At 55.4% G+C, this 138742-nt stretch overlaps 4 protein-coding genes across 7 annotated transcripts; 3 read left to right on the top strand and 1 right to left on the bottom strand.

The window, feature by feature from the left end:
- Nucleotides 1–7784: 7784 nt before the first annotated feature.
- Nucleotides 7785–26921, top strand: MIER2 (MIER family member 2). 2 transcript variants are annotated; one of them, XM_029052069.2, is made up of 10 exons: nt 7785–7927; nt 14784–14911; nt 17073–17196; nt 19521–19609; nt 20023–20092; nt 21892–22043; nt 22285–22366; nt 22489–22583; nt 24159–24283; nt 25876–26921. In XM_029052069.2, exons 2-10 carry the CDS (start codon nt 14792–14794, stop codon nt 25922–25924), a joined length of 906 nt encoding a protein of 301 aa, XP_028907902.1. In that variant the 5' UTR covers nt 7785–7927; nt 14784–14791; the 3' UTR covers nt 25925–26921. The 2 variants fall into 2 exon arrangements, with proteins under 2 accessions (XP_028907902.1, XP_028907903.1); XM_029052070.2 differs by lacking the exon at nt 7785–7927 and adding an exon at nt 7947–8119.
- Nucleotides 26922–54500: 27579 nt separating this feature from the next.
- Nucleotides 54501–61086, top strand: PLPP2 (phospholipid phosphatase 2). Of its 2 annotated transcripts, none has more exons than XM_029052003.1 (6): nt 54501–54690; nt 58081–58232; nt 58741–59018; nt 59537–59594; nt 59874–60050; nt 60197–61086. In XM_029052003.1, the coding sequence occupies exons 1-6, from the start codon at nt 54639–54641 to the stop codon at nt 60332–60334; spliced, it is 855 nt and encodes a 284-aa protein (XP_028907836.1). In that variant the 5' UTR covers nt 54501–54638; the 3' UTR covers nt 60335–61086. The 2 variants fall into 2 exon arrangements, with proteins under 2 accessions (XP_028907836.1, XP_028907837.1); XM_029052004.2 differs by lacking the exon at nt 54501–54690 and adding an exon at nt 55510–55619.
- A 10956-nt stretch (nt 61087–72042) lies between these two features.
- LOC103167177 (transducin-like enhancer protein 1) lies at nt 72043–89621 on the top strand. The gene is given in 22 exon segments (XM_039910329.1): nt 72043–72207; nt 72920–73058; nt 73759–73800; nt 73802–73914; nt 74429–74492; nt 74774–74818; nt 80450–80512; nt 80711–80785; nt 81561–81756; nt 82060–82091; nt 82393–82497; nt 82862–82906; nt 83219–83383; nt 83531–83663; nt 83753–83922; nt 84014–84090; nt 84778–85027; nt 85298–85545; nt 87468–87615; nt 87725–87875; nt 88360–88436; nt 89145–89621. Coding segments are annotated over 21 exon segments (2331 nt in total). The 5' UTR covers nt 72043–72207; nt 72920–73034; the 3' UTR covers nt 89253–89621.
- A 2482-nt stretch (nt 89622–92103) lies between these two features.
- Nucleotides 92104–116015, bottom strand: TLE2 (TLE family member 2, transcriptional corepressor). 2 transcript variants are annotated; one of them, XM_029051736.1, is made up of 20 exons: nt 115670–115693; nt 115422–115519; nt 114416–114479; nt 113255–113299; nt 109880–109942; nt 109432–109506; nt 108344–108539; nt 106978–106994; nt 103569–103673; nt 103242–103286; nt 102319–102459; nt 101284–101419; nt 97940–98100; nt 95406–95482; nt 94726–94975; nt 94222–94469; nt 93916–94063; nt 93653–93803; nt 93091–93167; nt 92104–92638 (listed from the first exon to the last, which is right to left on the bottom strand). In XM_029051736.1, the coding sequence occupies exons 1-20, from the start codon at nt 115691–115693 to the stop codon at nt 92531–92533; spliced, it is 2229 nt and encodes a 742-aa protein (XP_028907569.1). In that variant the 3' UTR covers nt 92104–92530. The 2 variants fall into 2 exon arrangements, with proteins under 2 accessions (XP_028907569.1, XP_028907570.1); XM_029051737.2 differs by having other exon boundaries at nt 92531–92638; nt 108344–108536; nt 115670–116015.
- Nucleotides 116016–138742: the final 22727 nt, after the last annotated feature.

Raw genomic sequence — 138742 nt, 5'->3', positions numbered from 1 at the left:
TTGAAGTTGGACACTCGATCAATACTTCTACTACAACAATCAATCAATCGTATTTACTGAGCACTTACCATGCCCAGAGGACTGTACTAAGTGCCTGGGAGAGCACAATATAGTAAAGTTGGTAGGCCCATTTCCTGCCCACAGAGAGCTTACAGTTTAGAGAGGGAGAGAGACATGAATATAAATAAATCAATTATGGATACGGGGATAAGTTCTGTGGGGCCGAGTCGGGCCAGGGGGGAATAAATGGAGCAAATCCAAGTGTAAGGGCAATGCAGAAGGGAGTGGGAGAAGAGAAGATGAGGGCTTAGTCAGGGAAGGCCACTTAGAGGAGATGTGCCTCCAATAAGTCTTTGAAGGTGAGGAGAGTAATTGCCTGTCAGATATGAAGAGGGAGGGCGTTCCAGGCCAGAGGCAGGACGTGGACGAGAGGTCAGTAGCGAGATAGATGAGGTTGAGGTACAGTGAGTACGTTGGCATTAAAGGAGCAAAGTGTGCAGGCTGGGTTGGAATAGAAGAGCAGCAAGGTGAGGTAGGAGGGGGCGAGGTGATTTAGTGCTTTAAAGCTGACGGTAAGAAATTTCTGTTTGATTCAGAGGTGGATGGACAACCACTGGAGGTCCTTGAGGAGCTGGGAAACATGGACTGAAAATTTTTGTAGAAAAAATGATCTGAGCAGCAGAGTGAAGTATGGACTGGAGTGGGAAGAGACAGTAGCCAGGGAGGTCAGCAAGGAGGCTGATAGAGTAATCAAGGAAGGATAGGATAAGCGACTGGAATACCGTGCTGGCAGTTTGGATGGAGAGGAAAGAGCACTTTTTAGCGATGTTGTGAAAGTGAAACCGACAGGATTTAGTGATCGATTGAGTATGTGGATTGAATGAGAGATGAGTCAAGGATAAAACAAGGTTACGGGCTTGCAAGACAGGAAGGATGGTGGTGCTGTTTACAGTAAAGGGAAAGTCAGGGGGAGAACAGGGTTTGGGCGAGAAGATAAGGAGTTCTGTTTTGGACATGTTAAGTTTGAGCTTTCAGCGGGACATCCAAGTAGAGATATCCTGAAGGCAGGAGGAATGTGAGACTGCAGAGAAGGAGAGAGATCAGGACTGGAGAGGTAGATTTGGAAATCATCCGCATAGAGGCAGTAGGTGTAGCCATGGGAGCGAATGAGTTCACCGAGGGAGTGAGGGTAGATGAAGAATAGAAGGGGACCCAGAACTTAACCTTGAGGGACTCCCACAGTTAGGGGGTGAGAGCAGAGGAGAAGCCTGTGAAGGAAACTGAGAACGAGCGGCCTGAGAGATAGGAGGAGAACCAGGAGAGGATAGTGTCAGTGAAGCCCAAGTTGGATAATGTTTCCAAGGAGAGGGGGGTGGTCAACAGTGTCAAAGGCAGCTGAGCGGTCGAGGAGGATCAGAAGATGGAGTAGAGGTGGTTGGATTTGGCAAAAAGGAGATCATTGGTGATCTTTGAGAGGGTGGTTTCTGTGGAGTGAAGGGAATGGAAGCCAGATTGGAGGGGGTCAAGGAAAGAATTGGAGGAGAGGAAGAGGAGGCAGCGGATGTAGACAGCTCGCTTAAAAAGTTTGGAAGGGAATGGTAGGATGGAGATGGGGCGACAACTAAGATGATAATTATTACTATTATCACTACTATGTGAAAATCAATAAGTGGTATTAATTGAGCACGTACTTTGTTCACAGCACTGTACTAAGTGCTTGGGGGAGTACAGTACAACAGAGTTAGCAGACACATTCCCTTCCCATAGGGGGTTTTCAGTCTAGAGGGGGAGACAGACATGAATATAACTATATATGTGACAAGTACTCAAAAGACTGATTCTACAGGGTCGCTGACCTTTAATAAAGACTTCCAACATTCTACCACTTGGGACCAGAAGCACTTCCACCTAACATGTCTCATAACAGTTAATCGTTCCGAGGTGCAGATCCTTAGCTCTCTGGACTTGAAAACAAGTAGAGTGTTCTAAACTCTTCTAGCCTAATCTGTCTCTAGTTGCACGTAGTAATTCATTCAGAAAGGAACATTATTTCTGTGAACACCGTCTCAATTTCAGAAGACTCATTTTAATGATTTTAAAAATTTGATTCCTTAGTCCCTGGTATTATTCCCACTTTTCTCCTCTTAGCCCTGGGGACCAAGGCAAAGATGAGATGCCTGCAAGTCTTTCCTCTAATTTATTTGACAAATAAAAATACAGTCGTCCTTCAGGGTTGAAGAGGACACCACACTGGCATGAATGTGCATTCAGATTACACCACCCCTAACAGGACTTGATTCTATTTATTGCTATTGTTCTTGTCTGTCCATCTCCCCCGATTAGACTGTAAGCCCGTCAAAGGGCAGGGACTGTCTCTATCTGTTACCGATTTGAACATTCCAAGTGCTTAGTACAGTGCTCTGCACATAGTAAACGCTCAATAAATACTATTGAATGAATGAATGAATGAATGACTTTTTCATACCCTGACCAGTTCCCTCTGCCGTGGTCCCAGTAATAATAATCACTGTGGTGGTTGCTAAGCCCTTACTATGTGTCAGGCTCTGTCTTAAGTGCTGGGATAAAAAGATAATCGGGTTGGACACAGTCCCTGTTCCTCATGGGGTTCAGTCTTCATCCCCATTTCACAGATGAGGTAACTGAGAAGTGAAGTAACCTGCCCAAGGTCACATAACAGACACGTGGCAGATCCGGGATTAGAACCCGGGGCCTCTGACTCCCCGGCCCGGGTTCTTCCCCCTGGGATAAGCTGCTTCTCGAGGTCCGATCTCCGAGGTCCTGTAACGGTGCGGGATCCCAGGCACCGAGACGGTGGTGATCAGCTCTCAGCTGCCATGGGGCGGTCATCTGGTACAAATGAAGACCCAAAGTATGCCCTCGGCAATGTTTAATGCAGGGCTGAGCACCGGAGCCTGCTTCAGAGGTGGCTGGAGGGTGAGGTACAGAAACCAACCTCAAAGCGTGCTCCATGGAGACTAATAATCGGGAACTTGATGGCCCGGGGACGGGTCCTCTTGACGTCAACGTTGCTGTCTGTGGGGGACAGACACGGTGCTGCTGCGAAGGAGAAATGCGCTGGGCTAAAAGAGGCTTTAAGCATGAAACAACTGGCACTAACATCCCCATTCCCGGTTGTGGATAGTAGTGTGCCTCACCCCGTGGCCTATTAATGGGCCCAGGAAGTGCTTAGTGCAGTGCTCTGCACACACAGTAAGTGCTCAATAAATAATTATAAGAATAATAATAACATGACAGGACTGAGACTTGCCCATCATTTTCAACTGGAGATCCCATCATCCCCTACCCTGGGTGACCTCTCCCTGCCATTCCTTTATCTACAGGTCAGGCTTACGCTACATCATTCTCAATAGTAGTTAGTGTGGGATTTGTTGAGCCCCTACTGTGTGCAGAGCACTGTTCTAGGGGAACTTGGGAGAGTATTAAGCACTTATTACAGTGCTAAGCACTTAGTAGAGTGCTCTGCATATAGTAAGGCTCAATAGATACCATCGATGATTATAATAGAGGAAAAAGACATGGTCCCCTGCCTTCAAGGAGCTTACTTAAGCAACACACCCAACCCCTCCTTCCTTCCAATCTTCCTTCACCCTATTACCCTATGTTTTCTAAGGAAGCCATGTGATCTAGTGGATAGAGGGCAGGGCTCGGTGTCAGAAGGATCTGGGTTCTAATCCCAACTCTACCACTTTTTTGCTGTGTGATCTTGGGCAAATCACTTAACTTCTCTGTGCCACAGTTACCTCATCTGTAAAATGGAGATCAAGATTGTGAGCTCCATGTGGGAAAGAGACTGTGTCCAACCCGATTTGCTTGCATCTATCCCATTGCTTACGACAGTGACCGGAACATAGTAAGCACTTAACAAATACCATTATTATTATTATTATTATTATTATTATTATGCTACATTTCTCGCCTTTCCAGTGTGGCCTAGTGGAATGTGCACAGGACTGGGATTCAGGAGACCTGGGTTCTAATCCCGATCTGCCACTCGCCTGCTGCGTGACCTTGGGCAAGTGATTTCACCTCTCTGGGCCTCGGTTTCCTCATCTGTAAAATGTGGATTCAATAATAAATGAATAATAATGATAAATAAATATGGCACTCGTTAAGTGCTTACTATGTGCCAAGCCCTGATCTAAGCGCTGGGGTAGATACAAGTTAGCCAGGTTGGACACAGTCCCTGTCCCACGTTGGGTTCACACTCTTAATCCCCATTTTTTACAGATGAGGTAACTGAGATCCAGAAAAGTTAAGTGACTTGCCCAAGGTCACAGAGCAGACAAGTGGTGGACTCAGAATTAGAACCCAGGACCTTCTGACTCCCAGGCCTGTGCTCTAGCCACTTTGCCATGCTTCTTCTTAATACCTCAGGACCTCTCCTCTCTCCCCCTTAGACTGTGGGACAGGGTCTGTGCTGGATCTGATTGTATTGCATCTCTAAGTGCTTAACAGATATCACTATTATTACTATTTCAGGCTTCTCCCAACTCCAATGTTTCCTCTCTCTTTTTCCTTTGGTCTCATTACTAGGGTGACCGGAAGCTTCCCTAGAGAGGGCAACTGGTTCAGAGTCCTTCCTGGGCTCAAGAAAATCTGTAAGTCCCTAGATCCCCGGGTTCTGTTTGCATAAAGCCAACGCCTATTTTAGCATTTATGTATACACCAATTTATTCTACTTTTTCTTCATGGTTCCATACTTTTGCTATTACCAGTTGTAATAATAATAATAATGATAATAATTGTGGTGTTTGTTAAGCCCTTGCCATGTACTCTACTAAGTGCTGGGGTAGGTACAAAAAGATTTTTTTTAATGCTACTTGTTAGGTTCCTTCATTCATTCAGTCATATTTATTGAGTGCTTATTGTGTGCAGAGGACTGTACAAAGCACTTGGGAAAGTACAGTACAGCAAGGTGCTTACTATGTGCCAGGCCCCCTCTCAGGGTCGCACCTGGATAGCTTCCAGTACTCTACCATTCTCGACTACAGAAGGGAGAGTCAAGCAGAGGCCTATCCATTCCATTCCTAGCTTGGGTAGTGACTAGTGAGTGGAAGGCAATCTGCTACGAGTCAAAACTCACCTGTGCCAGGCAACGGCGGCACGGGGGAGAGTCGAGGGCGGAGACTCAAGCTTACTACATGGAAGGAGGCACTGGTAAACCACTTACCGAGAAAAGTCTACGGATCCACTACCAGAACGATTGCAGATGGAGGTGGGGCATTCTGGGAGAAATGTGTCCATGGCGCCGCTATGGGTCGAAGACAACTTGACGGCATAAGGCAATGTGCCAATGTACCAAGCGTTGGGGTAGATACAAGATAATCAGGTTGGACACAGTCCCTGTCTACATGGGGCTCACCGTTTAAATCGGAAGGAGGAGGATTTAATCCCCAATTTATAGATGAGGGAACTGAGGCCCAGAGAAGTGAAATGGTTTGGTCAAGGCCACAAAGCAGGCAAGTGAGGGAGTTGGGATTAGAACGCGGGCCCTCCGATTCCCAGGCCCATGCTCTTTTCACTAGGCCATGCTGCGTCTCCTCATCGGTCTAAGTAAAGTGTAGGTAGGATCTTCCTCTTGCGCCTAGTGTACGTCTGTCTCCACTCAACTGTAAGCTCCTCACAGATAGGGACTTTAAAAAAAAAAATTGTACCCTACCTACCATGTGCTTAGAACAGTGTTCTGCACACATTGAGCTCTCAGTAAATACGAATGAAATGGTCTAGCCACCCATTTCAGGTGAAAGTTTACAGTATTGAACTGGAAATGGCAGGAAGGGGATGAGAGATGAGTGCTGGGTTAAACTTTTAGGCGAGCGAGTGGACGGTTTGCAAAGTGGATGGAGTTAAGCAACACCCTCAGGATGCTGAGTTTTATCCACCTTAGTCCCTGACTCGCTCGGTCCATGCCCTGAAATTTGAGGGATAAAAAGGGTGGACTCCCCCGGACCTCCCAGTCCTGACTCCATCGCTGCCCCATAGAGGCTTCCTGGTCCTGAGTCAATGAATCCATCAGTGGTATTGCTCACTGCGTGCATAGCACTGTACAAAGCGCTCGGGAGACTCCAGTACAACGAAGTCGGTAGATGCGATCCCTGCCCATGAGGAGCTTCCAGTTTCCAGGGGGAGGCAGACATTAAAATAGATTAGGGATAGGAGAATAGTTGTTGTGGGACCAGGGTGAGTATCAAAGTGTTTAAGGGGAACATGGCCAAGTTCATAGTCCACGGTGTTTGTTTGTTTATTTATTTAATATTTGTTAAGCACTTAATATGTGCCAGGCACTGTACTAAGCGCTGGGGTGGCTGTAATCTAATCGGGTTGGTCGCAGTCCATGTCCTGCATGGGCCTCACAGTCTTAATCGTGGCTCAGTGGCAAGAGCCCGGGCTGGGGAGTCAGAGGTCGTGGGTTCTAATCCCGACTCCGCCGCTTGTCAGCCGTGTGACTTTGGGCAAGTCACTTCACTTCTCCGTGCCTCAGTTCCCTCATCTGTAAAAGGGGGATTGAAAGTGCGAGCCCCACGTGGGACAACCTCATCACCTCGTATCCCCCCAGCGCTTAGAACAGTGCTTTGCACATAGTAAGCGCTTAACAAATACCATCATCATCATCAATCCCCATTCCACGGATGAGGTAACGGAGGCCCAGAGAAGCGAAGCGCCTCATCCAAGGTCACGCAGCCGAAGGGCGGCGGAGCCGGAATCACAACCCGGGTTCTTCGGGTTCCCGGGCCTGTGCTCTGTCCAGCAGACGATGCAACTTCCCTCTCTATTTACCGCAGAATTTATGACGGGCTGTTCGCAGAGTGCTGTCCTCTGAGCTTTCATGGGAGAGTCCTTCATTCACTCAATAGTATTTATTGAGCGCTGACTACGTGCAGAGCACTGTACTACGCGCTTGGACTATACAACTGGGCAACAGATGGAGACCATCCCTGCCCAATGACGGGCTCACAGTCTAATCGGGGGAGACGGACGGACAAAGGGAAGACAACATAATGGAATCGAGGGGATGTAAAACTATGGGTGGCTTCACGAATCCGCGTGTCATCCTTGCGAGTCCCACAGAATGGAACCGGTGGGCACGACCCCTGCCCTCGAGGGGCTCGGCGTCCAGCGGGGTGGCCGGTCACCCAAGTCACTCGCCGGGCGCGGGAAGAAGTAATGCGGAGGGGCCAAGGGGCCTCACCCCAAAATCCTTTGCGGGCCCCCCCGCCATCTTCTCCATCACCTTCCCCCCTAGGTCACCTGAGACCTCTGCCTCCCCGTCGGGCTCTCCCCGGTCCCGCTCCCGGCCCCCGGTGGAGGAGGCGGCAGCCAATGGACAGACGACTCCTCATCCGGGGCTCCCGGAGAGGCCGCCGCCGCCGCCGCCCCCCGCTCACACACGGCCATGGCGGAGGTGAGTGAGCGGGGGAGACGGCCCCCCCCCCCCGCCCTCCACGACGTCCCTCCCTTTCGGGGAGCCCCTCGGCGTGAGGCGCCGGCCGCTGCGAGGTCCCGAAGGAGGGAAGGGACGAGTCGGGGTGAAGAGGGCACAGGTGGCGCCCCCCGGGACCGGCGGGACGGGGTGGAGGGATCGTGAGGCGGCGGCTTCCCGCCGGCCCCATTCGGAGCTCCCCGATGGAGGAGGGCGGCCGCGCGAGGGAGCGGCGGGGTTGGGGTGCGCATGTGCGAGGGAACGCGGAGTCGGAGTTGGGGCTGGGCAAAGGGGTGGGGGAGGCGGAGGGCGGCGCGCGGCGCGCGGGACGGCTCGCGCATCCCGAACGTTCGCACGCCCCGTGGAGACGGCTGCGCGCGGAGGGCGGTCGGAAGGCAGAAGGCGCGTAGAGAAAGGGTTTCGGACCGCGCGGGCCGCGATCGTTGCACCCGACGACCCGAAACGGTGGGGCGCCTGGTTTCTTTTGCCCCCTCCCCCCTCACAACTCCCCTCACACGCACCCCGTCCGGGGCCGTGCCTGCCTTCCTCCCGGCCCTACGGCGGTAGCGAACTCTCCAGAGCCGGCTACGCGCCGCGGCCGTACTCGGGCCAGAAAATAGTCGGGGATCGGACTTCTCCCCCGCACCGCCAGGGCTGGTAAACTCATCTCCCCCGGCGGGTGGGGTTTGAGGCCGGGGGCGGCAGGGCTCGGGGTGGGAGAGCGAGGCGGCCGGCGCCGCTTCTCGCCTTCCTCCCCGCGGGGCGCGCTCCGGACTCCCTCGGGATGCCGACTCTCTCGGGATCCCGACCCCCTCCGGATCCCGACTCTAACGGCATCGCCCTAGTGGGCGCGCGGCGAAAGCAGGCGGGTAGCCAGGGGCCGTTGGAACTCGGGACCCACTCAACTCTCTTCCTGCCCCCTTCCCTCTTCCCTGCCGTCTCCCGACCTCTCTCTTCCCCCCCCCCCCTCCCCCCCGGGGCCTTTGGACGAGGAAGAGGACGTTGCGGGAGTGGGTGGCCCGGGGCACAATTTGTCCCTCGGGGATCACCGACTTGTCCAAACCGGTTGTGAGGGAGGTCAACATTGCCTCAGAAACAATGAGTTCCCAGCGCCCCCGCTTCCCTGGCCGATTGCCCTCAAGGCCCCTCAACTGGCCGGGGAAGTTTAGATCTTGGTGACATCTGAGTCCGCTAGGAGAAAACGAGAATGTCGCGACCCTTTAGCGACGTGGCTTTAAGCGTTGATCCTGTGCTCTTGGGTGGCCTTGTTCAACCAGCATGGCTGGGGGAAGTTCTGTGGACAGAAAGAAGTGGGGGCCGGGTGAAGCCTCCCCAAAGGTGTACTTCACTCTGTAGCTCCTGGGTTTAGTAAGCCCCGGGCCTACATCCCATCGTTCAAGAGTACCTGGCCGCAGGCTTCGGCTACCTCACCTGCCTGGGAGGGAGAATACCTCCCCCATCGCCCAACAGGGTGGAGGTGGACACCCTGTCTAGACTTGGGGTGCCCACTTTCTGCTCTCCAGCCAACCTGCCGGCTGTAAAAATCCTGCCCTAGAAAAGAGAGCCCAGCAGGCTGTCGCGTCCAGCTCGAAGGTCCCTGAGATTGGGTAGTGGCAAACTGGACCTCGAGTCTGGGGGAAGAAATGGGCAGCTGCCAGCCAATGGCCATGTCGCTCGGTCGAACAATCCCCGAAAACCCCAGGGGAGATGAACTCCCCGGAGGCCTTCCGGGAAGGCAGCAGGGGGACGCCACCCAGCTGGCCTCCAATACTTTGAGGTGGCTCTTGGGGTAGACCCATTCAAGAGTGTCTGTTGTGTGCCCACTTTGGGCAGAGCACTGTACCTTCCTTCAAGGAGCTTACAAGCGTGGCTCAGTGGAAAGAGCATGGGCTTTGGGGTCAGGGGTCATGAGTTCGAATCCCAGCTCTGCCACTTGTCAGCTGGGTGACTGTGGGCAAGTCACTTAACCTCTCTGTGCCTCAGTTCCCTCATCTGTAAAATGGGGATGAAGACTGTGAGCCCCACGTGGGACAACCTGATTCCCCTATGTCTACCCCAGCGCTTAGAACAGTGCCCGGCACATAGTAAGCGCTTAACAAATGCCAACATTATTATTATTACAATCTAATGAGGGCGATAGTCACCAAATAGTGGAAGGAAGAATAGAATGGAAAGATGAATTGATAAATGAGAAGCTGTGTGCCCTCCTGGATAGTTCGCGGGCCTGGGAGTCAGAAGGACCGGGGTTCTAAACCCAGGTCTGCCGCTTGTCTGCTCTGTGACCTTCGGTAAGTCACTTCACTTACTTCTCCGTGCCTCAGTTACCTCATCCGTAAACTGAGAATTAAGACTGTGAGCCTCATGTGGGAAGTAGATTGTGTCCAACCTGATTAGTTTGTATCTACCCCAGCGCTTAGTAGGAGAAGCAGCGTGGCTCAGTGGAAAGAGCATGGGCTTTGGAGTCAGAGGTCATGAGTTCGAATCCCAGCTCTGCCACTTGTCAGCTGGGTGACTGTGGGCAAGTCACTTAACTTCTCTGGGCCTCAGTTACCTCATCTGTAAAATGGGGATTAAGATTGTGAGCCCCATGTGGGACAACCTGATTCCCCCGTGTCTCCCCCAGCGCTTAGAACAGTGCTCTGCACGTAGTAAGCGCTTAACAAATACCAACATTATTATTATTACAGTGCCTGGCACAGAGTAAGCACTTAACAAATACCACAAAAAAATAGGGGAACAAATAAGTGCTTAGATTGTACAGAATGGAAATTGATACATAGAAAAGTGCTTCTGCTGTCTTGGGGGTTTCTGAGTGCTGAGGTGGTGGTGGAGGAAGAGGAGGAGGAAATGAAGCAGGGAAAGACTCCTGGAGGAGGTGGGATTTCCGAAGAGCTTTGAAGGTAAGGAGAACGGTAGCCTGGTGGATGTGCATGGGGGAAGGCCTTGGGTAATGGGTCAGAGGCTCTGCCAACTGAGGTCTGTCATTACACTTGCCGCCCGGATATGTTGGTTAGGATAGAAGCAGCGTCGCGGAGTGGATAACGCATGGGCCTGGAAGTTAGAAGGCCGTGGGTTCTAATCCTAGCTCCGCCACTTCTCTGCTGTGTGACCTTGGGCAAGTCACTTGACTTCTCTGTACCTCAGTTCTTGCATCTGTAAAATGGGGATTGAGACCCTGAGCCCCATGTGGGACGGGGACGGTATCCAACACTATTTGCTTATATCTGCCCCAGTGCTTAGAACAGTGCCTGGCACATAGTAGGCACTTAACAAATACCACAATTATTATTATTATTATTATTGTTATAGCGCTGCTGCCAGCATGGCAGCTAGTTTACGCTTCAGATTACCCTGCCTCGACACCCCCGTGATCCTCCACCTTATCAAGCTGTTCCACAGCAGCACAACCCCCTTCCCCAGAGACCGGTGGTGCCTCCTGACACACCAGGCCCTACTGGGAAACCACAGCTCTCTTCCAATTGACTTGGATCCTCCCTTTGAGGGCATTTAGAGTCGTCTACACTCGCTGCCTTGAATTCCTCGATTCCAGCTCTCTCCTGGACCCCCACCAATCTGGCTTCCATCTTCTCCACTCCACCGAAACCGCCCTCTCAAACGTCTTGATGTCATCCATGACCTCCTTCTTGCCAAATCCAATGGCTCCTACTCTATCCTAATCCTCCTCGACCTCTCAGCTGCCCTTGACACTGTAGACCATCCCCTTTTCCTCCACACTTTATCTCACCTTGGCTTCACGGACTCCATCCTCTCCTGGTTCTCCTCTCGTCTCTCTGGCCGTTCATTCTCGGTCTCCTTCCCGGGCTCCTCTTCCCCCTCCCATCCTCTAACTGTAGGGGTTCCTCAAGGGTCAGTTTCAGTTCTCGACCCACTTCTGTTCTCCATCTATACTCACTCCCTTGGTGAACTCATTCGCTCCCACGGCTTCAACTGTCATCTCTACGCAGATGACCCCCAAATCTACATCTCTTCCCCTGTTCTCTCCCCCTCCCTCCAGGCTCATATCTCCTCCTGCCTCCAGGATGCCTCCACCTGGATGTCTGCCCGCCACCTAAAACTCAACATGTCCAAGACTGAGATCCTTATCTTCCCTCCCAAACCCTGTCCTCTCCCTGACTTCCTTGTCACTGTGGACGGCACGACCATCCTTCCCGTCTCACGGGCCCACAACCTTGGTGTCGTCCTTGACTCAACTCATTCACCCCACACATCCAATCCATCATCAACACCTGCCGGTCTCACCTGCGCAATATCGCCAAGATCCGCCCTTTCTTCTCCATCCAAAGGGCTATCGTGCGGATAGAAACTCTCATAATATCCCGACTGGATTATTGTGTCAGCCTCCTCTCTGATCTCCCTTCCTCCTCTCTCTCCCCACTCCAGTCTATTCTTCATTCCGCTGCCCGGATCATCGTCCTTCAGAAACACTCTGGGCATGTCACTCCCCTCCTCAAAAACCTCCAGTGGTTGCCAGTCAACCTTTGCACGAAACAAAGACTCCTCACCGTTGGCTTCGAAGCTCTCCATCACCTTGCCCCCTCCTACTTCACTTCCCTTCTCTCTTTCTACTGCCCACCCTGTACACTCCACTCCTCTGCCGCTCACCTCCTCACGGTCCCCAGTTCGCGCCTGTCCCGCTGTCAACTCATAGCCCACGTCCTACCGCTGTCCTGGAATGCCCTCCCTCCTCACATCTGCCAAACCAACTCTCTTCCCCTCTTCAAAGCCCTAATGAGAGCTCACCTCCTCCAGGAGTCCTTCCCAGTCTGTGCCCCCCTTTCCCTCTGCTTCTCCTTCCCTCCACTCCTCCCCACCCTCTGCTCTTCCCCCTTCCCCTCCCCTCAGCACTGTGCTCATTTGTATACATTATTTATTACCCTATTTATTTTGTTAATGAGGTGTATATCTCCTTGATTCTATTTATCTTGATGATGATGTTTGGTTTTGTTCTGTTTTGCTTTGCTGTCTGTCTCCCCCGATTAGGCTGTGAGCCCATTATTGGGCAGGGATTGTCTCTATCTGTTGCCGAATCGTACATTCCAAGCGCTTAGTACAGTGCTCTGCACATAGTAAGCGCTCAATAAATACTACTGAATGAATTTAGAGTGGTATTTGTTAAGTGCTGACTGTGTGCCAGGCAGTATACTAAGCACTGGAGTGGATACAAGCAAATCGGGTTGGACACAGTCTTAATCCCCATTTTACAGATGAGGTAACTGAGGCACAGCGAAGTTAAGAGACTTGCCCAGAGTCTCACAGCAGACAGGTGGCAGAGCCGAGCTCTAAATTGTCAGTAGAGTACACCCAGTTGGGTGGGCTGTATTTCCAGGGAGAAGGGGTTTGTGGCTCTCTTGCCTCTCCAAGGCCCACGGCAGGGAGTGATGACCAGAGTTCTCCCTGGGCCGGGCTGGGCCTCCCCTCCTTCCTCCCTCAGACCCTTCCCCCTGACATCTGAGGCTCTGTGCCTCAAGTAGGCTGGGGCGCCGCAGTGCCCTGGGCTCTGGTTGGGGCAGTTGCCGGGCCCCAGGCCTCCAGTCTGGGCAGACGTGGCTTTGGTACACAAGATCTGAGATTCTTTTCTCCGGCACCATTTCCCACCACACAGGTACAACTCAGTCCCTCTGCTACTGAGAAGGCATCTCCTCCCTAAGGACGTCCCGGCTAGCTCTGAAATCAGCCTCTAGAGGATACTGATTTGCAGCGAGTTACAAAACCTGTTTCCTGCAGGGCTCCCTTCAGCCTGACGGCGTGAATCTCCTCCCCCTTAACTCACTCCTCACAGACCCCAGCCCCTAGCCCAGGCCAGGAGGCTGTTGGCTGGGCCCCAGCCGTCCTTCCTCGGCCGAGCTCAAGCCCTGGTTTATCTGGCTCTGCCTCGGAAAGAATGGGAATATGAGCCACAGAAGACGGAGCCGGCTCGGGGACCGTCAGGAATCCTTATAAAGGGCCTGGCCGAGATCCGGAGCCAGAGATGTCGGGGCTCCTATCGAGTGGCTCTCGGTGATGCTTACCCTTGGCTGTTTCGTGTCCCCCGTCCCAATCTAGCCTATTGAGCAAATCAGTCATTTATAAGTGGTTATCGAGCGCTTTCTGGGTGTACAGCCCTGTGTTACGAGCTTGGTAGAGTCCAATGCAGTAGAGTCGGTAGACACTAATCCTTGCTCACCCTAGTGGGTCGACTATGATCTTGGTTCACACCACCCGCCCCCTGCCCCACCAGGAGCCAGCAGCCAACAGGTCACCATGGCTGTTGGGTCCATCAGCTGGGTCCCATGCAGAGGTTTTGTATTGGGTAGGGAGATGAGCTCCAAGGGTCATCTTTGTTGGTCCAGAGCGCCACTCTATGGGGGGAGGGATCCCTTACTACCCTGTCTGGTTTTTCTGGGTGCTCTCCTCCCCCGGGATCACCCCTGCCTCAAACCAGGCCCCGGACTGGGGGAGGACAGGGTGGAAAGCAACATCCGGCAGGTCCAGTGTCTGATCGGGGTCTGTTTCCTCCCGTAGGCCTCGGTGGGGAGGCAGAGCCTGTGGTGGTGCCATACGTGGCCCCAGCCTGTGCTCTGGGCAGCCCAGCCTGCGGACTGCAGCAGATACTCGCACTCTCTGCATGCTCTGTCAGGGCTTCCCCTCCTCTTTCCAGCCTATCCCCTCCCCAGAGAGCCGGGCACCTCACCCCCCTGCCAAACAAGGCCCAGAAGGCCTTTTCCCTCTGCCCCTAGCCTCTGAGGTTGCTTCTGCGTCTCGCACTGGGGGCAAGGGGAGCTACGCGTTTGAAGTCAGGCCTGCCCAAGCCAAATCATCTTTCAGATCTCTGCCAAGGTCAGTGTTTCAGTTCCTTGGTCATGGACAGGGCCAGCCTCAGGCCTGCTGAGACAGAGCCGGAGTAAATGAGGAGAGCCCGCACACGGGTCCTCTCCGGGACCAGCCCTACTCCCAGAGCATTTGGCTTCTGGTCATCGTCTTCAAACCCCATTCCACGTCCTCAAGGATTAGTGCTCTCAATCCCTGGGAGACACTAGGCTGTGTCCCCTCGCAATGACAGGTAGGGAGGGTGAGGATGATAATAAGCCCTCAATGAATACCATTGATTGATTGATTGAGCCCCCCCCCGCCCCCACTGGGTGCCATGTGCAGCCCTAAGCGCTTGGGAGAGCACCACAGAAACCCGAGACGTGTTCCCTGCCCACGGGGCGCTTACTCCGTAATGTGGGAGACAGACCTAAAAGTGTTTACAGTTGAATGGTAGACTGTCCAGCTGGTTCTGCTTCTGTATGTTGCTATGGTTTGGTTTCTCTTGCTGCAGTTGCTTCCATGGGCTCTGCTGAGAGCTTCAACCTGGCCAAGAACCTGTCCTGGAACTATGGGATTCCAGAGGAGCAGAAGAAAGTGGCGGATGATTCCCTCAGCCGAGAACAGTCATTGCAGGAGCTGGTAAAGAGCTCGAGCCTTCCTGAAGTAGCCACCAGGACCCATCCGAGGGCCCTCTGGATTGGGTTGGGAAAGGGTGGGGCGGGGATGACCCGGGGGTTCCCACAGTCACTCCGGGACTGGGAATGAGGTCAGAAGGTTCCTCTCTCTCAGAGAGACCCAGCATGTCCAAAAACCTTTTCCCCCCTCGGTGGCTGCAGAGATCCCGAGTAGGGCCATTCCTGGGTCAGACCCAGCGTTTTGACTCCATAGCATTGGGATGCTTGGAGGAACCGTGGGCTGGTTGCCATCCTGAACATCCACCCTTGGGGTTCGGGGGTGGACCATCCCACGCTTCTGACTTTCCCTCTGATAACCACTGTGGCCTAGGGGAAAGAACAAGGGTCTGGGAGCCAGGGGCCTGGGTTCTAATGCCAGCCCAGCCACTGGCCTCTGGGCAAATCACATTACTTCTCTGGTCCTCAGTTTTCCTCAAGTGCAAAAAGGGGATTAAATCCCTGTTCAGCCTTCCCCTTAGGCTCTGAATCCCACGTGGGACTGGAACTCCGTCCGACCTGATTTTCTGGTATCTTCCCCAGTGCTTAGGACTATCAGCCCATAGTAAGCACTTAAATGCTATTATTGTTGGTTTATTATTATCCCAGCATGGCCTGTTAATCCATGAGTTTATCCAGACCCTTCCTGACCCTGTTGATATTTTTGCACCGCATAATACCCTGTGAGAATGGACCCCATTCGCTCCGTGAGTAAGGGGCTCCATTTTTGCCAGCATTGGGCAGGGGTAGAGGGTAAGGATCGGGAGAGCCCAGAGCCTCCGTTGGAAGAGCTTTGGCGGTAGGATCTCGTGCCTATCCTGAAGCCACTCGATGCCGTCAGAGAGGAAGGTCCCTGATCGGCCGGCCTGTCCGTAGCCAGCACTGTGCTGTTTGTTGTAGGGAGAAGCTAGAACAACAAAATCCAGTCCCTTTCCCCAAGGAACTGACAGTCTAACGGGGGAGATGGGACAGCACAGATCCATCCCACCTACCTAGAAGTAGGGATAGAACACAAGAAGCTCAGAGGACCAATAATTCCTCCACCCAAATTTGCACCCAAATAGAAGTGATAGTCTGCCTACAGAGAGCAGATACTAGAGAGCAAAAGCTAAACTGTACATCCTCTGGGGTTGGGAGTAATTGGCAGGAGCCCTGTGGCTCCAAGTCCCTCACTGTGGGGCAGGGTAGGACCCAGAAAGCTCTGACCCCTGTAGTGTAGATCCTAATAATAATGATAATTATGGTATGTGCAAGCACTGTTCTAAGCACCAGGGTAGGTGCAAGGTAATCGGGTTGGACACAGTCCCTGTCCCACATGGGGCTCACGGTCTTGAGCTGTGAGCCCCATTTTACGGATGAGGGAACTGAGGCCCAGAGACGTGAAGTGAAGGGACTTGCCCAATGTCACAGAGCAGAGATGTGGCAGAGCCGGGATTAGAACTCACATCCTCTGACTCCCAGGCCCGGGTTCTTACCACTAGCTCCTGTTGTCAGAACAGCAGAGGGTTTGGTTCAGCTGTACCGCAGGGGTCTTGGGCCAGCACCAATGAAGCCCCAGGATGAGGTCTTGGTTCTGGATTCAGCCCGGAGACCCGTTGGGCCCCAGAGCCCCAGGTTTCCCCCTGAATGCAGGGGTGGCTAATCTCTGGCAGCCGGTCCCATCCTGACTGTGCTGTGTCCTCCTCCTCCCAATTCCCTGTCCTACCCTCCCTGCCCTGGCTTAGAACAATGACATGCAGCTGTGAGAGCTGCTGGCTTTCTATGGCTGTGAGCACTCCGATCCTATTTCAGAACCGGACAGCAAGAGCAATGACATCATCTCCAGCCTCCCAGACTTGACTCTGGATAAGGTGGGGGCGGGTTAGGAGGGGGCCCGAAAGATGCGGCTGGGGGGAGACTGAGCGGCACCCCACTCTCCCCACTACTCACCCGGGGCTGGCAGGCTGTGGTCCGTTTCCCTGCCAGGGCCCTGCAGGGAGCTGAGAGAGTGGCCCACTGGGGAGGACCAAGGTCAGAAAGTCCCTGGAACTCTGCAAAAGACCAAAGGAAGGGTCTGCTGTACTCCAAGCCTGACGTTTAAAGCGAAAATCTGTTTTTCGTTTGTTTGTTTTTTACTCTCTTGTTAAAAGGAACAAATAGTCAAGGATTTGCTTTCAGGAGAAGAGGAGGTGAAGGCACAATCGTCCATCAATGACCCGATCCCATCTGTGACCCTCCATGATGCGCTGGACCTTGTCTGCGGCCCAACCGGCTGTAGGTGTCCCAGGCCACTCTCCCCAGGCAGGGCTTTCTGGGGCGGCACCAGGGTGCCACTTTTCCAGCCCTTCTCCCGACCAGGCCGTGTGACTCTGCTCCTCAACGAGGAGTCTGGCCACTATACCCTCTGCCCGGAGGAGCCAGTCCAAGGCGGGCATCCTTTGTAAGCAGTCTTGACCTGACAGCACTCGTTGATCAGTCAATCAGTCGATTCAGTTGTGTGTATTGAGTACCTACTGTGTGCAGTGCACCATCCTAAGCACTTGGGAGAGTACAATACAATATAGAGTTGGTAGGCACTATCCCTCTTTTCAAAGAACCTACCGTCTAGCGAGAAAATGGACTCTAAAGTAAGTTAGAGACAGAGAGAAGCAACAGAGCTTAAAGATCTGGACATAAGGGCTCCCAGAGGGCGTGGAGGGACGGGAGAGTACCCAAGTGTTCAGACGGTATACAAGTGCTGAAGTGGCAGTAGGGAGTGATTTGGTGGAGAGCCAGGAGGTGGTGAGAGATTGGTCAGGTAAGGCCTCCTGGAGGAGATGTGGTTTCAAGAAGGGCTTTGAAGATGGGGAGAATGGCGGTGTGCCGGACATTAAAGGGGAGTGAGTTCCAGGCAAGAGGGAGGGGGTGAGCAAGGAGTCGGCAGTGAGAGAAACAGAAGCGAGGCACAGCGAGTAGGTTGGCTCGAGAGGAGCAGAGCGAGTAAGCAGGTTTGTAGTGGGAGAGGAGCGAGGATACAAAATAGAGCGCTGGTTGCCTTGAAGCCCAGAGTGGTCAGGAGTTTCTACTTGATATGAAGAGGAGTGGACAACAAGTGGAGATTTTTGAAGATTGGGGAGACGTGTACAGAAAGACATTTGAGAAGAATGAACCTCCAGACAGGAGTGAACTATGGACTGGAAAAGGGAGAGACTGAAAAGTCCGGGAGGCAGATGATGCAGCAGTTGAGACTACGTTAATGTCTGTCTCCCCCTCTACTGTAAGCTCCCTGTGAGCAGGGATTGTGTTTGCAAACTCTGTTTTATTGTACTCTCCCAAGTGCTAAGAACACTTTAAGCGCTCAATAAATACTGTTGATTGATTGAGGTGGGATATGACAGCATGGTGACAGTTTGGATGGAGAGGAAGGGGCAGATAGATTCTGGAGATGTTGTGGAGGGAGAACCGACAGGATATGTTGCTTGACTGACGATAGGGGTTTGAAAGAGATGAATCAAGGACAAAGCCAAGGTAATGGGCTTGAGAGAAGGGGAGGATGGTGGACCTTTCAACACTGCTGAGAAAGTTAGGTGGAGGAGAGGATTTGGGAGGGAAGATGAGGAGCTCAGTTTTGAACCAGTTGAGCTTGAGGTGCCGGTGGTGGGACTTCCAGGTAGAGAGGCCCCAGAGGCAGGAGGTAATGCAAGATTGCAGAGAAGGAGGGGGGTCGGGGCTGGAATTGAAGGTTTGGAAGCTGGACCCAGCACTAAGCCTTGAGCGTTAGTGGTAGTAATAGTATTTATTAAGAACTTAATGTGTGCAGAACAGTGTACTGAGTTCTGGGAGAGAGTACTCAGGTGGGAATCAGACACTGTCCTCGTCTCTCGGGGGGCTCATAATCTTAAGAGTTTGAGTGGGAAGAATGGATTGGAGACAGACTCCTCAGGAGCGATGAAACATTAAAGTACAAGACAAAAGAGGCTCCAAGTCGTGGTGGCGATGGAGGGGACCGAGAGCATGGGAGAAGCTTTTATCCCGGACCAGGCGCACATGGAGCATGGCGGGAGCAGGGACCCTCGGTGGCAGGAGGGACGGCGGAGGTTGCTGTGGTACTTGGCAGCGATGAAATTAGAGGGGGAGACAGTGGAAAAGCTGGTGAAAATGACTGAAAAGGAGCAGCCAGAGGTAGGAGAAGAACCAGAAAAGGATACTGTCAGTGAAGCCAAGGCTAGATGGCGTTTCCAGGAACGGGGTGGTCCACAGGGTTGAAGGCAGCTGAAAGGTTGAGGAGGTTTAGGACTTGAGTTGAAGCCATCAGATTTGGCGAGGGGAGGTTCTTGGTGACCTGGTAGGAAGCAGTTTCAGTGGAGTGGAAGGGGCAGAAGCCGGTTGGTAAGAGAAAGTTGAAGGAGAGGAAGTGGAGGCAGTGGGAGTATACAACCCAGTGGAGGAATTTGGACTGGAGTGGAAGGCAGGGGATGAGGCAATTGCTGGATGGCGCGGTGTGGTCGAGAGAGGATTTTTTAGGATGGGGCTCTGCGGGTGTGTCATCCTCTGGTCCTGATCAGGGTGTGTCGGCCCCCAAACGAAGGCATAGTTGCGCTATTCTCCTCTCCCAAAAGCCAACTTCCCTGCTGATGAAGACAAAAAGCCTTGCTCTAACTCCTTTGACTGGGAAGAGGACTTGCTTCCCTCCAGTGAGAGTAAGAAGGTAAGTAGTGTTGTTCCTCAGGGGTCTTTGCTGGGGGTGGGGAGCAGGAGTAGGCACGAGGTTCCCCCCACATAAGAACTAGAGCCTGGGGCAGGTCCCCGGCCAGTCCAGCCCTTGGCCACGGTCCCCCTGCCCCCTTCCTCCCCTGGAGTCGCACTTTGAGGCTCAAAGTCTTTGGCCCGAGCCCAACCACGGGCACTGGGGTGACTATGGCGTGTGCCCAGATTCTTGCCAGTGGGGGGCCGGGACCCAGGCTGCCCCTGTTTGGGGCTGTTGTCTGAGCCAGTCCCGGGGCCCGGAGCTGTTTTGGGTGACTAGTAGTGGGATCTGAGCAAGCCCAGGGCCCGCAGCAACAGTTACCGAAGCAATTGCCTTGTCCTAACCGTCTCCTCCCCGGGTGTGGCGACTTTCAGGAGATCATGATTGGACTTCAGTACCAGGCTGTTGTGCCCCCGCTCCTCCCCAACAAGCAGAGCAGTAAAGGTGAGGGGGTAAGGGGGTGGGGTAGCCAGGTCTTAGTAAGGTCCTTTCCTCATTTTCCTCTTCCCAGGTGACAGGCTTCCAAGAGGCCCTGGGCTCTGAAGATTTTGCTTGGCTTCTGGATTGTCTGGTGGGGCCTAGTGGACCTAGCAAAAAGAGCCCAGGGCTGGGAGGCAGGAGACATGGGTTCTCATCTTAGCTTTCACACTTGTTTGCCGGGTCACCTTGGCCAAGTTCATTCATTCAACTGTATTTATTGAGCACTTACTATGTGCAGAGCACTGTACTAAGTGCTTGGAATGTGCAATTTGGCAACAGATAGAGATAATCCCTGCCCAACAACGGGCTCACAGTCTAAAAGGGGGAGACAGCAAAACAAAACAAGTAGTCGCATCAAAACCATCAAAATAGATAAATAGAATCATAGATATATACACATCATTAATAAATTAATAAATAATATATACAAGTGGGGAGGGGAAGGGGGTAGAGCAGAGGGAGGGAGTAGGAGAAATGGGGAGGGAAGGAGGAGCAGAGGGAAAGGGAGGGCTCAGTCTGGGAAAGCCTCCTGGAGGAGGTGAGCTCTCAGAGGAGCTTTGAAGAGGGGAAGAGAGTTTGGCGGGTGTGAGGAGGGAGGGCATTCCAGTTCAGCGGCAGGACGTGGGCCAGAGTCGGCGGGACAGGCAAGAACGAGGCACCGTGAGGAGGTTAGCGGCAGAGGAGCAGAGTGTACGAGGTAGGCCGTAGAAGGAGAGAAGGGAGGTGAGGTAGGAGGGGGCCAGGTGATGGTAGAGCTTTGAAGCCAAGAGTGAGGAGTTTTTGCTGCATGAGAAGGTTGATAGGCAACCACTGGAAGTTTTTGAGGAGGGGAGTGACATGCCCAGAGTGTTTCTGTAGAAAGATAGTGAAGTATAGACTGAAGCGGGGAGAGACAGGAGGATGGGAGATCAGAGAGGAGGCTACTGCAATAATCCAGTCAGGATATTATGGGAGATTGTACCAGCAAGGTAGCAGTTTGGATGGAGAGGAAAGGGCAGATCTTGGCGACGTTGTGAAGGTGAGACTGGTAGATTTTGGTGACAGATTGGATATGTGGGGTGAATGAGAAAGCAGAGTCAAGGATGACACTAAGGTTGCGGGCCTGTGAGACGGGAAGGATGGTAGTGCCGTCCACAGTGATGGGAAAGACAGGGACAGGACAGGGTTTGGGAGGGAAGATAAAGAGCTCAGACAAATCCCTTTACTTCCCTGGACCTCAGTTTCCTCATCTATAAAATGGAGATTCAGTACCTTTTCTCCCTTCTCCTTAGGCTGTGAGTCCCTTGTGGGACGGGGATTGTGTCCAATCTGATGATTTGATATCACCTCCAGTGCTTAGCACAATGCTTGGCAAGCACATAACAAATATCACAGTTATTGTGAGGAGGAGTAGAAATAGGAGCAACAGCGTTTTTTGAGCCCCGATTTGATGCAGTGCACCAAGGGTCAGACAGGGAGCTCCTTTTGGGACACAGACTGTCCAACTTGATTATCTGGTATCTACCCCAGCGCTTAGCGCAGTGCTTGGTGCAAAGTAGGCACCTAAGAAATATCACAATTATTATTTATTAGGTACTTGGGAAGGACAGAATAGCAAAGTGATACATTCCCTCAAGGAACCTACACTGTGATAGGGGAGACACATAGAAAGATGTTTACAGCTAGAGAGGTCAAAAGCAATCATTGAGTGCACATATGGGCCTGCATACTGAGGAGGCTGTAAATCATTTCGATGTGGCACTGTCTCCCCATCCTCCCCACAGCCTGTGTGAACAAGGACCAGCTGCTTTGGGACCCCAGTGCCCTTCCAGAGTGCGAGGTGGAAGAGTTCCTGTACCAGGCAGAGAAGCAGAGGTGGGAGAAGATGGGCGACTTGGGCCTGCCCGTTGGGGCGGTAGTGAAGGACAACGAACAGGTGAGGCTGATGGATCCCCATTCCCCACCCCGGATGGCCCGGGAGGTCAGGTGAGGTCACCAAGGACCGGCCCCACCTCTAGGCCTGGTGGGGATGGGGAGAGAACTGCTATGGTGCTGTGGCCCCCACCAGGCCTAGCAGCCCAAGGGCCCCCCTTCCTGCCCCCCTCGCCCTTCCCCCTACACCTGTTGACTCTTGCTGGTCCCCAAGGCCCAAGCGGCAGGTGGTTTGCTTTCCCCAGGCCCTGTACGAGCTAGTCAAGTGCAACTTCAACATGGAAGAAGCTCTCCGACGCTTGCAGTTCAACACGAAGGTCATCCAAGGTGAGAGAGCCTTGGTTTTAGCTTCCTGGGCTGGGTGACCCTCTTGCCACCAGCTACATGGTCTCACTCACACACTCTCTCTCTCCCCCCCATCCCCCGTCCCCTCCCCCATCCTGGAGTAGATCAGCTGTGCACCTGGAGCGAGGAGGAATGCCAGAATTTTGAGCACGGTTTCAGGGTCTACGGGAAAAACTTCTATCTCATCCACGCGAACAAGGTAACGAAGGAGTCGATGTGAATGGGCGTGGTGGTCAGGAGGGGGAAGAGAAACAGTCAGGAGAGGGAAGAGAAACACAGGAGGGTCCCTTCCTGAGAGATGTTTAATGAATGCTCTAAGTGGCATTAACTTGGAGTCTAGCTGGTCGGAGAGAAGGGTTGGGAGGATGTAGGGGAGCCAGGTAGTTGGGAAAGGAGAACCTGCAGCCATTTTTGAGGCAAGAAGTGGAGAGCATTCTCTCCACGAGGGCTTCCTGGGAGTGGGGTAGGAGACTAGTCCCCGAATGATCCCCATGCTTTCAGAAAGACACATGGACATGAGACTGGGGGTAGTGGCAGTAAAAGGAGTGCAGGGATTTGGAAGATGCTAGGCAGCGACCCTCAAACCCTACCTAACCCGAAGAGGAAGGAACTGGAAGAGTTTAGGCCCCAGCAGAAGCTAACAGGGGTCTCGGCCCTCCTAAGGTGAATCCGGGGACTCTTTCTGCTGAGATTTAGGACTGAGAACCCCCAGAGTTGACACAGGGCCAGCCGGAAAGGAACCCGATGGAAACCGGGACTGGCAGGGAAGTGGGACAGGTGCTGGACTTTGGGAAGGACTTAATCAGTGGCTCGGGTTACAGAGGGAGCTGTGGATCAGCCTTTGGGGAAGCTGGAAAGAGGTAAGCAGGCCTCCAGCACCCCCCACCCGGTTCCTGGAAGCTTTTCTCCCCTCCCTTCTCTCGTCCCTTCCCACCAGCCAAGGAAGGCGAGCCATGCTTTTTAGTACTAACAGTTGGTGGAAACAGAGGACAAGTAACCAGAGAGTTGGTGGCAGAAATGGGATTGTAACTGGTTGGGGAGCACTGCCCCCTCTTTCTGGTTGGTAACTTGGAGCAGCCTTTATCCCAGGTATCCCAGCTGTCCCAGTGGTCTTTCAGAGCCTGAAAGATTGCTGGGAGGAATAGCAGGTTCTCACTGTCCCCCAGGAGGCACTGGAAACCGAGCCCTTGGGTGATTTGAAAATCTCTAATAATCTGAGTCTCATGTTCCAGTGCCACTCTGCCTCTGCCGGGATCTCCAGTGACTCTAGGGTTGCTCTGACCTGTCCCACCTCCCCAGTTGACTTCTACCACCCCCAGCCCACACGCGCCACCCCCACTCACCCCCAATGGTTCTTCCTCATCCATTCCCCTGCATGTGTGGACGGCCAAGTCTCTTCCCAGTCGTATCGCATTCGATATCTGGTGGCCTGGGCTGGGGGTGTGCGCCGACCGGTGGCACTGGAGTCTGGAGGCTGGTGGGTTTGATCAGTGACCCCTCTGGGTTTAGATGATCAGGGACCAGCCTAGGGCCGCCACAATCCTGGTGAAGTGGGCCGGGGAGGTTCTGAGAGGCTCCAAGAGGCTGAGAGATCTGCTCCAGGTCCCACAGAGACCCAGGGACCTCTTGGTTCCCTGGGCAGTGTCCTTTCCAGCACCGTCTCGACCTCTGTGGACATCAGGCAGAAGAGCGGGAGCGGTTGCGGGGAGCCCAAGGGGCCGAGGGCTGCCCTCGGCAGGGTCCACATCTTTCCCCTTCGCCTTGCTCTCCCCAGGTGCGCACACGATCCGTGGGTGAGTGCGTGAAGTACTACTATGAGTGGAAGAAGTCAGAGCGCTATGAGCTCTTCACCCAGCAGACCCGTTACGGGAGGAAGAAGTACATCCAGTCTGGAGCCATGTGCGTGGGTCACATCTCCCCCAGTTCCGTTCGCGAGGTCACATGTGCATCCTGCCCTCTGCCCCCTGGGGCATCGCCTTGCCCCTTGAGGCGGGAGGTGCTGGCATTTAGTCCCTTGCTCCCACCCAGCTCTCATGGTGCCCTCTGTGCCCCTGCAGGGATTGTGCGGGCGATGATCTGGAGGGCGGTGAGGTGGAGGGCTCTGGCTGCAGGTGGAGCACTCCACCCATCCCCACCACCCCCAATTTGTACATCAGCCAAGACCCCCTGGCCCTGGGGAGTTCATTCATTCAGTAGTATTTATTGAGCGCTTACTATATGCAGAGCATTGGACTAAGCACTTGGAATATACAGTTTGGCAACAGATAGAGACAGTCCCTGCTCAATGACGGGCTTACAGTCTAATTGGGGGAGACAGACGGACAAAAACAAGACAACATAATCACGATAAGGAGAATCAAGGAGATGTACACCTCATTAACAAAATAAATAGGGTAATAAAAATATATACAAATGAACACAGTGCTGAGGGGAAGGGAGAGGGGGCTTAGCTGAGGGAAGGTGAAGGGGGAGGGAGCAGAAGGGAAAGGGGAAGCTCAGTCTGGGAAGGCCTCTTGGAGGAGGTGAGCTCTCAGTAGGGCTTTGAAGTGGGGAAGAGAGTTAGTTTGGCGGAGGTGAGGAGGGAGGGCATTCCAAGACAGCAGTAGGACGTGGGCCAGAGGTCGATGGATAGGCGTGAACAGGGCATAGTGAGGAGGTGAGCGGGAGCGGAACGTGCAGGGTGGGCAGTAGAGAGAAGGGAGGTGCGGTAGGAGGGGGCAAGGTGATGGAGAGCCTTGAAGCCCAGAGTGAGTAGTTTTTGTTTCTTGAGGAGGTCGATGGGCAACGACTGGAGGTTTTTAAGGAGGGGAGTGACATGCCAAGAGCGTTTCTGCAGGAATATGACCCGGGCAGCGGAATGAAGAATAGACTGGAGTGGGGAGAGACAGGAGGAAAGGAGGTCAGAGAGAAGGCTGACACAATAATCCAGCCAGGATACTGTGAGAGCCTGTACCAGTACGATAGCCATTTGGATGGAGAGGAAAGGGCGGATCTTGGCGATATTGTAAAGGTGAGACCGGCAGGCTTTGGTGACGGATTGGATGTGTGGGGTGAATGAGAGAGCGGAGTCAAGGATGACACCAAGATTGCAGGCTTGAGAGACGGGAAGGATGGTCGTACCGTCCACAGTGACAGGGAAGTCAGGAAGAGAACAGGGTTTGGGAGGGAAGATAGGGAGCTCAGGTAACCACCGTTGCTGCCGCCACCACCCTGGTTCCTCAGGCCTTCCCCCACTCCAACAAATGCCGGGCTGTCGGGAGCCCCGAGGAACGAGTCTCCTCCCCTTCATTCGAAGGGCTACCATCTGAGTGCCTGTCCTCCTTGCCCGCTGACCTGTCGGAGCCCGAAACAGCCTCTGTCTTCTACCCTCTGTTGTCTTCACCTGCATGGGGCTTTGAGGGTGGCCTTTTTGAGCGGCGGGGTGGGTGGCAGCAGCGAGGCGGCGTGCCGACCTCCGCCTCTCCCTGAACCGAGTCTCTCTGATTCCACAGATCCCCTCAGCCTGGATTACCTGAGCGTCCAAGTGGGCCAGAGCTCTAAATTCAGCGACACGCCTTCCGAGACGGGGAGTGCTGAGGACTCAGCACGCCCGACGCAACCCAGCTCCTCTCCAACCCTGATGGACCAGCTTGCAGCCAACCTCGGCGAGCACTTGGCCGGGGACTTTGCCCCCCCCGGGGGCTCTGCCCAGAGAACGGCCCCTGGTTTCCGGCCACGTGAGCTCGGACATCACCTCGGACAGAGGTGCCGAGGGGACTGTGACCTTGTCCATCTGAGATTTTGGCTGTATTAGCATTGGGGATGTAAATAGTTTCCTGGCCAGTGGTCAGGCTCCACTCTGAGCCCCTGTCACAGTGAGCGTCTCCTGAGTGTCCATCCTTCTGTCCTCATCCCACTGTGGCCCGGGCTCCTCTCCCGGATTTTGGAAGATAGTCTTGTGGCTCCTCAGCTCAGCAGGAGGGGAGGGGCAGCATATTTGGTGGGGGTGTGGAGGCCAGGGAATCATTTGGTTGGAAATCAACGTAATCTCTTTCTCCCTCTCTCTCCCCCCCCCTTCCCTCTTCCTCTCTCTCTTTCTCTGTCTCCCTCTCTCTTCCTCCCCCTCCCCCAACAACTTTAATGTGATGATCTGTTGATTTGTAAATCTGGGGGCAGACCAAACCTGTCACTGGCGATTTACTGTAGCCGTGTCAGACCTGCCATCATGCCCAGCCCCCAGCTTATTTACAGGGACCACCAAACCCTTTGCCATTGCTCCGACCTCTCTCCCCTCCCCATTCTCCTGAAGCACTGGCCTCAGGCTCTAAGAGAAGGAGGAAACACCAAGCTGGGATTTGCCAGGAAACCAGACCCATGCTTCCCACAGAGATGCCCAGCCCAGGCTGGGGGCAGGAAGTCCTCAGCACCCAGTGGACAGGAGAAGATGGAGTCAGAGTAGGGATTGAGCAGTCCCTAACCCAGGGACAGCTCCTGCTTTCTCATCCTTTTTCACCCTTTATCCCCCGAGACTAACAGGACCGGCTTGGGGGGGTGGTGGTTGGTTGGGGTTGGGCAGGACCAAACTCAGTGCCTCAGCCTGTCCCTTCCTCCTCCTCCCCTCCCGCTCCTCAGCCATTCCCTTCTAGCAAGGGCAAGCAGCACTTTACACTGTCCTCTGACCCACACAGTGGGCCCAGCCAGTGCCCAGCTACTGTCTTCCCACTCTGGGCCTCAGCCCAGGGCCCAACCCCCTCCCCTGATTGCAAAAAAAAAAAAACCCATATGGCTGGGTCCAAGCAGGGGAATTGGTTGACCAAAGGGTGAGGGGCAACAACTCCACCTCTCACAGCATTGAGGTGGAGAGCTCCAGGGGGGATTGGCTTCCCCCACCACCAACCATGTCTCGGCTGGACCCCCCAGCCCCTGACTCTCCACAGGAAAGTGGCCACCAGTTTAGAAAGGTAGGCTGGAGACTGGGAGTTAGGGGAGGACTGTCCCCTTCTCATCCGTAGCAGGGGCCAAACAGCATTACAGCTGCCACCTCTTTTGAACTCTGCTTTTCCTTTTTGTTGGAACTCCTCAGCAATGTGATTTGGGTTTCTTTCTTAGGGTTATTTATAGTCTTGTTTACAGATGGGAGAGGGGTGCTGAGGGGGCATGCAGGAAAGGGGGGGGGGGGGCGGGCCCACCTCTATCCCCTCCCCCAGGGCAACCGCACTGTGAAGTGAGAGGCCTGCCCTAAGTCCCCCTCACTATTATTTATTAATTAAAGTTAATTTGAAACAAGATGGGCATCCTGTTGTGGATATGGTGGAGTGTTCACGTGGAGAACCGGCCGTCAGCTCCGCTCCCACGTCCAACCGGGGGCTGCCTGGCTTCCCTCTTTTAGGTCAACTGGGGGAGGCCCCGGAGCTTCTGGGGTGAAGAGCAAACTTCCTTTGGGGGCTACAGAGTGGTGGCTTGTCAGATATGAGGGGGGACAGGCCAGAGGGCCGACATTTGTGAAGAATTGGCAGTGAGATAGACAAGATCGAGATACAGTGAGTAGGTTGGCATTAGGAGCAAAGGGAGAAGGCTTAGTTGTGGAAGGAAATCAATGAGGTAAGATAGGAGGGGGCAAGGTGATTGAGTGTTTTTAAAACAAATGGTAAGGAGAGCCTGTTTGATGTAGAGGTGGGCCACTGGAGGATATTGAGTAGGGAAATATGGGCTGAATGGTTTTGTAGAAAAATTATCCGGGAAGCAGAGTGAAGCATGGACTGGAGAAGGAAAATGGATGCAGTAGTCACAAGCAGAATTAACGTGGTAGCAAATTGGCTGGAGAGGAAAGGGGGGATTTTTAGCAAGTTTGTGAAGGTAGAACCAACAGGATTCGATGACATTGAATATGGGGGTTGAATGAAGGGTGAATTGAAGTTAATGCTAAGGTTACAGGCTTGTGAGACAGGGAGTATGGCGGTGCTGTCTACAGTGGTAGGAAAGTCGGAGAGCACAGGGTTTGGGTGGGACTGTGAGGAGTTCTGTTTTAGATGTCATGTTTAAGGTGTCAGTGGGACATCCACGAGGAGATGTCCTGAAGGCAGGAAGAAATAGAACATTGCAGAGAAAGAGAAAGATCGGGGCTGGAGATGTAGATTTGGGAATCTTCCTGATTTCCTGGTGTGAGCAATTGAATTGTGGGCTAAGAGCTGAAAGAGGCCGAGGACTCTCCAGCTCTGGAAATCTTAAGAAAAAAGAGCAGATGGTGGCCCTTCCAGAAGTGTGTATGGAGGCAGGGGTGTGGGTCAGTGGACAACCTCTTGGGAGGCCTCCCTGCTCCAGCCTGGAAACCTCTGCGGCTTACTGGGCTGCGTTTGGAAAAGCTAGGCTTCTTCAGTCTCCTCCTCCTGCTTGTTATTGGCCAGAGCTCTTCTCCTCTCTCCAGAGCCACTCCCCACCAGTCTAGGAAGCAAGAAGCCCCCCCTCAGCACCCCCAAGTTGGAGCACAGCTGCAGGGAGAGAACGGGGAGATCTGAATTCAGGTAGGACCGAGCTGATTTTCAGCTGGCCCCTGGACTTGGAAGGATGGGGTGTAGACCGTGGGACCCAGAAGCCCCCCAGGAATGCTACTGATTGAAGTTGGGAGAGGGGCTGGGGGAAAAGTGAAGCGAGGCAGAAGGGTTGGGAGTAGGGGAGGGCAAATGGGAATAGGGTGGACCTGGATGTAAGAGAGATTCAGGGTCCAAGGGAGGGAAAATTACCTTAGTGCCTTTCCTCTATGGAGGATTCATCATCAGAGAAGTCTAAGGACTCAACCGTCATCCACTCCTGTGATCCTGCAGCCCTGGGGACAGACTAGAGTTGCTACTTCCCCTTTTTGAGATGGGGGACACTCTAGGGGCAAAGTGAAGGGCTAGGAGATGGGGCTTAACCTGCTCTATGAGAAATCCAAGTGTTCAAAGTCTCAATCCACAGTGCACTCTGTGTCTGCTGCTGGAGCCCAGGGAGGCAGAGAGTGGAAGCAACCATAGAGAGCCAGAGATGAGCCAGCTGACAGAGCAGAGATGGAGGTGAATGAGGATGTGTGAGAAATCTGGAAGAAAAGAGTGGAGAAGTGGAGGAAGGGATCTTGTGAGACCTCAACAGGGGATTGGGTGAGTGATGGCTAAGGGAGATTTGATGAAAGTGACAAGGAGCTGAGAGAGACCAGAAGGGACTATGAAGGCTGGGGGTGGGGCTGAAGAGAGACACAGAGGTCAGGTAGGCTGAGTAGAGACACAGAGGTCGGGGGGCTGAAGAGAGACGGGGCTTGGTGGGGACTGAGGAGATACACAGAGGTCGGAGTCGGGTGCTGAGGAAAGATACTGTGTCCGGAGGGGGCTGACAAAAGACACAGAGGTTGAGGTGGGGTAAGGATGACAAGAGACACAGAGTCTGGAGGGGACTAAGGAGAGAGACAGGTCACAGGAGGCTGAGGAGAGAGACAGAATCCAGAGGAGGCTGAGGAGCGACCAAGGCCAGAGGGGACTGAAGAGAAACCCAGAGGCCAGAGAGGGCTTAGGAGAGACATGGGGGCCAGAAAGGGCTGAGGAGACGTCAGAGGGGGCTGAGGAGAGTCAAACCCCCAGGACAGGCTGGGGAGAGACAAAGGCTGACGGAAGCTATAAAGAGAAGCCTCATGGCCTAGTAGAAAGAGCACAGGCCTGGGAATCAGAGGATCTTTGTTCCAATCTTGGCTCCACCGCTTGTCTGCTGTGTGACCTTGGGCAAGTCACTTAACTTCTCTGTGCCTCAGTTCCCTCATTAGCAAAATGGGGATTCAATACCTGTTCTCCCTCCTACTGTGAGCCCCATGTGTGACCTGGTTATCTTAAGTCTACCCCAACGCTTAGTACGGGGCTTGACACATATTACTATTATTATTAGAAACAGAGGCTGGAGGGAGCTGATGAGAGGTGCAGTGATCGGGGAGAGGGACTGAGGAGTGACATGGAGGCTGGGGGTGGGTGCTAGGGAAAGACACAGAGACCGGGGGGTGTTGAGGGGAGGTACAGAGGCCAGAGGGGAGGTTGAAGAGAGACATGGATGCTGGAGCAGGCAGAAGAGATAGATGCGATTGAATGAATGAATGAATGAGAGACATGGAACTGAAGGGGGACTAAAGACAGACACAAAGGCAAGAGGGGGTTGAGGAGAGACACAGCCATCCAGGGGACTGAGGAGAGGCACAGGAACAGGACAGGGGTTTAAGGAGAGACACAGGACAAGGGGGTTGAGGAGAGACACAGAGACCAGAGGAGGCAGAGGAGAGACACAGAGGCTGGAGGGGACTGAGGGGCTACACAAAGACCAGGGGAGGGGAGAGGGGAAAAGGAGAGACACAGAGGCTGGGGGCAGGTGCTGTGGGGAGACACAGAGTCTGGGGTGGGCTGAGGAGATACACAAAGACTGAAAGGGGCTGAGGAGAAGCACAGATGGAGGAAGCAGCTGAGAAAAGATACAGGCCGGAGGGGAGGTTAAGGAGAGACATGGGGGGAGGAGGGGCTTGTGGAGAGACACGAAGTCCAGAGGGGGCTGAGGAGAGGCACAGAATGGAGGGAGTTGAGGAGAGACACAGACGCCACAGAGGGCTGAGGAGAGACACGAAGTCACAAGGGGACTGAGGAGAGACACAGAGGCCAGAGAAGACCGAGGCGAAACGTGGGCTGGAGAGGACTGAGAAGAGACACAGAGACCCCAGGGGGCTATGGAGAGACATAGAGACCAACGGGGTCTGAGGAGAAACACAGAGGCCGAATGGAGTTGAGGAGAGACACAGAGGCTGAAGGAGTTAGTATAGGGACACAGCGGCTGGGGGAGGAGCGGGGGGGTGGGGAGCTGAGGAGAGATACATGAGCCCCTGAGTGGGGAGCTGAGGAGAAACATGGAAGCCTGGGGTGGGGGGGTGCAGGGGAACTGAGAGACACAGGAGCCAAGAGGCTGTGGCCCCAGCCACTCCCCATGATGCCCCTTGTCCAGTATGCCCATGCCAAAGAGCCATCCGGGCATAAGCACCCTGCTCAGGTCTGCACCAAGTGATTCCTCTCAGGGAAGTGCCTGTCCTTACTGGGTCTAGAACCAGGTGAGTACCAACTGGGAAGAGGTCCTAGGAGAGTCCAGAGACTGATTGCATGGGGAGAGGGCTCCATTTTGGGGGACTGAGCTGAGAAACAGGCGGCATTGACCTTTGTGGAGTTCCCACTTCCGGCGCCTGCAGGACTTTTCTCCCAAGCCATTGGCCACTCCTACATCCCTTCGTCCATCCCCACAAGGATGAACCAAAAAGCAGATCTGAGCAGCAGGGTAACAGTCCCTCCTGGCACGCCGTGAGCCTGAGGAGGCCTTAGGCTGCCAATACTATCTCCTTACTAGGTTCTCTCCCGGTACTGTCATATCGCCATGCTGTTGTCCTGTGACAAAAGCCATCCTGAGATGGTGACTCTTTTAAAAAAAAAAAGTCATCTTGTTATTTTGCATGCTGTTTTGCATACCAATTGCATGTTGAATGCTATTGTGAATGTAACTGTTGAAGATGCCAGAAATCTGCCCCAGAGTTTCCCAGACCCTGGGTCTCTCCACAGACAGTTCAGGTTGATGTGTCCCTCCCAGGTGGCCTCATTCCTAGCAGCAGGGGATGGGGGACTCGCCTTGCTATCCTGGCTGGGGTTCCCAAGATAGGAGTGGCATTGGCCATGCCAACAGGTTGGGTCCCTGCCTGGGGCAGGCCAGATGGAACGGTTTGCCTCTCTGCCCCCCGCCCTCCCCACTGATGATAAACAAGCAGAAGATAAATGAGTCACGGCCTCAGCTCCTCTAGGCCAGGGAATAGGCTGAGGCTTGTCCCTCACCCCAAAATGTCTCTCACCCGATGGTGGATGGAGGGGGGCACTGGTCCCTGGGACAGGCTGACCAAGCCCCTACCAGGTAGGAGATGTGCAGGGTTTTGGGGGAGAGGACTCCAGCCAGCTCCCCGAGGCACCCTCAGTCCCACAGACGTAGAGAGGGGGGTGGCCCTCAGTCCTGCCAGGTCCCCCCCCCCCACTCCTCCCAGGCAGATGTTGGCACTCAACTTCACATCTGTTCCAGCTGGGGCCCGCACACCCTTCCCGCCCCATTCCAGATGTGCAGGACTCTGGGGATCGGCACCCCTCCCAGCAGTTCTTCCATCCATCCAGGGCCCCGGAGCCAGGGAACGGCCAGGCAATTGGGCCTGGCACTTGGGTGAGAACGGAAGGCTGAGTCTCTGGCTCTCTCAGTGCTCTCCCCTTCTAACCTTAGGTCCCTGTGCCCTGCTGGCATTCCCAGGATGGTTGGAGCGGCCCAGCTGGGAGTGGGGCTCTGGCTGGGGCTGATGCTGTGTTCTGGCTGGAGCCTGTCCCTCCACAGCCCCAAGGCAGGTAAGGTGCGGGGGAGACAGGTTGGGGGCCGGGGCGGGGGGGGCGGGCAGAGGCCTGGAACAGGGAGATTTGTTTGGGAATCTTCAGGTAGTGGGTGGTAAGGGTCCGTGCCAGGGCTTGGAGCTTTTAATCTGGAGAAGGAAGAACATGAGCAGGATTCAGCCTAGGACCTAGCCTCGATACTGCAGGCTAAGTGCTAACTGGAAGACAGAGGGATCTAGCCCCAAACTCCCCATTTCCCTGCCCCGACCCCACCCCAGGCCATTTTGTTGGTTGATTTGCATCCAAGTCTTATTAAAATCACATCTTCTCCGAGAGGCCTTCCTCAACTAAGCCCTCATTCCCTCTATTCCCTCTCTCGTCTGTATCACCCTTGCACTTGGATTTGTACCCCTTCATTAATTCATTCAATAGTATTTATTGAGCACTTACTCTGTGCAGAGCACGGTACTAAGCGTTTGGAGTGTACAATTCGGCAACAGATAGAGATGATCCCTGCCCAATAACGGGCTCACAGTCTAAACGACGGGCTGACTCTCAGTCCCACAGCACTTATGTCCACATCTGTAGTTTATTTTATTGTCTGTCCGTCTCTAGACTGTAAGCTCCTTGTGCATACTAACTGTTATATCGTATTCTCTCAAGCGTTTAGTACAGTGCTCTGCACAGAGTAAGCACTTAATAAAAACGATCGATTGATTGATCAATTTGCATGCTAGATTCTGAAGGGCCAAACTCCAGACAGATAATTCACAAACTTAATTGACTAGGGTGACTTTTGCAAAGAATCTCTGGGAGAGATGGAATCGATTGGTATCTTCTGAAGTGGCAGAGGTATTGGCTTCTCCTAGAGAAGGGAGGTGGGAGCTGGGACCCCTGACTGCTGATGGCAGGGCCTGGCACCACTCTGATGTCTCCTTTCCTCTGATTAAGCAAGAGTGATGTCCCCTCGCCAATCCTCCCCCACCTCTTTGTCAAGCAGTCGGAAAAGTAAAAAAAAAAAAAGAAAGTTCTAGGGGAACAGAGTTCTGTTACTTCTCTAGGGGAGATAGGAGATCTCGGTGAGTGGGAGACCCCTGGTACTCATTGATTCCTTACCTCCTCCCATGTCCTCCAGGGAGGAAACACCCGAATCCTAGTTTCAACTTTGCTGTTGATCTACTGTGTGACCTTGGACAAGAGACTTAACCTCTCTGGTCCTCAGTTAGTTGTTCTGTAAGACAGGGAGATAGGTTTCTGCCCCTATTCCACTCCCTAATCCTTGCAGGGGAGGTTAGGGGGTTGTGGCTGGGATTACACAGGACAAGGCATATTTTTGGAAAGGAATTTTCCATTAGAAAATTCCTCTTGTGACTCAAATCTGCCCGGAAGAAATCCAACCCATGGCACTAAATCAACCCTTGCCAAGAGCACACACTGCAGATGGTCCAATATCCATATCTGCCTGGGCTGAACTCAACAGTCATTTCCTTCTTTCTTCTTTTTCCCCAAAGGGTCTTCCTGTCAGCTCGCAGGAGAAGGAACAGAGATCACAGGGGTCAGTCAGCAAGCCTGCCCTGTGTGCACATAGTGGGAAGGGATCTGCAACCTCTGGCTTTTCTTGAGGCTGAGGCTATATGCCCCCTCCGCCCGCCCCCGCTGAATACCCCAAAATGTGCAGTGCCACTATACTGCTCACGGCACAGCAACCACAACCCACAACTGAGGGAGAGAATCTGCAGCACACAGACCACCCAGGGGCCTCTGCCAGGTGGGGTGGGTAGGCTACAACCCCCAGAAGGCCACGGGACCCAGTCACTGGAGTGGGGGGCGGGGTGGGGGAGGGCACTACTGACGCTGAGCCATTTTTTCTCTCTCCCCCCTACACTCCCCTCCTTTCCCCATCTCCTCTCTCTTCTCCTCCCCTCTCTCTTCCTCTCCCTTCTTCCTTTTCCCCCTCTTTCTTCTCCCTTCTCCCCTCTTGTCCTTTGTCCCTTCCCCTCCTCTTTCTCATCCCTGCTAGCGGCAACAGCTGTTGCTATGAAGCAACCACATGGCGCAATGATGTCCTCACATTGCACCACATGCAGCGTGATGTAATGTTATCTTGTGTCATGGGGAGGGGGCAAAAATTGAAGGGCTCTTGATGTGACAGCTCCTCAAAGATTTCCTTTTCTTTGGCTCTTCTGCCAACAAAGATTGTCGCCCCCCTCACCAGAGGCTCCTGGTAGAAAACAGGTAAAATCCCTGACCTCAGGGACAGTCCCAATCCATGTGGACAGACACGGCGATGTCAGGGATGAGGTGAGGGGTTGAGGGGGAGTCACAGAAGGGGCCGGCAGGTTGGCGAGGAGGTGGGATGTATCCAGGGAGACCACCTGTAGGAAATGGCCTTGTGCTGTGGCATAAACTTGGGGGGAATAAAGCAGCGTGGCCAAATGGATGGAGCACGAGCCTTGGAGTCAGAAGGACCTAGGTTCTAATCCCGGCTCTCTGCCACTCATCTGCTGTGTGATCTTGGGCAAGTCATTTCTCTTCTCTGTGCCTCAGATACCTCATCTGCAAAATAGGGATTAATAATAATGGTATTTGTTAAGCGCTTACTATGTGCCAAGCACTGTTCTAAGCGTTGGGGTAGATACAAGGTAACTAGGTTGTCCCACGTGGGGCTCACAGCCTTAATCTGCATTTTACAGATGAGGTAACTGAGGCACAGGGAAGTTAAGTGACTTGCCCAAAGTCATACAGCTGACAAGTGGCGGAGCCAGGATTAGAACCCACGACCTCTGACTCCCACGCCCGTGCTCTTTCCAGTAAGCCACGCTGCTTCAATTAAGACTGTGAGCCCCATGTGGGACATGGACCGTGTCCAACCTGATTATCTTGTATCTACCCCAGCGCTTAGTACAGTGCCTGGCACATAGTAAGCGCTTAACAGATACCATGGTGGGGAGGAAAGAATGATAGGCAAAAGCAAGGTTGGTGCTTTATGCTGATGGAGCAGGATGGGCTGAGGCTCGAAGGTGAGAGAGGGAGGGTCTGTTCTAGGTGCTTCAGAAAGTCAGCTCAGGGATCCTGAAAGGATGAAAACAGACAGGTGAAGTAGAACCCCTGGTGGAAAATCCTGGGGGCCACGGCCAAAAACCTGAGTTAGATCTAGTCTACGATGGAGCCGGCCCACCGGCTAGAAGTGGGAGATATTGGAGAGAGTGAGGAGCTGGAGGAGCCCAGACCCTTGGCTTTTCTTCCAGCTCCTTCCCCTTCCCAAATTCTGACTTTTCCCCTCCCTCCAGGCTTTAATAGTAGTAGGAGCAGCAGCATTTATTGAACATCCCCTTGGTGTGGTGCACTGTACTGAACCCTTGGATAGGGCAGAAGATGAAGTGACATGTTTCCTGTCCAGGAGGAGCTCCCACTCTAATAGCGGAAAAAGACATAAAAATATTTACCACTAGAGCAGTCTAAATAAATCACTGAATGAATATATATACATGAGTGCTAAGGAAGGTATGAGTAAGTTCCTAAGTGCTAGAGTTGGCTGAAGGGATGAGATGGCTCAGGGTGCTGGGAAATGGATCAGGGAAGGCTTGCTGGAGGAGGTGGGATTTTTAGAAGGGATTTGAATGTGGGGAGAGCTGGGTTCTGTCTGATGTGGGGAGGTACCTCCCAAGCTCCAGGCCCGAATGGTCACAGTGGTGTGGGTGAGACGAGTGTGGCAAAGTGGGTGTAGAGCCAATGGCTTGTGCATTATTCTCTCCCCTTCCTCCTCCTCCTCCTGATCAGCCCCTCGGCCTGCACCCATTATCCTGAGGCCAGGGGAACACCACCCTCACTCAACCCCACCCCCATCCCTTCTCCTCTCATCTCCCTGGGAAACTGACAGGAGTCCTAGCAAGCAGAAAAAAACATAAAATAACAAGATTTATATCCAAGAAACAGCAAGGGAATTGAGAGAGGAGGCAGCTGATTTGGAAAGAGAAATCAGTTGCCCTACCAGCCCCCTCCATTGATTTCTTTAAGCCCCCAAGCAGCTGGGTGTGTTCCCGTGGGCTAGTGTTTTTCCGTCAGGCTTGTCTGAGGGCTTGCCTAGAGAAGGGGCTGGGGCTCTCACTCCCTGCTTCTATTGCTGTTTTCCCAGATCTCCCAGGAAATGTCACCCTGCTTTCCTGTGTCACCATCTGGACCCAAAGCATCACCTGTTCCTGGGACCCCGGGCCAGATCCCGGCATCCCCACCACGTATACTCTGCACGTCCGCGAGTGAGCTTCCTGTGGGGGACAGTGGCTGTTCTTCAGGCACTCTACTCTTTCTGTTTGTCTGTACTAGAAGTAATAATAGTATCTATTAAGCATGCATCATGTGGAGAGCACAGTGCTAAGTGCTGAGAAAGAATACACAGGTGGTTATTTAGGCCCCGTCTCTGTCGCTCAGGGGGCTTCTCTGTCCATCCACCTGCCCCTTCCCCACTGACCCCCTGACCCCGGCTCTGTCCCCCTCAGCCCGGAGCTGGTCAGCAGTAGATTCTGCCTAGCCCCTCACCAAGCCACAGCGCTTAGTACCGGAAAGAGTCCCCTGGGGTGAGGAGGGTGGGGAAGCTGGGGCATGTCATGGGACAGGAGAACTGAACTCACCAGCACACCCTCAACTCCCTGCCTGCCCCCCTAGGGAATTTGGACGCTGCCGGGCCCCTTTCCGAGACACAGGCCTCTGCTCTGCCCCGTGGGCCCACAGCACCTGCTCTGTCACCATCAGGAACATCTTCGCCTTCTACAGGGCCTGGGTCATCGGGGAGAATCAGCTGGGACAGACGGTTTCCCCGGCTATGTGCCTGCAGGGCATGAGCGTCGGTAAACCAGACTGGCTTGGGGGGACCTCTGCCCTGTCTTGCCACAGACCAGTGTCACCTCGGAACAGAGTTAGCGGTGCCTGGGGAGGTCCCAAGGGTCCCCGGTCCTGGCTGGAGTCAAAACAGAATCTGAGGGGAGGAGTCTGAGGAATGAACTGGGGAGAAGGGGAGAGGAGAGCTATCCTAGCGCTGTGGGTCCCCCGCTGTGGCCACAGATGGGGATAGAAGGCCAAATACCAAGGCGGCCCAGAGAGACTCTCCCCTTTGGCAGCCACTTCATCGCCAACCACTCCCTCTTCCTGGTCTCCTCCCACTCCAGGGCCCAGATTGCTGCCCTGAGTCCCAGGCTAAGGGGGTACCGGGTAGGAGGGGGGTGGGGAGGAGGAAGAGGGTTGGGAAAGAGGTGAGGGGGTGGGAAAGGGACAGGGAGGAGGAAGGTGGATGGAGTGGGAGGGAGGGGACCCAACCCCTCCCCCCCACCCCCACCCTTCTCTTCTGGTCCAGTGAGGCTGAGCCGACCCGAACTCAGTGCTGCCGCCCGCGAGACCTGCTGCCTGAAGCTGGTCTGGCAGCTGCCCCCGGGGGAGCTGCTGGTGGCTGGCGAAGCGCAGTACCAACTCCGCTACAGGGCTGGGCCGGAGGCTCCGTGGGTGCAGGTGGGGGTTCCCGCACCTTGGGGGAGGGGTGGAAATAGAGGATACCCCTGACTTGGCTTCTGTTTGCCTCCTGTGCCCTTTGCCCTCCTGGCCCCTCTGCCTGGGCTCATTGTCCCAGACCTTTCGGGGCTGGCCAGTGAGGGGACGAGGTGCCACTGTCCTCCCCAATAGCTCAATGCCGTGGTCTCTGGCGATGCCCTGCCCATCTCCCAGGACATCTGCAGCCTCTCGCCGTACACCAACTACTCGGTCCAGGTGCGGGCAAAGTACCGGAGTCCTGTCAGCTCCTGGAGCGACTGGAGTGCTGAGAGGACGGCAGCCACTCTGCCTGAGGGTAAGGGAGTCGGCCCTCCTCCTCTCCCTCATTCCTTGACCCATGCCATTGGCTCAGCGCCCTCAGCTGCTTTCTGCGGGGCCCCGGAATGGCTGCTTGAGCTGGTCCCGACCCTTTATCCCCACCTCCCTGTCACTCTCCAGCCCCCAGCGTGGGTCCCAGGCTGTGGAGGAGGATGGGCCCAGCCCACCCCAATGGGAGCCGGAAGGTGGCGGTGATGTGGAAGGTAAGAGGCTGAAGACTTCAGCATCCATGGCGAAGGGAGGAGCACCCAGAGTCCCCCCAAGCTTCCCTTTTCTCCCCCCCTCCCACTATCACCCTTCCTGTCCCCTCCCAGTCCAAGGCTCTCTGAGTCCCACATTGGCTGCTGGGCAGTTGTGCCAATCCCCAGTCATTCAATCAGTTGAGCACTTGCTATGTGCAGAGCATTGTACTAAGACCTTGGAAGCGTCTAATACGGCAGAGTTGGCAGACACATTCTCTGCCCACAATGAGCTTACAGTCTAGAGGACTGTAACCCCAGGGGTGTAGCTCCCCCCACCCCCCATCACACCTGGCTGAGTTTGTAGCTCCCATGAAGGGAGGGAAGGATGCAACCGTGGCTGACGGGAGTGCGGGGTAATCTGTGGGCGAGAGGTGCCCAGTGTTCTGAGAGGGCCGGGACAGGGAGCGTAACATCTCCCTCTGGACTGTAAGCTCACTGTGAGCAGGAAATGTGTCTGTTCTATTGTTATATCGTACTCTTCCAAGTGCTTAGTACAGTGCTCTGCACCCAGTAAACGCTCCCTAAGTACGACTGACTGTGTCTGTCGATCAATGGTATTTATGGAGCGCTTACCGTGTGCAGAGCATTGTACTAAGCACTTGGGAGAATCCAATACCACAGTTGATAGACACGTTCCCTGCCCACAAGGAACTTACGGTCTAGTGGGGGGAGACAGACATTAGTATAAATTACAGATCTGAATATAAGTGGTGTGGGGCCGAGGGTGAGGTGAATATCAAGTGCTTAAAGCGTCGCCCTCCCCCCCAACCTGGTTCTGTTTGCTGCCCTTAGCCCCTGACACCCCAGGAAGCCCGTGGGCAGGTCCTGGGGTATCGACTGAGCTCCCGGGTGGGTGGACGGGCAGCGCCCCCAGGCTGTGAGACGTTGGCACTGCACTGTACCTTGCTACTGCCCAGGGAGGGCCACACTCTCCTGCTGTCGGCCTACAATGCTGTGGGCGAGTCCCCGTCCACCAAGCTGCTCATCCCGCCCAGGGACACCCAGGCAGGTAGGGGAGGGACCGGGGAGACGGCCTCCCTGCGGATGTGGGTCTGACTGGCCGAGGCTCAGGTTCAGGCTTGGGGTTGGGGAGGCTGGGGTTCGGGGGGGGCCTCGGGACTACTGCCCGCTGTCACCTTGCCAGCCACGGGAAGGACTCGGGCCACTCTTTCTCGATCCCCCAGCTCTGCTCAGGTTCCCTAGGGAATGGGATGGGACAGCAGGTTGGGAATAGGTCTTTCTCCAAGCATGGAGGGTACAGGGAGCCATATGCCCTCGCCATCCCCCGGGCCTTCATCCATATCTCTCTCTCTCTTTCTCTCCCTCCCCACCTCCCCCCGACCCCGGTCAGGGCGGCTTTCTCCCCTGCCGGTCCAGGCCTGGCCAGGAAGTGGATCCAGCCTCCTCCTGCGGTGGGAAATCACCACCCGGCCAGCCCCGGCCTTTGTCTTTGAGTGGCGGAGCGCGTCGGAGGATCCAGCTGGCAGCTTCAGTTGGCACTATGAGACTGGCAACCTCACCCGCATCCGCTTAGCAGGTGGCCAGGGAGGGGTGCGGGGGTTGAGGGAAGTGGAAGCAGCTGAAGTCTGAGTCAGGGGTGGGGTGGGGTGCAGGGCAAGGAGTTTGGGAGCATCTCTATAGGAGGGAGGCTTGTGGGACTCTCCCAAGAAGCTGCTGCCTTGTCTTTCCTGCTCTGCAAACAACTCCTGAGCTGGAGGGGAGGCGTTGGGGGGGGAGGGGGGGAGGAGGGAGCGGGGGAGGGGGGGAGCGGGGAGGAGGGAGGCACTCTAGAAGCCAGAGCTCCTGGGTTCTATACCCCAGGCAAGGCATTCTGGGACAAAGTGTATCTTCTCCCTAGCCCCAAGAGAGGCAGATTCAGACATCATGAGCTCTGCCCCATGCGGAATGCTCCATCCCACTATTGCAATTCACCCGGGGACCCCGGCTCGGATACACCCTGTGCCCGAAGGTGTAGGAAAGCAGTATGGACAGGTGGAAAGAGCCTGGGCCTGGGAGTCAGGAGACCTGGGTTTCAGTCTTATCTCTGTGACCTTGGACAAGTCACTTCTCTGGGCCTCAGTTTCCTCATCTGTAAAGAAGGGATTCAATACCTGTTCTCCCTCCCCTTTAGACTATTCATTCATTCATTCATTCAATAGTATTTATTAAGCGCTTACTATGTGCAGAGCACTGTACTAAGCGCTTGGGATGAACAAGTCGGCAACAGATAGAGACAGTCCCTGCCGTTTGACGGGCTTACAGTCTAATCGGGGGAGACGGACAGACAAGAATGATGGCAATAAACAGAGTCGAGGGGAAGAAACATCTCGTAAAAACCGATGGCAACTAAATAGAATCAAGGCGAAGTACAATTCATTAACAAAATAAATAGGGTAACGAAAATATATACAGTTGAGCGGACGAGTACAGCGCTGTGGGGATGGGAAGGGAGAGGTGGAGGAGCAGAGGGAAAAGGGGAAAATGAGGGTTTAGCTGCGGAGAGGTAAAGGGGGGATGGCAGAGGGAGTAGAGGGAGAAGAGGAGCTCAGTCTGGGAACGCCTCTTGGAGGAGGTGACTATAAACCCCATGTGGGATAGGGATTGTGTCCAGTCTGATTGTACTGTATCATATCTACCCCAAGGTTTAGCATGGTTCTTGGCACATAGTAAGCACTTAACAAATACTAGTTTATTATTAATAATAATTATTATTATTAGAATGTGGGGGTGTCAGGGAGTGTGTCTGTCTGTCCCTCCAGGGGCCTTCACGCCCGGACTCTTGTACCACCTGTCAGTCTTTGCCCTGAGCGATGGGGAAGTCTGGGCCATGGGCTCCGTCAGCACCTATGCCATGGAGCTTGGTAGGTGACTGGGGAAGCCAGGTGTTCAGAACCTCTGGGTCTCTGGGACAGGATCCGCTCCCGCAGGAAGCCTCCCCAGCTGGGGGCACCCCTTTTGGAGGGTGTGGCAAATGTAACACTGCTCACAGGCACCCACCCATGGGGCAACTGAGTCCTAGGGTCCCCAAATCTCTCCCTGCTGCTGCAAAGCTTGGGGGGGGGGGGGCTGGGGGAAGGGTTTACAAGACCCCCTGGACTCTCTGCTCTTCCCCTGCAAGGCAGCTCCCCTCTCTCCTCCCCTGAGATTTAACCCTTCCTTTTCCCGACCGGCAGCTCCCTTCAGGGCTCCGGCCCTGCGCCCCACCCGCATCTGGAAGACCCAGGTGGAACTGGAGTGGGAGGAACTACCCCTGGAGGAGCGAGGAGGCCTGGTCCGCAACTACACTCTGTCCTACGCATCAAGGGGCGGGGCCTGGCAGGGTAGGCCCGGCTCCCTTTCCTGGGGCCGGAGGGTGGGTTGGGACCCTGTCTGGGGACCCCGTGCAAGCCAGGGGTTCAGCCTCGATGGCCTGACCACTCGGCCCAGCCCTCCCCTCTCCAGTTGCTTAAAACCCCGGGAGGCGCCCCAATTAATAAAGTTGGTATTTGTTAAGCGCTTACTATGTGCAGAGCGCTGTTCTAAGCGCCAGGGACGATCCAAGGTGATCAGCTTGCCCCACGTGGGGCTCACAGTCTTCATCCGCATTTTATTTGCAACCACGTGAGCCCAGACCCCGCCTTCAGAGGGAAGTGCTGGCTGGGGTGGGGCTACCGGACTAATGGGAGATGAAGTGGGCCCTGCTACCCTGAGAACGGTGTCTGTCTCTATCTGTTGCCGACTTGTTCATTCCAAGCGCTTAGTACAGTGCTCTGCACATAGTAAGCGCTCAGTAAATACTATTGAATGAAATACTATTGAATGAACGGTGGGTGGCGGGGGGAGGAGGCTGGAAATCATTCAAGAGAAGGTGGGCGACCCACAGCCTTGTGCCCGGCCCTCCCACCGTCCCCATTCCCTGGCAGCTCTCTACCTTCCCTCCCTCCCAGCGCCACCCACCCTCTCCCACAGCTGTGGTCTTGGATAGCTCCGTGCACTGCTATCTGATCCGGGGCCTGGCACCCCGCTCCGTGCTGGAGGCCTGCATCACCGCCACCACAGATGGGGGCGGCACCCGCGGCCCCATCCTGGCCATCGAGACCAGGAGCACCGGTGAGAAACTCCCCTCGCTGTACTCTGGGCACTCGGGGCCTCTGGCTCCACCATGGGCCTGCTCTGTGATGTGGGGCAAGTCACTTCCCTGATCTGGAAAACGGAAACTCAATACCTGTTCTGCCTCCCCCCTTTAGCCTGAGAGATTCAGGTGGGATATGTGACAGACACGATTGTCTTGTATCCACCCCGGTGCTTGGCACGGAGGAAGCACTTAATAATAATCATCATCATCATCTTGGTATTTGTTAAGCGCTTACTATGTGCAAAGCACTGTTCTAAGCGCTGGGGCGATACAGGGTGATCAGGTTGTCCCTCATGGGGCTCACAGTCTTCATCCCCATTTTACAGATGAGGTAACTGAGGCCCAGAGAAGTTAAGTGACCTGCCCAAAGTCACACAGCTGACAAGTGGTGGAGCCGGGATTAGAACCCATGACCTCTGACTCCCAAGCCCGTGCTCTTTCCACTGAGCCACGCTGCTTCTCTATGATAATAATATACTAATATATTATTAATAATATAATAATAATGGTGATATTTGTTAAGTGCTTACCATGTGCAAAGCACTGTTCTAAGCGCTGAGGGGATACAAGAGGTGATCAGGTTGTCCCGCGTGGGGCTCACAGTCTTCATCCCCATTTTACAGATGAGGTTACTGAGGCACAGAGAAGTTAAGTGACTTGCCCAAAGTCACACAGCTGGCGAGCGGCGGAGTCGGGATTGGAACCCAAGACCTAAATACCACAATGATTATGAATAACAATGCTATTATAATAGTCATATTACTAATAACATTGGTTCTGGCACCTGTCTCTGAGGATCTCAAAGTACCACATGGACATGGATCCCCTCTGTCTCCCCCATATGGCTCAGTGGAAAGAGCACGGGCTTTGGAGTCAGAGGTCATGGGTTCGAATCCCAGCTCGGCCACTTGTCAGCTGTGTGACTTTGGGCAAGTCACTTAACTTCTCGGTGCCTCAGTTACCTCATCTGTAAAATGGGGATTAAGACTGTGAGCCCCACGTGGGACAACCTGATTCCCTTCTGTCTACCCCAGCGCTTAGAACAGTGCTCGGCACATAGTAAGCGCTTAACAAATACCAACATTATTATATCTTGAAGGAAGGAGTGGCATTCAGGCACCCTTAGGGAGTTGGGACCATGACAGAGATTGGAATGTTGGCATCCAGGGACATAGCTCTGGGCTGTCACCTTCCTCCCTCCCCCCACCAGGAGTTCTAACCTGTATGTTTCTCTCTCTCTCTGTTCCCCTACACACATCCCTCCCAGATACCGGAGAGATTGAACTAGTGGCCTTCTCCACCCTGGCTGTGCTGCTGCTGATGCTACTGGTGATGGGCACCCTGGCCTGTGCCCGCCAACGTGAGCTGTACGTGCCCTCTGCCTTGGACTCCCCCCTCCCCGCCCATCTTCCCCCATCCCCACCTGGCACCCAAACCTGGTCAGATGCCAGCTGAGGTGGATGCACTCTCCCTAGCCTATCCCTCCCTGCTCTGTGGCCCACCAAGGGGAGGGGGTAGAGGGGAGGGGGAGCCCAGGCCTGCAATCACCCTTCTTCCCCCACCCCCAAGCAAGGGTGGGGAAAGAAGGGGAGGAGCTGGCACCGTGGCACTCACCTGACTTCCTCAGCAGATTCCAGGGCCACCTATGGCCCCAGGTCCCTGACCCAGCCCTCAGTTTCCTGGACACCTGGATTCCCCAGACCCCAGGCCTGGTAAGGATCTTTACTGTTGAGCCTTAATCATCCCTGCTGCACTAGATTCTTCTCACAGTTAGGGGAGTGGTTTAGTCTGCCTCCTCTTCTCCCCCCACCCCCCAGTGTGGCCTCAGACAGTATTGGGTTCCCTGCTGCGGGTAGGGGCAGGAGATGGCCTCCCTGCCCTGGAGGGGCTCATAGTCTAACAGAGAGACAGCACACATGCACACACATTCACACACCCACTGTATAAGGGGTTGGGGGAGGGACGGGGGAAGGAGAGGCACTTGGAGGGCCTGACGGACTGAGGGAAAAGGCAGGATGCAGACAGTTTCTTGGGGTTTGGCCCCAGTTCCCAAGGCTGACACCAAAGTGGGGCCAAACACCATATCTTCAGTGGTACAAAAGTGCTGAGGGGAGGGAAGAGGGGGAACTAGAATAATTGGTGATCTGGAAAGGCTTCCTTGGAGGAGGTGTGCTTTTAGTCATGCCCTGCATAAGGAAAGGGAGCTGGTTTTGTCAAGGGACCGGGGAATCCGTTCTGGGCCGAGGGAACAGTGTGGGCAGGAAGCACAGTGGTAGAGCTCTGTCTACTGGGGACTAGAAGGAGCCCACAGTCAGGGAGATTTGAGGGGCTAGGAGATGGTCTCTTGGATTCCGGCCTCTAGGCCTGGGGATATGGAGGGAAGGTGCCTGGGACCTAATAATAATTGTGGTATTTAAGCGCTTATTGTGTTACAAGCACTGTACCAAGCGCTGGGGTAGATTGAAGATAATCAGGTTGGACACATTCCCTGTCCCACAAGGGGCTCCCTGTGTAAGGGGGAGGGAGGACAGGTACTGAATCTCGGTTTTGCAGATGAGGAAGCTGAGGCCCAGAGATTGCCTAAGGGCCCACAGCAGGCCAGGGCAGAGCCTGGATTAGAACCCAAGTCTCATGATTCCCAGGCCTGATTCTCTTTCCACTAGGCCAGGCTGCTTCTCAGGGGGCTGGACCCTGGGAGTGCAGGGCTGGAGCTGGGCTCTCCGATGTCTTCCCCTGCAGGGCCCGATGATCCCCCCAAAGGAAACGACGCAGAAGCTCAGGGTGAGCTCCTCAGGCACCAGCTCCCCTGCCCGGGAAGATCTTTCTAAATGCCTCCCGGAATGGGACTGGGTGGCTGGGAGTGAATCCCAGTCACCCATCCTGGGAATCCTTGCTGCAGGGCAGGGGTTCTCCCCAGAAAGTTTGCCACCCCCTCTATCCGGCCAGCGAGATCCTGGAATGGTTTACTCCACGGTGGCGCCCGCTGGGTACTGCCCTCCTCAAACCAGCCCTGCCCCTCCCTGGGTCCAGGGGTGCCTGGGGCCTGGCCCCGAGCTTAACCGGGAGGAGCTTGTCCAGGGGTGCCCAACCCTGCCAGGGGCTGATCCCACCCTGGCTGGGACATTTCCCCTACTGATGAATTTGCTGATGGACACTGAGGAGACCCAGCCCACCATCTTCCTTCAAGAGGCCTTGGGTGCTCTGCCACAGCCCCAGCTCTAGCCCAGCAGGAAAGCAGCCAGCCTTCGAGCTCCTGCCTTCCTGGCTCCAAAGCCCCGACTAGAGATTTCTCAGGAGCCCCGCTGCCGGCCTGGATTCCTTAGCATTCTCTCTCCTCCCCCTCCTTCCCCTCGTGTAAGGAGACAAAACACCATCAACCTCCAGCCAGCGTTTAACACTGAACACCAGATTCCCCAACTCTCTCTTCATTCCCCCCACTCCATTCCCTGGGCCAGACTCTGGAGGCGTACAGGAGAAGAGGGTCAAGGATCAACTTGGCTTTCCCCATTTTGAGTAGGCTTTCTCCTTCCCGTCATCCTCTGTACCCTCCCCACTCCGGGGGAGAGCAGGGTCTGGGGGAAGGGGGAGGGTAGGAGAGGGTCAGGAAAGTCAACAGAGATTGAAAGAAGCTAGGCCTCCCGTCTGAGTTGAAAGTCTCGCTATTAACCAAGCCAGCAGCCTCTGTGCGTGCACTTTTATTTATTTAAACATTTGGTCCCGGAGGGAGGCAAAGAGAAGGATCTGGATTTCCCTAAGCGGGGACGGGCTGCTCCTCTGGCCCTGAGACAGGGTCCGGCATGGGGAGTCAGAGGGACTTGGGGGGGGGGGAGGGGGAGCGTCCTGGATCTTCCCCTGGTAGAAGGGCCAGAGACTAGCTAATTCCTTCCCTGGGCCCTCTGGGAAATGACCGCCTTCACACGACACCGTCCCCACCGCCGCGGACGAAGAGTGACCGGGGGACCTCGGCTGGTGATCGACTGCCGACCTCGATTCCCCTAAAGCTGCTGTGAGCTCCGAGGGTGCCAGCTGGCCAGAGGAATCGACATTTTATTTTGGAATGGGTGAGGCTGGGATTCCATCTGGGAGAAGACAGTGGTACCGTGCCCACCGCCGGCCACCCACGGGTCGGTGACCCCGATGGCCCCAGTGCGGTTGCACCTCAGAACTGGAGTGCAGTTGGAACGGAGCTGAGCAGGACTGAGGGGGGCCTCTGGCTGCCGTGGTAGAAGTTACCCCCAAGAGGGCGCTGGAGCCCAGCTCACTGGGGCCCCTCTCCTTCCTGCCGGGTGGCACCGAGTCCTGGACTCTAAAAATCCACGGTGTCTGCGGACCCGATCTCCCACCCCTACCTGGTTTGCCAACTGTCCCCCCCAGCCAGTCCGAGTCTGTTTCCCCTGGCAGCACCAAAGGCACAACGGTCTTGCCCTCAGCCCCCACCAGTGAGCCTGCCCTAAAGGCCCGGGAGAGCCCTAGATGGGCACGTCCCTACCAGGTCCTTTGGATCCGGGAACCACGCACCATCGTCTCGGATTCCTTACCCCATCCACTCCGACTCCGTCCTCCACGGGCCACTTTGGCCATCAGCAGCTGGTCCGTCCAGCAGCGGTCTGAGTCTCTCCTCCTCAGCCCCCTGAAGGGCAGAATGTGGCTGCTTCCTCCCCACCCTAGCTAAAGAAGAATCTGAGGCTGCGGAGAGGAAAGACTTATGCCAGGGTCACCCGCAGCAGAGCGGGCCCCCAGCCTCCTCCGCCTGCCTTGGAGACACCAAATTTTAGCTAACGTGTCTGGGCCCCAGCCCCCACTGCCAGACAGTCTGGCACCGAGAAGGCCTGGTCCCCAGGAGACCCGACATCCTCCTCCCCCTCATGACTGGCGCTGCCCTCGCCCAGATTAAGATCAGGACCTTGGCGGGCCCCTCCTACGAGCCAGCCAACTTCTCAGAAGGGTAGCTCCAAGGCCAATCTCTGGGCCCACGGTCCCTTAGCAGCTGGCACCAGTGGGATCTGGCTTCCTGTGAAAGCCGGGTCCAGTACAGTCCTCCCATGGACTTGACGCGATAGGGATTGATCAATCGATGATCTTCAATGAGCGCTTAGTGCGTGCAGAGCACTGTACTAAGTGCCTGGGAGTGTACAGCATACCAGAGTTTATAGATGGGGGTGGTGTCTTGGCCTGGTCATATTTGGGCAGGGCTGGGGGGAGCATTGGGAACCGAAAGCAGCAGGCTTGGTCCCACCCCTTCTCCCAGATCCTTAGGCTTCTCTCACTTCTCTGGCCTTTTGCCCCAGCTAATTCATAAAGCTTCACCCTCAGGGGGTAGCGGACGTGTTCTCGGAGCCTGGAGAGTACTGGGGAGTGGGTGAGGAGCAGGGATGGAAGAGGGAAAGCCTGTGTCCTCCAAGCTGCCCTCTGCCCAGTAACCAATCAATTAATAGTATTTATTGAGCTCATACTATATGCAGAATACTGTGCTGAGTGCTAGGTTGAGTAATTCTTCCCAGCTCTTCCTACAGCTTCTGAGAACTTGGGGGGCTGGGGGAGGTTTGGGGGCTCTGTAGTCATCGGGGAACCCAGCAGGGGGAGAATCTGGCCAGGGTTGCAAGGTCATCCCTCTAGACTGTAAACTCACTGTGAGCAGGGAATGTGTCTGTCATACTCTCCCACGCTCATAGTACAGTGCCCTGCATCCAGTAAGTGCTCAATAAATTTGATTGGTTGAACCTAGGTCTTTCTGAGCCCGTGGTAGGACTGAACTCCTGAGTCCCAGTAGTAGCAAAGGGATTTATTGAGCACCCACTGGGTGTTAATCACTGGACTAAGTGGTTGGGAAAGGACAAACACAAAGAAGTGGTGCATTCTCTGTCCACAAGGAGCCTACTGGGGAGACAGGCATACAAATATTTACAAGAAATACAATGCTTAGTGTAACATAATTTGGTGCTCAATAACTTCCATTGAATGAATTAACTAGAGCGATCAAAACGCATACTTGAATGACCATTTGAATAAACATAAATACCCAAGTGCTGAGTATATGGGTGTAAATAAATTGTGCTGGAATTAATGGTATTTATTGAGCGCTTACTGTGTGCGGAGCACGGTACAAAGCGCTTGGGAGAGTACAACAACAGATCCCTGCCCAAAAGGAACCGACAGTCCAGTAGAAATGGCTAGTGGGTTTGTACTGACCAGTGAGAAGCAGCGTGGCCTATAGTGGAAAGAGCACGGGCTTGGGAGTCAGAGGGCGTGGGTTCTAATCCCGGCTCCGCCACTCATCTGCTGTGTGATCTTGGGCAAGTCACTTCACTTCTCTGTGCCTCAGTGACCTCATCTGTAAAATGGAGATTAAGACTGTGAGCCCCATGTGGGACAACCTGATTACCTTGTATCTACCCCAACTCTTAGAACAGTGTGGCACACGGTAAGCGCTTAACAAATACCGTAATTATTATTGTTATTACTACTTTGGGGATTCAGCTGGGAAGGTTCGTTGGAGCAGCTGGGATTTTAGGAGGGTTTTGACTAGAATAATAATGGTATTTATTATGCACTTACTCTGGTTGAAGAACTGGGTTAGCTGCAAGATAGCTGAGACACAGTCTCTGCCCCACGTGGGGCTCACGATCTAAGAGAGAGGGAGAACAGATATCTCATCCCCATTTGACAGATGAGGAAAGGAGGAACAGAGCGGGGAAGTGACTTGTCCACGGTCCCACACAGCAGGTCGGTGGCAGAGCCAGGACTAGGAACCAGGTCTCCTGACTCCCAATCCCAAACTCTTTTCACTAGACCAAGTGACCTCTTAGTACAGTGCTCTGCACACTGTAAGTGCTCAATAAATACGATTGAATTGAATAAATAGAGGGAGGGCTGTGGCTTGATGGATTTGGGGAAAGAGGGCGCTCCAGGCCGGGGGAGCATCATGAGAAAGAGAGAATTGAAATAATAATGATGGTATTTGTTAAGCGCTTACTATGTGCCAAGCACTGTTCTAAGCAGAAGCAGCGTGGCTCAGTGGAAAGAGCCTGGGCTTCGGAGTCAGAGGTCATGGGTTCGACTCCCGGCTCTGCCACTCAGCTGTGTGACTGTGGGCAAGTCACTTAACTTCTCTGTGCCTCAGTTACCTCGTCTGTAAAATGGGGATTAACTGTGAGCCTCACGTGGGACAACCTGATGACCCTGTATCTACCCCAGTGCTTAGAACAGTGCTCTGCACATAGTAAGCGCTTAACAAATACCAACATTATTATTATTACAAGGTCTTAATCCTCATTTTACCGATGAGGTAACTGAGGCACTGAGAAGTTAAGTGACTTACCCAAAGTCACACAGCTGATAAGTGGTGGAGCCGGGATTAGAACCCACAACCTCCGACTCCCAAGCCTGTGCTCTCTCCATTGAGCCACCCTGCTTCCCGTCCTCTAGCCTGTCCCCTTTCCACTCTTCAGAGGGAAATGAAAATGAGTCCCGAGTGGGCAAAAGATAGGCAGCAGAAGGGAGGACTAATGGATAAGTCACAGAATGGTTATTCAGCCTAGAGTGAGAATCCATAGCACTGCTCTGCTTTTTACCATTTTTCTCCTTCTGGCCACACCCATGGCATAGTGGATAGAGCACGGGCCTGGGATTCAGAAGATCATTGGTTCCAATCCTGGCTCTTCCACCTGTCTGCTGTGAACGCAAGATAAAGTCAGAAAGGAGAAACAATGTGAGGGAGTTGGTGAGTAACTGAAGCGAGCACATGGGATGTGGAGAACCTTGAAGCCAATGGTGAGATTTTTCCTTGAGACAGAAGCAAACGGGGAAGTCATTGTAGGATTTGGAGAAGTGGAGAGGTGTATACAGAGCAACACTATAGGATCCATGCAGCAGGATGCGATATAGATGGGGGGGGGGTGTGGGGGGAGAGGCTGGAGACCAGTGAGGAAGCTGATTCACTCGTCTCGCCACAATTATGACCAGAGCTTGTACCAAAGTGGTAGCTATTTGAATGGAGCGGAAGGGGCGGACCTGGGAAACCCAGGATTTGGCAGTAGGTTGAATCGGGAAGTTGGAAGACAGCGAGAAGTTCTGGGACAGGGAGATTGGTGGTGTTATGGACAGAGTTGGTAAAATTAGGAGGAGTGGGTTGAGGAGCGAAGGTGAGAAGCTCCATTTTAAACACGTTGATTTTGAGGTGCCGGCGAGGCATCAAGGTGGTGGTGAACTGGAAGCAAGAAGAGATGTGGGATTGCAGGTTAGATGAGAGGTCAGGGAAGGAGAGAGAGAGAGTTCTTCCTGAGTCCTTCCCACGCCTGACTCCCAGAGGGAGGTATTCTGCTACCCATCCTCTCGAGGAGGAGGGGGTGTTGGATGGGGGCTGAAGACTGCCCAGCACTCACCTCCGAGCAGGGATAGGGAGCGGGCATGGAGCAGGCCTCCTGGTCTCCGCTTGGTAGCCTGCTCCTTCTTGCTCCTCCTTCTCCCTCCCCTTAAAGGATCCAAAATATCCAAGGGACGTCAGAACCCCAGGTTGGAAGCAGTGTGGCGTAGTAGAAGGAACTCAGGACTGGGAGCCAAGGGCCCTGAGTTCTAATCCCAGCTCTGCCATCCGCCAGCTGTGTGACCTTGGATAAGAACTCATTTCTCAGGGCCTCAGTTTCCTCATCTGTAAAATGGGGAGGCAATACCCGTCCTCCTTACCTGCGAGACTGCAAGTGGGACAGGGTCACTGTGGGACAGGGACTGCGTCCAATCTGATGGATTTGCACCCACACCAGTGCCTAGCACAGTGCTTGGCACCCAGTAAGCATTTAACAAATGCCTTATTATTATTTATATTGTCTTGTCACTCGGCCCTCTGCTCCATCCATGCTTCTCCCTCTCTCTATCCCTACAATGCCACCCAGCCCAAGGACAGAGGGATGGATGCCCTGACCCCAGGAGCTCCCTAGGTCTCCATGTGTCCTAGCCTAACCCTCCCATGCCCCTTCTCTAGCTGCCGCAGGGTAGCACCTGGCCTAGTCTTCCTACTTTAAATGGCTCCCACCCTGGGTGGGAACGACAGAGCCCCTGGATCCTGGGAGTCTCCCAGGGCAAGGTGCGTCTTGCAAGAGGCAGAGCCGCCAGGGCTGCCATGGAAGCAAATCATCCAAACAACAGGCCACGTCAGAGAGCCTGGGAGGGAGGAAGGGGTGAGGAGTGGGGGGGGAGGGGGGAGTGGGAGGCGGTACTGAAATGACCCGATTAATCCTCCAGGCCCTCCCCCCACTCCCCAGCCTGGATCCCTCAGATGGGACACATGGTCCGATCCAGACCCAAGTAGAGTGCAGGATTCCAAAGGAGCCTTCCAACTTCTGAAGGGGAGGGGTGGGAGGGCTGACAGCGAGAGGAAGTTTATAACCAAAGAATTAATGTCTTTTTATTACTTCCTGAGTTGTGTGGATTCTTCCAGGAGGGATCGGATTACCCTGTCCCTTTCCCTGAACTGCCTGGTTTCAGATCTGAGAGTTTTCAGTCCTTCCCTCTGCAGGTTGGGAAGCCAAAGACTGAGGATTTCAAAGCACCGGGGCCAGTAGAGGGTCCTGACTGGGTTGGCTCTCTATCCCCACTCCCCTGGGCCCTCTGCCACCTCCTCCCTCCCTGCGGTTGGTTGGTTGTCGGTTGCCTGCCTCAACCCCAGAGAAATGCGAGATGGAAAATGCCTGGGGTGTACATGGGGCCAGAGCTGAGCGGGCTGAGATAGTTCAGGAAAATTTGAGGCAGAGCAGTTTCCTATTGAACAGCATAAGGCAGGCGGGGTGAGGGGGGAGGTTGGAGTGGGGGATAAGCCAGCTAAGGCTGGCAGAGCCCGAGGGCCCGGTGGCTTCTCTGCTCCTCTCGGGCGCCTGACTTCATTAAGCTGAGGTGGTCCCCGCTGCTATATGGCACAGACATGGGAAAGTTGAAGTCAACAGTGAACTGTCATGGGTTTGGATTTTGAGCCTGCCATAACAGCCTTCTCTCCCCTGCCCCCCTTCTCCCCCAACCACCAGTGCCCGTTCCCCAAAGCTGCTGACTCAAACATCACAGATACCAATGATATGGTTTTTTGCTCCAAATCATAGGGTTTCAAAAGGTCAGTTTATCCATTCTCCTGCCCCTGCTTTGAAATCTCACCCAGCTCCTCCCCCTCTTCTTTCATTGTCCCTGGGCCCCTGCCACCTTGGTCTCTGCCCCTCTCCCCTTAGTGCCCCATCCCCTGCCTCTCTCCCCCAAATGCCCCTCTTTCTCACCTTGGGCTGCCCAAGTTGACACCCAGGTCCAAGTGGGCTCTCCCTTGCCAGACTCCACTTCCTTTGATCTTCCCTGTGACTCAGTCTCCTCTCTTGCTCCCTTTCTCAACCCTGGTGCTCAAGGAGGTGAGGAAGGGAGAGCCCCACTCCTTCCCCCCTCTGACCTGTCAAATCTCCCAGGCCCAAGTCACTCTCCCTACCTTCCTAAGGCTCTCCTCATCCTTCCCAGCCTAGCACCAAGGGAACTGGGGAGTTGGGCAACCATCTGGATCATTTAAGCCTCTGTAGACCCAGCTTGTCCCAACAATCTGGGTGTTTCATGACAGTTTGGAGCTTCTAGGGCCTAAGTGACCCCGATCATTGTGATTGCACATACCTGACCGCTTGGGTGTCCATCCCATGGGAGACTGAAATTTGGGATCCTTCAACCTCTTGCTGAACCAAGGGAGAGCTGGCCTTTACCCAAGCCGTTCCCTTCCGCCTTGTCATCTTGTGGTGCAGCTGACTCTGGAGCTGGAAGCCAGGACTCCTGAGTCCTCCATCCAGAAGACCCCATGGTCCTGGAACTCACATCCCCCCTCTGGGAAGTGGGAAGACTCGGTTGTCCCTTCCCTACCTTTAGGCGTGATCAGAAGGTTGGGAGCAGAGGGTGTACTCCAGAGGGTCTGCTTTGGAGTTAGGGCTTTCTGTTGGGAGAGGAGGGGTGGAGAAGGAGACGGTCTCTTGCCGGACCATTTTGTCCACCTCCAAGTAGGATTCATATGTCCCCTCCCTCACTCCTGGATGACCTTCCTTCCTCTCTGAGAAGTTCGACGTTCCCACTCTTCTGTGTCCCACCTTACACACCTACGGGTCAACACCTACAACTATGGGGCCCACCCTGCCTGAAAGCAGGGGGATGGCCCCGATGACCCCCGTCTGGGCTTTCTAGCCCAGAAGTCTTTCTCCATCTTTCCTCCTCCCTCTGGCCCCTCCTTCACCTGGCCACCTCTTCCTCCTCCTCCCCGCCCTCTCCTTCTTCCTCCTCCTCCTCCCACTGCTCCTCCCCCTCCGCTCCCTCTTCCCTTCCTGCGGGTCGGAGGTGGGAGCAGAGTCCAGCCCGGTACCTCCCCATCGGGCTCCTCCCCTCCGGCCGGGTCCCCGCCCCCGCCCCCTCCCCAACCCGAGCTCCTCGGCCCTCCCCTCTCCGGACCCGCCCCGGGTTCTAGGCCATGTGACACCCCCCCCACCCCCCACCCCACCCCCCCCCCCCCGCTACCGCTGCTCCCTCCCCATCCCCGCCCCGCCGCCCGGGGCCGCGTCCTGTGCTTGAGCTCCCGGCCCAGAGGGACCCGCCGCCGCTTCCTCGAGACCCCGAAGTAGCAAGCGGCGTCGAACCGGGCCGGGCTAAAACGAGCCCAGCCCCGGGAAAGCATGGAACGGAAGAAAGTGTTCGTGTTGCTCGATGTGCTGTGTGTAGTGGTCGGTAAGGGAACGGCGCCCCTTCCCCACCCTTCCCACTGCCCCTCACCTTCTTGGGGCTGGCTCTGTCTCTCTCTACACGCCCCCGGCCGCAGCGCTGGCATCCCCTTCCCCTGAGGTGCTAGAGTTAGCCCCCCCCCCCCTCCTCTCGGGAGTTTAGGTCCCGTCGGATTACCCCCACCCCCTTCTCAGCTCTGCCCACGGCGTCCCACCCCTATACTGGGTGTAGGGCTAGGCTGGGGAGGGAGGCTGCCTAGGGGGCTCTCCCAGGGTGGTGACGGGGCTCATGGTACGATACTGTACCTCAAAAGGTCCTTTCTCTGGCCCCCTTGCTCCTCCACTCAGAGGGTCAAGGAGAGGGAAAGGATCGGTCTGGGGGGAGCCCCAAGCTGGCGAGGGGACGAGCCTATCAATCAGTGGTGTTTACGGAATACTTCCTGTGGGCAGAACCTAGTCTGGCGGAGAGTGTAACAGAGGTTCCTTTCCGTGGGTTGAGGAAGCTGGCACATGCCTTCACTGAACAGCTGTAGCCCCTTGCCCCCCAGGGAGCAGCTTGCCCCAAGAACGGGACATGGGACCAAACAGGGGTGATCCAGGAAGATGGATGAAGCAGACCCTCGCCAGGCAACCCTCCCCACCCCCCACACAAACCCAGCAGGCTCACCCCTGAGTTTCTTCAGTTTCCTCCAGGTAAAGGGCAGTGATCGGGTTCCCGCTCATCCCCGCCTCTCTCCTCAGCCCCTCCTACCTAGGCCGTGACGGGGGCAAGCCTGGATCTTGGGCCTGGTGCCCACAGGGCACCTACCTGCCAAATGCCCAGATTGTCCCCAAGAATGTGCTTCCAGGGACCTGGTCCTGGCGCCCCTCTGGGAAATTAGCCTGCTGGGCACTAGGACCAGATCCCCTAAGACATGCAGGATCCAACTTTGGAAGGTAAAGGAGGGAAGACCCCAGTAGTTGAGGTCGCAAACTCTGTGGACACCTGCTGTGCTCCCAGCCGGTTGGACTCCCTGGCTGGGCCTTGGGCCACCTCCGGAGAGGGCTACGCAGGCACGGAGGATTTGGGAATTGGGAGGGGGGGGGTACCTTCCTTATGAGTGACTCCTAGAGGTTGAGAAGGGAGGGAAAGGGCAGATATGAGGGGCACCCTTCCAGTGGACAAGCTGGGGAGAGATGAGGCACCACCCCTCCCTCTCCCCGAGGCACCAAGTGCAGTTATTAAACCTGAGGGGATGAGCAGGGATCCGGTCTCCTTTATTCCCCCGCTGTTCTGGCAAAGATGTCCTTCTTCCTCTGCGGTCCCCGTCCCCCCCGCCCCTCTCCTTCCCCTCGTTCCCCCGAAGCCCAGCAGGAGGCAAATCCGTGGCTTGGTCCAAACCTCTGGCCCGCGCAGGGGTGGGAAGGTGAGTGTTGGGTCTGAAATAGCTGCGGGGAAAGACATAATTAACCCGGCTACCCGCGGGGGAAGCTGCAGACTTAATTTGAGCCCTGCACGGCCGAGAAAGGCAGCTCAGATACCTACTTTGGGCCTCTGTGGTTCATTGCCTGGAAAGAAAGTGGTCACCCCCGCCCGCCCCCAGGTGCCTGTGTGCTTCCGCCTGATCCCCCGGGGAGACGGGGTTAGCCAGCTTGGGACCCTCGTTCCAAGTCCCTCTTGGCCCCACCTCTGCTGGGTCGTGGGCGAGAACGGCCAGGCCCACGTCCCGGTGAGGAGGAGGGCCGACTGGGGGGGCTCCCATCCCTCCTTCCCCTCACCCCTCCTTCGTCCTTCTCCTCCTCTTCCCCCCCGCATTGCTCGAAGGAAGACAAAGGTGAAGTGTTTGCTCTGGGGCCCATCGAACAATAGGCTAGATGGGAGCTAAAGGTGGAACGGGCAGTTCAGTCCTTTTAAGGTGGATTTGCGGGTCGGGGCTTCCGACCTAGGGCTGAGGAGAGGTCAGAGGTTTGGGGGCGTGGGGGCACCTTCTCAGCCTAGGATGGCAATGAGGGTGAAGGTTTTCCCCGTAGTAAAAAAAAAAAATGTAATGGTCTTGGTCCAGGAACCCCGTAACCCTGGGACTGCCGACAGAGCAGAATCTAGGATTTGGTTTTGCTGAGAAAGAGATTGGGGTTGTGGGGAGGATGGGGGAAAGTCACAACGAGCCTAGGGGGCATCAGGGTTGTGGGGGGAGAGGGAGGGGGGAGGAGGGAAGGAAGGCAGAGCCTAACCCAGGCTGGCCTGAACCCACTGCTTACCTTCCTGGCCAACGGACAGATGTAACAATAGCACCACTCCCGGGTGGGAGCGGCCTCAGATGTCTATTTTTGCATCCCAAAAAACTGCTCCTTAATTTATCCAAACAGTCTTGTTGACTGGAGGGAGAATGCTGAGGGATGGACTGGTAGTCTCCACCCTGGCACCCTTCAGGGGTCTTGACGGATTTCCTTGGGGAGGTGAGGGGCAGGGGGGCTTTCGGTGGAGGGAGCATGCTGCTGACTTGGGCCTTGGCAGCCACTTTTCCCCCTTGACTTGTTACCTCAAACCCACCCCATCAGGTTCAGGAGTGCCAGCTTCCAGGAGGACTCAGAGGGTTGGGCTCCCTGTCCTGCCTGGGTTCCGAGTTTGAGAGCCAGTGGCTATAAAAGGGATCCGGGAAACTCCTGAACCATCTGGCCTGGGGTCTGGATCTGAGCTGCCCTCTCTGGGTGGGCGGAGAGGGCTGGGTGAGCAGATGGGGTTTGGGAAATTGGCAGCCATTTCTCTGGCCTTTTCTAAGTTTGCTGCCCTCCCACCCCCATCTTGAGGATCTGGCTTTCAGGGTTCTTTGCCACATGGGGACCTCCTGGTGGCTCCAAGTCCAAGGCTAGCACAGTGGGTGAGGCAAGTTCCAGGGGTCCTGTCCAATCTCAGTGTCCTCACATCACCATCTGCCAATTAGAGCGACGACAGCTTCCTAGGAGCAAAGGGCACTAGGGGAGGGGAGAGGGAGTCCGTTGGAGGAGGACTGTGGACATTGCTGTGCCTCTGGATGGGGTTGGGCTTTCTTTGGCATGGGGTCAGCCCCAGCCTGGACCCCTCAGAGGGTGCAGTACTTCCAAGATCTGCTTCCTCTCCCCACCCCATCGCCCCAGGGGATTAAACAAACAGGCAGGTTGAAATTATAGCCAGAGAGCTAGGTTAGGCAGTAGGGAGGACTTTCTAAATGCCAGGAGAGACCAGGCAACTGGGGGTGGGCGCCATCTCCCTGGGGATTGCTAAAGTTGACGAGGGGGGCGGGGAGCACCTGACCACCTAACTCATCTCTGCCTGGGATGGATTAGGCCAGAGGCAGGGGGAAGTCCCAGATGGGGCTCAAGGGATGGTCCCTTTCAGCCCTGGACTCTCTGATTCTGTCTCGGCCTCTCTCCCTCTCAGCCTCCTTACCCTTCGTCATCCTGACCCTGGTGAACTCCCCCTACAAACGTGGCTTCTACTGCAGCGATGACTCCATCAAGTATCCCTATAAGCCGGACACCATCACCCACGGGCTCATGGCTGGGGTCACCATCACTGTCACAGTCCTCATTGTAAGGCTGCCTCGGCCCCTCCGCCCTCTGCCTTTTTTGGGCCCCCCCCCCAAAACCTTGGCCTCCACTGTTGGCATGAGAAACCCAGGCACCACCCCCCTTCTCCACCCAACTGGGGATCAGAGCTCACCCAGTGCCACCTTCCCACCCAGCCCTAGAGGGACCCCCTTTAGGGGGTGCTAAGCTCAGCCCTTTGGAACCAGGGGTTGGGCTACTCCAGGCGAAATCTGGGCATTTGCCCAGTGGCCGGGAGAGTAGCCTGAACTTTTTCCAGGGGGAAGGGCAGTAGCAGCTGGACCACCTTGGCTCCACCCCCAAATAATGTCACATGGGCTATCACCAATACCTGAATGGCCTTGTTCATGGAAGTTCCGCCCAGTGGCTTGGCATCTTGGGAATTTCCCTGACCCTCTGGGCAGACGTCATCGTCTGATCCCACTTGGGACCCCACGACAAGCGTTCCTCTGCACCCCCCCCCCCCCCGCCCTGAGCCGCCCCTCCCTTGTAGATCACGGCCGGGGAGGCCTTCTTGGTCTACAGAGAGCGACTCTATTCCCGCTCCGAGTTCAACAACTACCTGGCCGCGCTCTACAAGGTGGTGGGCACCTTCCTGTTTGGGGCAGCCGTGAGCCAGTCGCTGACAGACCTGGCCAAGTACATGATTGGCCGCCTGAGGCCCAACTTCCTGGCCGTCTGTGACCCCGACTGGAGCAAGGTGAACTGCTCGATCTACATTCAGTTGGATGCCGTGTGCCGGGGGAATCCCAGGAACGTCACAGAATCCAGGTACATGGAAACTTCGATTGGGCTCTTCCCGGCAACTCGGAGCCCTTCTGTCAGTCAGCCAGTGGGGTCCTAGGGGCCCACTGGAGGCAGGCCTGTCTCCCGCTCTAGGAGTCCATGATTAAAAACAAAACAAAAACGGGCCTGGCCCCTGCTCTCTGGACTGAGGGAGAGGAATGGATCATGGGTGGTGCTCGGGGCAGTGGATGATTGGAAGCTGAGAAGGCTACCTGGAAGAGGTAGCCTTGTCCTGAATGCTACGAAGGAGAAAAGGGATATGGAGGAGAAAAATTGGGAGGCTGATCTTTTATCCGCTCTCCCTGGGAGACCAGATAAAAGGGAGGGGTAGTGTGCACCCACCCCCCGCCCCCGCAAACCACCACGTCCACTTTCATCCTAACATGGCTAATGTGCTTACAGTGACAGCCCCCAGGGTTGGGTGGTGGAAGGGCACTGGAGTGGGAGCCCCCGAATCATGTGGGGCTGATTTCTTCTCTGTACCTGTGTCCTCTGGATCTCAGGTTATCCTTCTATTCTGGCCACTCTTCCTTCGGCATGTACTGCATGGTGTTCCTAGCGGTGAGTGTCACGGAGGAGGGACGCGCTTGGGTTCTCTCCTTGTCACTGTTCATGTCTCCAGGCCTGTCTGGATCTTCCCTCCCCACCCAAGATTCTTCTTGGGGTACCAGTTTCCCTTTGGGGGTGGAGGGGAGGAGGAGGCCTGGAATGCCTGGGTCCCTAGGGGTGAATTTCCCCAACCTGGGGGCCCTTTGTCTCCCGAAATGGGGTGGGACAGGCCCTGGCCTGGGTGCCCCCCACCATGAGCTTCCCCCCTCCCGCCCCCCGTGTGTCGGGCAGTTGTACGTCCAGGCCCGGCTGTGCAGTAAGTGGGCCCGGTTGCTGCGGCCCACGATCCAGTTCTTCCTGTTCGCCTTTGCTGTCTACGTGGGCTACACGCGTGTGGCCGATTACAAGCACCACTGGAGCGATGTACTGGTGGGCCTGCTGCAAGGGGCCCTCATCGCTGTCCTCATTGTGAGTGTCGGCCCTTTCTGGGCAGGGCGAAGGGTTGGGGTGGAAGTTCTGGGGCTCGGATGACTTCCCCACCTGGGGGCTCCTCCTGGCATCATGTCTCCTCTGATGCCCACTGCCTCCCTCCCTCCCTCTCTCCCCCCCCCCAGGTCCACTACATCTCTGACTTCTTCAAGGCCCGACCCCCTCTGCAGAGTGCCAACGAGGACCTGGAGCGGAAACCCAGCCTTGCGCTGACCCTGAATGAGACGGATCGCAATCACTTCAACTATCGAGGGACCTCCTGAACTGGGGAGCCTGTGCCCCTCTGCCCCTCCCCAACCCCCCACTCTCCCTTCAGACTGCATCCTCACCCTAGATCTCAGACTGTGGAGTTGCTGTTTCCTCTTTGCCCTCCATCCTGTTCATCCCGGTCTCCCTCCCCCACCTCCTCGTTTCTCCCCACCCCTCCAGGCCTCTGGTGGGGGGGAGTAGAGACTTTCCTCCTGCTGGGGAAGTCTGGGCTGGTGAGGGAAAGAGGTGGATGGAAAATTGGGGCAAGTGGGAGGATGCTAGGAGAGGGTCTGCTGACGTGGGACTTGCCTGGGCTGGGAGGGTCAACCCAACCAACCTAATCTTCATCACACTTCTGGGGCCAGGGTTTTGTGGGCCTCCCTGCAGAGCTCTTGCCCACCACATAGTTTTTTGGGGGGTGCTCTTGTCCCTCAGAGCAAACCCCAAGAACACAAGGTTTTCCTCTGTGATAACCCCCCCACCCCTTTGCCGTTTTCCCACTGCTCCTCCTGCTCAGGGGCCTAGGGAGCAGGGACAAAGGCTCAGGCTGGACTTCCTCCAAGTTCCCTCCCTTTGGGGACATCCCCTGTTCTGGAGTCGATCTCTTCAAGGCCGGGATGCCCTCTAACCCATCCAACCCCGAGCCTTGGACGTCACCCCACAGCCTATACCCCAGCTTTCTGGACACCGCCCTGAATTTTGTATCTATACCTTTTTGTAATGTATTATATGTGTGGGTTTTTTTAATTAGATCAACTGTAAATAATGGCCCTGTGGTCTCTAGCCAGAGCCCCCCATATGCTCTGGCCTCCTGAAGAGCAGAGATAGAGGGGGACAGGCCTGTGAGCTGCCCTTCCCCTCCATCCTTCCCTCCCTCTTCCTGGAGTGGGAAGTGGCAGGGCTGGCCCAGGACAATGAGTCTGGCTCAGCATGGTGCCGCTGTGGGTTCTGGGGCAGCAGGGGGGAAGGGAAGATGTGAACGAGGACTTTTCCCAGGAACCTTCCTGGTAATGCAGCTTGGCTCTCCCAGTGGCAGGCTCAGTGACTAGTGGTCTCTATAGGGGGTGGAAGGGGGGTGACCATCCTGAGGCTCCAAGCTGGTAGGCGTGCTGCCCTGGAGCACTCTGTCCTGGAGAGAAGAGGGCAGAATTGGGGTGGATACAGTGAAGTGGCAGCCACCCGATGGGGGGGGGGGGGGAGCGGGGAGAGGGTTTCCCCTCAAACTCCAGGGTAGGGATCTCCCAGGAGCACAGAAAGTCCCTTTGTCGCAGAAGCACTTCTCCCCCATTCCTCACTCTTTTCCTCCTTGCAGTTACTGCCTTCTCGGTGGCCAATTCCCCACCCCTCACTTATCTGACCCCATCTACTTCTGCTCACTCCCTGTGGAGCTTGGGGGCCCCTCACCTCACTCCCGGGACGCCCAGGAGACGGTTAACCTTATGCCCCCACTCTCTCCTTGGGTCTCTCCCCTCTCCTAGAGAGAGGGGGCTGGAGTCAGGGTTCTGGGGTGTCCCCTGAAAGTGGGAAGGAGGCCGATTTGCGCCCCGTGCCTCCCCCACCCTGAGAAGAATGTGCTACCTCCTCAAGTTTTCTGCTTGAAAGATTCTTCCCCCCACTTCCCCTCCTCCCTCAGCTCAGAGCTGGAGAAACCAGCTGGGCCACCTGGCCTCTTAAAGAGACAGGTCAGGGGAGTGCCCCAACCCAGGAGGGAGAGGGTGGGGTCAGCCAATTTGCTGGGGTCTTTCACGAGGGACATGAGGTTCCTGGGTGGAGTAGGGCCCTCCCTCAGAAGGGGGTGGCACCTCTGCCTTGGGGTTGGGTGAAGAGTAGCAAATCTGCCTTGGGGAAGGGGAGGAGGTCTAGGACTCTAGCTGGCTTCTCACCAGAGGTGAGTGCAATGGGAGCCCACCCCACCCACCAGCCCTCCTGGCCCTCCCTCTTTCCCTCTTCCCTGCTGTGAGACCTGGAGGGGGGTGCGGCTGTGAATCCCAGAAATTGCTGACTCTTTCTCCGGGGAGGCAGGCAGCCTGAGGCTGGTTTTTTTTTTTTCCTCCCTTTTGTAAACTTTCACTTTGAAAACCTCCCTACCTCCTTCCTGCTGGGTTCCAGCCCCCAGTTAACACCACCATTGGAAACCAGCAGAGACAGGACTCTGCTGCCAATGCTGTCTCTATTTCCAAAACAAGTTGAGCTCGGAGAATTTGGCAGGGGAAAAAGAGGCTTAGCAAGCAGTCCAGCTCTGCCCCCTGTCCTCCCTAGGACTCCCGTTTACCCCTCCTTGCCCTGAAGGGTTGCCTCCTCCCACCCTAGGAAGTGGGAGAAAGGCTGGGATAAGAGGGGGCTTCTGGAGGTGGGGTATGGGGGGGAGGGGGCATCTGAGTGAAGTGAGACCAGACTGGCAAAGCAGGGCAAAATGACATGGGCTGCTGAGACCCTCCTTCCCATCAAACTTCTACTCCGGGTCTTCTCCTAACCCATCTCCCAGTCAGCTCTGGGCTTCCTCTACCAGCTTTTTTCTGGTTGCTGCATATGATAAGGGGCCTGCAGTTAGGCAGGGCTGCTCCCTCTTCCCTCCAGTCCCAGTTTCTCCTTGGATAAGGTCAGCGACTCCAGATGGGCTGGGGCTTGGGGGTGAGGGCTGCTAGTAGGGCTGGGTCGATTTCAGCCCTGGACCTGGAGGCAACCAGGGCCCAAAACAATCTTCAACAACCACCGGCATGCACAACTCCCCTTGTCTCCCAGGAAAAAGCTTGGAAATCTCAAAGCACTGAACACACCGGGCTCCCTCCTACTAGGCAGAAAGGACCTGTCTGAAGGGCCAGAACTAGACTCGGGAATTATGCCCGGCAGGCCCAGGGGCTGAGGATTTCCAGTTTTCTCCCCTGGGGTCAGAGGGGTTCCCTCCCTCCCCCTTCCCGTATGAGAGCTAGGTTGACGATTTTCTTTCCTTTTTTTGCGGGGAGCGGGGGCCGGAGAGCGGGGAAGCATGCTTTGGACTGAGATTAGACCTGGCTTCAGGCTCTGCTACTGGTTCGCGAGGGGCTTGAATTCCAGAAGGGGAAGGAGGAACTCACGCAGGGATTGGTCAGGGACAGGTGCCCGGGGCGGGGGAATTTGGGCAGCCAGGGTTGGGAGAGCTGGGGTGAGTGAAGGTGGGGGGAGAGGGTCTAACCAGAGCAACAGGGTAACCGCAGACACCTTCTGCCTCCCGCTGGGTCTAGCGGCTTGTTTCAAAAAGGGGGCGCGGAGAAGCGGCGCTCTCCGCCTCCTGCTTTTCGAGGGTCCCGGCTCGGCCCGGCTCATTAGCAAAGCCACAGGGGCTCGGCCGAGCGAGCGCCGAGAGGAAGTATGCGGTGGGGAGGCGGCTGGCCCCCCGGCGACCCCGCCCCGCCCCCTGCTGGCCAAAACTCCAAGGCCAGGCAAATAAAGTCTCCCGGCGGCGGGGCTTCATTCATTCATTCATTCATTCATTCATTCATTCACTCACTCACTCACTCACTCATTCATTCATTCAACAGTATTGGTTGAGCGCTTACTAGGTGCAGAGCACTGTGCTAAGCCCTTGCGATGAACAGTTCGGCGACAGAAGTCTAACAGGGTGGCGGAGCGACCGGGAAAAACTCAAAGCCCTGGGCCAACTTAAATTCACGCGTCTCCGGGAAATCCCTCTTTCCCTGGCGGGGGTCTAAGGGAGAGCCCCAGCTTGGAGGCAGGTTGGCCTCTCCAACCCCGCCGGGCCTCCATAATGCTGCTTCTCCGGGCGGCCGCTCCCCACCCTGCTCTGTCGGCTGTGGATGGCGGCGGCGGGGGGGGGGGGGGGGACGCTGAGGCCAGCAGATGGCAGCACGAGAACGGCTTTTCCATGTTGGGCCGGGCAGAGTCCGCATCGGCCTTCCTCCCCCTCCCAGCGTCTTCCGCTTCCTGGGCTGGGGCTCCTGGAAGACGAAGCTCTTCTCCGCCCCGAGGGAGTCGGGAAGGCCGAAGGGGTCGGGCCCCGAAAAGGACTCCTCCAGGCCGTCCGCCGGATTGCTGCACGAGAAACGGCCCCTTTGCTGCCGGGACCGTTTTACCCTTCCTGCAGGTAGTTCGAGTGGTTCGAGTCCAGAGCCGAACTGCCAACCAAATTCTTGCCCCTCTTCTCCTTAAAAACAAGACGAAAAGCCGGCCCCCTCCGGGAAGCCTGCCCAGATTGACCCCGCTTGGGGTGGCTGGGGGGGCCCAGAGTCCTCGGGATTTATCTCCTGAGGTGGTCGTGGGTTCGAATTCCGGCTCTGCCACTTGTCAGCTGTGTGACTGTGGGCAAGTCACTTAACTTCCCTGTGCCTCAGTGACCTCATCTGTAAAATGGGGATGAAGACCGTGAGCCTCACGTGGGACCATCTGATTACCCTGTATCTCCCCCAGCGCTTAGAACAGTGCTCTGCACATAGTAAGCGCTTAACAAATACGAACATTATTATCTCCCGTTATCCCCCACCCCATTTATTTTTAAAGGGTATTTGTTAAGTGCTTACCATGTTCATTCATTCATTAGTATTTATTGAGCGCTTACTATGTGCAGAGCACTGTACTAAGCACTTGGAATGTACAAACCGGTAACAGATACAGTCCCTGCCCTTTGATGGGCTTACAGTCTAATCAGGCACTGCTCTAAACGCTGGCATAGATTCAAAGTAATCAGGTTGGACACAGTTCATGTCACACACGGGGCTCACAGTCTCAATCGCCATGTTACAGATGAGGTAACGGAGAGAAGTTAAGCGACTTGCCCAAGGTCACATAGCAGACGAGTGGGCGAGCCGGGATTAGAACACAGGTCCTTCTGACTCCCAGGCCCATGTTCTGCCCACTAGGCCTTGCCACTTTATCCACCTTTCCCACCTCTCCTGGCCTGGAATACCTTCCTCTCTCCTCAGCACCACACCAGCTCTCGCTAGTCTTGAAACCTATACCCTCTGGGAAGTCCCGTGACTCAGGAGAAGCAGCGTGGCTCAGTGGAAAGAGCATGGGCTTTGGAGTCAGGGCTCGTTAGTTCGAATCCCAGCTCTGCCACTTGTCGGCTGTGTGACTGTGGGCAAGTCACTTAACTTCTCTGGGCCTCAGTTCCCTCATCTGTAAAATGGGGATGAAGACTGTGAGCCCCACGTGGGACAACCTGATTCCCCTATGTCTACCCCAGCGCTTAGAACAGTGCTCGGCACATAGTAAGCGCTTAACAAATACCAACATTATTATTATTATTAAGTCCTCTGAGATTACTCCACTTGGCCCTATGCACTCCAACAGTTTCTCTGCCTCTGGAAATAGTACATTTATGTCCCTTGTGGTCTCGTGTCCCTTGGAGGTCTTTCTATGTACCCCTGCGGCTCTTATTCTGTCTCTTCCATCAGCCTATCAGCTCCTCGAGGGCAGGGATCATAGCTTCTCCCTCAGTTCATCTTCCCCAGCCCCTCCGGGTCAGGAACGGTGTTTCTTCCTTCCTCTCTCCTTCCTGGCCCAGCAGCCAGTTCTTCTTCTTAATCGTAGCGCTTTCTGTGTGCAAAGCACTGTACTAAGCGCTTGGAAGAGTACAACAAACAGACACGTTCCTGCCCACAAGGAACTCACAGTCTAGAGGATTTGGCTGCAGGCAAGAGGGTCCAGGCCTCCTCCCGCCCCAGGTGCCTCCGGGGTTTGCCACTCGTCCTCGGCCCCCCGCGTGATTGATCGACTGACACTGGGTGCAGGACAACTGAAAATGAGCTGACCTGGGGAGGAGCTGTAGCCAGAGCCTGGCATAAGCCTGATGCCTGACAATTCTTGCAGGGATGCCCTGGTCCCACCATACCAATGTCCACCCCCCAGCAGTATCTCCTACTCCAGCCTGAGGTGCTAGTACCTGCTGTTTGTGTTCTCCCAGGTGGGGTCTCCATGGCACTTCCACAACAGCCTTTCCTAGGCACAGCCTAGCTGGGCTTGGGCCAATGGCTGGGATCCCCCGAGTTGGTACTGGGTGATAATATATCCCTAATGCTGCCTCCTCTTAGTGCATTTCTAATCCAACAGATTAGTGCTAGGGTCATTCAGTAAACAAGTCCTGTGCATCCAGAAGGGATGGAGCTCTACATGGAATAAACGCTTAGTACAGTGCTCTGCACACAGTAAGCGCTCAATAAATACGTTTGAATAATGAATTTGGGGTCCCTCGGTTGAGAACAGCCATGGTTCTTGCCCTCAGGAAGCTCCCTGGTTTTTTTGTTTGTTTTTTGTGGTATTCGTTAAGTGCCTATGTGCCAGGCACTGTTCTAAGCGCTGGGGTGGATACAAAGTAAGCAGGTTGGACACAGTCCCTGTCCCACATGGGGCTCACAGTCTTCATCCCCATTTTACAGATGAGGGAACTGAGGCACAGTGAAGTGATATGCCCAAGGTCACACAGCAGACAAGGGGCCAAGCTGGGATTAAAATCCAGGTCCTTCTGAGTCCCAGGTCCATGCTCTATCCATTAGGCCACACTGTTGACAGACTCTCCCCAACACACACAGACACTCACAAATCTGGTGGGCCCCCATCCACGTAAACAGACCACACCCTGTGACAGGATCGACCGAGGGGCAAAAAGGGATGGGTTACAGATGGGGCCGAGGGGTTGGAGAGTAGGTGGACGGAAGCAGAGAATGCTGCCCGGAAGTGGTGGCTTTAACGACCACCATGTACAGGAGGGGAGGACAGTGTGGCCAAAGAAGGTGGCTGAGTTTGGGGAAAGTATCACTGCTGGACTGCCTTGCTTCCACAAATGACATGATTGTGTTTTTCCTCCCTCACGTGAACCACTGAGCCCAGAAATCCCAGTGCAAGGCTTAGCTGGGAATCAGCCCAGTAGATCCCCCCCCCGAAACCTCACCCGACACGACCAGGTGTCGGCCCCTGGATCAGGCTCCTCTCCAAGCTCTGAAGCCAAACTGACCCATCCCTTCCCTGGTCAGGAAATCTTTCCCAGGGAGGAAATTGGGGGCCGGAGGGTTGGTGGGGGGAGGGAGATGGATAGACATTGCTTCGATCCATACTGCCCTGGGACCAGCCCACTACCACTTTCGGAGGAAATTCCCCAGACCCAAGGAAGGGGTCGGAAGGGGGCTGGAGAGAAGGTTGCTGAGGGGCCTGGAAGGAGTTGCTCGAATGAATAGTTTATTTCTGATTTGCAACAGCGTCTTGGGTTCTGGCGCCGGAAAAGCCGGCCATTTCCGCTGTCAATCCCCTTCGTGGAAGGTTAACAGCTGGTAGCTGCACAGCTGCAGGCTTGTTTATTTGGTAACTCTTTCCTGCTTCTCCCAAGAAAGAAAAATGCTATTCGGGGAGGGGGGCCCTCCTTGGCCACATAGGGAGGGGCCCCAGGAGGAGGCTCCCAGAAGCACAGCTCCTGTTTCCGGTTCAACTATTCACCAACCCTCCCTGATCACTGTCTGGGCAACTCTCGATTTTCCAGACCCTTTTCGTCTTCCTCCTCCTCCTCCTCCTCTTGTTGCTGCTGCTGCCCTCCTTATGACTGGACTCAGATCTGTTCTTTCTGCTACTTAGTATCAGCAGGGGTAGGTGGATGGAGGAGGGAGGCAGGAAAGAGGGTGAAACAATTGCCTACAAAAAAATTAAATAAAAAAAACTGGTTGTGGTTATCCATGGATTTTAGCCTCCACCATGGACTCGGGCCTGAACAACAGTATAGACTATACAGAGAGTGCTTAGGGGGTCCCTGGAGTGATGAAACGTGCCGAAGACAAGCGGTATCAATCTAGGAGGGCTTCCTGGAGGAGATGGAGTTATAGATTTTGAAGGAGGGGAGGGACCTAATTTGAGGAGAAAGAGCAGGGAGAGCATTCTGGGTAGGAGAATGACTAGAGCAATGATTCTAAGGTGAGAGAATTGTGTGTAATGAGCAGGTTGAAGACTGAGCTGGAATGTAGTTTGGGAACCAGAAGAGGGAGTGGGAGCAGCAATAGGTGGAGGATTCAAAAGGCTGCTAGGAGGGCAGCGAGCTTGAATTCTATGGTATGATCCCAAGTGCCTAATAGAGTATGATCCTTGACTCCTCCCTCTCTTTCAACCTCTGTATTTCAGTCTGACACTGAATCCTGTACTGTCCTTCACTACAATATTTCCAGAATCTGCCCTTTCCTCTGCACACGAACTGCTGGTCCAGGAGCACCTCATAGCCCGACTTGACTACTGAATCAGCCCCTTTGCCATCCTCCCCACCTTTGGTCTCTCCTTTCTCCAGTCCACAGTTCGCTTGGCTACCCAGGTTACTTTTTCCAAAACATCTTTTTTCACCCATTTCCCCACTCCTCAAAAACCTCCCATGGTTCTGCACATCAAGCAGAAACTCATCGACTTTAAAAATTCTCAATCACAGCTTTCTTCTTATCCACTCTCTTCTCCCACTATACCCAGCTCGCACTCTTCACCCTTCTCAAACTAACCTACCCGGCTGTGTCAAGTTCTTGGCTCTTCTGCTGTGACCCCTGGTTAGTGTCCCTTCCCTTTCATATCCAACACACCTCAGCTCTCTCTCCTCAAAGCTCTTCTGAAATCACATCTCTTCCAGGAGGCCTTCCCTGATTGACCACTCATCCCCCCACTTTATAATAATAATAATAATGTTGGTATTTGTTAAGCACTTACTATGTGCCAAGCACTGTTCTAAGCGGTGGGGGAGATACAGGGTAATCAGGTTGTCCCACGTGAGGCTCACAGTTAATCCCCATTTTACAGATGAGGGAACTGAGGCACAGAGAACTTAAGTGACTTGCCCACAGTCACACAGCTGAAAAGTGGCAGGGCCGGGAGTCGAACTCATGACCTCTGACTCCGAAGCCCAGGCTCTTTTCCACTGAGCCACGCTGCTTCCCAAGTGTCTCCCCAAGTGTCACTTCAGCCATTCCCGCCACCTAAGCACTGTAAGGACTTAATACCCCGGCCCTGAAATGCTGATGATGAGGTTGATGAAGGTGATAAAGCCCTGATCTCCCAGCCCTATTTTTCCCCCAACTGCCACTTACAAGTCACCAAGCACTTATGTACTCAGCCTTACCCCTAAGCAGCCATCCACACACTTTGATATTCCATTGTTTAGTCTCTGTCTCTCTCTGGTGAGACTGTAAGCTCCTCCAGGCCAGGATGGTGGTGTCTACCTTCTCCACTGCGCTCTTCCAAGTGCTTAATGTCTGTGGAAGGCTATTTTGTGTGCATGTTGAGTGTTCAGTATAGAGCCTAAATCGCTTGACAGAGACAATACAACAGCTGTTGTAACAGCATCGTCCAGCTGGTGAGGCCCAGGCTAGCACCGGGACTCCTGGGTTCCAATCTTGGCACTGCCTCGGACCCTCCCACACTGACTCAGGCTGCCCTCTCCTCTGCCAAGCGATAAAGCTGGCACTGGCTACCACAAACGGTTGCCGGACCAAACTGTAGGGCAGGGAATGAGGTGAAAGGTCATGGCTCCTGGCCAGGTCCTGGTTGCAGCTCCAGACACCATCCATCAGTCAATTAATCATATTTATTGAGCCCTTACTATGTGCAGGGCACTTGGGAAACTATAACATAACCAAGTTGGGAGACACAATCCCTGCCCACAAGGAGTTCACAGTCTAGAAGGCATACCACCATCTACAAAGATAGATATTAAAAGAAATTATGGATAGGGGAAATGGCAGAGTATAAGGACATGTACATAAGTGCTTTGGGGCTGAGGTTGGAGTACTGCTGATCCAGTAACTCCCCCCCGCCCCCCGGCCCCAAAGTTGTTCCAGATCCCACAGAGGTAGGAATGGTTATCAGTGGAGAGGACCAGAGCAGCAGCACTGAAGTGGATCTCAGTGTCCCTTGCGTAGCTAGAGGCTAACCAGAATATCCAGTGCTGAGCCACCCTCTGATACTCAAAGGCGGGATCGCTGACCCCTAAACTAGAGGATCCTGCCGATGTCGGCTTTTTTTTTCCCTGCCCCGAGGAAACAGGCTAGAGAGGCCAAATCCAGGCCTCGACGTGGGGGTGGAGTGGGGGGGGGGGGGGGCGCCTACCTACTCCCGGTGTCTTTTAGCCCTCCTCGGGGGCCCACCTTTCCCCTTGTTTAGCCAAAAATCCCGCCTGGGTTCGACAAGGGCCTGGCTGGGAGTGGGTGTCGGGGTGGGGGTAGTGAGGGTAATACTGACTCCCACCCCTTGGCACCCGTTTCTCCCCGAACACTAATTAGCGAAAGAAGAGGAGGGGGGAAAAATCTCCTCAAGGCGGGAGATTAAAAGAGCAAAACCTCGCCCCATCTCCCTCTTTTCGGGAGCGAGAGGAGGCCCCGCCAGGCCTGCGCTCAGTAGAAGGGGGCGGGGGGCGCCGTCCCCCTCCAAGGCCGCTCCAGCTTGAACTCCTCATCCGTCCACGCCTCATCGATGTCTCCGGTCCAACCTCATCCCCGCGGAATACCAATCAGCCGGAGGAGGAGCACGTCTCTTCTTTCCCCCCACCGACCCCGCCCCGTCGGCCTTGGGAAAGAGACAGCCTCGCTCTCCCCTCGCTAATTCAATAGGAAACGGGAACTCTCCTCCTTCGCCCCCACCCCTCCCCTCCTCTCCCCCGCCCTAATTTAAACGAGTTACTAATATAGACCAGAGTAATTCCCTAGGGGAAACCTGGGGTGAGTGATGGCTCTGGAACGGGAGCTGAGAATCCGCAGGGCGTCCAACCCTACCGCCACCTCCCACCCTCCGAAAATCTAAATGGGTCGGGGGCGGGGAGGAGACGGTGGGGGGGAACCGCTCTTTTCTTCCTGGGCGTTGACACGTCTGACAAGCGTCCCGCCCCGGATGAGGGGAGCGGAGAAGGGTGGGAAATTCATAATCATGATAGAGCAGAACCACAAAACGCGACGGCAAAGTCGGTGGACACAGGGTCCGATCGGAGAGGGAAGATTTCGCCCGGGTCTCCTTCGAATCTCTTCTTCTTAAGATCAGCAATTTCTGGGCTCTAGGCAAACACACACACACACACACAGAGCATGCCCCCCATCCCCACAACCTCAACGTAAATAATCGGAGCACTCCCATGCGCGCACACACACTCACAGACACAGCACAGCCCTCTACGCGCGTTACCACAAGCACAGCACACCCCCGCAGGACACAACATTCCTGACCCCACAGTTCCCTTGCGAAGAGCAGTCAAAACATCTCAAACACCCGGCACCTCTCACCTCCAACCTCCCTCCCGGTCCTGACCCCCACGCCCTCTCCCCCAACCCCTTCCCGCCTCACGTTTCCCGTCCCAACACCTTCCCGACCTTCCTCCCAGCCCCTCAACCCAACAGCCTTCACCCCAACCCCTCTCCCTCCCTACAGGCGCTCGCCCATTTGCTGCCTCGCCTCTTCCCCGCCCCGACACCCCCCGCCCGCCCCCATTCTCTTCCCCATTTCGGCCTCCCGGCCACCCCTTACCCGCTCAAGGGTTAAAATCGAGACGGCCACGCCACATTCCACTGATTGACACGTTCCCCGGCCGGAACGGCCGGGCCGACCAATCGGAGGCACTGGCGCCGGCAGCCCACGTGGGGGAGAGGCTGCTCCTGCGGCGCCCTGATTGGCCGGCCGCCTCCGCGATTGCCAGCACGAGCCAGGACCCACGTGGAGTTGGCGCTCGTTCATTGATCAGTTTCCCCGCAAAGCTGCCGCCTCTGCTGCCGGGAGAGAGGAGGTGGAGCAGCGCGGGGGGGAGGTGGCCGGGGGGGCGCGAGCGTCGCCGTGCAACCCAGCCCTGGTCCCCGGGGCGCTCGGTCGCTCCCGGCCTCGGCTTTCTCCCAGGTGCGGGGCGGATCGGGCCGGCCAGCTGCGGCAGAGGAGTGGCCCCCGCCTCTTTCTCCCTGGCTCGGTGAGTCCTGCCCCGAGAGCGGGGATCTCCCCCTTCCCCACCCCACCGCCCCCCATCCCGCCCATCCTCCTCCCCACCCTCATCTCTCCGGCCTGGAGAAGGAGGGGCGGGTAGGCGGGTCCCTCGGCCCGGCGGCGGCGGCGGCGGTAGCCGCGGCGGAGCAGCCCGGGAGCTAGGAGCGCTCCGCTGCTGGGCTTTACCTGCTGCAGGCGGCGGGGGCGGGAGGATGAGAAGGAGGAGGAGCCCATTGTCTGTATGCAACTAGGGGAGGGGGCCCTGGGAGCCGGAGCGGGTCGGGTAGAGGATGGAGTTCGGGTTTTGAAGGACTTGGGGAGGGGGTGTTGAGCCGTATCTGGGACGGTGCGAGACTTAGTAGGGTTTGGAGGGAGGGCTAGCGGGCCGGAAGGGCATGTGCCGGGGGGAGGTGGCATCCGGCCAAGAGGGCCCAACCTTGAACTGGGCCAGGGTCCTTGGCAGAAGCGATCGGGGATGGCAGGTGGAGTATACTAGTAATAAGAGTTCGTGGCGGGGAGAACAATGAGTGGGAGCCAGGCAGGATCCCAGAGCAAGATTGTGCGTGGGCACGTTATGGGGCCTGGGCTTCACGGGACCCTCGAGGTGGAATACCGGGCGCAGGAGACCCTTTCCCCTTCTTTTCCAACCTTTCTACTCTCCCCCCCCCCCCCCCCCCCCCCCCCCGTATTCATTTCAGAACCCACTGTCCACAGGCTGGAGCTGCGGGCCAGATTCCCCGGGCTGCTGGCCAGGTGGTGGATCTGGTAACCAGAGAGGTGGCAGGAAGATTAAGGCGCCCCAGCTCTCTAAAGATGTTTCCCCAGAGCAGGCCACCGGTGAGTGTTGTTCTTTCACCGAACCCGCGGGCTGCAGCCCGGGGACCCAGCCGAGTCCCTCTAGGCCCCCCTGACTTGGGCTGTGCCGTGTTGGGAGGAGCGGGGAGGGACACAAGCCTGGATCTGCTAAAGCCCAAAGCAACATTTACCCATCATTCTAGAGCCTGGCAAGACGGTGGATGTAAGAGTAATAATAATAACAAAGGTTCTGCCAAGCACTGTATTAACCGCTGGGATAGATACAGGATAATCAGGTCAGACACAGTCTCTGTCCCACCTGGGACTCACAGTCTAAGGGGAAGGGAGAACAAGGTATTGAGTCCCCGTGTTACAGATGAGTATACCGAGGCACAGAAGTTAAGTGACTTTCCCATGGTCACGCAGCAGGCTCGTGGCGGAGCTGGGATTAGAACACAGGTCTCCTGACTCCCAGTCCCGTGTTCTTTCTACTAGGCCACACTGCTTCTCAAGAAGCAGTTGACTGGCCAGAAACCACGTTCACCTGTCCCCAAATGACTCTTACAACAACCGTCCTGTCCCAGGCTCACCTCAGCCATCTCCTCTCTGGGCTGTGGATAGGGAGATTAGCAGACTGCACTTGCCGGGCTCCAGCCTTGGTCCTCAGGAAGCGGCCTAGGGGTTCTGAGGGTAGTGGAGGGAAGGCAGGGCCAGTTGACCACACTACTGTCTCCTGCCTAAGACCCACCTCCAGGCCCCCCCCCCTCGCCTCTGCGGCGGCTGTGGCCGTGGCCACCAGTGCGACCTCCAGCACATCGCAGTCCCTGAAACTGACCTACCCAGAGACCCTGGATCGGATCAAGGAAGAGTTCCAATTCCTCCAGAACCAGTATCACAGGTGAGGGGGGTATCCTTGTGCCCAGCTGACGTTAGCTAAGCCTCTGGCATTAGACATCAGATTGAAAGGGAGTGGCATTGCCCAGATCCATGGGACCTGGGACCATACCACTTGCCCCTGCATTTGCTCCTGTCTTCAGGAATCTCTCTTCGGGGCCAGGTTTACCACTGAGTACTGCAGGAGGGTAATCCCTGCCCCCAACACACACATGCGCACACACACCAGATCCCAGTCTCCCACAGAACCAGATTCCTCTTGCAGGGTGCGCTCAACCATTGACTCAGTATTGTCAAAGTGAGAAATCTTAGATCCTTCATTTGGGAAGCAGATGGCTGTGAGAAAAGCTGTGTTCTTGCAGGATTGGAGTCTGCCTTTGGCCCTCCTCACCGTGACCTCTCCCGAGCTCTCAGCATGGAGGATGTCAGGGGACTAGAGGGCGAGGAGGTTGAATGTCTGATTTGTTGGGGTGGGGTGATATCCCGAATTTCCCTCAGGGCCCCCTCTCCTTCCACAGCCTGAAGTTAGAGTGTGAGAAGCTGGTGACGGAGAAGACGGAAATCCAGCGTCATTACGTCATGGTGAGTGGTGGCCCACCCGGAGCCCCTGGCTGGTTCGTCTGGAGGCCAGGAGCCCCTTGGAGTTTGGGTTTCCCAGCTTGGCACTGTCTGGCACTGCCAGTCCTTCCCCTCCCCCTGCCCCGCACACCCAGCGGACACCTGATTGGCTGGGATCACGGAGCCTGGCAGACCCGCCCCGGCTGCTCCCCAGCCGGGAGCGTTCAGCACGGACGTGGCTCAGGAGAGTTTCCTGCGGTGGGCTGAGTGTCTTCTCCACTCAGCTCGCTCCCCTTCCTTTGCAGTACTACGAAATGTCCTACGGGCTGAACATTGAAATGCACAAGCAGGTGAGTCTCTGGCCATCCGTAGTCCGTTTAGCTTCTCTGCCTTGTCACGAGCCCCTGCTATCAGTCCCTCTCTCCTCCAAAGCACTCGGCCAGGGACGGGTAGAGCCGGGACCTCGGAGGTCCCTCTTCAGCTGCCCCCGTCCCTGCACTGGCCTCCGAGGTGGGCCGTTCCACATGCCCTTGGGATGGGCATGGGGCAACTCTGCTGGCTTTGTTTTGGTCCAGCTGCAGCCAGGGTCTCCCGGGCCAGCGGGTGTCTACGGGCTGCCATCTGCTAACAGGGCAGAGAGGATTGATTTGGGACCCCGAGAGACACATCTCACCTCCCCCTTCCCTGTACCCTCCGCTGGCAGCAATGCCCCATCTTCCTGCTCAGCTGTTGCTCTGCCAGATCGTCCTCCCACAGTCAGGAGTGGGCAGAGCCCTCCCTCCCCCATCCCTTCTCCCTCCCACGGACTGCCAGCCCCAGGTGCTACTTGAGAGCCAGAAACCCGCAGCCCCTATATGCCGTCTCTCCCTCCCTCTGCCCCAGCAGGCCCTGAAGGAGAGCTGAAAGTGAAGCGGGCACCGTTTTTGTGTGCGGCTTTCTTCCATTCACCCCCCCCACACACACACACCCGTCTGACCTCCCCTCCACCGCCCCCCTCCATCCTCCCGCCCTCCCTGTTCTCATTTCATCTGGCGGCTCTGAGCAGAGCCTTGCAGACGGCAGTATTTACTGCTGATTCCAGGTGCTGCTGGCCCGATGCCAGCGTGCTGTCTGCACTTTAACAAGGGCCCGTAAGTCTGGGCTCTGACAGCCAATAGCCGCACAGTGAAAGAGGAGAACAGCTTCCACAGGGACTGGGGGTGGGGGGGGTTATCACTGCTGTCGCTCTTCCACCCCCCTCCCACCCTCAGGCCGTGAGAGGGGAGGGATTTCTCTGTCAACACCCCCACCCCCCAACTCCAGTGCAAATTTAGCTGTGGTCTTGGGAAGATGAGCAGCTGTGGGTGTCGGTGTCCTGGGTGACCGTGAGGGGTCATGTGCCCTGGGACGGGGCTCCCATGCTGACCCAGAGTCATATTGGTGGCCCCTCAACCCCCTTTCTTCTCCAGCCCCAGAGAATCTCCTAGCCCCCTCCCCCCAGACACGGAGACCGAGGCCCCAAGCCACCTCACCCCTGCAGCTTGTCCCTTTCTCCCAGCCGCTGCCGTTCTGGGGGGTGGGAAGAGAGGTCAGACGGACTGGAGCCTGGCTCCTGTCCCAGAGGAGGCGGCAGCAGTATTTTGGCCCTTATTGCCCTGTCAGTTGGAGAACCGGGCCTAAGCGGTGAAGGGGAGACTTTGTCATTCTCTGAGCGGGGCAAGCTTTCAGGAGCCTGTCCCCACTCCTCCTCCTGTCCCCAGTCTACCCAGTCACTACCTTTACCATTGGCTGACCCCCTGAGCGGCAGCCACCGCCTTTTGGTTTGGAAGGGTCTGAGACGTGGGGCCTGGAGGGTATGGAGACAGAGTAGGGGTCCGGTCTTCGTTTTCTGGTCGTTGTAAGCTTTCAGGATCCCGGGTCCAGGAGTCAGTGATGAGTTGGATCCCTCTGCCAGATCTCTCTGGAAGCAGGGGAGTAGGGGGGTTGGAAGAGGTGGACAGAGACACCCAGTCAGGGGATCCCCTTCCCTTCCCCTCCACCTCTCTACCCCTTCATTCCTGCCAGCCCAGCCCTAGACTCCACCTGTTCCCCACACAGTTTTTTTGGCTTATTTTTCAAGACCAGCCCCCCACACACACCTTCTTCTGACTTCTCCACTGAGTGGGGGTGGGGTTGGAGATGGGGGAGAGATTGCCTAGAGAGGAGAAAAAGCCCAGCAAACAGCACGATCATTTTTCATGCTGAGAGCGTTAAAGTGCCAGTAAATTGCACATTAACGAGCACGAGTGAATTGGAGGCAGCACTCCCCAAGGAGCTGCTGCCCATCAGAGTGTGAGGGAGGAGAATCCATCACGTCTGGCCCCAGGAGACAGCTAAATCCTTCCCAGAAACGACCCACTGCCAATCCCCCCCTCCCACCATGCCCCGCCTTCCCCTGGGCGAGGTGGGGGGTCTGCATGTATTCAGAGGTTGGGGGGGAGGGTGCGCTACAAGACACTTGTCCAGGCTTAGAGTCAGGGCTGGTCCTACCCTTTGTGTCTTTCATTTGATTCTACTACCCCAGAGGATTGAAGGGTCACTAGCCGCCCCTGTGTGCTTGGGCTAGTGCCTGGCTGCTAGTGCAGCCCCCGGAGGCAGGAAAAGATAGTAATCGGGCGGCAAGAGGGATGAGGTGGGAGAAGGGCAGAGAGGTTGGGTGCTCCACCCTAGGCTCCAGCTCAGTCCCGGGAGGCTGCTTGGTACCCAGAGGGGCCAAAGCAGGCGGCTGCTGCTGTTTACCCGCTGCTGCTGCTGCTGGCCCTTTAATTCCCTGCCCCCAGCTTGGAGGGGAAAGCAGTTGGTTGGAGAGGGGAGATTTCTCCCAGCTCTGGTGTGGCCTTCTTAGGGGCCAGGACATTGATTGAAGTGCAGAATGCTGTCTGTCCTCTCCTCTATCCATCTTGTGGGGTGCCCCCTCCTCCTCTTCCTCCAGCCCCCCCCCCCACCTTCCTACATTCAGGGCCCGTGATTGCTTGTCGCACTCAAGTGTTGCAGAAAAACAGCAGCTGTAAGGAGCAAGCCTCTCCAGGGCTTCCTGACGAGCTATTGAGAGCATCAATTAGCACTCAGCAGCAAGGGTGAAGGAGGCAGCTCATAGTGGGGGGAGAGGAGAGGATTGGGCCTCCCTCCTCTGTCCTGTTGTGTTTTTTTAACAAATCTTCCTTCCCGACATCTGATGCTGTGTGGGCCCTGAACTCTGTCCCTTTGCTTTGGAAGTGTCAGAGGTTAATAACTGGCTCAAGATCCCTATCCTCCAATAGCTCTCACTCCACTAGGGAAGCAGGTCAGGCACATAGACAATTCCCTTACATATGTCCGTATAGATGGAGTGGGGAGAAATGGGTCACGGATGATGCTGGTGGGTTGGAGAGTGGATGGGGTGAAGCTGGGAATGCTTCCTGGAGGAGGTGGCTGTGCATTTCAGTGTTTGGGAAATGGTAGGAGGGAAGGAAGGAGGAGTGGGGGGTGGGTGGCAGAGGCCTCGCTGCTGGGGTCAAAGTTGGGCAGTGGGAAAGGGCAGCCCAACCACAGGCTGTCCTTTGCTTAGATTATGAGCCCCGAATGGGACAGGGGTTATGTCCACTGTGGTTATCTTGTATCTACCCCAGTGCTCAGTACAGTGCTTGACACATAGTAAGTGCTTAACAAGAACGATTATTATTACTACTATGCTACAGGAAGGTCGAGCAGCAAGGGGGCAGTGGGCTAGGTGAGAGCTGGAGTTGAGAGCAGACAGGAGGGATGTAGTCAGCTGGTAACGAGCCCCGAAGGACCCCAGCCAAAAGGCTGGGTTGAATCCAGATCTGGTAATGGAGCCGCTAGTGGGCTCAGAAGGATGGGGGCAGGAGGGTGGGAGCGGAGCGGGTATCTCCCTCCCTCTCCCTCTCTCTCTCCCTGCCTTTCTATCTCTGGAATCTGGCCTAAGCAGAGGGTGGGGGGAGAGCCGTGGGGATCCAGCCAAGCACTCAGACCTGAGGTAACTTGTCCTCCCCTCCATTTTCCACTCAAAGAAGGAAAGTTCTGAATGTATCGAGCAACTGCTGTGGGATATTTGAAGAACAGACTAAATGAGTGAAAGATGGACTCCCTGCCCTTGAGGGACTTACAATCTAATGGAGAGGCAGTATCCCCAAATTGACAGAGACCATAATTAAGAGTGAGAGAATAGGTATAGTAGGTACATTTGTAAATCAATAGTTAAGGACTAAACAGAAATTCATAAGTGTTGAGGAAATAGCATGGCAGAGGTGAAGGCCTTTTGGAGAGGGCTTTTTAGGAGGGTTTTGAATGAGGGAAGTAGGAGGAAAAGCGTATATTGAGTGCCCATAGGACACCATGCATTGTACCAAGCCCTGGGGAAAAATCCAGCAGTAACACAAAACGCGTTTCCTGTCCGCAAGGAGCTGGGATGTGGCTTGGTGAAGCTGAGTAGGGAGGATGTTCCAGATTGGGGGATAGATGGGCACGATGGATCAAGGGTGGCAAAGCTGAGAATGAGGAACAGTTGGAGCTTTGCTTGGGCCAAGGAAAGAGTGGGAGCTGGGGTCGGGTGGGAGTGAGAGAGCGCTGGGTGAAAGGGAGTCAGCAGGGGGATCGTCTGGAAGCAAGTGGGCAGTCAAGAGTTTGTTCTATTCGGAAAGCAGGGGGAACCACTTGGTGGGGATGGGGGAGTTAGGGGGAGGACAGTGGGCTTTGGTGTCCAAGATGGTCCGGACAGCCGTGTGCAGGACCGACCCATGAGTGGGGAGGCAGGGAGGCCAGGAAAGAGGCTGCTGCCGTCAGTAATCCAGCCGGGAGGTGACGAGGGTTTGGACCAGGCTGGGGGCAGTAAGAGGCAGGGCAAGAAGGGGCAGATCCATGAAATATTAGAGAGGAAGAACCGGTGGGATTTAGAGACTGCCTGAATGAGGAAGGGAATGGGGGTAAATGACCGAAAGGAGTCAGAGGTGACCCCAAGGCTGCAGGGTGTCGTGACGGGAAAGGGCTGGTGGTGCTGACTGTGATGGGAAAGCTGGGGAGAGGGTGGGAGGAGGAGGGAAGATGGGGGATCGGGCTGGTTACGGCTCCGTGGACGGCGGCCGTCAGAGGTACAGATGGGGATGGCCCCGAGGTAGAAGGCGGTGGGGCCTGGGGGATGGGGGTGGCATGCAGGTGAGGGAGAGAGGGGTCAGGGCTGGGGTCACCTGCCAGATGTGGAGGCTGGAGCCACGTGAGAGATCAGCCCCCCAAGAGTGGGTGCTGAGTGGGAAGCTTGGTGGGATGCCTTTCCCCTCCTGCCCCAGAGAAGCAGTGTGGTCTAGTGGAGAGAGCCTGGTTCTGGGAGCCAGAAGGACCTCGGTTCTAGTCCTTGTTCTGCCAATTGCTTGCTGTGTGAGCTTGGGCAAGTCACTTAACTTCTATGTGCCTCAGTTTTCTCAACTGCACAATGGGGATACCTTGTCTCCCTCCTACTTAAACTGTGAGCCCCATATGGGACAGGGACTGGCCTAACTAAACTTGTACCTGCCCCAGCACTTAGTATTTGACACATAATAACTGCTTAACAAATCTTGTCTTATGCTGTTGAGATACCATTTGAAAAAGAGAGAGGAGGGAGAGACGGCTGAAAAGGAGCAGAAGGGGGGGCAGGAGCAGACCGAGAAGAGAACTGAGTCTGAGTTGGTCTAACCCAGTCCAGGGTGGCTGTAATTATTGGGCGGGGGGTGCTGGGACCCCTGCTCACTTGAAAATGGTGGCTGGGGAGATGGCCTAACAAGAGATTTCCAAAGCCCTTGGAGGAGTTGGTCTAGGGCAGAGCTGGCAGTGAGATGGTGCAGGCTAATGGCTGGCTCTTCTGGGAATGTCGCTCCTAGCCCCTTGGCCTCTGGAGAGCCTGGCACTTCCCGCCTGATCCCTCCCCCCAGCCCCCCACCCTCCAAGGGAAAGAGCAGACGCCCCTGACATCCACCTCATTCTCCTTCCAGACAGAGATTGCCAAGCGTCTGAACGTCATCTGCACCCAACTCATCCCCTTTCTGTCCCAGGAGGTAGGGGGCCCGGGTCCCACTGAGGGCGCCCATGCAGGGCGAGGGAGGGAGGCAGCTCTTGGTAGGTGGCTGACACCAGGCTGGAGGAGGGGGACCAGGGGGCCCTTCTGCCCAGCGGCCAGGGCCCTCGGGTGTGGGGTTGGGGCGGGCCGGCTCTGGCCCCCTCTCTCGCCCTTGCTGATGGCTCTGCCCCCGCAGCACCAGCAGCAGGTGGTCCAGGCAGTGGAACGAGCCAAACAGGTCACCATGGCCGAGCTGAATGCTGCGATTGGGGTAGGTGGATGAGATGGCAGTAGGGGGGACCCCTGGGAGTGGGGTTACCTTGGGGAGCAGAGAAGGGAGCACGTGTTGCCACTCTCTGTCTCTGGAGAGCCTCTACTTCAGCCCCCTGCAATAACTGGGTGGGGGTGAGGTGGGAGTTGCCATCAGGACTTGGGCGGAATGGGCCTTCAGAAGTTTGTGTCCCAGCCCTGGTTTCCCTTGCCCCGCCCCCCCCCCCCCCAACCAAAGGGCTGTCATTCTGAGGGCTTATGGGAAGGGGCAGCCATCTTCCCCCAGAGCCTCCAAACAGGCAGACCTAAGAGTTAGGGCAGCTTCCAGCCCTCTGATGGAAGGAAGAGTTGCTTATTCCTTTCAAATATTTTTGGGGTCCCCAGTGAGCCTTGGCCTCTCCATGGCCTTTGCTGCGGTCTCTTCACCCCAGGGAACGGGGAAGGGTTACTGGCCGGGTCTCCTCTGCTTGGCAACTGGGTCCATGAGGAGGGCTTGAGGAAGGAGGGAGGTGACTTTTCTGGCCCCCTGAGATGGTTCTGGCTCCTCCAGATCCAACCCTAACCCTATCTCAATGCTCACCTACCTTGAGGTTGGCCCAAACCCTGGCTTCCAGGACTCCCCAGTCTTACCACCTTTCTCCCCAACCAGTTTGCCTGGCTGCCCCGAGGACCCCACCACCAAACTGTCGCTTGCCTCCCTCTGTCTCTCTGTCTCTCTCTGTGTCTCTCTCTGTCTCTTTGTCTCCATTCCTCCCCCGACCCTTTACCTCCCTCAGCACCAGCTCCAGGCTCAACATCTGTCTCACCACGCCCCGCCCATCCCCCTCACCCCCCACCCCTCGGGCCTGCAGCCCCCCAGCCTGGCAAGCCTGGGCAGCGCCTCGGGGCTCCTGGCCCTGACCGGGGCCCTGGGGGCCCAGGGACAGCTGGTCCCCAAGGAAGATCGAGGCCTACATGAGGCTGAGCACAGAGGTGGGTCCCTGGCAGGCGAGGGGGGCACTGATGTGTTTCCCCAAACCCCTCAGCCCTGCCCATTTGAAAAGGGTGCCAGCCCGGCTGGCATTGGGGTGGGGAAGAAGGAGGGAGCCATGGAGCCAGACACCTGCTGGCTGCTGCTCTGTCCAGGGAAGGGGAGGCCTCTCTGGGCAGGGTTGGGGGGTCAGCCAGGCGGAGAGACCGGATCCCCTATGCATAACTACTAAACCTGAACCATTTTCTCTTCTTCCTTCCTGTCCCTCCCCCTACCCACCCCTTTACCTTGCCTTGCTGCTGCAGTTGCCATGGTTACAGAGAGAGACCCAGGCCCGGTAAGTGCCCGGCTGGCGTTCATTGTCTGCTCAGCTGCAAGCAGAGTGGGAGGCGGAGATTTACCCCAAGTTGTGTGTGATCCGTCCATCCGCCTCCTGCCAGCTCATCCCCTACTGGCTGTCCCTTGTGCCTTATTTTCCAAAGCTGGCCTGCAACTCCCGCCCAGAGGCCTTCTGTCCCTCCCTCGGGCATCTTAGGGGCTTGGAGCAGCACAGCCCGGTGGGGGGCAGTGGCTGGACCTAGAATCCAAATTCACCCCCCCCCCCCCCCCCCCCCCGCCGACCCTCTGCTCCCCTCTAGAGCTCTGTGACATTGGCCAATGGAGAGCGGCCACGCACCCTTTCCGAATACCTGAGCGGCAACAAGAAGCGGAAGGCGGATGAGAAGGACTTCATCCCAGACTATGTGAGGACTGGGGGGACTGGGGAAGGAGGGATAGGAGGGAGGGAGGGGAGGATGGATGGTATCTCCTGGGAGGCAGTGTGGTTTAGAGGGAAGAGTGCGGGGCTTCAATGTTGGACCCCCTGCCACCGCCCTGCTGTGTGACCTTGGGCAGTTGCTCACCCTTTCTGGGCCTCAGTCTCCCATCTATGAAATGGAGAGAACTGTCCTTGCCTTCCAGGAATGTAGTGGAGCTATAATGAGCCAGCTGATAGGAGTATACTTGGGGAAAGGAAAAGCCCACTGGTGTGGAGGATAGTGGAGGAGGATCAGGATGGAGGGAGGGGGTGGTAGGGGGATGGTCATGTGACTCCCCTCCCGGTTCCAGGGCAGCGACGCTGACAAGAGTGAGGACAACCTGGTGGTGGATGAGGTGGGTGTCTGTTCTCTACTTTCAGGAGGTTCGCGGGGGGTGTTGTGGGGGTTGAGCTCGGGGCCCCTCCCCGACCCAGTGTCAGAGCAGGAAGAAGCCGGAGACTGTGGAAGGAGCAGAGCTGCAGCATCTGGCAGGGGGTGGGGGGTGTCTTTGGGGGCAGCTATTTCCTTGCTGCCCTTTTGGCCAGCGAAGATACCTGAGTCTGTGTCTCCTGGGTGACTTGAGGTGGCGGGGCAGGGCGGGAGTTGATCCCTCCTCAGCTGGAGAACACGGCAAGCCAATGGCCGCATCTCTTCTCTCCTCCCCCAGGACCCCCAGTCCCCACACAGCGTCCACTCGTATTCCTCGCGGGAGAATGGACTGGCCAAAGGGACCTCACAGAGGAAGGAGGTGGTGCCCCTCAGCCCTCCATCCGTGGCCTCCTCCCGAAGCGCCTCCCCCTCCCGGACCAAGGAGCCTCCCCCACCCTCAGTGGTATGTCTTCTGGAAGGAAGGGAAGCGGGCGTGGGGCCAGGGCTGGGGAGGTGGGAGGAGGGACCTGGTGGCAGGGCCCTACCCTGGACCTCAGTGCCCCTTGAGGGCAGGAGGCAGAGCCAGGAGGCACCGTCTCCCCCTTGGCAGGTGGAGAAAGCAGGCACGCCCGGCCTGAAATCCAGCACCCCAACTTCCCAGGGTGATGGGTTGATGCCAGGACTCAGCAGCAGTGCCCAGCTCTTCCGAGCTGGCACAGGCAAGCCCAGTGTGGATTCTTTAGGTGAGTGTCAGGATGGCAAGGATGACGGGGTTAGTCCCTGTCTCTTCCCCATCCCCCTGACTGTGCCCACCTGGCGGCTGTCCTCACAGCTCTAAGCCTGAGGAACCCATTGGCGGTCCAGACCTCCTACCCCAGCCCCTTCAGCGTGGCCCACCCTGCTCTGAATGGTGAAGTGTCTGGGACCGGGGCCTACGCCAGCCTCCACCTGGTGTCATCACAGATCAACGGAGCCGCTGCCAGCTACAGCCGCTCACCTTTGGTGAGTCTGGGCCTGGCCCTCCCCTGGTTCTCCCTCCCCCAGCCAGATGGCTAGCTGACCACGTCCCTTCTCCTCTGCCCCCTCCTCCCAGGTCAGCTACGACTCACACACCCACATGCGGGTGCAAGGGGGCTCTGCCAACCTGCCAGCCAGCTCCTCGGGAAAACCGTGAGTGGCCGGTTTGGATCTCTTCAGGGTGGGATCAGGGAGGGTGGGGGAAGCTGCCAAAGGGAGCTCAGCTGTGGGGCCGGGGCATCCATTAGGGTCAGCGGGGCTGGGGCCGGTGTTTCCTGCCTGGGACTTGTGGGCGTCAGCACTCTGCATTTAGCTGGGGGAAGAGAAGGCTGCCAGGGTTGGGGCCAGGCCCTGTTGGCCCAAAGAACCGAAGTGACCTGGTCCCTGACCTTAGGGAGTCCCTAAGCCATTAGGGGAGGCAGGACAGGCCCACAGTTGGTTAGCCTGCCCCCACAGGAACAACAGCTGGGTGTTCACAGCAGGGCAGGACGGAGCAGTCTGAGGGGTCTGGAACTGTGCTGGGAAGCCAGGAGGAGGGGTTGGTGGAAAGGGGCAGGGAAGGAGGTTGACCCCTGGGCAGGGCCCAAGGTGTGAGGCTCAGCACCGGCTCTGCCCTGCCTCCTCCATCAGATGGGGCACAGATTTGATCACTGTAACCAATGCCCTGGGTGGAATAGAAGACCCTCAGCTGCTTTCTTATCCTGAGAACTAGGCATGGCTCCAGGGCTTGTGGCCCTAGAGAGGATCTGACTGAATCTAGCAGGTGAGGGGAGGCCAGGGCTGGTCTCTGGGATCACCCTCCATTTTGTTTCCCCCTCCTCATCTCCCGTTCCCCCCCAGGGCCTATTCCTTCCACGTGTCAGGTGACGGGCAGGTGCAGCCGGTGCCCTTTCCGTCGGACGCCCTCATTGGCTCGGGCATCCCCCGGCACGCCCGCCACCTGCACACCCTGAGCCACGGCGAGGTGGTCTGCGCCGTCACCATCAGCAACTCCACCCAGCACGTCTACACCGGGGGCAAAGGCTGCGTCAAGGTGTGGGATGTGGCGCAGCCCGGCACCAAGACGCCCGTGGCCCAGCTGGACTGCCTGGTGAGAGGAGCGGGCTGGAGGAACCCTGGGTGTGGGGAGGGCAGGCCCAGATCGGTGATCCCTGGGAGCCCCGACCAGCCCTCTCCCTCTCCATGGGTCCTTGCTGGCCCTGGGCCCTGGTGTGTGCCAGCGGCCCTCTGGACCTGCCGAGGCCTGGGCGTCTTCCCCGATGTGGGGTGGTGCGGGATGGGGCTGCGGTCGGGCCCCAGGAGTGACCCCTGTCCCCGTCCCTCCCCCCCCCCCCCCCCCCCCCCCCCCCCCCGGCCCCAGAACCGGGACAATTACATCCGCTCCTGCAAGCTGCTGCCGGATGGGCGGAGTCTCATCGTGGGAGGCGAGGCCAGCACCCTGTCCATTTGGGACCTGGCCGCCCCCACCCCCCGCATCAAGGCCGAGCTGACCTCCTCTGCCCCCGCCTGCTATGCCTTGGCCATCAGCCCCGACGCTAAGGTCTGCTTCTCCTGCTGCAGTGACGGCAACATCGTGGTGTGGGACCTGCAGAACCAAACGTTGGTCCGGTGAGCCGTCTGCCCACCCAGCTCCCTGACTTCTGCCTCCAATTTGGCACCATTGCCCCCGCTTGCCTCCCATCCCCCCCTTTCGTGCCTCGCACCCCCTGCACACTCCTGAGCCTGTAGCCTTGGGGTCATCTCTGACTGACTCCTCCTATCAGTCCATTGGTAGGATGTATTGAGCACCTATGGTGTTCATAGCACTGTACTAAACAATTGGGAGAGTACAGAAGAGTTAGGACACATGACCCCTGCCCTCAAGGACCTGACAGTCTAACCGGGAAGACAGGCATTAAAATAAATTATCGGTAGAGGAAAGTAAGAATGTGAAAAAGGTTCCTTTGGGCAGGGAACATGTCACTTCATTATTCTGTTATTTCCCAAGTGCCTAGTAAAGTGCACCGCATCGAGTGGGTGCTTAATAAATGGTGCTGCTGCAATTACAGTGTAACAGGGGAGGTGCAAAGTACTTCAGTGCTTAGGTGACAGGGAAGTGCTGAAGTAACAGTTAGGGGAGAAATAGGGTGGGGAGATGACAGTCTCAAAAGATGACATTCTCTAAAGCCTGCTGGTTCTTCCTCTCTAATATCTCACAAATCTGGCCCTTCCTGCCCCACCCCCTTATTGGCAGCAGCTTGGTCCAAGCCCTCGTCACCACGCGGCTTGATTACTGACTGCAACAGCCTCCTTCCCAGACTTACTACCTCCAGCCTTCCCCATCACAGGTCGGTCCTGCACATGACTGCCCAGACCGTCTCAGATGCCTGTCGTTCCCTCCCGTCCCGCCCCACCCCCAGTGGCTCCCCCTGCTTCTGAATAAAACAGAAACCCCTGACCCTCTGCCGGTTTCCAGATCCACACCCCCCCCCCGCCACTGCCTCCCTCTCTCACCCAACACTCTCTCTTGCTCCCCTCCCGCTCCTTCTCTTGGCCCAAGCAATGCTTCAAGTGTTCCTTGCTTGGGCTGCTGCTCACACCTTCAACATGCCTAGAGGCAGCTCCCCTCCTTCCCCCCCACCACTTCACCCAATCTCAGAGCCCACCCCCCACCTTGTGAGCTCTTTGACATAGCCCCCTCCTCCAGGAGGCTTCCCTGATAGATCCCTCCCCTTCACGGTTTGATTACCTCCCGAGCCACCCTGACACTCATGCAGGTATTTGTTTCCTTATCAGATATCGATATATCCACTTGCTCCCAATCCTGTTCTCTCTTAACTATTGAATATTTGTCAGTTTGTATATACTGCCTCCCCATTAGATTGTAAATCTCTCAACAGCAGGGAGCCCATCTCTCGTGTTCCCCAGTAGAGCTTTGAAAGCAATAGGTTCTTGGCTCAGTTCTCTGCCCTCAAGAGATGTTGAGAATATGCACAGTCCAGGGCCTGCCTCCTAGCGGGCATCCACTCTACACCAGTATTCATTGGAGACAGTCCCTCTTCCTCTGCCTGCTCAGAGGACAAGCAGCTCATCCTGAGCTCCCCCACCTCGGGCGGCCAAGCCCAGGAGTTAGTGGCAGAGCCAACCCTTGCCCCTCACTCTAATGAAGCCAAGCTCAAGTCTGAGATCCCCCAAAAGCCAGAGAGCAAAATTATAGATCTGGGTTCAGACCAAAAGCAGTTTCTTGAGCCTGTATGGCTGGAGGTCTCCGGGACCAGATGCAGGAGCAGCCCTTCAAAGCCCTCCTCCTGGAAGTCTGCTCTGGTGGAGCCAGGGCCAAATCTTTTGTCCCATCCACTCCTTAGCCCAGAGATACAGGGTGGCCTTCTCTTTGGGTTTGGTGAAAACGCCTGGAGGGAGAGAGGTGGGCTGGCAGATAATGGGCTTAGGGCTGCTGAGTCTGTCCAGCCCTTACGGGCAGATCTACCCTGGTCAGTGTGCCCATCGTGTGAGGGGTAGCCTAACTCCTCCTAATCCTCCACTGCCCCCAGGCAATTCCAAGGCCACACGGATGGCGCCAGCTGCATTGATATCTCAAATGATGGCAACAAGCTGTGGACAGGTGGCCTGGACAACACCGTGCGCTGCTGGGACCTGCGGGAGGGGCGGCAGCTGCAGCAGCATGACTTCAGCTCACAGGTGCTCGGGGCCACGGGTCTGGGGGCAGAGGGGGAGGGGGGACGTCTGCGGCAAGGTCTTGGCTGCTGAAGGCTGACCGCTCTGTTGGGTTCCCCACCCCCACCCACAGATCTTCTCCCTGGGTCACTGCCCCACCGGGGAGTGGCTGGCGGTGGGCATGGAAAGCAGCAACGTGGAGGTGCTCCACGTCAACAAGCCTGACAAGTACCAGCTGCACCTGCACGAGAGCTGTGTCCTCTCCCTCAAGTTCGCCTCCTGCGGTAGGAGCGGGACGGGACCAGGGACTGGGAGAAGGCCCCGGGCCTCCTGGACTTCTCTGCTCCCCCCGCCTCCTTTTCCCCCTTTCTGCCCTGGCCCCTTGCTTCTGCCCTAAAGACCAGCGCCACCGCAGAGTGTGGGGGGGCGAAGCGGGAGCAGCCCTCCTGTGTGGGCCCAGATGGTGGGGAGCCCACCGGCCACTTCAGTTCACCCCAGTGGGTGGGCGACCCTGGCTGGTGGCTCTAGACACAGTAGACTCCCCCACCCCCGGCATCCCCCATCCTAGGCCGGCAGGAGGGGAGTGGAGCCGGTGGAGAGAGGCGCTCAGCTTGCCTTCTCTGGCTCAGTGATGAAACCCCTCATGATGCAGGACGGGAGCACCTGGGCCCTGTAGGAGCCTAGCCGTGCTCCCTTTGCCGGGGGCAGGGGTTGGGGGGGGAGGTTGACTCCGCTGACCTGACCCCTGCCCTGTGCTCTGACCCGCAGGCAAGTGGTTTGTGAGCACGGGCAAGGACAACCTCCTCAACGCTTGGAGAACACCCTACGGGGCCAGCATCTTCCAGGTAGGGCACGGGGGCATGCCCCCTTTCCATCTGCCCTGATGGGGCCACCCCTTCTCTTGCATGTGCCCCCCCAGTTAAGCAGTAACTTTGTTCATTCAATAGTATTTATTGAGTGCTTATTATGTGCAGAGCACTGTACTAAGCACTTGAAATGTACAATTCGGTAACAGATAGAGACAATCCCTGCCCAATGACGGACTCACAGTCTAAATGGGGGAGACAGACAGCAAAGCAAAACAAAAACAAGACAACAATATCAAGATAAATAGGATCAAGGGGATGTGTGCCTCATTAACAAAATAAATAGGGTAATTAATATATTGAAATGAGCACAGTGCTGAGGGGAGGGGAAGGGTGGGGGGAGGGGAGCAGAGGGAAAGGGGGCTCAGTCTGGAAAGGCCTCTTGGAGGAGGTGAGCTCTCAGTAGGGCTTTGAAGAGAGGAACAGAGTTAGTTTGGCGGACGTGAGGAAGGAGGGCATTCCGGGACAGCAGTAGCATGTGGGCCAGGGGTCGACGGCGGGATAGGCGTGAATGGGGGACAGTGAGGAGGTGAGCGGCAGAGGAGTGGAGCGTACGGGGTGGGCAGTAGAAAGAAGGGAGGTGAGGTAGGGGGCAAGGTGATGGAGAGCTTTGTTCCTTTTCCTCCCCACTTCTCTCTTCTCCGCATCCCCCTCCCCCCCATCTTTTTCCTCCCAACCTCACTGCAGTCAAAAGAATCCTCATCTGTCCTGAGCTGTGACGTCTCCACGGATGACCAGTTCATTGTCACCGGTTCTGGGGACAAGAAAGCCACGGTGTACGAAGTCATTTACTGAGACAGCAGCCAGCCAGCCCGTCAGCGACGTCCCAAAGATCTGCCCCAGCCGGCTTGGGTGGGGGGCAAGAAAGCCCCCAGCGGGTCCAGCCGGCAAAGGAAGGGGGTTTAGGCAAAATCTGACCAACAACCCTCCTTCCCTCCCTCCTTTCCTCCTTTGCTTCTCTTTCCCCTCCCTCCACCCCCTACCTCCATGTGGGGGTTTCTCTGACCCTGAACTGTTTAGGTTTCTTGTGATTGGGTTATTTTTTCTATCTTTTAATTTTCACTTCTTTTCTTTGGAAGAGGGTTTGTGATCTCCTGGCCAGAATTTTAGTTTGTATTTAATAAAAAATCTGAGGCGTGTCAGCCACAGGTGTCTGCAGCCAAACCAGGCTCTGGCCCTGCCCTCGCCCTCATTTTTTGGTCCCCAGCCTGTTGCCCTTCTCCGTGGACGCAAACCACCAGCTTCCCTATCAGCTCCACCTGCAGGGGTTAGTTTTTCTCCCAACCCTCCCCTTCTGCCCCTGCTTGCCCCACCAGATCCCCCGTGCCTGCTTCTGGCTTGCTAGTTGATGCCACCAGGATATGGTATAGGCTAGCTGGGACCAACCCCCAAACCAACCCCTGGGTGCTTCTAACACCCCCAGGCTATCTGTCCTACCTTTTGTGGGGGAGGAAACTTCACTGGGTTTTAATTGTTGAGTGCTTGCTGAGGGGGCAGAGCACTGTACTCAGTGTGTGGGAGAGTACCACGGAGTGGTAGATGCGATCCCTGCCATCAAAGAGCTTACAGTGTAGATGTAACCATAGCTCCCAGACCTTCTTTTGAAGTGCACTGAGGGGGTACCATTGTTGAACTGTGGTCAGACACTCTCCCCTGCCCACCCCAGTTAGGGGGGATGGCAGCTTCCATTGGTGAAAGCCCTTACGGGAGAGCTGGGACAGATAAGGAAGGGCTGGGCTTCATCTGAGAAGGCTTTGTGGAGAAGATGGGATCATAAGAGGGCCATAGAAGAAAAACTGTGGTCTGGGGGATTTGCCAGGGAAAGGGTGGGAGTGATGGGACGGAGGCTAAGTCAGTTTTGGTAAAACGTGTATAGCAGAAGTGGGGAGCAGGATTGGAGGGGGGAGCATGTGAGGGTGAGCCTTGAAGCTGGGGGTTTGGAGTCCCAGTAGGGATTTGTAGAGGGGCAGTGGGCATTTCAGAAAGGCAATTTGACCTGTGGTGCTGAGTGGAGAGGAGCAGGAGCTAGGGAGGCTGTTGCTGTAAATGCAGGCACAAGGTGGCTAGGTTTGTGTTACAGTTGTGGCTGGTGGGCGACAGCAAGGAACAGAGGAAAAATTGGCAGGGCTCCGGCAGATCGGAATGGGTTCGTGGGGCTGTGGGTGTGTTGTGGGGTGGCTGCTGAGTGCGAAGCATCAGTGATAGCCACTTGTCTGATTTGGGGAGGAGAGTGGTTGAGGAGCCATGATGGGGAGCTGGGTCTGTGATGGCAGCTCGATATCCAGGCGGCATTGGCCCAGCGAGGGGGAGGGGAGGGCAGGTTAAGGAGAGAGAAAGCAGGGCTGGGGGTCATCTGCTCAGAGGTGGGGCTGCTACCACACTAGAGGATCAGCCCCCCCAAGGGAGTGGGGGGCCTGAGGGAACCAGAACTGAGCCTGGCAGGACCCTCCCACTAGTTAAAGAGGGGAGGGAATGGAGGCGAAGGAGCAGACAGGGCATCAGGAGGTGGCCCTGGAAGGTTTTGATGTGGAGAGGGTGGCAGATGGCATCAAAGGTCAGAATGGTAAAGGACGGTTAGGACGGAGGAGAAGCCGTTGGCCTGGATGGAAAGTCACTGGAGAGAGGAATCATCATGGTCAGGTAATGAGGTGAAATCTAGGCTTGGGAATGGGTGGCTCAAGAGGGCTGAGAGGAGGTGAGGCAGGTGTGGACAGCACAGGTGGAGGGGTTTAAATGGAGAGCATTAGATGGGGGTGATACGGCAGTGGTTGATTTGGTAGAAGAGTGGAGGGATGGAGCAGGGGTGGGTGAGGGCAGAGGGCGAAGGAGAATGGAGAGGGGACTTTGGGAAAGGAGGGGCACTGCTGGACCTAGGAGGAGGAGACGATGGAGGTGGGGAGGAGGACAAGTGAGGAGGGGAAGGGGCTGGCTTCCATCTGGACAGGAGTGAGCAAAGGAGGGAGGGGATGAAAGCCTGAGGCAGAAGTGGAGCTCTGTGAGGGAGTTGCGGGGCAGGTGCAGAGACTTGCTGAAGAACTTAACACCCCAGTTCACCGCTCCCCAGAGGGGTGGGCCTTTGCCCATTCCCTTCCAGCTGGTCTTCGGAGGGGTCACCCACGTTGTTGGTGGATTATAATAATTGTGGTATTTGTTAAGCACTTACTATGGGCTGAACCCTACTAAGTACAGGAGTGGATAAAGTGGTTTCTCTCCAGAACAGGACTTGCAGCAGGGAGAAAGGGTGTTTAGGCCCCATTTTACCGATGAGGAAACCGAAGCCCAGAAAAGTGAAGTGATTTGCTCAAGGTAACCCAGTGGGCAAATGGTGGAACCACGATTAGAAGCCAGGTCTCCTGCCTCCTTGTCATGTGCTCTTTCCCTTAGGCCATGATGCCTCTCTGGGTTGAATGAGGTGGAGGTAAGGAAGGGAGTTAGAGCACTGACCATTTGAGAGTGAGAGTTAATCTGGGCTGGGGAGAGCAGGAGGGTGAGATGCTGCTGGGAAAGCAGTGAGGCTAGGTCCCAACCCCCATGGGTACTGGGGGCTAGAGGCCCCCACCCCCACCCCCTTCCTCCCCCACCCTTTCAGCCTCCTTCCATGGTAGAGAGCAGTGAACAGCAGAGGGAAGGAGAACAGGAACCAAGAGAGAGAAAAATCACCTGCCTTTATTACAGGATTGAAAACACTGTGGGATAAATACATTTATTAACGCACAAAGAGCTTAGACCTGTTGCCACCTCAGCCTGCCCTTCCTCCCAGGGTGGCACACATGGCAGACAGGGGCAGGGCTGGGCTCACAGCGCTTGCTCCCGAGCCAGCTGGCCCCAACCCTGGGGGGCCTGTGAGGCTGGGCCCCAAGAGAACCTGGGAGGCGTGTGTTGAGGGGAGCTCGGGGGTGTGGGGTGGGGAAGAGAGGTGCTCACAGACACGGGGGGAAGGAAGGGTACAGGAAAGAGAGGAGGTAGGGCTGCACTGCCCCACTCTTGCCAGGAGGATACCACAGGCTGAAAGAGGATGGGGAGAAGCTGGCCCTGGCCTATGGCCAGGGCCATGAGAGCCGGCTGGCTGGGCCTCAGTATACCACCTCGTAGACGGTTGCTTTCTTGTCCCCTGACCCTGTCACGATGTACTTGTCATTGATGGAGATGTCACAGCTGAGCACGGAGGAGGACTCTTTGGACTGGAAAGGGAGGAGGAGGAGGATAGAGAGTGTGGCAACCCCCCGCCCCCAGAATCAAGATCCTCCCCACTTTCACTCCACACCCCAAACCCACCCTGCCCTTTTCCAACAGGAGCATTAGTTCCAGACTCTTCTGCCTGCTCCCTTGAATCTCTGCCCAGCAGGGAGAGACTAGCAATGATTCTCCCCTCCTCCCCCACCCCCCTAAATTAGAGATGGATAAAACAGGCCGAGAGAGGGGTAGGGTCTGGTCTGTGGTCACACAGCAGGGCAGCAGCAAGACCAGAAACAAAGCCAGGGCTTCTGATGCTAGCCAATCAACATGACTCGGGAGAGGAGGGGGATGGGGCTGCTCTGGGGCCTGAGATCTCTCTCACCCCCTCTCCTTGAGGGCAGTCACTGCCTCAGACCCCACTTGGAGCCACCTCCTGAGGCACGCCCCCATGCCGTACCTGGAAGATGCTGGCCCCGTAGGGTGTTCTCCAGGCGTTGAGGAGGTTGTCCTTGCCCGTGCTCACAAACCACTTGCCTGCGGGTCAGAGTGCGGGGCAGGGGCCAGGTCAGCGGAGTCAGCCCTCTGCCCACAAAGGGGCCCTGGGTGGCTCCTACAGGGGCCCAGGCACCCTTGCCCTGCACCGTGAAGGGGCGTTCACCATAAAGCCAGAGCAAGCGAGCTGAGCGCCTCTCTCCACCGGCTCCACTCCCCTCCTGCCAGCCTAGGATGGGGGAGGCAGGGGTTGGGGGGCGTGGGGGAGTCTACAGTGGCTAAAGCCACCAGCCAGGGTCGCCCACACACTGGGGTGAACTGAGGTGGCCAGTGGGCTCCCCACCAGCTTGGCCCACACAGGTGGGCTGCTCCCGCTTCTCCCCCCAGACTCTGCAGTGGCCCTGGCCTTCGGGGCAGAAGCGAGGACCAGGGCAGAAAGAGGGAAAAGGAACAAGGGAGAGGGGGGAGCGGAGAAGTCCAGGAGGCCCGGGACCTTCTCCCCGTCCCTGGTCCCGTCCCGCTCCTACCGCAGGAGGCGAACTTGAGGGAGAGGACACAGCTCTCGTGCAGGTGCAGCTGGTACTTGTCGGGCTTGTTGACGTGGAGCACCTCCACGTTGCTGCTCTCCATGCCCACCGCCAGCCACTCCCCGGTGGGGCAGTGACCAAGGGAGAAGATCTGAGGGTGGGGGTGAGGGGGAAAATCCAAGAGAGTAGTCAGTCCCCAGCAGCCAGGACCTCGCCAGAGACATCCCCCTCCCGCTCTGCTCCAGAACCACGGTCCCGGGCACCTGTGAGCTGAAGTCATGCTGCTGCAGCTGCCGCCCCTCTCGCAGGTCCCAGCAGCGAACAGTGTTGTCCAGACCACCTGTCCACAGCCAGGTCCCATACTCAGAGATGTCAATGCAGCTGGCACCATCGGTGTGGCCTTGGAACTGCCTGTGGCAGGAAGGGGTGGAAAGGGAAGAGGGAGCAAAAGATAAGTTTGGGCCGAGAGGCAGATGTCCACTCTCCCAGACAGTCCCCCACGTTCCAGGGGGCCACCCCCTCACCCAGCTGGAACCCGGCACCGAGGGCCATGTTGGCAGGCGGCTCACCGGACCAGCGTCTGATTCTGTAGGTCCCACACCACGATGTTGCCGTCGCTGCAGCAGGAGAAGCAGACCTTAGCGTCGGGGCTGATGGCCAGGGCGTAGCAGGCGGGGGCAGAGGAGGTCAGCTCGGCCTTGATGCGGGGGGTGGGGGCGGCCAGGTCCCAAATGGACAAGGTGCTGGCCTCACCTCCCACGATGAGACTCCGCCCATCCGGCAGCAGCTTGCAGGAGCGGATGTAGTTGTCCCGGTTCTGTGGGGGGGAGGGGGGGCAGGGACGGGGACAGGGGTCACTCCTGGGGCCCCACCGCAGCCCCGTCCCACACCACCCCACATCGGGGAAGATGCCCAGGCCTCGGCAGGCCCAGAGGCCACGCCAGAGGCACACGCCAGGGCCCAGGGCCAGCGAGGACCCATAGAGAGGGAGAGGGCTGGTCGGGGCTCCCAGGGATCACCGATCTGGGCCTGCCCTCCCCACACCCAGGGTCCCTCCAGCCCGCTCCTCTCACCAGGCAGTCCAGCTGGGCCACGGGTGTCTTGGTGCCAGGCTGCGCCACATCCCACACCTTGACGCAGCCTTTGCCCCCGGTGTAGACGTGCTGGGTGGAGTTGCTGATGGTGACGGCGCAGACCACCTCGCCGTGGCTCAGGGTGTGCAGCTGGCGGGCGTGCCGGGGGATGCCCGAGCCAATGAGGGCGTCCGACGGAAAAGGCACCGGCTGCACCTGCCCGTCACCTGACACGTGGAAGGAGTAGGCCCTGGGGGGATGAGGGGGCAGGAAAGGAGGGAGAAAACACATTATCAGACACCTGCACCTTTCTTCCCTACTACACTATCTTGATCCCCTCCACCTGCCTGATACTGGGCAGCCAGGTGGCCTGCCCTTGGGTATCTCAAGAACAAAGTGGGGTTGTGAGGAGGCTGGAGAGGGATCTCTGCTTGAGTTCCCAGAATGCAGCCTTCTCTGAGGCAAAGCAGATTCCTCCCGTTGGGCCCCCAGTTGGGGGGAAGACAGGGTGGGTCCCACAGGGTCCCCAGGGTCAGCCCAGGCTGGGAATGGGCAGGTGCCTGCTGGGGCACAGCCCATCTCAGCCCCTTCGGGGGCTCTGGTTACAGGCACAGGCCTGGAATGGGCCTTTCCAGCATATATCCTTATCACCTCCCCCCGCCCTTCGGGCTGGCACTTACGGCTTCCCACCGGGGATGCTGGGGAGCGAGGAGGAGACGCCCGATGCCCGGAGGTGGGGGTGAGACTCGAACGCCATCTGCCAATGGCGCAGAGAGCGGGTCAGAGGGGGAGCTGGGAGACTCGCACCCGACTCACCCCCAGCCCCGGGGCCAGACATCCTGCCCCCCTAGAGAACAGGTGTCTCTCCACACCTTTTCGCCCATCTCTCGGGCGGTACCCTTGCCGTTCAAGCTGGCGAGAGCTGTCCTGAGCCGGGGGAGCCCCACGTTAGCAGGGACCCCCACAGGGCAGGAAGGCCGGCCAGAAGGGAAGAGCCTCGAAGGCAGGGGCTATGCCTGTGTCTAACATGGGACTCCCAAGCCCTGAGGAGTCGGTTCCAGGGTTCCAAATAACTGATTGGCAAGCAGCATTCCGGCCTTCCCAGCCCCCAGGTAAGACCCTCCACCCCCAACACCTCCCTAAGAACATCAGCTCATGGGCATGGCCACTGCCAGGTGAGACTGATGATCCATCCCACCCAGGGTTCCACCTCCATGGCAGCAGGATGCCAGGAAGAACCATGTTCAGGTTGCCCTCCTCAATGCCCATCCTCCTGGTTAGGAACAGACCATCCAACACCTCTTTCTTTCTAGTAACCCATTATGAACTGCACTTGGATCTGTACCCTTTGAGGACTTGATAGTCACCACATCCTCAGCCCCACAGCATTTATGTACATATCTGTAATTTATATTAATGTCTGTCTTCCCCTCTAGACCATGAGGCCATTGAGGACAGGGGTCCTGTCTACCAATGCTATTGTATTATACTCTCCCAAGTGCTCAGTACAGTGCTCTGTGCACAGTAAGCACTCAAATACCACTGACTGATTGATTGCTCAATCATGAATTGGACAAATTTATATAATGGTTAACCAATCCCCTTTGGAAACTTCTAATATTTTTGCCCTGCCCAGTTTCCCATTGGCTTCCTACCCACTGGGGGTGAAGAAGTGTTTCCTTCTATTTGTTTGATACCAAAGACCCTCTGGCTCCAATGGGTTTCCCCTGTCCTGCTGCTGTGGCACTGGGGGAGCGGCAATTCCCCGTTGGCCCTGTACACCCCCTTCCATGACTTTGTCCCCTCCCAGCCTTCGTCTTTCCAGATTGAAGAGTCCAGACCCTTTCAGGGTCTCCACACACACAGAAGTTTCTCCACCTCCCCTGCCATCTTGGCAGGCCTTCCCTGCCCCTGCTCTGGCTCTGTTCTGTCCGGGCCATGAGGCTATGACCAGAACAGCTTGTGGTCTTCTAAGTGGGGACTGACAGCAGCTAACTCCAGGGCCCAGGCTGGCTGGCACTGGGGTGAGGAAAAACCCACAACCACCAGAGTCACCAACAGCCCCAGGAAATATACCCTTGTACCTGATCGGAACTAAATGTCATTCTCTGCCCCCCACACACCCAAATTCTCTCCCTCTCTTTCTCAAAGGGCCAGCAGGCAATTCCCCTAATGCTGGCTTTGGGTCAGGATGTGTTTGTGGAGAGAGGGTTTACAACATTGCAGTGGGGCTGGTTGAGAGAGCCCTGCCTTCTGGATTGGGATGGGAGGGAGAAGGAAGCAGGGATTGAAGGGAAAATGAAGCAAAAAGGAGTGGAACAGGGAATGACAGAGGGTGAAGGGAAGCTCAGACTCGCAGCAGTCACATCTAGGTATTTTTATGTCGTTTCTCAACAAATACCACAATTATAATAACAGCATTTGCTAAGTGCTTACTATGTGCCAAGTACTGGGGAGAGACAAAATAATCAGGTTGGACACAGGTCCTGTCCCACATGAGGCTCCTAGTCTAAAAGTAGGAGGGAGTAGGATTTAATCCTCATTTTACAGATGAGATATCTGAGGTACAGAGAAGTGATCTTATTTGTCCAAGGTCACACGGCAGGCAGGTGGCAGAACCAGGATTAGAACCCTAGTCCTCTTGCTCCTAAGCCTGCCTGTGCTTTCCACAAGGCCACCCTACTTCTTCGAAGGTATTTAACCCCCCATTTTACAGATTTTACAATTATTATTATCCTTAAACAGGGAGCTCCTTGAGGGCAGTCACTCTGCCTCATCCTCTCCCATGGACACCTAGTATCCTGTAGGTGTTTGTTGCAGACTTGTCGATGGGTTGACAGAGGGACCTTCCAGGGGCATCCCTCTGGGGACAGTAAATCCATGGCTCCCAACTTCACAGTTCTTCCCCCGACATCCATCCCCCCATCCTCCTCCATCCAGTGGGGAAACAGAGGCCTGGAAGAGGGTAGAATGCAGAGTCCCTGGCTCCACATCCAGAGTCAAGACTCCAGCTCCCTGCCTACCCACTGGTCTTCCCATGCCTTTCAGCCCATCTCCCTCCACATGGCCCTGCAGACCAAGGCTAACTTGACCTGAAACAAACGGGTCCCTGAACCCTCCTCCTCCATCCCCTCCCCCCCCCCCACCCACCCACTGCCCCTGAGGGCAGGGTGGGGGAGAGGCGGGTTAAACTGCCTGGCGCAGCCCAACTCACCATGGTGGAGCGGCCGTACACCATGGTGCCGCTGACCTGGGGGGAGAGGTGGAGGCTCATGTAGGAGCTGGGCACGGAGAGGTCTCCATTCAGGGAAGCGTGGGGCACCATGCCGAAGGAGGGTGTGTAGGCGCTGGACACCGTCAGCGGGCTCCGCAGGGCTGGAGTGGGAAGGGAGAGATGCCACATCTGTGAAGAGACACCCAAACCCACCCTGGACCCAAATCCCAGGGAGAGATGGGGAATCAGCCAATTCCCTAAGATGCACACAAATCCAAGGGAATACTGGCATGGAAAATCCCAAAGCACACAGATAATACAACACAAGGATGGTGGCTCAGGCGGGCCTTGGCCTACCCAGGGATCTAGACAAGCTTAAGTAAGCTCAGCCTGGCTGGGTTCAGATCCCATGTGGAGCCAGGAGGCCTCAGGGGACCTGTAGAAGTACTGCACAGATGCAATTTCCCCACATCTGTAGTTGATCTCAAGTCCCGGCAAAGCTCTGAGACCATGACACATCCATGAAAACACTGCACGTGTGGTCCTGCTCCACAGAAGAGAGGCCATGGGCCCCTTCAGTCTCACCCAAATCCAGGGCAGACTCAGTTATTGGGAGTTATTGGGGTCCAAGAGCTAGGCTTGAATTGGAAGGACCGTGATGGGAACAGGCAGAGTTGGAGTTCTGAAAAATCAAGTCAGGCAGGACTCTTTCCACTGGACACTGAGAGGGAGGTGCTCCAGGATCGGTTGGCTCAGGGAAGGAGGGAGGGAGGGGAGAATGGATAGATGGTGGGAGGAAGAGGAAGGGAGGAAGGGAGGAAGGGAGAAAGGGAGGGGGGAGGTGGTCCTAGGGCCTCCGAACCTGGAGAGACCCCCCTGTTGGCAAAGTAGACTGCAGCAGCCTGGGAAAAGATCAAAGGGCAGGCAGGCTTGCAGTTGTGGTTAATCCACCCACAGATAATTGAGACACTGACTAAATTCCTAAAGCAGCAGGGAGGACACACTTCTGTGGAGAGAATGGTTACCAATGCTTACTTCACTGGATGTGTCTCTTTGCCTGGCTCCTGGAAGGATGGTGGGTAGGAAGGGATTCACCTATAAACTGGTGCTTTTAGAGAGTCTAAAAGGACTCTCTCCCAGAGGGCTTTAAGGCTCTCCATCTAGTCACCCCACCTTCCCTATCTGTTCTCTTCTTCTGCCATTCCCCAACCTGCTCTCTTTCATTCCTTTCAAGCCAACCTTCTAACAGTACCTCGCTCTCACCTCTCCCATTTCCGTCCCTTTGCTCAGGCTGTTCCCCCCAGCCTGGAACTCCCCCCCTCCTCTAATCTGCCAGATCACCAGCTTGCCCTACATTTAAAGCTCTCCTAAATAACAAAATAATAATTGATGATAAAAAAGAAGAAGAAGAAGAAGAATGGTATTTGGTCAGCACTATGGGCCCAGCACTGTACTAAGCACTGGGGCAGATACAAGATAATCAGGTCAGACACAGCCCGAAAGCCCTCCTCTTCCAACAAGCCTTCCTCAATGAATTCTCAGCACCCCAAGCCATAGAAACCCAACCGTCACCTCTAGCACACAGGTACTTATATCCAGGCTCAACACTTATGCATGTATGTTTATTCAGTTGTGCACGCGACTATTTATTTTCATTACTCTTTTTGTAAATACTTCTATATCTGCCTCCCCCATTAGAGTGTAACCTCCTGGTGGGCAGGAACTGTGTTAGTTGTTTTGTACTTATCAGGTGCTTAATACAGAGCACTGTACCCAGGGGGCACTCAAAAATTGCTATTAGTGCTACTATTTCTACTAATATTATTATTGATATTCTACCTTAATATTACTACTTCCTCTACTATTATTGCTACTACCTGGGGTCCTGGAGAGGCCGAATAATTGAGAACATGGACAGAACAAAAACTTCATGCTGGGCAGTTTGGCAACTGAACAGTTCCCCTTTCACTCCAAGCCCCGAGCTCACCACGGGCCAGCTGGGTTTAAATTGCAGCAAATGTAAAGGGACCCGACATCCCCATTTAGAGGGGACAACCCCAAAATTGGGGGGTTTGTCCTGCCTCTCTGCTCTGGGGTCTTGGGGGGACAGCAGTGAAAGAGGAGACTAACCTGAGGGTGTGAAGACTTCATCCCTGGAGGGTTTAGGCATTGATACACCTCGAGGCAGGGGGCTGGACCGGGTGACCTCTCGAGGTCCCTTCCAGTTCTGGGATGCTGGTTCTTTTCAGATAACCCGACCAATCCCTCTCTCCAGCCTTCCATGTCAGCCTCTTCAGCGTGCCTCTCTGGCTATTTTTAAGGCCCACACTCTCTCTCTAACCTCTGGATCCCCCCTCTCTCTGTTCCTCTCTGCTTTTGATCCTGCCCTAAACTAAGAGTTCTGGGGCTTGCATCTTCCTGAAAGTAGCTGGGGCCTCACTGGGCATTTGGACCCAGGCGTCCAGCCTCCTCACCTTCATGTCTGAGGTTTGGGCACTCCCAAAGACCCTCCTCTCCCTCCGGGGACATCTGACCTGCTGCGGGGTCTCTGTCTTTCTCCACTGTGGCTTTGACCCTGTTTGCTCCAAAAGGGTCCAGTGTCAGGCCCGCTAGTTGAACAGCTCCTCTGGTCCGTGACAGAGAAGCAATTGAATTCACCCTGGTGGGGCCCTGCCCTTTCTACCAAGCATGCTGCAGGCTTTTGAGTCAAGCTGGTGATGACCTTTGCCCTTTGCTCTTCTGCAGCTGACCTCTCCTCTGCTCCTCTGTTCAGCTCTCCCTTCCCCCAGCCAAAAGCCAAAAGCCCTGAGCCTGCTAATGGCCCCACCTCTCACTTTTTTTTTTTTAAGGTATCTGTCAAGTGTTTATTATGTGCCAGGCACTGAACTAAGCGCTGGGGTAGATACAAACTAATCAGGTTGAACACAGTCCATGCCAACATGGAGCTCACAGTCTTAATCCCCATTTTACAGATGAGGTAACTGAGGCACAGAGAAGAGAAGTGACTTGTCCAGGGTCAAACAGCAGACAAGTGGCAGAGCGGGGATTAGAACCCAGGTCCTCTGACTCCCAGGCCCGTTCTCTTTTCACTGGCCACCTTGACCCCGCCCCTGCCCCATGGCCCCCAGGACCCAAATTGGCCTGACTCCTAACTCCAGGAATTGGTCCACGGCAGCTTCCTTTTCCCAAGCCCGGACTCTTCCCCTGAAGGTGGGAGGCTGTCAGGAGGACAGTCTTCCTTGATCTTCGATCTCTGATCCAAGCATGAAAGTACATCTCAGGAGTGGGGAGAATGTCCGTGTCCAGGGGAGCGAGGGCAGGAGCGGGCAGAAAGGGAGACTCACCAATAGTGTCTGTAGAGGGTGGCTTGGTGGCAAGCTGGCGGATGTGGGAGGCAGAGCTGGGACCCGGGGTGGAGGCGTCACGTGGTGGAGAAGAGCTGCTGCCCTTGGAGGCAGGAGTAGTGGACAAAATATCATTCTGGAGAGGAAAGACCACTCTGTTAGGTTGGTTTGGGGCAGGGGGGTGGGGGGAGCGGGTTGGAGGCTGGACCTCTGCTGCCGGACAGGGGAGGAGATCAGCCCCTTCCCAGACCCGGATTACCTCAAAGGAACCCCAGGGGATCTGATCCCTCAAGAACAGGTCACATCCAGGCCCCATCCTGCCCCACAGATCCCCCAGGGGTCAGCAGTAAAGACCTCAATGTCTGCCTGCCCCTAGGCTTCTAATCCCACAGCCCCAGCCCCTCTGGCCCTGCCCTGCTGCTGCTACTCCTTCAGGAGCCTGTTCTTCAGGCCTTTTTAAGATCCCTCCCTCTCCCCACCTCCTCCCTCTCCCCCAGGACTGGCCATGCCAGAGTGACAGGATAATCGATATGGTCCCGGCGGGGTAGCGCTCACGCTGATGTTTCAATCTGAGAATCTGATTCGGTCGGGCAGATCGATAGCCGGTCCCAGGCACGGGGGTCCCGGGTGGGTGAGGAAGCAGCCGTGCAGAAATACCTGCAGAGCCTGCGGGGGCGGGCGTTGCTGCTTGAGGCATCCATCTCCCATCTCCAGGAAATGGCTAGGGTGCTCCAGTCCCCACTTCCCAGGTTACAGTCCGGGCCAGATTGGGAGCATTTCCTGCCTGTGTCCCCGTTCCCCATCCAAAAGAGCACCAGCACCGCATCCCTCAGTCCAGGCACCTGTGGCCAGTGCCACTGTTGCCACATTCTCTGCCCAGCTTTTTGACCGCCCCCCCGCCCAACCACAAAACAAGTGTAGCCTGTTGGTTTGGGTGGTTCTGCAGTGTGGAACCATACGGCCGGTTAATTCGGCCTTCCCCTCCATATCCTTTTCCCCAACCCTTCTTTCCTCCCCACCCTCCCGGTCCCTTACCAGGCCAGGATCCCTGGATTTGGGGGGTGGTGTGCTGCGGCTAGAAGCCAAGGAGGCAGGGCTCTCTGGCAGCTCCCGGCGGGAGGCGGCTGGCTTCCCCCCTGGGGTAAGAGTGGGGCTGCTGGGCTCCGAGGGTGGGTCCTGGGTGCGGGAAGACATCACTGAGTGGAGAAGGAAGCAGAGCAGCTCCCGCGCCCTGAAGTGGCTCTGACAGGGCAACTTTCTCCCTCCTTCCCCCCCAAATGGGAGTCAATCTTCCTGACCCCTTGGGCATCTTCTCAAGGGCTACTGATTTTCCAGCCTATCAAAGACCGAAGGGGTGAGACTGGAGAGCCAGATTAGGGATTCACCACCGTTTGGAAAGGGGAATTGGGTCTGTTTAATCTGGAGAATGGGCCGAACAAGAGTGGGCGGGCTTGAAACGCAACGAGGGAGTTGGGTTAGATATAAGGAAGAACTTCTTCACCGTTCACCCTCACAGGGAATCAGACCCTGGATGATTTGACTGAAGAAGGGTGTGGAGTCTCCATTCTTGGAGACCTTTAGAGATAGCATAGTCAACTCGCCTCTGTTCAAGCACTCATCTATCTAAAGGCAGGGGACTGGATGAGATGATCTCTGAGTTCTCTTCAAGGTCACAGATTCTAATGTCGATGTAGTGCGTGTGTGTCTGTCTGGGGTGGGGGTGGGGGAGGTGGCCTCAGGCCCTCCCAGTAAATCAGGTAGGGCCAGAGAGTCGTAGGTTCAGCCTCTTATCACCCTAGCTCAGTCCCGAGAGGCATGGCATCCATGAGACTGGGTGGGGTCTCCTGTTCTAGAGAATCTCTGGTTTCTTCCCTTCCCTTCCTCATCTCCCATCCCAGACCCCCGGCAGGGAAGGGAAGGCTGCCCCGTCCCCTCCCCAGGTCAACGACCTCACTCACCTCATCCACCACCAGGTTATAATCACTCTTGTCCCCGTCACTGTCCTGCAAGGGTGGGGGGAGAGAATGGTCAAAGACCCCAGATGGAGACACCCCTCTCACCCGCAAGGCTGGTGCATGCAGCAGACAGCATCTGCTACCTGATGGTGGTCCTGATCTAAAGGCTGGTGGGCTCACTCTAGGGGGCTCTTCTTGCAAACAGAACTACTAGGTGGAAGTCGGCCAGTAAGGGAAAGGGTTGGGCTGATAAATAGTCGCAAGGTTCCCGGATAAGAGGAATGGAGAGGAGTGGGGAGAAGGGTCACCTTCCACTCTCCAACCACTCACGTAGAGTCCGAGGGCATCCTTCTCCTCCTGCTTCCTCTTCCCCCCGGCACCGCTCAGCCGCTCCTCCTCCGCCACCAGGCTCTCTGGGGGTGAAGTGGAGCTGCTCTGTGGGGGTGAATCCGAGGGAGGGCAAGGATTATGCCAGGGGGAGGGGAAACCGGAGAAGCTCCGACCCTCTCCCGTTCAACTTCCCCCAGCGGCCCCCGCTCCGGGCCTCAGTTTCTGACGGGGAAATGGGTGCAAGGGGGCCACCTGTCGGTGCATGGGAATATCTGCGTCGGGACCCAAACTGCGATCAACTGGGCCTCAAGGCGAAGTGGGCTGGGGTGGGGCGAAGGGGGCTAGTTGTCGCCGTCTCCAACCCAAATCCTCTCACTCCTCCCCGCTCCCCAACTGCTGCGGCAAACAAGCCCGCGTCCCAGCTCCCTCCCCCGCCCCACGCCCCCCCCCCCCCCCGGGGGATGAGCTGAGAGGCGGGGAGAAGTTCTGCCAGGCGGGCGCCGGACCATGCCAACCCCGCCCGCCCGCTGCAGGTGTGCCAGGCCGCCTTCCAATGCCCTATTTTTAAACTCGCCAGTAAGGAGCAGCATAAAAGTGGCAGCAAAGGGCACAGCCTGGCCGTTCCGTTCCCTGGGACGGCCAGTTCCGGGAGGGGGGAGGGCAGGCTCTTCCCTCCCTCCTCCCCCAGCCCCCTCTCCGGCCTCCAGCCCTCTACCCCAGAGATGTTTGTTTTCGCCTCCAATTAGAACAACAGAGGGGAGGAAGAAGGGGAGAGGAGGAGGGGAGGGGGAGCAGCCAGCCTCCCTCAGTCCGGGACTTGAAAGCAGTTCCGCCCTCTGGGAGATAATGAGGCGTGACAGGAATGAAAACTCCCGGCAGCCCTCACCACTGTGTGTGTACTCCCTGGGCTCCCTCCCGTTAACTCCTTCCGCGCCCCTCTCTTGGGCCCAGCCCGCTGTCGGCTGGGCTAGAAACTCGCTGGGGGGGGGGGGGGGGGGGGGCTTCGTCTCTCTGCCTCTCTCTCATATCCCCCCTACCAGGGGCATCCACCCTTCTCTACGTGCCTCGGTTCCCTCATCTGTAAAATGGGGGCCGAGACCGTGAGCCCCCTCTGGGACAGGGACTGCCCAACCCGATTTACTTATCTCCACCCCAGCGCTTAATACAGTGCCTGGCACACGGGAAGCGCTCAGCAGATACCACAATTATTATTATTATTACCCTGCAGGAGGGGCCGGGGGGCTCTGGGAAGGCAAGAGGAAAATCCAATGGGACTCCCTCAAGACTACAGCCGGATGACACCGGCCAGCCCACCAGGCCAGGGAGAGGAGGGTGACAGAGGGACCGGGCCTCCGGTGTTGGGGGACCCTTAGGGGCGGGGGGGGAGGTACAGAAAGCCTAGGGTCAGGCTAGGTGTTGGGTTCCACTGAGGGTGAAGCAACTTCGTTGACTGCCACAGGCAGCTATCTCTGGGGGGCCTCCGGTGTTGGGGGACCCTTAGGGGCGGGGGGAGGTACAGAAAGCCTAGGGTCAGGCTGGGTGTTGGGTTCCGCCGAGGGTGAAGCAACTTCGTTGACTGCCACAGGCAGCTATCTCTGGGGTAGGGGGTGGGTGTCCCATTCCCCCCATCCTATTCAACCTACTCAGAAGAGGGTGAGGTAGATCTAAGATGAGAGCAGAGCGAGTGGAGAATTGGGGGACTGTGGGGCTGGCCACTTGGGTGAGAAAAAGGGACAGAAGTATGGGGGTGCTTGCATTTAGGGAAAGGACTTTACCTTGGTACTAAAAGGCCAGTGCTACAGCATTAGCAGGATCTTTTTACTGACTTTGGGAAGAGTCAGAGGATCTCATTCACTTTAGCCTCACTTCCCCCTTACCTAGCTGCAAACCAGGTGGCTTCGCCTCCAGGGGTACCAAGCCCCGAGGGGACACTGTCTCAAGCAACTGGTACCCAGGGGTGGCTGGTGAGATGAGAATGGTGATGGTCACAGGTGGGGAAGGGGAGGGGGGATGGGGTGGAGGGAGAGGTGGGAGGTTTCTTCAATCCTTTCTAGAAAACCCACCTCCTCCAGGAGGTTCACTCATTCATTCATTCAGTCATATTTATTGAGCGCTTACTGTGTGCAGAGCACCGTACTAAGTGCTTGGAAAGTACAATTTGGCAATAGAGACAATCCCTACCCAACAAGGGGCTCACAGTCTAGAAGAAACGGTCTGTCTCTTCAGAAGAGTGGTATGTCCTGATTGCCCCAAGTGACCATAATCACTGCAGTCCCTCCCTCTTCAATGCTTACCTACACCCCTATAATTATGTTGCTGTGTTCCTATGAATCCCTTGCACTCTGGGCCTCTGTCACTTGCACTTAATGCCCAATTGTCCATCTGTATCTGTGCTTGGCTCGTCCTCTTGCATTAGGCTGTCACTTCCTCGAGGTCAGGGACTGTTTCTTCTCCCTCTGTCCCTCCCCTCAGGAGCCATTACAGACTCTGTGTGTGTGTGTGTGTGTGTGTGCGCGCGCGCGCACGTGCCTGTCCATCCTATCTCCCCCATTAGACAGTCATCCCCTTGAAGACTTCTCCCTCCTTCTTGGGGTCTTCTCCCTCTGATTCTTCCCTCACTGCCTGCAAAACAGCTGACACTCAGTTTGAACCACTGACTGATTTACAAATATCCACCAGTGTACTCTCCTGGGGCTAGTGTCCATTTATCCTGGGTGAATAAAGGAAAATAACTGATTGTATTTCTTTTTTGGCTGGAGTCCCTCCTGGGAGAAGCTGGGTTGATGAAGAAATATGGATGGACTAATAAATGTTTTTCTTCCTTGCAAGTCTGTGCTAGGGAAATTTCTGGGACCCAACAGGATCAGTGGGGAAAGTAAGGCAGAGCACAGCATACCCATGCCCTGGGGTGAGGCTCCCTGACTCTCCACTGTGGAGCCTTGGGGTCCCTGGAAGCAAGTAGTCAGAGATTGAAGGCATCAGCTACCTCTTTCTGCAGGTCGTCTTTTGGGCTCCCCCCTAGACGTTTGCTTTCCATTCCCCCCGACACACACACACACACCACACACACACACTCTTCCTCCTCCTTCTGAGCTTCTCATTATAAGGATCTCCCCTGCCTTCTATGTTCAACACTACTCATGGAGGGGACCTGGGCCAGGGAGAGTGAGTGGGTGAAAGGGGCAGAAAAGAGGAAAATCAAAGTCCCCTCAAGAACCAAAATAATGCTTTAACTCAACCCAAACAGCCACAGCCACCAACATGCAAATGGTTGCTAATATTATGCAAATGACACACAAATGTCCAGGTATGTACTCGGAACAATTTTGTCCACCTGAAGGTGGGAGGACTTGGGGCAGGCCAAGGGCCTTGGGCAGCACCAGCCCAGCCCCGGGCCTTAGGTACTTACCCGACTTGGTGCTCTTTCTGTCGCCCCCAAGAAGTATGTCCATCCCAAGGGAGAAGAGGAGATAGAACAGAAAACAGTGATTGAGGAGGTGTCCTATCTCAGAACTCCTACCTTCTACTCCCTTTCTCCCCCTCCAGCTTGCAGACCATCACCCATACTAGATGGGCATTTTCCAATTTCTCCTTGAGCCCGGCTCTTCTGTGTGGGTAATATTCTCTGCCTATGCCCCTCTTGCTTGCCCGTCTCTGGGTGCCCTGCCTTCCCCCATCAGACTGTCAGCTACTTGAGGGCAGGGACCAGGGCTTCTCCTTTCGTCTGTCTTCCCAGGTCCCCAGTCTAGAGCTCTGCCTGTGATGGGTGCTCAAGACAGACCTGGGGCAGGCCAACTGATCTGGGCTGATGTACCTGCCACCCATAGGAATCTGCCTTCCTCCCAACCCGGGCCTGATATCTTTCTCTGCCAGTGACTTCCAGGTGCAAATCAATTCCCAGCCCCCTTCCTCCACGATCTCTCCTTGTGAAAAGTGCCACTCAGAATCAATCCCGGACTCCCTCTCATTTCCCCACCCTGGGCCCCTCCTCCATGGGGCCCTTTCTCTCCCACCTCCTTCTCCTTGCCCACCCCCTCCAACCTCTGTCATCTCATGGGCTGCTCCTTTCCCAACGGGAACTTCTGAGTCCCCGGCTTGGTAAAAGAAAATGACTTGAACATAATTTAGGATACAGTAATGGTTTCACTGTTTAGAGAAGCAGCATGGCCCTCTAGACTGTAAACTTGTCGTGGGCAGGGAATGTGCCTGTTGTATTGTTCTCTCCCAAGCACTTAGAAGAGTGTTCTGCACACAGTAAGCGTTCAACAAATACGATTGACTGACTGACTAGTGGAAAGAGCATGAGCTTGGGAGTCGGAGGACATGGGTTCTAATACCAGCTCTGCCACATGTCTGCGGTGTGACCTTGGGCAAATCACTTACCTTCTCTGGGCCTCCGTTAACTCATCTGTAAAGCGGGGATTAAATCCTCCTCCCTCCTCCATAGACTGTGAGCCCCCGTGTGGGAGAGGGACTGATTCCAACCTGATTAACTTGTACCTACCCCAGTGCTTAGAACAGTGCTTGGCACATAGTAAGCACTTACTAAATAACATAATTATATATAATTATTCATTATTATTATGTCCCTAGGACTGATGAGTTGTGCAGCTGGCCTGGGGCAGGGGTATGTCCTCCCACCTGCCGGGTGGCCCCTCTGCCTGAGGCTACCACCTGGTACTGCCTGGCACCCCCTAGGGAGTCAAAGGATACCAGCTCTAAGGGGCACCCTCCCCCTGGGTCCAGGCAGACCAAGCCCCACTACTGCTCCTCACCTCGAGTGACCTCAGTCTCCTGGGCTCCCCTGTTCTCCTTGGCCACCAGCTGAGATTGCGCCATCAGGGCCCCTGACAGAGCCAAAAGCCCAGAGGCCCCACCCATCCCGGCCAGGCTGGGGGCCTGCATGCCCGAGGGGTGGGGAGTCAGAGGGATCGGAGGGGCATGGTGGGAGAGGTGTTGGAGCTGCTGCTGCTGAAAGAGAAAGAGCAGAGGCTTGGGGACACTTCCCAGGATTCCCCACCTCTTCTCCACCTCTCCTGCCTCGACAAAGACGGCGTTCGGTACCCCAAGCTCTGACCCCTGGGGCTTCGCCACCACTCCCAACCCATTTCCTGTGACCACCTCATCCAAGGACCCCTGGTCTCTTGCTTGGGAAGCTGGCGCTCTGGATGGAGAGGCCACAGTGCGCGCTTCCACAAGGTGCTCCCTTGGGAAAGGCCGGCATATCGTGGGGTAAAGTGGGCAAGGAGCAGGAGGGCTCTTGTGGCCTCTCTCCCCCGGTCTCCAGCTTGGGGCTCTCTTACAGGTCTGGCTTCATGTTGTTGCTGGCTGCCCCGCCTGTTCCCTGCTCCTCAGTGGGGAACTCTGGGACAGAGCCGTGCCTGGCAGAATCCCTGCTCTGCTGGGGGTCAAGGACTCACTGGGCATCATCACTCAAGGACTCCCCGGATCTCATTTTCCCAGGCACTAAGGGACATGCCCAGCCCGGCAGTCTGGGTGGGAGGCTGGGGGCTCAGCCTGCAACACCCAGGTTCCGAACCTCAGCTCTGAGGGGCGAATTGATGAAACTCCTTGCCTGCATTTATTTGAATGTCTGTCTCCCCCTGTAGACTGTCAGCTCCTTGTGGGCAGGGAATCGTGTCTACCGCCTCTGTGGTACTGGACTCTCCCAAGCGCTTAGTCCAGTGCTCTGCACACAATGAGCGCTTAGTAAATATCATTGATGGCACCACCCATCTCCACCCAACCATGGGCCCTGGGGGGTTAAGGAATCATCTGCCAGGTAGCAGCCGCCCTTGGCACAGAAATCTCCCTGCCTCCCCGCTCCCGTCAGTGCCCGCCACGTGCCTAGTGAATGACTCACCCCAATGATGCTGTTCAGCTCCCCCATCGTCACCTGCTTGGCCCGCTCCACAGCCTGCAGGACCTGCTGTTGGTGCTGCAAAGGCAGCAGGGTGGGGGCAAGGAAGAAAAGAGGAGAGAGACGGCACAACGCACATTGTCCTGGGCCCAGAGCATCTGGACTTACCTGGCAGTCTGCCCTGGGAGGCACCGGCCCCCTGAGCACTCCCCTCCCCTTGGGCAGTCCTGAGTCGAGCAGGCGAGGGGGCAGTGGAGGGGACTCTCTTCGCCACCCCCTCTCGCCTCCCTGAGTCAGCGCTGTATCAGACAGCTTCTCCTCCACCATCACCTCCTCCTTCCCCCTCCCAAGAAAAAAGAAGCTCGCCCAGGATGGCCACATTCTCACCTCTCTCCCACACCCCTCCCTGCCCGCTTTTCCTTTCCTCCATGCAGTCAACATGCCCGCTTACCTCTTGCGTCAGGAAGGGGATTATCTGGGCACAGATGGCACTCAGCCTTTTCACAATCTCTGCCTGTGAGGGAAGAGACAGAGCTCGTTCAGGCCGTAGGGAGGGAGAGCTCATGCTGGGGACAGCCCACCTCATACTGCCCCCTCTGAGGGGGAGCAGAGGAAAAGAAGGGCCCACGGCTTGGGCTGGAAACCGGACCTGGGTCCACACCAAGCCTGGAGACCTCACGCCCCCAGGCCTAGCTTTTTCCAAAGCACTCTGGCAGCCACGCCTCTGATCCACACAGCATCCCTCTGAGCTAGGGAGAGGCAGCTGTTCATTCTTATGCCTCTTTTCCAGCTGGGGAAGCTGAGGTATGGAGAGGTTATGGGACTGGCCCGTGGTCACCCAGCAAGCCAGTGATGGGTCTAGAACCCAGGATTCCTGATTCCCAGACCAGCACCTTTTCCGATAGACCCAACCCCACCAAAGATTTCTGGGATAAATCAGGAACCCCTGCCTCTCAGCCTTATCTCCACGGCACCACAATAACTATGAATGTGTCCCCAGAAACCGGAACTGGGAAGGGTTTGAGGTTCGCTATCTCAAACCTGACTGTCCGCCTGAAGAGTTTTAGGCAGATAAAGAGTTTAAGGGGGACAGAAGTGTTTCAATCAGAAGGAAAGGAGTGGGGAGGTGCAGCAGGTCCAACTGCCTCACTCACCGTTGTTCTACCAGATCTTGGGACAAGAACGAAAATGGCTGAAAGTCGAATCCAAGTCCTGACCCCAAGCGGGCCTACTCTAGGCTGGAAACTCGAGATGGCTACTCTGACTCGCAGGTTCACTGCTGTTCCCCTTCTCTGTCCTGGATTCAGACCGGCCAATCTGAAGAGCCAACTCCTGAGCCGGGACTAGCTCAGCCTCCAGGTGCAGAAGCCCCCTGTGGACTTCGCTCTGTGCCTGCTTTTTCCAAGCAGGCTGTGCTCCCAGAGCCTGCAAGATTCCAAATTCTTCTTTTCTGGCCCACACCCTTTCATAGCGTTGCCTCTGGGAAGAATCATTCTAAGACCATTTAGAAACCCAAATCTGACACTAAATTGAGGAAGACTTTCTACACGGCCTAAGTTATGAGAGAAAAAACTTACTGCTAACGGTCACATCCTCCACCCACTATCTGGCCACGGTGCCACTGCTCTCTCAGAGGCGATGATTCTGTTTTATGAAAGGGCTTTGAGATCCTTGGATGTAAGTCCACAGCGTACACTGGGGGGGAATGCCACCGGCTCCAGGCCATGTGTACTGGAAGGGACTTTGAGCCCTCTTTCCCTAGGCTTTTTCTATAGCATTTCACCAAAAGAGCTGGGATGGCTTGGCAGGCCATGCAATCTGCCAGCATTTTTTCCCCACAATGCATCGCTCTCCTGACCCCCGAGGGAGTCTGGCCTCCTGAGAGGGAAGATTTTTATTCAAGCTACTTCCTGGTCCATACTTCTAGCTCCAAATGAAGGGAAAAGATCCTTGCCCAGCCCCCCACCACCTGGACTGGCTGAACCTGACCTGGCCGCTTAACCCCCCTGGGGAACAGAAACCACACTATCGCCACCTGGGCCTCGGAAGTAAGGTATTGGGCTGAGCGGAGATGTGGCCGTGAAGGATTGGGAAGCGTTTCGAGTATTTTCATTTCTGAGATGAAAGCCCAAACATTCCCATTACTCTGCCCCTGAGAGTCACCCAATCTCCCCTTGCCCTGGAACAGGGGGTTCTGGGCCATGGCTCTTCATCTTCCCAGCTTCAGCAGGACCAATGAGGAAGCTGAGAAGCCCTCTCTGCCTCTCTCTCTCCCTGTGCTCACAAAAGGAGCAAATTTGGAGGGCCGCGCCAGCTGGAGAAATATGGCTGTCGATTTGCCACTTTGTCAGGCACCATTCCAAACTAATTTCCCTGGCAGCCTGCCCTGTGATGACTAGATTGATAAATCTGAAGAGCGAAAGCAAATTACCGCTGGAACAAAGAGCCTGGGATGGCGCAAACACGCCAACCTCTCTGGAAAGGAGGAGAGAAGGGGAAAGAAGGGGAAAAGAAAAGAAGAAAAGGTCCATCGCAGCTCAGGCTCTGGTGGCCTTCCTGGTGACTGATCAGGAGAAGGGTAGGTGGTGGGGGATGTATCAAACTTTCTAGCTCTTCACCAAGGTTTGTTGTTGGTCTGGAAGTCATCTTGCAAGTGGTCGGTGTCCAGATTTGGGCAGAGGGTGAGGGGAATGAGAGTGGACTCTCTCTCTCTCAGTGTGAGGAACTCCACAAGGTTCAGAGGGGTCCCGGAGCTGGCAGGTGTATGTGTGTATGTGTGTGTTGGGGGGTGGGAGGGGGTTACCCTTAGTATCAGGCTGACTCCCCAAATTTTCTGGCTGATCAGGGGAGTGGATCCAAGTCTCTGTGTGTATGTGTCTTTGTAGAAGGGTTGGGAGGGGAAGGAGGGGGGTCATTTCCCTCTCCAATAACAGCTGTGGACTGGGCCACTGCCCGAGCTCAACACTCCTCCTCTGGAGGGAAGGGGGCTTTAGGCCATCTAAGAGCTGCAGATTCAGGGCCAGGTGAAAGGAGGCATATAGACCTGTGAGTCCAAGGGGCACCAGACAGTGGTTGACCTACAGCTTCCTCCCTCCCTCCCTCCCTCCAGCCTTGGAATCACTGTCCTGTTGGGTTCCCAGGGACTGGCTAAGTCAGAACTTTGAGGCTCCTTCCAATCTCACACTGACATTGCCTCCCCTCTCCAACCCCTTTCTCCCAGCCCCCTGCCTCCCTCTCCACCCCTTTTCTCTGCCCTTAGGAATTTGCTTCCTGGGAGAGGGGGGTACATCTAACTTGGCAGAGGGCACAGTAGAGGGCCTGTCCTCTGCTTTGTCTCAGACAGAGAGCCAAAGAGACTCAAAAACTATTATCTGGTGGAGACAGCCTAAAGGAGTATGAATTGGGCCTCACCTCAGTATTAGTTCTGGGCCTCAAGCAATGAATCAATCAGTGGTATTTATTGAGCACTTACTTTGCTCAGGAGAAAATTCTTGGGAAAACATACTGGACAAAGGAGTTGGTAGACACAATCGCTGCCCCTAAGAAGCTTACAGCTTAGAGACCAAGAGCCTCTCCCTCTCTCTTTCTGCACCTTTCTGTCTCTCATTCTCTGTTTTTCTCCCCTGTCGTTTCCTCTCTCAGCCTCCAAATCATCCTGCAGCCCCAAAAGCAGAAGGGGCTGAAGGGAAGGAAACAGAAAAAGATCTCTCCTTTCCCTCTGCCCCCAGCTCCTCCCCATCCATTTCAACCCACCTAAACACTGCCAGACTGGACAAGGAAGCAGGGGCCCCCAAGCTATCTGGCAGCTTCTCCTCTCCCCACTCACCTGTTTGTGCATCTCGATGTTCAGACCATAGGACATCTCGTAGTACTGAAAGACACACGTAGCACGTGCAAATGCGTGCATGCACGCACACACACACACACACACACACACAGTGTGGTTATGCCAGGCCCCTGCTGCCCCGCTACCAGCCGCCTCTCCGTCAAATAAAATAATTAACAACTTAATGGTGCGCAGAGCTCATTAGCTAGGCAGACAAGTCCCCACGTTCAGCCCTTTATTTATGTGTTTATTCCTTCATTAATTGCCTTGGGGAGTTCAAAAGCATGCATTCCCGGGGCTGAGGGCTTGCCACAGTGGGCTTGAGGGTGGATTTAGGGTTTCCTGGCTTCCAGGAAGGTCAATTTTCTCTCGCCTCCCCACTAAGACCTGGGCTAGAGAGAGAGAGACAGCAGAAAAAGAGAGAGATTTCCTCTCTCTGGGGAAGAGAGGAAACTGGTGGGTGGGGGTGGGAGGGGATAGAGGAGACAGTGAGAAGGTAGGAAGGGGACCAAGAGAGGGAGGAAGTGGAGGGCAGAGTGGAGCCAGAAGGAAGAGCTAGGGAAAGGGCAGGGATGGGGGAGCCAGGGGACCCCACCCCACCCTCAGTTTGTTAATTCTTTGGTCTCTCTCTGAGACTGCCATACCCCAGGTCTGTCAAAAGACCTTGTAACTCAAGGCTTAGCTAACACACTACTTGATGGGAAGGGAAGCCTGGAGCTCCAGAAACACCACCTGTTCTAGGTTCTCTTTGAACTTTGCTAGTGGGGGCAGGGAGGGAAGAGTCCCTGTCTCTTAGGTTCCCCCTACCCCAGCCCTCCAGCTAAAGAGGGAGCCAACAGGGTGGGCTATTAAAAAAGGAAACCATCAGAAAGCAATTAAGCCCAAAGCTCAGAGAAATTCCATGGGGGCTAATGGGGCTAGTCTCCCTACCTTGGATCCTGGGCTGCCCTAGGTGAGCAGGTTAGGGGTACCATCTCTAAGGGCTTTTTTTTTTTTTTGGATCAGGCAGTAGGGGAATCTAATGGGGGCAGGAGTTTGGCAAGTCTCAACCAAAAGCCTATGAACAGTTAACCCTTTGCTGCCTGACCAGATAGTGAGGGACTTGGGGGCAGGGTTGGGTTGGGGGGAAACCATTTTGCTGGAGGCAGACCTCCACCTCACCATGACATAATGACGCTGCATCTCTGTCTTCTCACTGGCCAGCTTTTCACATTCCAGTTTGAGGCTGGGGAAGATGTTCATACTCAGATCCCACACTCGCCCCCCAGTGCCTGGAGACTTCTCACCCCAGACACTACCACTGGTTCTCTCCTCACCCCAGTGAACCTGCCAGGGAACTCAGCCCCCATATCAAACACATTCCTGGTGGGCTTTTATGATTTCCATCTGTTCAGCATCCTGACTCTAGCTCCTGGGGACTAAGTTACTGCATCCCCTCCCAGCCCACCCCCTCCCTCCACTCCGAATCTCTTACCATCATAAAGGCTTATTTCCCTGCCTCCCTCCCCACAAATCCAGCCCCCCCCCCCCGCAGGAATTCCCTTCCTCACCTGACCTCTCCTTCACAGAAGCTCCTGGTCCCACCTCCCCCATCTCCCTCTACCTTGGATCCAATCCCCTTCCTATCCCCCAATCTTATTGACTTTCAGTACCCCAGCCTACTTCCCCACCCCATGCACCACCCCCGGACCCCGCCGCAAAAAAACCCCTAAAAGACCTGTGATAAAGTCTTCTCTCAGAGATCTCCTCTTGTCCCTCAACCTGAGTTCTCAGAGGTCTCCCCTATTTTCTCATCTTACCCCAACTGCCCTGCTCCCCAAGTCCCAGGTTCCCCTTCCACCTCCCCAGGTTCCACCTCTTCCTCAGATCCTTACCCTCCCCTCTTCCGACCAACCCCTGGACTCCCATCTACTTGTTTCGATGTCTGTCTCCCCCCTTTTAGACTGTAAGCCTGTTGTGGGCGGGGATTGTCTCTATTGTTGAATTGTACTCTCCAAGCGCTTAGTATAATGCTCTGCACACAGTAAGCGCTCAGTAAATACGATTGAATGAATGAATGAATTCCCTCCTCTCTCCCCCTCCCCTTCCTCCTCGCCCTCTCCCTCCCTCGCTTCCCTGCCTTCTCGCCCCTCCGCCTTCCTCCGCCCCCCACCCCTCCCCGCCTCACCTGTGGTACTGCGCCTGCAAAAACTGAAATTCCTCTTTGATCCGGTCACAGATCTCTAGGATCGAGAACTTGAAGGGCTGTCCGGACTGAAGCGGGGTCTAGGGGTGGGAGAGGAAAGGGAAAGGGGAGAGATCAGACCTGAGCCCTCCTGCCCCCCTCCCCCCGAGCCTGGGTCCCTCTCCCGCCCCTGAGACCTTTCCCCCGCACCACCCACCTCGCCCGCTGACCCCGGGGACGAGGATACTCACCGGGTGCCTTCCCTGGGGGTACATCCTGGAGAGCGGCCCCTGCTCCTCCCTGCGCCCCTAGCCCCCAGCCCCAGCTGCCACTCGGTAAAATGTTTCAACAAGAAAAATAGGAAGGGAGGGAGTTGGGTTGGTGGTGGCGATGTCTGAAATTGTTAAAAATGAGAAGAAAAAAGGGGGCAGAGGCGGTGCCCCGGGACCCGGGCGTCCACGGTTCCCCGCGGCGAAAGAGGGCGCGCGGCTCCGGGCAGGGGGGCGCTCCGGGGGCTTCAGCGCCGGCGGAGCCACCCCCCCGTGCGACTCGGGGAGATCATCTGTCTTCCAGGGAGAGGAGGAGGGGAGAGAGAGCGAGAGAGAGAGAGCGAGCGAGCGAGCGAGCGAGAGAAGGAAAAAAAAAAAAGCAAATGCAAGAAAAAAAAAAATGAAAAAAAAAAAAAAAGCGGCAGGCAGAGAAGGTCAGGAGCAAAAGTGGCCAGATTTCAACGGCGGTCCCCGCTCGGGAAGCCGCCTCCCGGCTCGGCGAAGGGCGCCGCTGGCACCGCGTCCTTAAGGTGGCTCCCGGCCGGCTTCCTCTTCCAGGCTTGCCGCAGGGGGCAGCCCCCTCCCCATCTCCTCCCCTCACCCCCACAACCTCCGTGGCTGAGGCAGCCGCAACAGAGAAAGGGAGCCCTTGTTAACTTCCCAACGGCCTTCCTGGCCGGAGGAGGGAGGAGTTCATTCATTCAGTAGTGTTCACTGAGCGCTTACTATGTGCAGAGCACTGTACTGAGCGCTTGGAATGGACAATTCGGCAACAGAGAGAGACAAGCCCTGCCCATTGGCGGCGAGAAGCAGCGTGGCTCAGTGGAAAGAGCACGGGCTTTGGAGTCAGGGCTCATGAGTTCGAATCCCAGCTCTGCCACTTGTCAGTTGTGTGACCGTGGGCAAGTCACTTCACTTCTCTGTGCCTCAGTTCCCTCATCTGTAAAATGGGGATTAAGACTGTGAGCCCCACGTGGGACAACCTGATTCCCCTGTGTCTACCCCAGCGCTTAGAACAGTGCTCTGCACATAGTAAGCGCTTAACAAATACCAACATTATTATTAATCGGGGAGCTTGGAACCTTCAAGCCTACGGGCCTGGGACCCCCCCCCCCCCCTTGATCCCTGTCTGTCTGTCCGTCTGTCCGTCTCCCCCGATTAGACTGTAAGCCCGTCAGAGGGCAGGGACTGTCTCTATCTGTTACCGATCTGTACATTCCAAGCGCTTAGTACAGTGCTCTGCACATAGTAAGCGCTCAATAAATACTATTGAATGAATGAATCCCTCTTGGGGGCAGCGTGGCTCAGTGGAAAGAGCCTGGGCTTCGGAGTCAGAGATCATGGGTTCGACTCCCGGCTCTGCCACTCATCAGCTGTGTGACCGTGGGCAAGTCACTTAACTTCTCTGTGCCTCAGTTACCTCATCTGTAAAATGGGGATTAACTGTGAGCCTCTCGTGGGACGACCTGATTACCCTGTATCTCCACCAGCACTTAGAACAGTGCTCTGCACATAGTAAGCGCTTAAACAAATACCAATATCATCATCCTTTCCAATCATTCTTCGACACCTCCCACTCCCTAGATCTGCACTGCTTTTTTCACCTAAATAATAATAATGTTGGCATTTGTTAAGCGCTTACTATGTTCAAAGCACTGTTCTAAGCACTGGGATAGATACAGGGGAATGCGCTGGGGTAGATACAGGGGAATCAGGTTGTCCCACGTGAGGCTCAAAGTCCTAATCCCCATTTTACAGAGGAGGTAACTGAGACACAGAGAAGTTAAGTGCCTTGCCCACAGTCACACAGCTGACAAGCGGCAGAGTGGGGATTCGAACCCATGACCTCGGACTCCCAAGCCCGTGCTCTTTCCACTGAGCCACGCTGCTTCTCCACTAAAGCCACTTCCCTCTCATCTCCCCTTCTCTCTCCCATACCGAAGGCTTAAAACCTCATGGACTTGATGGGCACAAATTACTTAAAATGACCTACAGTGATTATTTACTGGTGGGAAGCAAAACTGTGGGCCGTGGACACACCCATGGACCTCAGGGGAAGTCAGTGACCATGGCTGGGGTAGCCCAAAAGAAGCAGTCTGGCCTAGTGGAAAGAGCACTGGCCTGGGAGTCAGAGGACTTGGATTCTAATGCCACCTCTGCCACCTATGTGCTGTGTGACCTTGGACAAGTCACTTAACTTCTCTGTGTCTCAGTTTCCTCATCTGCAAAATGGGGAGTCATTACTTGTTCTCCCTCCTGTTTAGACTGTGGGACCTGAAAATCTCAATCTACCACGGTGCAAGTGGCACACAGTAAGTGATTAGCAAATGCAAAAACTTTCATTTATTTTACCTCTGGTTTCCAAATCTTCATCATTGGCATATTTCTTTTGCTGGGTGGTACAGTTGGCTCCATGTTGGGCTTGAACCCCAGGACCTTGGTTGGGCTGGGCAGATATCAAAGCCCAAGCAAGTGACTTCTCCCCTTCCAGACCGTGAGCCCGTTGCTGGGTAGGGATTGTCTCTATCTGTTGCCGAATTGTACTTTCCGAGCGCTTAGTACAGTGCTTTGCACACAGTAAGCGCCCAATAAATACGATTGGATGAGTGAATGAATGAAAGTGACTTATTGTCCTGGAAAGACACTTTCTTAAGGGCTTTGTCTTTACCAGCTCATATCTTTCTGAGTCTGCCTCACCACCTCCTCAGAGTAGCCCAGGGAGTGAAATGAATAAGATCAGATTCCTAGGCACAAAATCATCAATTACCCTGGGCCAGAGGGTGACTGGCTCTTTGCAAAAGCTGTTTAAAAGCTCAAGTTCATAGGCCCCCATTAGGAAACTCTGCTAGCATAGGCTCTGCCCCAATTCACTCCCTCTTTTTTCCACCCTATCTCATGGCTCATGCCTGGCTTTGGAGTCAGGGCTCATGAGTTCGAATCCCAGCTCTGCCACTTGTCGGCTGTGTGACACTTCTCTGTGCCTCAGTTCCCTCATCTGTAAAATGGGGATTAAGACTGTGAGCCCCACGTGGGACAACTGCCACGGGTCAGCTGTGTGACTGTGGGCAAGTCACTTAACTTCTCTGTGCCTCAGTTACCTCATCTGTAAAATGGGGATTAACTGTGAGCCTCACGTGGGACAACCTGATTCCCCTGTATCTACCCCAGCGCTTAGAACAGTGCTCGGCACAAAGTAAGCGCTTAACAAATACCAACATTATTATTATTATTATTATTACAACCTGATTCCCCTATGTCTACCCCAGGGCTTAGAACAGTGCTCGGCACATAGTAAGCGCTTAACAAATACCAACATTATTATTATTATCACTGGACTTGTTGGTGTTCATTGATGGTTAAATCGCAGTGTTAGAGTCTTGGGCCTTGGGTGGGGTGGCTTTTGAGGTGACTCCGTCCTTCCGCTCCCCAGGGCAAGCATCTGGGATCTTTGCCCCTCCCTCTTCTTCCTCCTTTATTCATTCATTCAATTGTATTTATTGAGTGCTTACTGTGTGCAGAGTACTAAGCGCTTGGGAGAGTGCAAGTCAACATTAAACAGGTACATTCCCTGCCCACAACGAGCTTTCTCTTCAGCCCTTTTCCAGGAAGATCCTGCCCCCCACCCATCCCAGGCTCCCTTCCATCCTGAAAACTTGGGGTTGGGAGCTGGGAGTTAGACCCTGCCGGGGACTTGAGATTTTGTCTTTGGCTGGGAGCACCGGTTCCCCCAATTCTTTCCAAGTTCATGGTCCAGGCAAGATTGGATGGTGCTGGTGGGGAGCAGGAGGGAAGTAAATTCCCTGCAGAGGAGGGGTAACCCTTCAGCATCTCCTGCTGGAAAGGGTGGGAATTGCTCCAGCCCCTGGTCCGACTATGCCCTGGGAAAACGAACCCTAACATTGAGGAAGAGACTAAGCGCCCCCTCCCCCCCATAAAATAAATAAATAAAACCCCTCAAAACCCCAACCGCGCCACAGGTATTTAGCCCTCCCGTGGATTCTTCCAAAACCTTAAATCGCTTCGAGCCTACTGCGGCCCGGCCCCAGAGAGCTACCCGCCCCAAACTTTATTATGTCAATGCATCTCTGGGAGAGGGGGAAGAGGATTGAGGAGGCCACCTTAAACAGGCTCCCAACCCAGGCTACTGTGGAAATTCCTTCATTGGCTGCGGTCGGTTGGCCGTTCCGTCCAATCCGCAGGCAGAGTTCCCACATGGGTCTATGATGTCAGAATGGAGAGTGGCGAATCAGAAGCGAAGAGAGCGAGCGGCCAATCGCAGCCGGTGCCGGGCAAGGGAGGGAGAGGCGGGGAAGTGGTTGGGAGCTGTGGTGTGAATAGGGCTGTGCCCCTTGCTTCCCCCCCCCCCCCCCCAACCCGCCCCATTCCGCTCACTCCCGCTACTTCTGTTACTCCCATCTACGGCGCTGCTCTGGGACGTGAATCTTTTTAGCATCTCTGGACGCTGGGCTCGAACCAGGCCACGTCCCAGGGATGCCCTGCCCAAGCGTTGGGTGTTTTTCTTGGTTCCAGGTGGGGATGGCAGGGATTGCTTTCTGACGGCCTTATCGATTTGGATCTCCCACCCTTCGAGCTCTTGGTTTAAACCTTTCCCTCCCTCTGGTCCCCCACTGTCATGACGCCTGGGGCCCCCGCTGGAAGAAAGCAGGGTGGGCGTGGGAGCAGGACCAGGCTTTTGCAGACGGATCTGGAAGGGGGTCAGACCCAAGTCGACTACAAAACCCACAAGCCTTTGCAAACGGTCTCTTCAACTCTGTCAATCAAAGTAACGTGGGGCCAGTTCTTTCTCCCCACCCCCCCTCGCCCCACCCCATTCCACTCCTCCCTCTTCCCCCCCAAGCATCTCTGCCCAGAGTGGCTGTACGGTATAATTACAGCACATTGATCTAACTGAGGAAGGCTTTCCTGCTGCCCATGAATCAGGCTTTTCTGAGAGGAGCACATCCCTTTAACATTAAACACAACGGCACCAACGGCACCTTCCGTCTCTATGGGGCCCTGGGCAAAACCACCACCCACTCACCCATGTTCCAGAAAAAAGCTCAGGTTGGTGGGTCCCAGATATCCACTCTGGACCCTGATACCCAACCAGAGGGGAGGAGGCAGCAGGGTCGCTCTGAAAGACCCAACCTGGCTGTAATCTTATTTTTCTTCCCTGAGGCTAGTACCCTAGCCTCAGTTGTCCGGTCTTATACTGGACAGTTAGACGATCTGTCTCCTGTCGGGTACTGATATGGAACTAGATACTTTTCTGCCCAGTTGTTTTTTTTAAAATTTTCAGCACCCAGTCTCCCTCTGCCATGGCTCCGTTAAGGCGTCAGACCTCACACGGACCTGGAAGAGGAATGCAAAGGCTTTGGAACCAGTGGTGGTGGGGGGGGTTCAGCTGAACACCCCCCCAGGAGAAACACTAGGACCATCTAAAGTCTGTTGTTCTCTGGAAAATGGTGCCCGTGACATCAGCACGTTTCATCACATGCCTATGTAATGCAGGTTATGTCATGAGCATCTCCTTGTCTGGTATCAGCGAGGTCCTTCAGGGGTCACCCTATCTGAGAACCCTGGGCCTTTCCCATTCATTATATTAATGTCTGTCTCCTCCCCTCTAGACTGTAAGCTCATTGCGGGCAGGGAATGTGTCTGTTTATTGTTATATTGCACTCTCCCAAGCGCTTAGTACAGTGCTTTGCACTGTAAGCACTCAATAAATACAATTGAATGAGTGTCCCTGGCCTCATGAGTCCTGCCAGGTCCAGAAGGGAGAGGAGCAAAGAGCCCCAGAGCTGCTGAGGACCTCCAGAGATAATCTGACCCAAGACCTCCCTCCTGGTGGGTAACACCAAAATCAGCTAGGACAAAGAGGCTCTGAACCTCTCTCTGAGGGAGGGTGTGTGGGTAGGGGGACTGATCCACTGTTAAGTCCCCTGAAGAAGCAGAAAGTCCTTCATTATGTCTCACCCAAATTCTCTCTTGCTGCAGTTTGGCCTAGGTAAGGCTAATGCCCCAGGGGTCAGAATGAAAAACTCAGGGTGGGAGGGATCTGAGGTCCTTGTGGGGTTAGCAGGAGAAAGAGAGAGAGCGAAAGAGAGAGAGAAACTTCAGCCCCTTCCCTGGCCCCCAGGCTCACCTGGCAGAGTCTGCCCTTGGCAGTGCCTAGGTCATTTTCCCCTCCTAATAATAATAATTGTGATATTTGTTAAACACTTACTCTGTGCCAGCCACCGTACTAAGCATTGGGGTGGATACAAGCAAAGCGGATTGAACACGGCGCAGTGGAAAGAGCATGGGCTTTGGAGTCAGGGCTCATGAGTTCGAATCCCAGCTCTGCCACTTGTCAGCTGTGTGACTGTGGGCAAGTCACTTAACTTCTCTGTGCCTCAGTTCCCTCATCTGTAAAATGGGGATGAAGACTGTGAGCCCCACGTGGGACAACCTGATTCCCCTGTGTTTACCCCAGCGCTTAGAACAGTGCTCTGCACATAGTAAGCGCTTAACAAATACCAACATTATTATTATTATTATTATTATGTCCCATTTGGGTCTCACAGTCTCGATCCCCATTTAAACAGATGTGAAGTGACTTCCCCAAAGTTACACAGCAGACAGGTGGTGGAGCCGGGATTAGAACCCATGACCTTCCGACTCCCCTGGTCCAGACTCCATCCACCACACCATGCTGCTTCTCATCACCTCTGGATCATCTCTTGCTGATGCTTTCACCTGCCTGGGTCTGGGAGCAATAGCATTGGTTTCCTCTTGCCTCTCTACCTTCTTCCCAGCTTTCTCTTATTGCTCTGCTCAGACCCCTTAGAGTGGGGAAACCGAGGCACGAGATAGTGCTGTATTTGCTCTGGGTAGCCTGATCGATACCAGAAAAATAATGGGCGGCTTACCCGAGCAGCTTAGAAGTGAGTTCACATCTCTTTGGTGGTGTTATCTGTCCATTCACTTGGATAGTGTAAATCAACTCAACCAGTGGCGGCTAGTGTGTAGACACAAATACTCTGAAGGCCCCAGAAGTGAGTCTTATTGGCTTGGGGCAGACCCCCAACCCAAACCAACCCTCTTGGTCTAACCACTGCACCGCCCTCCCTCCTTGCAGAGAGAGCCATCCAGAGGGCAGGGATGGCTCTGCCTTCCTTGGGGGGTCCCTGTGTCCCAACTCCAGAGATTGAAGCAAGTCACCCGAATCCCCGCCCCCCCTCCCCCCAGTTTTCCCTTCCCTGATGGCTCTGCTCCGAGCCGCTGTAACCTGCTGAAGAAAATGTCAATCACTGCTCCCACCGACACCAGGCCCCTCCTCTCCACCCAACCCCCCACGGAAGAGTGAGGACGGAATTCCTTGGGGGGGAGGGGAGGCTTTGCATATTTATTATCTGGAAATATAAAGGCTGCAATTAGAGGCCTCGTTACTGTAGGTCACCCAACATCAATACCGCTAGAGAAATTGGTCATAACCACAGCGAATTCCCTGGATTTTAGACCATTAACCACACACGGCTCTGCTTCGGTCTCTTTTCCTGCCTGCTGGTAACCGCGGGTGGTTGCGGGATTGTCGCCCAACGAAAATGGGGATTTGCCCTGAGCCCGGCTTTCAGGGGCCGGAGCCAGAACCGGTCTTCACCGCAGCCTCATTCAACATTATCATTCCCCACTCACCCCCCGCCCCCACCGTTTCCTCCTTCCTGCCCCCCCCCCCCCCCCCCCGCGAGTTCTTGGAATCTGGATGTGTAGGTTGCGACAGAGAGCAGAGTGGATGGGGGAGGCGAAGGAGAGGGAAACAACAACGTTGTCAGGCAGAGAAAGAAGAGTTTGCAAGCATGAAGAAGTGGCAGGCATCCTGTTTTGGGGGAGGGTAGGCAGAAAGAGTCAGACCCAGACAGGCAGACAGACAGACAGAGACAAAGAGAGAGAGAAAGAGATAGAGAGAAAGGAGATGAGAAAGATGGACTGAAAGAGATCGAGACAAAGAGAAACAGAGAGACGGGGAGATAGAAAGCTAGGGGAAGAGACAGTGACAGACAGTCAGAGACTGAAAGACGGTGGAGACAGAGACAAAGAGAAAGAGACGCACAAAGAAAGGTGGAGCGTCACTGTGAGAGATGGGGAGACAGAGACCGCCAGAGAGACAAAGGGACAGAGATGCAGACACACATAGTGAAAGACAGGAGGGCAGACAAAACAGACAAAGGCAAAGAAACAGATGCCTAGAGACAGGAAAAGAGATGGAGAAATAGGGGGAGGGATGGAGAGACAGGGAGGGGGAAAGAGAGGAGATAAACCTACAAAGGTGAGGAAAGATGGGCACTGTGAGGTTAGGAGAGATGCAGGGACTCAAACCTAGAGGACGGAAACCCTAGGTGTGAAATACACTCATGTCCCGGCAACCCTCCCACGCAGCCCCTCCTCCCATCCAACCTCTCTGGGCTAAATCCAGTTTAGAGGGCCCCCTTCCCCCTCAGATTGACCTGTAATCCTAAGAAAGATAAACTTTAAAGGGGCCCTCTGAGGGAAGGGGGCTTCTTGCTTTCTCGTTTTCCCCATTCTCCCTGAAATGATATAACACTTTCTGGTTGCTCTTCTACTTCCCACAGTGGTGGTGTTTTTCCCCATTAATTGTTCCATTGCCCCCCCTGCCAACTCCGGGAGTCAGGGAGGAGCGAGAATGATTCTTTCCATTTCACAGCTGGGGAAACTGAAGCCCAGATCAGCGAGTGACTTACCCAAAGTCACCCAAAGGAGCTGGGCCTACTGGAGTCTACATCTCCTAACCCCCCATGCTGACTCTGCTGCCTCCGGACTCAGTTCTGGCCTCCTTGATCCCTTGACAGCAGGGTAAGGCGGATCTCTGAACTGGCATGACTGGGAGGGGGAAACCAGACTTGATTTTAACCATTCAAGCCTCAAGGTGAGAGAGTTAACCCCCTCCTCCCCATCCAGCTTCCCCCAGCTCAGCTCAGCAGAGTGAAGATCGAAGGAGACACTGCAAAAGGAAAAACCTTCAATATTTCAGGCAGCAGCTGTACCTGGCCCTCTGCGAGGTTAAATATTTAATGTGTCACATTCCTGCCTCATCTTTTATTAACGATGTTATTTATTTTCTGACTGAGGGGTTATCTGATCATCTCTGCCCCTCCCTGCCCTCCCTCTCCACAGTCTGCAGAAGGCCAGCTCCAGGCATACTGCCCAGGGCACAGAGTAGTTGGGCCACCCCTTGGGACCCTTTGGCATGCACTGGATGGGGCAGGAGCAAGTTTGTATCCGAAGCTGGCCTGGCAGGACCAGTCCTCCCCCATACAGCTGCTCGGCCCTCTGACCCTCTCCCCTCCGGTCCACCTGGCCCAGAGTCCCAGCCTTCTGGAAGGACCTTATTTTTGGGGGGGTTAGGGGAGAGGGGGCGGCTGGGTGCTTTGGGAGGGAGAGCTAGAGATCCGAGGGATATTGTAAAGACCAGCAGAGGGTCATATGGCAGCTTGGGCCTAGCCCTTCCTGAGACCAAGGCCAAGCTGAATTCCCCACTGGGATTTAACCTCCCCACTCCCTCCTTTGCTCCTGGATTCAGCAGCTCCCGCCTCCACCTTCCCCACCCAGTCTGGAGGTATTTTCAAATGCTTCCAACTGAACAATTGTACCCTGGTGCTAGTCTAGCCTTTCCGCCCACACACGCGCACACACACGCACACACACACACGCATGCACACACACACTCTGCCCTTAGTCTATGTCCATTGCTATGCTTGCCCCACATTTGACTGGGAGTTAGTAGAAGAGGGTTAGAAGTTAATAGTTAGTAGGACTGAGGAGGGAGTGGTGAATTGACAGGCAGAGGCCTGGAGACTGAGCAAGAACCCATGCTGAAGACCTTGGCTGATAAGGAAGCCAGGTATATAAGGACCATTTTACCTGCCAGAACCCAGGCTTTTTCTGAGTCCCAACCCAGGGTCGTCTCTCCTTAGCATTTTCACCTCCTTGGGAGCAATAATATTGATTGATTGATTGATCGATTGATCGATTGATGGAGCAGAGGTGGCCCTTCCTGGGAGCCCAGGGTGTGCTGGGCCATAGCTTGAGTATCCCTGGGCCCATGAGTTGGAGGATGGGGTAACCTGGTGGGTAACTTGCGCTTCCTGCCCCCCAGCCCAGCTCTCTTCCTCCCCGAGCCTCCCCCAGCCTCCTTTTCTCCTGGGCTGAGTGGGCTCAGGGCTGGGTTTGAAGACAAGATGGGGCTGGCCCAGCTGGGCCCCGGAGCCCTGGAGCTCTGGGTCCCTCCCCTTCACAGCCTTTGGTTCTGGAATGGGAGCCAAAGTCGGGAGGGGTAGATGCTGGAAGAGTGCCCGTCTTGGCATGCCAGGGCTTCTCCCCATTCTGAGGCTCCCGCAGGGACCTCCGGGAAGGCCAGGAGTGCCAGCCCTTAAAAGGGTTCATAATGGAAGAATGTATTCTCCAGGGGTGGGGCCCACTCATGGCAGGGGTACAGCAATAGTGGCACTTGCCATAGGCATCGCCCTCCCTGAAGTGCAGTCATGGAGCCTCAAACCCCACTGCAGGGAGGGGTGCCTTGTTTCTATCAATCAGTCAATTGATCGATAAATTGAACATTTATTGAATGTTTACTTGGGGCAGAGAACTGGCTGTGTAGAGCAGTTGGGAGAGTCCAGTCGAGTAGGTAGGCACGATCCCTTGCCTTCAAGGAGCTTCAAGTCTAGCAGCCATCAACAACATTTCCCCTATTCTCTCTTATTCACCATTGCCCAGCAGAAAAGTGACCAGAGAGGGATGAGCTCTTAGTACAGTGCTTTGCACACAGTAAGTGCTTAATATATACGATTGAATGAATGAATGAATGAATGAAGGGGTCGTGGCTGTTGCCACAGGCATAGCCCCAGCACAAGGGTCCTGGGGAGAGGGGAGGAAGAGCAGCAAAGGAATGGGAAGAGAGATCCCCCGCAGACAGTCCCTTCTCCTTGACCTCCAAAACTGCCCATCTCAGTGCTCTCTGCTGGCTCGAAAGATGGCAGCTGGGCAGTGAGCAGCCCGGATGTTTTAAGCCAGAAAGATTTGTGGACAGGATTAAGAGTGGGCTCCCTTCCCTACAGGCCAGCAGCAGAGGACAGCTGGGAAGGAAGGGTGGGGATGACCGCTCTGCTCCAGGCCTATCAGTTAACTGCATAATCCACTTAAGTGCATAGCCAGCCTGTGTCTCCCTGATGCCCCCCACCCCCACAGCCCAGGCAGGAACAACGGCAGACACTGTTGGGTTCTGGCTTCATGTAAGAGGTCTGTGTCCCCTTCCCTGAGAACTCCAACCCCCACAACAAGGGGCCTGGGAGGAACCCAGCTGGCTGCGGGTGTGGTGGGATGGCACCTGCTGTGGGCACATACTTCTTTGCTGCCTGTGTGGAGGGGGGTTGGAGGGATCCTGCTGGTCTGGGAGGGAACAGGGGGCGGCGGGGGGGGGGGGGTTGCTGGGACAGTCTCTGGAATGCCCCTGGGGGTCTTAGTGATAGTAACAATAATAATAATAGTATCTGTTAAGCTCTTACTATGTGTCAGGCACTATTCTAAGCGCTAGGGTAGGTACGAGTTTAATCAGGTTGGACACGGTCTTAAGTAGTTCTCTCTCACGGAGTTGAGTCCTTCCTCGGATCACTCAATCAGTGGTATTTATTGAGCACTTGCTGTGTGCCAGAGCACTCTACTAAGTGCTTGAGAGAGTACAATACAATAGATTGATAGGTACGATCCCTGTCCTCATGGAGCTTACAGTCTAGTGGGATCGGTACAGTTTGGGGCCAAGGAGAGGCAGGGGAACAGAGGACTTGGGGTCAAATGGAAAATCCAGCTGGTCTGAGGCAACTGGCAAAGTGTAGGGTGAGAGTCTCTTAAGATTTCCACTCCACTCTTTTGGTTGGGGGCGAAAGGGGTACGAGGTGGGGGGCAGGGAGCAGACAGATGTCCTGGACAACTCCTATTCTAGGTGGTGGCAAAGCCATTCCTGGGCACAAGCCTATCAATCACACATTCCCTTCCCCATTTTCCTTCATGAGCACCAGCTGCCGCCTCGCCTCACAGGCCCTACCCTCCGCATAGACGTGGGTGATGTTTACGGCCCCGGGCAACAGGCTTCTTGTGAAAAAGACCCGAGCGAGCAGTTGATCCCATGGCAGAGATGGAGGTTTGCATCTTCCTTTGCAGAGCGTTGGCGTGGGGGTTCTCCGACAGCCCCGGGCAGCTGTGGATGCATGTGGAGACTTGGGGTTTGGCTGGTACAACACCGACTCAGCACTGCAAGCCTGCCCGGCCTGGGAAGGCAGGGAAAAAGATGGGGCGGGGGGGCCGGGTACAGAGGAGACTCTTCTGTACCCCCAGAGCTGGAGCTGGGCCCCTGCAGTCCTCAGAGTAACAACAGGGACCCCAGTCAAGGCTTAGAGAAGAAGATTGTCCTCCTTGTTTTCTTAGGTTGCTTTGTTGTTTTTATCATTTCCACCTTTCCTTATGAAATCGACACGAACCCCTCCCACCTCCACTCTCATTCATAGATTATGAACCCTCAACTGGTTCTGATTTATTATCCTATATTCTTCCTCCATGCTTAGTACAGTGCTCCACATACAGTAGGCTCTCAATGCTACTGATGCTTGTTCACTTGTTTTGATGTCTGTTTCCCGGCTTCTAGACTGAGCCTGTTGTGGGCAGGGATTGTCTCTATTTGTTGCTGAATTGTACTTCCCAAGCGCTTAGTACAGTGCTCTGCACACAGTAAGCACTCAATTAATATAACTGAATGAATGAATAAATGAATATGTACCACTGAATGAATGAAAGGGATCCTATGACTGTAAGCCCATTGGGGACAGGGAAAGTGTGTAGTATTTACCAACTCTGTTGTATTGTACTCTCCACGCACTTTAGTACAGTGCTCCCCACACAGAAAGCACTCAATAAATGCCATTGATTGATTATAATCTTCAGAAAGTTGTTACAATGTCATTTGAATTGCTTAGAAAGTCCCCAGTCCCTGCTTCTTTCCCTAAGACCGCTGGGCCACTATGTTAGGTTGCCCTCCCAAAAACCCTTTTTTTTTTTCCTGGTTCCCCCTTCCTCCCTCCCCATTCCTTTAACTGTCCCCTGTAGAAACTTGTTTTCAGCAATCTGCTGGGTCTCTTTACCTAATAATGGCGACAATAATAATAACTGTGGTATTTGCTAAGCATTTACTATGTGCCAGGCACTGTACTAAGCGCTGGGATAGATACAAGCTAATTGGGTTGGACACAGTCTCTATCCCATATAGGATTCACAGTCTTAATCCTCATTTTACAGATGAGGTCTCTGAGGCCCCGAAGAGTGAAGTGACTTGCCCAAGGTTACAAAACAGACAAGTGGCAGAGCTGGGATTAGAACCCTGGTCCTTCTGACTCCCAGGCCCATGGTTTTTCCACTAGGCTACGCTGTTTCACTCTGTTCTCTCTGCCTTTGCTTCTCAGCTGCCAGCTTCACCAGCATTCACCATTCACCAGTTCTTGCCTTGTGCATTTTCCAGCCCCATTCCCCACCTCACCCTCCCCAACCCTCCCAGAAGGGAGGCCTTGTTCATAGGCTAGTTGCTGAAGCCCCTGAGTCTCAGTAGGTCAAGTGATTTGCTTCAAGGTCACTGTGGCTTGGGAGACAGAAATTGGGGAAGAGGTGGGATGGGGGTGGGGAGCAGAAAAGCAGCGTGGCCTAGTGGATAGAGCATGGGCCTGGGAGTCAGAAGGACCTGAGTTCTAATACTGGCTCTGCCACTGTCTGCTGTGTGACCTTGGGCAAGTTACTTGACTTCTCTGTGCCTCCGTTACTCCATCTATAAAATGGGGATTGAGAGTGGGATAGGGACCCACTGTGTCCACTCCGATTAGAATGTATCCACCCCACTGCTTAGTACAGTGCCTGGCACATATTAAGTGCTTAATAAATACCACAATTATTAAGGAGACTGATCACCATTCTCCCCATCTCAGCGTCCTTCTAAAAGCATATCCCCTCCAGGAAGCCTTCCCTGATGAACCTCTCCTCTCCCCACCCTATGCTCCCTTCCTTCTGCATCATTTATGCAGTTGGGTCTGTACCCTTCAAGCACTTTGTTACTCACTCCACCCCCAGCCCCACAGCCCTTATGTCCACATCCTTAATCTCTGCTGCTTCCGCTATGTCACTGATTTTAATGCCTCTCTCCCCTGTTAGACTGCAATTCCCTGAGGCCAGGTAACATGTCTACCAATTCTGTTGTATAGTACAATCCTAGGTGCTGAGTACAGTGCTCTGCGCATCATAAGAACTCAATAAACTATTGATTGATGGATTGACTGATTGATAGAGCTCAGAGAGACTGTTCAGGATGGGCAGAGCTCCACCAACTATGCCCAGCCCAGTCATCACTACCCAGTCATCACTACAAAGATCAACCATCTGCCTGTTTTCCTTCTGGGTCCCAGGTCCCTGCTAGCACAGCAGGCAGGCAATCTGGACGCAATCTCAAAACTGAGTCAGCTCCCCTGATCCCCTGTCCTGGAGACCCGTTTTCTGATTTCTGGTTGTAGTCACTGGCCTATTCTGGAGAGGGGCCAGTCAGTGATCAATCAATGGTATTTACTGAATGCAAAGCACTGTACTAAGTGCTTGGGAGAGTCCAGTACAATAGACTTGGGCCCACCCCATCTGCGAGTCCCAAACTCTGCAGAAGGTCCCTGACCTGGAGGATCTTGCTCCCCCAGTAACCCTCCCCTCTGGAGACCTCCCAGCCTGGCTAAGCAGTCCCCTTCCAGACCTGGCTTCACCAGCGCCTTTCCAACCTAGTGGTTCATTAGAGGCCCATCCTCTCAGGCCTGCCCGATCAGGCTTTAAGTGGAACTACACAAAAGGTGAAAATAAAACTTGCAGACTCCCCCAGGGTCCTGGGCCTCCTCCTTCCCTCCTCCTTCCTCTTCCCTTCTTGTCCCCTGCCCCCCACCCCCACCCCAATCCGGAAACACTCTGAACCTTCTGAGGCACAAACCAGAGAGACCTAGGATCAGGGACATTCATTCAGATTTCCCCAGGCCAGGCTACTGGGCAGGGCAGAGTGGGACAGGGTGGGATAGGGTGGGGCAGTGTGGCACTTGATGTTTTGCCAACACCAGGGATTTGACTTCTACAGACTAAAACCCCTCTAGACTGTAAATTCGTCGTGGGCAGGGACTGTGTCTGTTTAATGTTATATTGTACTCTCCCATGTGCTTAGTACAGTGCTCTGCACACAATAAGTGCTCAATAAATGGGATTGAATGAGTGAATGAATGAATGAAAAGCGCTGCACAAGCTCATCACCCATCCCTGGGACCGGGCTGGGTGGCACTGGGCCATAGACTGGGCATGGGCAGCCCTTCAGCCCCCTGCAATGACTCCCCCCAGCAAATTTCCAGCCACTGGGTTTGACTGGAATGCATTGTAGCCAGAACTGGAATAGGCCAGTATGGGCAGGATTAGGTGTTGAGTGGACCAGGCTGAGCTCTGAATTTCCAGACCTGCAGGCAAGCCATTGGAAGAAACTTGCCTCAGGGGAGGTGGGAGAAGGTGGGAGCTGGATGTTCAGACTTTGTGACCAGTAAGTTCAGGGGACTGAGGCGAGCTGGGACAAGGACCAGAAATGGTGCAAGTTCTAGACTACGATTCAACCTTGCAGGTAAATTACCAGCTCTCCAAGTATCGCAGCAGCCCACTCTCCTCCTAGGTTTCCTGCTGAACTCCAGGCTAGGTTTAATCCATAAGAACAGCACTCTTTTCTCCAGGCCAGCCCACCCTGCTCACCGGCACCAGAGCACCTGGGCTCTTTGTGAGGCTAGAGCCAACCAGGTGGGAGGGAGGATTGTGGAGTTCCCCGGGTCCTGGCCTCAGGCCCTGGGAGCAGATCAGTCGGCCGGCGTGACCCGGGGCAGTGTCTTTCCTGGCCTCAAGCCCAGGGAGCAGGTCAGTCAGATCGCGTGACCCGGGGCAATGTCTCTCCCCTGCTCTCCCAGAGGCGAGGACAGGAGGGAAGGGGGGGGGGGCGGCGGGTAGAGGAAGATCATCCTCCCCCGCCCTCCAGATCATCCTCCCCCTTAAGCCCTTCCAGTCACGCCAAAGCTGACAGCCTCTCAGCTCCTTCCTCTTCGATCTGCGTCTTGGCTCCCGTCCTCCCTTCCCGTGCTGCTGAGTGGGGGTTTGAATTATTGATGTTTCTCTTAGCTTTTATCTTGGGTGCGTCGCAGTAGGGAGATGGCTCGGCGTCTCTGCATTAGTGATGAATAGGGGAGGAGGAAGGGAGGGCGGGGGTTGTGTGTGCGCGCCCCCCGCTGCTGGCTGCTCCCCTGACAACGCGCCGCGTTATCTTTTCCCGAAGCGACAGTTCCTTGGCTAGCCGAGGGGAGGGGAGGGGGGCGGAGGCGGGGGATGATGGGTGGCAGGGGGCTCCCGTCCCAGCCCCAGGCTTGTGACCTTGGCCATTAACAGGAGCCCCGGCGAAAGATCGCCGCCTATTAGCGGTGCAATTAGCCACGTTCCGCTGACGAGCTAAGCACCGTGTCAGCGGCTCTGAAAGGTCACCCGATGATGGAGCATCCGACGCCTCCCCTCCCTCCCGTCCCCGCTCCCCCTCCGGCTCCCCGCCGCTCGCAAGCCGAGACTCTGACCGTCCAATCAGAGCCTCAGGCCAATCCCAGCCCGGCTCGCCGTCCTTCCCCGCCATGGCTCTCCCCGCCCCCCAGCATCCCAGCCTCAGACCCCGTCGCCATTCACCCTGTCTTTGCTGTGCTCTGTGGTTCCGCCCTTTGACTTGAGCGACTTGGCTCGCCCAGCCGGAGTAGAGGGGCGACGACATCTCCATAGAGAGCCCCCGGGGGGTGGGGGCGGATGCGGCAGAGAAGCCCCAGGATCGAAAACTGGGATGAAGGGCTCCCTCTCTGCCCCTGGCACTCCTTCCCTCGCCTGTTTCTTGGGATTCCCCAGTCGTCTGGATCATTCCTTACCGCCAGCGGCTCCTCCCCTGTGTCTGGGTCTCCCAGGGTCCCTGGGTGGAGTGAGCCATCTTTCTCCATGTCAGGCCTCAGGCGGGAGAGGGCATTCGGCTCCTCGCTCCAGAACCTCCGATACGACGGCACCCCCCGTGTCCACAGCGTGGTGGTCTGAGAGCTAACATTCCCAGCACAGCATCTCCAGGATCCACCCCTCCCTTTCCATCCAAATGGTCACTATGCTGGTTCAGGCACTTGTCATATTCCCCACTTGACTCCCGCATCAGCCTCCTCTCTGATCTCCCTGCATCCAGTCTCTCCTCTTTCTCTGCTGTCCCAATCGTTTTTGCAAAACATGGTCGGGCACCCATCTCCCCACTCCTTGAAAGCCTTTACTACCTGCCCGTCCCTCCCCGCATCGAGCGGAAACTCCTCAGTCGGCTTTAAAGCAGTTCATCAACTCTCTCCCTCCTACGTATCCACTCTCTTCTCCCAGTATACCCCAGCTTGCATTTTTTTGTTCCTTTCACTTTAACCTACTCACTGTGCCTCTTTCTTATCTCTCCCACTGCTGACCGCTTGCTCACACCACTCCCCCCAGCCTGAAACTACCCCCCCCCCGCCCTTTAAATGCGACAGATCAGAGCTCTCTCCATTTTCAAAGCCCTTCTGAAATCACTACTCCTTCAGAAGGCCTTCCCCGATTCATTTCTAACCCCCCACCATACTACCAGTTCAGGACTTCTGTGCCACCTAAGTCCATAAGTACTTCTGTAGCACTTTTGTGCTCACCTTCCATAGCCTATTGCTTAAGCACTCACTTGAGTACATAGTCCCTTTTCCTTTTTCCTTCTACCTCTAATTTCAGGTGTGGGGAGGACCCCCAACAGTGACCATGTCTGTCTCCACCACTAGATAGTAAGTACCTTGAGGTCAGGGAACATGCCTACTAATTCTAGCTATTCTCCCAAGTGCTTAGTACAATACTCAACACATAGTAGTCACTCAGTAGATACCACTGAAGGATAACTCAGTTCACTGTCCCTGGGTCAGTACACAACACCTACCTCTGTCATCCGTCCTAGCATCCTCTATGCAAAACGAAGTCTCTTTACTTCCTTCAAAATTCGCTTCCTCTGGAAGTCTTCCTGAATGCACCCCACCCAGTACCTTCCTGAAAGGTGCCTACAAAAGTGCTACAGGAGTACCTACGGGCTTAGGTGGCACAGAGGTGCTGAACTGGCAGTAAGGTGGGGTTAGAAATGAATCGGGGAAGGCCTTCTAAAGGAGTAGTGATTTCAGAAGGATTTTGAAAATGGAAAGAGCTCTGGTCTGTCGCATTTGAAAGGGGGGGCAGTTTCAGGCTGGGGGAGTGGTGTGAGCAAGAGATCAATCATTCAATTGTATTTATTGAGGCTTATTGTGTACAGAGCACTGTACTAAGCGTTTAGTACACTCCAACCACTCTGACTTGTTTGATGGCAACATAAATTGGGTTTCTGAGCTTGTGTAAATCTTTTTGTACGATTTTAAGTCTCTATTTTAAGGCTCAATTCTTATGTTTATTTGTCTGCTTATTTGCATCTGTACTGTCTCCCCCATGAGACTGTCAGCCCTTTGAGGGCAGGGACCATGTTTTCTCTGTCTATCCCTCTGGCTGCACACAGTATTGGGGTGTGTGTGTGTGTGTGTGTGTGTGTGTGTGTGTGTGTCCTTTCTCCCCCATCGAAAGGTCAGAGCCCCTTGAGGGTAGGGACCAAGCTGTTCCTCCCTCTGTCCTATCACCCAGTACCCAGGTCAGGCCTGTGCCCACAGTACTGACTGATGACTGAGCAGACATTGTGCCTGGAGGTGGAGAGTTGAAGGAAAGTTTCTGCTCCAGGGTAACAGAGTGGTCCAGTGCAAGTGGGCCAATGCCCATCCCAGCACCAGCTCCCCTCCCGATTCATGGAGTTAATGTTGATCCTGAGGTCAGGGGTCAAGGAGTGAGGAAAGAGTTGCAAGGAAAACAGCAAAGAAGAAAAGAGGTGCATGCCAGTTTCCTCAGACCTCCTGGACCCTGTTCTCCCCACTCACTGCAAGGTCTCTGAAGGACAAGAATGTAGGAGGGAAAATGGTTCATGGGTCAGTGGAACAAGAGGCCTAGTCACCACCCTCCACTGGTCATCTGGAACCATGGGAAAATCTTGGGAGGCCTCCCTGGACCTCATCACGTCTCTCCCCAAGCGAATCTTGTGCCCCCACAAGCAGGTCTGGATTATCACAGCAAAGCTGCAGCTGCCCTGGGCCCTGCCCCTTCAGCAGCCCCACGGGTGCTTGGGGACAGCGGCAGTGCCCGGTTGAGCGGCTCTCGGAAGTGCCTTTACTTCTGCCCTGCTGCTCTCCTTGGCTTCCAGCCGAGGAGCCACCGGGAGCCAGGTAGGAGAGAGGCCTCTTGACTGGGAGCCAAGTCGAGGGGCCAGAGGGAAACAAAGGAACTGCAACTCCTCAAACCCTCTCCCAGCACCGCCTCTGCTCTCCAGTTCCCTCCCTGAGGGGCCAGCCCCTTGCTCTCGCCTTGCTCTGGAACAACTGCACTCCTAATCTGGATGGAGGCCAGGCATGGTTCCTGCCCTCGGGGTGCTCCCATTCTGATTAGGGAGACAGAGCAGGCATTCAGACAGTCCCCATCCATTTGGACAGACAGACCGGGCCATGACTGGGGAGGGTCCCAGATGGTGGGTGAGAGAGAATAGGTAGAGTGAGTCTGGGAAGGCTTCCTGGAGGAGGCAGAATTGAGTAGTGATTGAAAGAAGGGGAGTGGTGGGGGTAGACAGGAACAGGGAGGCTCAAAGGTGGCAGAGGGAAGACCAGAGAAGTCAGAAAGGCCTGCTGGGCGGGGAAAGAGCAGGAATGGAGCAAGCAGGTCTTAGCTGGGAGAAGAGAGCAGATAGGGATGGTGGGATGGGGAAAAGTTTTCAAGGTCTCAGCCAGAGGCTCATATTTGCTCAGATGCACAGCAGTGTTCGAGGCCTGGGAGAGGGTCAGGAGCACCACTACCCCACCTGCTGCGATTGAGCAGAGGAGGAGACTGACCCTAGAGCTGAAGCCAGACACAGGGTCAGGCTCCCAGTGGGGGAGAGAGGATCAGCAAGGGTGACCCCAGACAAAGGCAGTGGAAATGGTGCTTTTACTCTTTGTGTGGGAGTCGAGAGGGGGAGGGGGACTCAGAGACAGACACAGCCCACATGACAATGCTGATGGGAAAACTAACATCGCCCTGGAATCTGACTGCAGACACCAGTGCTCTCTCCTCTCCACCACCTCGGCCAGAAGGCAGCTGGCCTTGCCAACTTCAATGGTAAAAGGCAGATCCAGGGCCCAGCTGGAAGTATGGTAGGTTGCCATTAGCCATATGTGCCAACCTGGTGTGGTGGTGCTGGGGGTAGGGATGACACTTCTAGCTCACGTTTGCTGTTGACTCTGGGAGGTGTCTTCTGGCTTGGTACCACCGCAGAACTAGAGACCTAAAGGAGAGAGGTCCGGTTGGTCTGATCTCTCTTCCTCCAGACCCTCCAGCCCTGCTTGGCCCCTCAGGTAGGAAGGTACTTTTCCAGGTCAGTCAATCAATAAGTCAATTGTATTTATTGAACGGTTACTGTGTGCAGAGCACGATACTAAGTACTTGGAAGGGTACAATATAACAATATAACAGACACATTCCAGTCTAGAGGCAGAGACAGACATTAATATAAATAAATAGATTACGGATATCTACATAAGTGCTGTGGGGCTAAGGGGGGGTGAATAAAGGGAGCAAATCAGGGTGACACAGAAGGGAGTGGGTGAAAAGGAAATGAGGGCTTAGTCAGGGAAGGTGGGTAGAGTAATTGTCTGTCAGATATGAAGAGGGAGAGCATTTCAGGCCAGAGGCAGGACGTGGTCGGCGGTGAGAGAGACAAGATCAAGGTATAGTGAGTAAGTTGGCATTATAGGAGCGGAGTGTGTGGGCTGGGTTGCAGTAGAAGAGTAGCAAGGTGAGGTAGGTGGGGGCAAGGTGATTGCTTTAAAGCCGATGGTAAGGAGTTTCCGTGTGATGTGGAGGTGGATGGGCCACCTCTGGTCATCTCATTCATTCATTCAGTCATATTTATTGAGCGCTTAACTGTGTGCAGAGCACTGCACTAAGCACTTGGAAAGTACAATCCGGCAACAGATAGAGACAATCCCTACCCAACAACAGGTTCACAGTGTAGAAGATCTCATCCATCCCCCTGCCTCCAGGCAGGAGCTTATTCCACCCCAGCTCTTGAATCTCCTCTTCCTTCTCCCCCTTCTCCTCCTCCTCCTCATTAAACGTTTGAGTGCCAACAAGAGGGATGATATGGTATTCGGTAACACGCAATTTGCCCCGTTTAGAGTGGAAGCTCCTCTGAGGCAAAGCCCACATCAAAGGGGAAATTGAGAAGGCAAATGAGTAGCATGACAAATCTCATGGAAGCAGCAAGGCCTAGTGGAACGAACATGCTACTGAGAGTCAGAGGACCTGGGTTCTAATCCCGGCCCCACCACTGGCCTGCTGTGTGACCTTGGGCAAGTCACTTAACTTCTCTGGGCCTCAATTTCCTCATCTGTAAAATGGGGATTCAATACCTGTTCTTGCTCCCCCTTAGACTGTAAGCTCAATATGGGACAGGGACTGTGCCCAACCTGATTATCTGGTACCTACCCCACTGCTTAGTATAGTGCTTGGCACATGGAGAGGGCTTAACAAACACCATTATCATCATTGTCTAATGCACCTTAATAGTTGCTGCTCTTTAGACCCTGAAACAAGGAGATTTCTTGGTCTTGACCTTGCAGCCTGCGGAGAACCTTTTCCCGCTGCTTTTCTCCTTCCCTCCTCCCCTCCTTCCTTCTTGCAGAGGGTTGGCAGTGGCTGTCACATCTGCATCTTGTCCCAGCCTCAGTGGAAACAGAGAGCAGCTGGCCACCCTCCTGGAGGTGGGAAGAGCCAGGTTCCCAGTCCCCGGAGAGACTGGACTGCTTCAGGCCTCGGGGTCAATTTTAGGGCTCTGATTCCCCACCTCATGCAACTTTGAGATGTCTGCCCTTGAGGTCGGAGGTCAGCAGCCGGGACACTCTCCCAGACCCTCCTGGGGGCTTTACCAAGACCAAGGGTGAATAGAGGGCAGAGAAAGTCAGAAACAAGCTAATCCCCCTCAGTGGAAGCAGCTGGGGCTGGAACAGGGTGTTCCCTGTATGGAATTTGCCATAGGAACATACTCCTCCCTCTCCTCCATCCCCTCATTCACCACTGCCCCCATTCTTTCTTATGGCCTATTATTCTTTGCTCCTTCATGGCTGCTCTCAGGCGGCCGGGGGCGGGAGGGGAAGGGGGAGGGTTTGTGTGTGTATGTGTGTATGTGTGTGATGTCAGTGTCTGGGAGAGAAGTGCCTGAGCTCATTGTCGGACTGTCCATCAACAGCAGCAGCAGCAGCAGCAGCAGCAACATCTTTTGAGCACCTAATGGATGCAGAGCCCGGTACTGGGTCCCTGGGAACAAACAGCAGAAGTAAAAGGCACAGTCCCTGCCCTCCAGGAGCCTCCACTCTAATAGAGGAGACAAGCTCCCTGTAGCCCAGGAAGGTGTTAATTCTCCATTTTGTATTTCCCAAGAGCTTAGTACCGTGCACTGTAACCAAATGGGTGCTCAATCAATCCCATTACTTTATGAGAAACAGCGTGGCTCAGTGGAAAGAGCCCCGGTTTGAGAGTCAGAGGTCATGGGCTCTAACCCTGCCTCTGCTGCTTGTCAGCTGTGTGATCTTGGGCAAGTCACTTAACTTCTCTGTGCCTCAGTTACCTCATCTGTAAAATGGGGATGAAGACCGTGAGCCCTACGTGGGACAACCTGATTTCCTTGTATCTACCCCAGCGCTTAGAACAGTGCTTGGCACATAGTAAGCGCTTAACAAATACCGACATTATTATTATTATTCTCTTACTGCTACTAATAATAATAATTATGGCATTTATTAAGTGCTTACT

Source organism: Ornithorhynchus anatinus, chromosome X1, assembly GCF_004115215.2.
Source record: "Ornithorhynchus anatinus isolate Pmale09 chromosome X1, mOrnAna1.pri.v4, whole genome shotgun sequence".
In the NCBI taxonomy this organism is placed as follows: Eukaryota; Metazoa; Chordata; class Mammalia; order Monotremata; family Ornithorhynchidae; genus Ornithorhynchus; species Ornithorhynchus anatinus.
The sequence above is the reverse complement of the archived record's forward strand: the minus strand, read 5'-3'. Positions and strand labels throughout refer to the sequence as shown.

What these genes read in the sequence shown, in the direction of transcription:
- MIER2 (XM_029052069.2), top strand. Translation starts at nt 14,792, where the DNA reads ATGGGCTCTGCTGAGAGCTTCAACCTGGCCAAGAACCTGTCCTGGAAC. An exon ending in TGTCTGCGGCCCAACCGGCT is followed by an intron (nt 17,197 to 19,520) that starts GTAGGTGTCCCA and finishes CTCTCCCAAAAG; the next exon opens with CCAACTTCCCTGCTGATGAA. An exon ending in CAACACGAAGGTCATCCAAG is followed by an intron (nt 22,367 to 22,488) that starts GTGAGAGAGCCT and finishes ATCCTGGAGTAG; the next exon opens with ATCAGCTGTGCACCTGGAGC.
- PLPP2 (XM_029052003.1), top strand. Translation starts at nt 54,639, where the DNA reads ATGGAACGGAAGAAAGTGTTCGTGTTGCTCGATGTGCTGTGTGTAGTG. An exon ending in TCACTGTCACAGTCCTCATT is followed by an intron (nt 58,233 to 58,740) that starts GTAAGGCTGCCT and finishes CCTCCCTTGTAG; the next exon opens with ATCACGGCCGGGGAGGCCTT. An exon ending in ACTGCATGGTGTTCCTAGCG is followed by an intron (nt 59,595 to 59,873) that starts GTGAGTGTCACG and finishes TGTGTCGGGCAG; the next exon opens with TTGTACGTCCAGGCCCGGCT.
- TLE2 (XM_029051736.1), bottom strand. Translation starts at nt 115,693, where the DNA reads ATGTACCCCCAGGGAAGGCACCCG. An exon ending in ACCCTCTACAGACACTATTG is followed by an intron (nt 98,101 to 101,283) that starts GTGAGTCTCCCT and finishes TTCCCACTCCAG; the next exon opens with CCCTGCGGAGCCCGCTGACG. An exon ending in AGCATCCCCGGTGGGAAGCC is followed by an intron (nt 94,976 to 95,405) that starts GTAAGTGCCAGC and finishes TCATCCCCCCAG; the next exon opens with GGCCTACTCCTTCCACGTGT.